Source organism: Acomys minous (genome assembly GCF_964271855.1).
Source record: "Acomys minous genome assembly, chromosome: 18".
Classification (NCBI taxonomy): domain Eukaryota; kingdom Metazoa; phylum Chordata; class Mammalia; order Rodentia; family Muridae; genus Acomys; species Acomys minous.
This window is the reverse complement of record NC_140501.1, coordinates 60884055-61002338: the sequence shown is the minus strand read 5'-3', so window position 1 is coordinate 61002338 and position 118284 is coordinate 60884055. Positions and strand designations below refer to the sequence as shown.

General features: G+C 43.4%; 1 protein-coding gene and 1 pseudogene across 2 annotated transcripts; both read right to left on the bottom strand.

Moving 5' to 3' along the window:
• Nucleotides 1-1907: 1907 nt before the first annotated feature.
• Nucleotides 1908-2688, bottom strand: LOC311589561 (protein SET-like; annotated as a pseudogene). Its single transcript has one exon. The product of its transcript is annotated as a protein SET-like (transcript).
• Nucleotides 2689-15034: 12346 nt separating this feature from the next.
• Nucleotides 15035-91537, bottom strand: MICU2 (mitochondrial calcium uptake 2). The gene is made up of 12 exons (XM_084767227.1): nt 91287-91537; nt 59184-59322; nt 48065-48096; nt 47903-47978; nt 41217-41264; nt 39636-39718; nt 27942-28007; nt 24535-24632; nt 23003-23174; nt 17632-17740; nt 17083-17240; nt 15035-16190 (listed from the first exon to the last, which is right to left on the bottom strand). Exons 1-12 carry the CDS (start codon nt 91497-91499, stop codon nt 16086-16088), a joined length of 1299 nt encoding a protein of 432 aa, XP_084623353.1. The 5' UTR covers nt 91500-91537; the 3' UTR covers nt 15035-16085.
• Nucleotides 91538-118284: the final 26747 nt, after the last annotated feature.

The window sequence follows — 118284 nt, the reverse complement described above, 5'->3', positions numbered from 1 at the left end:
ATCACACACATATAGACACCTATGAGATTTATTAGACTACATATATGTATCTGTGGGGTATGTGTGTGTGTGTATACACATATATGGGACTATATATATTATATATGTGGGATATATATGGGACTATATATTACATATATTATATATAGTGGTGGGTTTTTTCCCCTCCAAAAAAATACATTTTGGTTTTTTGAGACAAAGTTTCTCTGTGTAGCCTTGGCTGTTCTGGACTCACTTTGTAGACCAGGCTGACCTCAAACTCACAACTCACAGTGATCCGCCTGCCTCTGCCTCCCGAGTGCTGAGATTAAAGGCATGCACCACTACCGCCCGGCCTTAAAAATATTTTTAACTCCTGAAACCATCTTAATTTTTACATATTAATTGAGAGATTAGTGCAGAGAACTTCTGTGGAGTCTTCACCAGCTTCCCTAAATGTCAGCTTTATAACTGCCAAGTACTTATCCAAACTCAAAATTCAGCCTGGGTCCAGCAGTCTCGCCTCTTGTACACACTTCACTGGGACGTCACAGTTCCCACCAAGGCCCATTTTCTGTCCTAGGATTTTTCACATGTGTGTGGGCCTTGGGCCTTTTTAGTCAGCTTTAGTCTGGCTGTGGTTTCTCAGCCTTTCTTTGTTTTGCATGAAAAACATTTTGGAATAGTACTGGCCAAGAGGCCCAGAAAGACAGCGCAGTATTCTCCCTTGTATGTGGATTCAGAACAATCACGGAAGCAGAGAGGAGAATGGTGTTTACCAGAGGGTGTGTGTGAGTGTGTGTGAGTGTGTGTGTGTGTGTGTGTATGTGTGAACATTGGCACAATACTTCCTTTTTGTGTGTGTGTGTACACATTGGTTTTATCATAACAAAGCAACTCATATGCTTCAACATTTAAAATGAGCATCTTTCCTTCTAGTGAAAACCAATAGGTAAGTTAATTACTTAATTAAAATAAAATTACAACAGAGAAAGTCAACTCTAATAAAACCCTACAGATTCTGTTGATTCTCCCATTGAGTGGCAGGGCTCAAGTCATCCTTAGGAGAGAATTTTATTTTAAAAGTGTCACCATAAACCACAAGGATGTCCGTTCAACATCACAATTAAACACGCCAAAGGAGAAGCCATGTTGTTAACATGCCCACTTAACGCCCCCAGACTCCTCAAACCCACCCTTTGCTGACCTTCTATACCTCTCTTTTTCTTTTTTCTTATTTTGGTTTTTCGAGACAGGGTCTCTCTGTGTAGCCTTGGCTGTCCTGGACTCACTTTGTAGACCAGGCTGGCCTCAAACTCATATCAATCCACCTGCCTCTGCCTCCTGAGTGCTGGGATTAAAGGCGTGCACCACCACGCCTGGCTCTTTTTTTTTTTTTTTTAATTAAAGAAGAGAAAGTAGACAGACACATGTTGGTAAATGCTGTCTGTATTCACATAGAGACACAGTGTAATCTCTGAGCCCAATATATAGAGAAAGGACAAACGCTAGAATTCTATTCACTACCACACAGGGGCCTAGCAGCTTCCGGCCTCCAGAAGAGTCAAGGGAGCTGGAGGGCCTCTCTCTTTTCCCACAGAGAACAGTGTTAGCGTTGAGACAGAAAGGATAAAAATGAATTTAGGACAGCAAAATGGAGATTCTTTTCCTGTTGTATTTTGCTCAAGGTATTTTTCCCCCAGTACGTTGAGAACCATGGTGTTAAGAGGGACCTCAAGCCCGGCATGGTGGCGCACGCCTTTAGTCCCAGCACTTGGGAGGCAGGGGCAGGTGGATCACTGTGAGTTCGAGCCAGCCTGGTCTACAAAGTGAATCTAGGATAGCCAAGGCTACACAGAGAAACCCTGTCTCGAAACTCCCCCCCAAAAAAGAGGGACCTCAAAACAAGGCGATTGAGCACAAGAGGTGGGGCAGGGGGATGACTGCATCTTGCTCCCAGGGACTGGAGAAAAATTTTAAAAATAAATAAAATAAAAAAGAAGATTAGAATCCATCAGTCTTCTGTGCTAGGCATCCTCCTCTCCTTCCTCCCCTTCATCATCATCATCACCTTCTCCTTCATCTTCATCCTCATCCCCTTCTTCATCAACATCTTCCAACCCTTCCTCCTCCTCCTCCTCTTCTGCCTCTCCTTCTTCATCCTCATCCATATCAGGAACCAAACAGTGCAGCAAGGGATTTGGCCAGCATCACCTTTGATGACGTCTCCTGACTCACCTGCGCCTGCATCGCAATGGTGGGTGAGACGCTCTGGCTCTCTGTGCTTCTGCTTCCTGCTGGCCTTATTCTGCAGTTGACTTGAGTGTTTTTGTCAAATCCTTTCCAGATTTCCATCTGACTTCAGCCCACTTTGAAGATGGGTCCCCACTCTCATTCAGCTAAAGTTCTTTAGAGAGAACTTTATTTTCAAAGTAAGGATTTTCATCAAAATAAAAATCGTCTCTATGACCTGACTTAATGCCTTCAAATTCTGTCACTTCAACTTTGATCAAATAACGCAGAGCCTCTTCGTCCTCGTCCCCAAGCAGTGTGGACACTTGGGGGTGGTTGACATGTTGTTACCCAAAAATTTGAGATTTTGGTGATCAGTTGTGACCTCTTCTGAAAAAACACTTGGTGGAGTTTGTTATATTTTTCTTCTACTTTTAATTTTTCCTCACTGGCCTGTTCATTAAGCCTGTACTTCATTTCTTTTCTTTTCTTTCTTTTTTTTTTTGGGGGGGTTTTTTTTTTTTTTAGACAAGGTCTGCCTCTGCCTCCCAAGTGCTGGGATTACAGGCGTGCGCCACCACGCCCAGCTTCTTTTCTTTTCTTTTAAAAGATTTTATTTATTATGTATACAGTATGCATCAGATCACATAATAGATGGTTGTGAGCCAGCATGTGGCTGCTGGGTATTGAACTCAGGACCTCTGGAAGAGCAGTCAGTGTTTTTAACCTCTGAGCCATCTCTCCAGCCCCTGTAATTCATTTCATTATGTACTTCATCAATATGTTCAACTGCTTCTTGCTCTTCTTTCTCCCCTTCTGGCTGAGAGAGGCTGGTGTGTTCTCTCCAGCTTCGGGGCAGGAGCCAGTTTGGAGTTCCTGACCTGAGGCAGGATTGCAGATTTCTGTTTTGGGGCCACGGCACAAGGGAGGCGGCATGAAGCCAGAGGGCAGAGACCCCATGTTTACTGCGGGAAGAAGCTCGCAGGAGACTCAATGTTTCAATGAGACAGACAAAATGCATTTTAGTTCTTGATGACACAGCATGGTGATCATGAAGGTGGTTTTCATGTTTCAAATTGTTTAGGGTAAGTTGCAAATGTTTTCACTACAAAAACAGCATTTGATGCTGGGCGCAGTGGTGCACGCCTTTAATCCCAGCACTCAGGAGGCAGAGGCATGTGGATCTCAGTGAGTTCAAAGCCAGCCTGGTCTACAAAGTGAGTCCAGGACAGCCAGGACTACACAGAGAAACTCTGTCTCAGAAAAAAAAAATAGTATTTGAAGTGACAGGTATTTTGTGTGTATATATGCACATATATAAACTCACTGAGTACCATAATATATGCATAAAAATTTGGCTCATTTGCTATATTTAATTTAATATCTCTCTGCATATGTATGCAGTTAAAGGATAATTTTGTACAGTCAGTTTTCTCCTTCAACCTTTAGCTGGGCTCCAGGGATGAACTGAAATCATCTGCCTTTCAAGGCAAGCACCTCTTCCTCATGCGATGTCTTGCAGCTCCCCTGTCCATTTACTGGAAAGACTTAGAAAGTCCCTCAAATGACAAATCTATTTTTTTTTTCCTAAAAGCCATTTGTGGCCAGGTGGTGATGGCACACACCTTTAATCCCAGCACTTGGGAGGCAGAGGCAGGTGGATTGCTGTGAGTTCAAGGCCAGCCTGGTCTATAAAGCCAGTCCAGGACTGCCAAGGCTACAAAGAGAAACCCTGACTCAATAAACCAAAAAATAAAATAAAATAAAAAAGCCATTTGTGAAAGGAACAGACTACTGTAGAATTTAAGGGCAGGTCCTGAATGAAAAGAAAGAAAGAACCCCGTGGACCTGGAGGCAGCGGCAGAGGCAGGTGAGCCTCAGAGTTCAGAGCCAGCTGGGTGTGCACGTGAAGTTTCAGGCCAGCCAGGGCTATGTAGTGAGACCCTGGTCCCCCATGGCTGCCTCCCCCAATCCAAAATAAACAAAAAGAAAAGCGCTGTTCGGGAATTTTGTAAGAAGTCCTTCAATTTGGGTTCATCTAATGATGATTTCTCATGACGTCACTGAGGCTGTGGATTTTTTTTTTCTTTTTGGGGTTTATTGAGTCAGGGTTTCTCTGTGTGGCCTTGCCTGTCCTGGACTTACTCTGTAGACCAGGGTGGCCTCACAGAGACCTGCCTGCCTCTGCCTCCTGAGTGCCGAGATTAAAGGCGTGCCTCACTGTGCTCGGCCCATAACAATTCTTATAAAAAGAAAATATTTAATTAGAGCTGGCTTACAGTTCAGAGGGTTAGTTCATTATCGTCATGGTAGGAAGCATGGCGGCCGCAGGCAGACATGGTGGCACGCAGGCAGACATGGTGCTGGAGAAGGAGCTGAGAGCTCTACATCCAGATCTGCAGGCAGCAGGAAGAGATAGTGACACACTGGATATGGCTTAAGCATCTGAAACCTCAAAGCCCACCCCCAGTGACACATCCCACAAAGCCACACCTACTCCAACAAGGCCACACCTCCTAATAGTGCCACCCCCTATGGACTTATGGGGGCCATTTTAATACAAACTCCCACAGGGAGGAAAGGGTTTATTTTGAATATAGTTTCACAGTGTAGTCAGTCAGGGCAGGAACCTGCGGTCAGGAACGGAAGTGGAGGCTGTGGAGGAGCGGTTGCTTACTGGCTTGCCCCCCCCCTCCCCGTGGCTTGCTCAGCCTGCTTTCTTATAGGACCCCAGGGATGGCCCCACCCACAATAGGCTGGGTCCTCTCCCATCAATCATCAATCAAGAAAATGCACCATGCTGCACCCCAAGGAGGACAAGGGGAACCCCATCTGGTGTATAAGTGCCAGAACTGTGAATACTGGCAAGAAGCTGACAACAGCTGTGATGTCATCAACAAAACCATGCACGAGGTGGGTGAGTTGACCATCCATCCCAGGAGTGCAGGCGGTGTTCTTCCACACAGTGCCCAGGCTGAGGGTGCCAGGAGCTTGTACTATTTAGGCACTGCCCCACACTGTGGCCGCAGCCTCATGAGAGACCTCTTCCTCCACTGAGAGGGGTTACAGCAGCGTAGGTGACTCAAAGGCAGGTGTGACCACCACAATGCTGAGAGCACCAGTGATGACTCAAGCAGCGGTGTCCCCTGTGTCCCCAGAACGCCTCGAGCAACTTGGAGGCAGCAGCCAGAAAGCTTTGTGTAGGCTTTGAACTTTTTCCAAACCTACTTTATTTGGGGTTCTTTAATGCTTACACCTCCCTTCCAACCCACCTACCCTAGATAGGAGAGAAAAGAGGTTAACGGGAGCAGGAGAAGTAGACCTTTGTAGACTCAGTTCCTGGGAGCAATTCCACTGGCATAGTCAGCAGGATTCCAACAGTCCCACTAAACAGCAAACCAGAAATTCAACAAAAGTGACCGCAACCACAGCCGCTGGAACCCGGAGCAGCAGCCAGAACCCGGAGCAGCAGCTGGAACCTGAAACCTCAAAGTGTTTGGCGGAGCGATTCTCTTTAAGAGCATCTCGAAGTGGAGTGATGAACAGCTAAAACCAAAACTCCCACCTTTTGCCGGGCGGTGGTGGTACACGCCTTTAATCCCAACACTCAGGAGGCAGAGGCAGGTGGATCGCTTTGAGTTCAAGGCCAGTCTGGTCTACAATGTGAGTCTAGGACAGCCAAGGCTACACAGAGAAACCCTGTCTCGAAAAACAAACAAACAAACAAACCAAAAAGCCTGCCTCTTGGTTTGGACTCATAGACATTCATATCTTCTCTCAGAGTCCCTCCTAGCATGTTTATCAGTTGGCAAAGACCATTCTCCTGCAAAAAGTGGTTCCTTTTCCAGTGGACAAACACTCATTGTTCTTTCACAAGTCTGTTTTCAGTGGGAAAACACAGCACATCCTTACACAAGTCTGTTTCATATCCCACACTTGGGATCAAAACAAAAACATGTTGACATCCACTACAGCTTTGTCTCCTCAGCAATTGCTATTCTTCTAGAACTGTATGGAGGCCTCTGTGAATTTTTCTAAGGTTTCTGAGTCTCTGAGTTGCATGTTTACTTTCTTCTGTCCAGGAGGGTGTTTCAGTTCAGGAAGAAATGGCTACACATTACCAGTTTAGTGAGATTTATTGTGTCTGAGTTTCTGGAAACTCAGCTACACAGAAAGCTTGTTCATTCATCAGTCCAGAAACACATTATTGATGGCCTGTAAGCTACAAAGAAAGTCCGGACTCAACTTCCATCACAGGAAACATGGACTGATATCACGGGTCAAGTAGAAGGCTAAGAGTCCCATGGTTTGAAAAGATCAGGCCTTTGGGGAACATAGAGATACACTGTTTCTGTGGCTGTGATATTTCTTTCTTTTCTTTTCTTTTTTCCTTTTTCTTTTTTTTCCTTCAAGACAGGGTTTCTCTGTGTAGCCTTGGCTGTCCTGGACTTGCATTGTAGACCAGGCTGGCCTCAAACTTACAGGGATCCACCTGCCTCTGCCTCCCAAGTGCTGGGATTACAGGCATGCGCCACCATGGCATGGATGGCTGTGACAGTTCTGTAAGGTCATTCAGATAGACAAGTTTCTGAATGCAAAGCAGAATAGACCTGTTACCATGGATACTGAGAGGTCCAGGTGCACAGTGCTTTGGGAGGTGGCAGAAGAGGCTGTTGAAATGGGAGGCCCCATATCCTGTCTACACTGACTTCCTTTGGGGAACACTTAGGTGGGACACACACTCTGCCATGTGTGATGATTCAGCTAAAGACCGTTACCTACCCTAGGCTATAAGGTTCTGAAGAGGGGATTATTTCTGGTTTGTTTACCTCAGTGAGCCTCGCACAATGTCAGGCACATAGAATATACCATTTTGGTCATTGAATAACTTAAGTAAATTCATAAGTGATATGGAATTAGGGAGGCCCATGCTCTCCTTACAAAGAAACAATCTCCTCATAATTTCAATCACTGAAGCCTCGCATATGATAGCTAGATTTAATAGTCAGCCTGCTATAATGCAAGATCACTTGGGAAGAGAGTCTCAGTGAAGGATCGCTAGATCAGATTAGCCTTTGGGCATGACTGTGGAGACTGTTGTAATGTATGTGGGACGACCCAGTCCACTGTGGGCATCACCATTCCCTAGGCATGGAGTCCTGAACTGACTAAGAAGGGAGAAGTGACAGCAAGCACAGCCAAGCAAACATCAGAACGCAGCATACAGTGATTTGAACAAGAATGGTCCCCAGACATTCATGTTTAAATGCTGCTGTCTCTAGTTAAAGGAACCATTTGGAAATGATTAGGTGGTGTGGCCCTGTCATAGAAGGTGTGTCACTGGGGTCTGGCTTTGAGCTTTCTCCCTTCATTGTTGTTATGTCTCAAGATGTGAGCTCTCGAAGATACTGCTCCAATGCCTGCCTGCCTACTGCTGTGCTCCCTACCATGACCCTGTGAAACTGTAAACCCCAAATAAGCATTTCTTTGTTTGTTTTGTTTTTGTTTTTTCTTGAGACAGGGTATCTCTGTGTTAGGCTTGGCTGTCCTGGATTCACTTTGTAGACCAGGCTGGCCTTGAATTTACAGCGATCCTCCTGCTTCTGCCTCCTGAGTGCTGGAATTAAAGGCTTGCACCACCACACCTGGCCCTTAGCATTTCTTTTGGTAAGTTGCTTTGGTCATGGTGTCACTGCAATAGAAAATTAACTAATAACAAATAACTGGGCATGGTGGCACACGACTTTAATCCCAGCACTCAGGAGGCAGAAGCAGGTGGGTCTTTGTGAGTTTGAGGCCAGCCTGGTCTACAAAGCGAGTCCAGGACAGCCAGGGCCACACAGAGAAACTCTGTCTCAAAAAAAAAAAAAACAAAAAAAGTTTGTGGAATTTAGCTCAGTAGTAGAGAGCTTGACTAGCAAGCGCAAGGCCCTGGGTTTGCTCTACAGCTCTGAACAACAACAAAAACAACAACAAAAAAAAAAAAAAAAAAAGAAAGAAAGAAAGAAAAGAAAAAAAAGTATAGAGCCAGGCGTGATGGCGCACGCCTTTAATTCCAGCACTCAGGAAGCAGAGGCAGGTGGATCGCTGTGAGTTCGAGGCCAGCCTGGTCTACAAAGTGAGTCCAGGACAGCCAAGGCTACACAGAGAAACCCTGTCTCGAAAACAAAAACAAAAACAAAAACAAAAACAAAAACAAAAAAAAGAAAGAAAGAAAGAAAGAAAAAAAAAGAAGAAAAAAAGTAACTAAGACATTCTCCCTCTGGATATGAATCTATTCAGTATTAATAGCAGAAAATTTGATTAAAAAAAAGAAATGTTTAAAATAGGTATGGCGGGGGGGGGGGGGGGCAGGGGGGGGGCGGTCAATTCCTAACATCCACGTGGCAGCTCACAACTGTCTTTAACTCAAAATTCCAGGGGATCTGACACCCTTCTCACACAGACACTTGCAGGCAAAACATCAAATGCACATAAACAAACAAACAAAACCAAATAGGTATTACAGAATTTTAATCAAAGAGAGCACTGGAGTAACACAGAGAAAAAAAATCCCAGGTGGAAGCAGCTATCACATTCAGGGCCTGGGCATAAAGGCAAGAGGTTGGAGTATTGCAATCTAGAAGTGTGAAGGAACAATCCTGCATGCTCAGGGAAGGATGCCTGGAGGCAGAGGCTGGTGCCTCTGGGGTAGGGCTGGGGAGAAGACAAACAATGAAGTTGGTTTTAGGCTTGCCAAAAAAAAAAAAAAAAAAAAAAAAAAAAAAAGCAGCTAGAGACTGGTACCAAAGGCTGCATGGATGAAAGCTCAGCTTGGAGACACCAGCTTGCCTTCCAACTCCAGGCTTGCAGCTTCCCATGTACTGCTCACAGGGCAGAGGCCAGGATGCTGCCAGCATCCCATGGATGCTGCCCAGTGTGTAGAAAAAGAATGCCAAACCCGTGAGACAATACCTTGGCCAACAGCAGGATCTGCAACTTAATTTAGCCACTGTCTTAGTTAGGGTTTCTATTGCTGTGATGAAACACCATGACTAAAAGCAAGTTGGGGAGGAAAGGGTTTATTCTGCTTACACTTTCACATTGCTGTTCATCACTGAAGGAAGTCCAGACCAGAACTCAAATTAGGTAGGGGGCTGAATGTGGTGGCACACGCCTTTAATCCCAGCACTTAGGAGGCAGAGGCAGGTGGATTGCTGTGAGTTTGAGGCCAGCCTGGTCTACAAAGCGAGTCTAGGACAGCCGAGGCTAACACAGAGAAACCCTGTCTTGAAAAAACAAAAGACAAAAATCAAACAAACAAATTGGGCAGGAACCTGGAGGCAGGAGCCGACGCAGACAGAATCTGTGGTGGGGTGCTGCTTACTGGTTTGCTTCCCCTGGCTTGCTCAGCCTCCTTTTCCCATGCAACCCAGGGCCATGTGCCCAGGGATGGCGCCACCCGCAATGAGCTATTCGTCGTCAATCGAGAAAGTGCCTCACAGCTGGATCTTAAGGAGGCTAAAGGAAAGATCTTAAGGAACCTTCTTAAGAGGGTTCTCTGCTTTCAGGTGTCACGTTGGCATAAGATTAACCAGCACATGTACTCACACGTTAAATGGCTGCCTAGAATTTGGTCATTTAATCCACTTGTTCATTTTCATGGTGCTGGCTTTTCATGTGATTTCCAAATTTTATTATCCGAAACGATGCTGCAATGAACAATCTCTTCCTTCTCTTTGGATCATAAGGTTTGGTAACTGGGCCTAGCTCATAAGTTATGATTCATATACTTGAAGAGAAAATACTCATAGTTTTTATTTTCCTGGGCACTAAGTGAATTAGTGTTTCTTTCACCGTCAAATACTTCTCACAAATACTGTGCAAACCTGAGCGCTGTAAGCAAAAAACGTGTTCTCTCATTTCACTCTCTGGGAAGGCTTGATGCTACCAAACAAAGGTGAGCACCTAGCAGGCACATGGACACCGTGTTCAGTAAAGCGTTGGTGGTGCTGGTGCTGAGGTTAACTGCACCAGGTTTCTCTTCAAATACAGCCCAATGAGCACCAAGGCACAGAGGCCCACAGCCGCCTGCAGGTGGCCTTTGAGCTATTCTGTGCCTCTCTTTTGTGCTAGTGTTTTTGGAATGCAAGGGTGCCATCTTGTGGAACTTGTATTGAGCTCTTTTTGTTTGAAAGTGACTGGTGATACTGCAGTGATCTGTGTGATCACCTTTTTCTCCTTTTGTCTCATTTATCCTATGGCACTGCAGTGGCCGGCCGTAGTGTCAGTTTGCATTCCACGTGTTTGAGAATTTGCAATTTTTTATGACATTTTTTTTTTCAGGGTTCCTTTGTGTAGTCCTGGCAGTCCTGAACTTGCACTGTAGACCAGAGTGCAGGAGGGTCTCTTTGAAGTCAAGGCTATCTTGGTCTACATAGAAAGCTCCAGGACTATATTGTCTCAAAAATAAATGTTCAGGGGCTTATGAGATGGCTAAAGGCACCTGCTTCCAAGGCTGATGACCTGAGTTCAGTCCTTGGGACCCACACAGTGAAAAGAAAAAGCTTGACTCCCAAAAGTTACTTTGTAAGTTCTACATGGCCAGCACCCAAACACAGAATAAATAAATAAAACATTTTAATTGAAATTACTTTTTAAACCAGGCAAGGTAGCACACACTTGTGATCCCAGCACTTGGGAGGCAGAGGCAGGTGGATCGTTGTGAGTTCAAGGCCAGGCTGGTCTACAAAGGGAGTCTAGGACAGCTAGAGCTATTACACAGAGAAACCCTGTCTCGAAAAACCAAAAACCAACTAACCAACCAACCAACCATAAAAACAAAACCAAAAATAAAACCATATTCACAGTTCCAGGTAATGATGCAGAATTGGAGAATGGAGCCTGCTACAGAGTTGGCTGAGAATTTTTTTTAAACATTCATTTTTTTCTATGTATATATGTGTGGTGCCCATATGCCATAATGCACATATATGTGGCGGTCAGGACAACGTGTGGGATATATTCTTTCCTCCCACCAGGTGGGTCCCAGGGATCAAAGTCATTGCCAGGCTTGGTGGTGAGCACCTTTGTCTGTTGGGCCACGCCAGTGGCTCTAATCTCTGATTTACATACATTGCGGTTGCTATGGGTCTCACGTCCCATGTCTTCAGCTTATTATATGGGACACATATCCCTGCTGCTCCAGGCCACAGTTGTAACCCAGCGCCATCTTCCTTGGCACATTTTATTTCTGCATTTCCTTAGTGGTGGACACGGGTGCAGGCAGTCCTGACAGGGAGGCCCTTGGAGTCATCCTCATGGACATCATCAGCACGCTTCTCTGGGGGCGTCTGTCCAGGAGGCAGGCTTGCTCTAGGTTCCCTTAAGACTGCCAGTCTCTGGCCAGAAGGCGCGGGATCCTGTTTCCCAACTTAGTCCTTGCTAACCTTTGCTAGATCACATTTCTGTCTTTTGCCGATCTGATAAGTATGGATTGGCATCTTGTCTTAATTTGTACTCTGCCTACTAATGAGCTCGGAGCTTCCACCAATCTGTGCTCCCTCACCTCTCACGGTGGCCAGTGCGGTTAGCTGCTTCGAACTCTTTCCCCCTTTCCCTACTCCCCTTTTTTTCTCCCTCCCCTTCTCTCCCTGGTCCACACCCCTTTCTGTCCCCTCCATTCTCGCTGCTCCTCCCTGCTCCTCCTCCCTTCCCCCTCCCCTCTCTCTGCTTTCTGACATAGTGTATCACTTTTGCCAGACTTGCCTCAAACCCTTGAACTCAAGCGATCTTCTCCCCAGCATCCCAAGTAGCTGGGATTCTGGGAGCACCCAACTGCGCCAGCCTCTTTGCTTGTTTCTCCACGGAATTGTTAGATACTCTAACAGGTCATCGACTCAACAGTGTTCCAGAATCGTGAATTTATTTGGGGGGCACACTTCCAATATAGCTGGGCCTGAGCTATTGGCTACATGTTATTATTGTTGTTTTTATACAATTCATGTGTGACAGCTTATCTTAAAAAATAAATGTGTGGCCGGGCGTGGTGGCGCACGCCTTTAATCCCAGCACTCGGGAGGCAGAAGCAGGCGGATCGCTGTGAGTTCAAGGCCAGCCTGGTCTACAAAGCAAGTCCAGGACAGCCAAGGCTACATAGAGAAACCCTGTCTCGAAAAACAAAACAAAACAAAAAACAACAAAAAATACCAAAACCAAAAACCAAAACCAAAAACAAAAACAAAAAATAAATGTGTGGCACATGCTTTTAATCCCAACAGTTGGGAGGCAGAGGCAGAGGCAGGTGGAGCTCTGTCAATCTGAAGCCGGCTTAGTCTAAACAGTGAGTTCCAGGACAGCCAGGCCCTGTCTCAAAAAACCCACAAACCAACAAATAAATATGTAGGAAGGTTAATAAGGCCTGCTATAGTTGGGATATTTTCTTTAATCCTCTTATTATGTATGCATGTATGTATATGTGTGTGTGTGTTATGCATGTATGTATATGTGCGTGCATGGGCTGCTGCGTAACTTGTGGGAGTCAGTTCTCCCCCCCACTTTGTTCTGAGGCATGATCTCTCACTATGTTATGTGTGTGGCATCCTTCTGCCTCTGTTTTCCATCTCACGTAGGAATGCTGGAATTACAGAGATAAGGCCCCGTATGTAGCCCTCTATGTAAGTCTGAGGCAGTAAGCTCATGCCATCGAGTCTAATCAGCAGATGCTTTTACGTGCTAAGCTACCTCACTGGCTCCCGTACCTGGATCTTAAATGTCCCGCCAACACCCACGTGTTTAAGGGTTGGTCATCATCCTGGCACAGTTAGGATGCAGTGAAGCCTCTAGTCGCTTCCGACATGATGGACTGTCATCTGCAGGACACGTAAGCTGAAATAAGCCCTTTCCTCCCCAAGTTGATTTTAGTCATGTTGTTTGTCACAGCAACAGCAAACAAACCAGAACAGAAATTGGCACCATGATCATGGGGTAGTGCTCCGACAGACCCGACCATGCTATTTTGGGGAGGACTGAGAACTAGAAAACAGTTCAGTGTTCGGAGCTTGATGAGCTGTCGCGGGAACTTGGAAGACAGGGATACTGAGAGTGCTGCAGACAACAGGGGCCTGGCGCGGGAAGTTCCAGAGGGAAGCAAGGGCTTTCTGGAGCCATCCCTGGGATCCTCTGAATTAAGGATCTGTGGTTTCTAACTAGCTGGGGCTGAAGAGTCACCTGTGACTGTAGCAGACCAGCATCACTGAGGTCTAACCTGGGAAGTGTCTCCTCAGGGCCAGCACACTGAAGCTGTGGTCCAGAGAGGTCCCAAAGCTGCATCTCACGCTGGGAGCACGTCAGAGTCTTCCATGTGGTGTTGGTTTTGATGCTATGAGGGCTGCAGGATAGAGGTGCTTACTAAGAGGCTTAGCGCTGTGAGGGGCCAGCATGGCCATCACCTCTTCTCATGTGCTTGGTTCCACTTACACAACTTTATCATCATTATCATCATCATCATCATCATCGCCATCTACTACCACTACTACTACTTTGTTTCTCTGTGTAACAGCTCTGGTTGTCCTCGAACTCACGAAGATCCGCCTGCCTCTGCCTCCAAGTGCTGGGATTAAGGGAGTGCGCCACCACTGCTCAGCCCATTTACACAAGTTTAAATAATCATCTGTCCATGTCTTTCGCTGTGTGTGTGTGTGACAAACTCTTGCTGCTCACTAACTGGTGGTTTCCCTGGCTCGGCCTCCCAGATGCTGGATTACAAGGATAAGCCAGCATGCTAGCTTTAAACAGCTGATGCTACTAAGTTGTAGAAATTGTATTTTCTAGGTATCAGTCCTCACTGTGATTATTTAACTTTGAGGAAGATTACTACACAATTTCTGTCTTGTGCTTTTGCCATTGTATCTAAGAAACCAGAAATAATCCCAGTGTTGTAAACCTTTCTATTTTGCTCCTAAGACTTTTATTTCTTTTTTTTTCTTTTAAAGATTTATTATTATGTATACAGAGCTCTACCTACATGTACATCTGCAGACCAGAAGAGGGCACCAGATCACATTATAGATGGTTGTGAGCCACCCTGTGGTTGCTGGGAATTGAACTCACGACCTCTGGAAGAGCAGTCAGTGTTCTTAACTGCTGAGCCATCTCTCCAGCCCCCAAGACTTTTATTTCTTAAATTTAGGGCACTGATTCAACTTCATTGTTTCATGCAGATATCTAGTTTTCCTAGCACAATTTGTTGAAAAACTAGTCCTTTACTTAATGTCCTGGGCAGCCCTGCTGAAAACCGTCCGATCACGTCTGCAAGGGGTCTCCACTGTGGTCCACTTGTCTGGCAGCTATGTACAACCTTTTGGTATCGAGATACCTCACGGTCATGTCCTGTAATTCCAGTCCTCTGGAGGCAGAGGGAGGAGGATCTCTGTGAGTTCAAGGACACCCTGGACCAGACAACAAGGTCTAGACCAGGCAGGGTAACATAGCAAGGCCTTCCCTCAAAATAACCCTCTCACCAAACTACAACATGCCCACAAAAGTCAGTCTCATAATATCTCATGGCTTTTATGTTGTTGTGACACTGTTTCTGAGGAGACATGACAAATGTTCTCATTAGATGAAGGACAGACAGGGTGCTAGAGAGATGGCTCAAGAAGTTAAAGCACGCGCTGCTGTTGAGAAACTCCCACACCTACATGGTGGCTCAGCATCCACAGGTACACACTAAGTGTGCATACATATGTGTAGGCAAGACACTTATACACATACAATAAAACATAAATCTGAAAAAAAAAAAGAATGGATGACAGATCAAGTAATAATATCATCCAAGTCTAGCTTGGTGAACTAATGAGTTTATTGGGATTACTTTAACAACATGGTTGAGAGGTTACTTACAGGAGCAGGGACTTCATAAAGATATACATGTCCACTGTATACACATAATAAACATGTACATATATGTTCCCATAACATTAATTCATATTTATTTTATTGCTAACTACTTTATAGTGTATACTGAATGTTTCCCACAACCCATTACATCTTACTTTATGAGACCTTGATCTTATGACCATAGTGTGTGTGTGTGTGTGTGTGTGTGTGTGTGTGTGTGTGTGTGTGTGTCTGTCTGTCTGTCTGTCTGTCTGTCTGCCTGTGTGTGATGGAACTCAGTATTCAGCCTTATGCAGGCTGAGGCCCCAAATACAGAGGACACTGTATTTATATTTCAAAAACATGAAACAATTTAAAAAGAAAGCATGTTTTTTTGGTATCAATGTAAATACTTTATCCTGCTTCCAGATAAGACATGCTGTTTTTCAAGCTGGGGAACATACTGCCAGGAGACAGCCAGAGGACAGGGCACAGCAGACACACTGGAGCAAGTGCTTAACTGCATTCACTCCCTAGGAGCACCACAGCCCCCTAAAAAGCATGTCACATTCTCATATCTGAGCACTTAACGATGACCTCGGCCTCCAGCTCCCTAAAGCATCACTTTATACCCAGGCTTCTGACAATGCAGTGTGTGCTTTCATAATGTAATGCTGTCTGTAATAAAGACTTGCCAAGAAATGGCTACATCAGAGCTGGTGAGAGAGCTTATCAGGTAAAGGCACTTGCTGCTAAAGCTTATGACCTGAGGTCAATCTCTGGGACGCCCATGGGAGGAGGACAGAACTGGCCCCCACAGTGTGGACTCTGACTTTCCACTGTGGCACACACTTAATCTGCACCCCACTCCCAAATTCCCCAAATCAGACAATGAATTCATGGCATCTTTACATTTCAAAGCAACTCAATAGAGACTTATAGAAAGTCAGCTAATTCTTGGGAAAATATCCCAAATTCTGGCACTCCGAGCAATGTAGTTGTTACATATCTTCTCCTTAGAAGGGGCCCTTTCCAGCTTGTTTCCAGGCTTCCTTTACTCCCTTGATGCTTTCCTTCTTCACGCATTTCCAGTATTCTTGCACACTCTGCTGCTGTGACACCTGTTAGCCGGAGAGAAAGATGAGCAGTCACTGGTATTCAGGCCAGGCACAGTCTCATGCCTCTTACTGGTCCTGTTGCCGCCTTTCCACACTTCTCTAAAGAAAGGTGGAGCTGGGTTATATTGCCAAATGCACGTAATGAAACCGTGTTTATTAATTTCCCCCAAATTACATGTGCTGTGGGAATCCTTGTGAATTAATTTTTTTGAAGCTGTAAATGAACGTCCTTGTTGTTGTGAGCACACGCACCACATTCTCCTTAGCTTCTTCCCTGTCTCTTGTCCTAACTCCCTGCTGTCTGTGGAGATTCTCTGCACCCAAGTTATTCTGATGCCAATTTCCTTCAGGAGAGGACTTCTAGTAGATGTTAAGGCAAATGCAACTCTGGGCTTTATTTTTCCTCTCATCAGCCACGGCAGGTACTCAGAGTTCTGCCTGTATTATGGTTAGTTCCCAATGTTATACCTATTAGTTTTCTTAATTACAGAGATGAGTATCTGAGACACAGGAAAACTAAGTGGCTTTACAAGATTCATCAGTTAATACATGACAGAGCAGGATTTGAATCTAGAGGTGGATACTGAGTCCAAGGTCAGACCCAAGGTCAGATCCTAGGCTGATTTTTGTTTTGTTTTGAGAGGAGGTTTCTCTGTGTAACAGTCCTGGCTATCTGGAACTCGCTTTGTAGACAAGGCAGGCTGTAGGGGCTCACACCTTCAATCCCAGCACTCAGAAGGCAGAGGCAGGCGGATCTCTGTGAGGTTGAGGACAGCCTGGTGTACAAAGTGAGTTCCAGAACAGCCAGGCAAAAACAGAGAAACTTTGTCTCAAAAAACCAAAAACAAATAAAAAATAACAAAACAAATGAATAAACAAACTAAAAATCTGTTACCCATAGCCCTCGATGCATCCTGTTTCTCATTACTCCAAGAAATTCCCCATGGCTGAGGCATTCGTCACCATCCAGGTCAAAGATCTTGAAGACAGTGTCTAAAATGTTGTTTGAGAGCTCCTGTCCAGTTGCTACTTTCACAGCTCTCTTAAACTCCGCTAAAAAGTAAAACAAAAAACTGCCAATCAACCAGGTAATTTAGTCTAAAAGGATTTAGTTCACATTTCCATTATTTGAGAAGTAAACACAAAAATACCCAAACAAGTATATTTAAATCATGCATTTGAATACATGGTAGAGACCCGTCATGAAAGTAACACAAGGCATTTCAACTTAACCATGGCTCCCAGGAGCATATTCAATTCTGCTCCCTTCCCCCTTCTTGAGAATAAGAAAATGAAAGCCAAACTAACTCTTGACTAAGTGTGCTGATGCTATGAACTAGAATCAGCAAGACGCATTATTTTACTGCTAATCATCTCCTTGATGGGCATCATCTACTGACTAGTGAAACTACAGACAATGAAAAGCAAACGGTTTGGATCTTACCAAGTCTCACGGGGCGATGAGCTAAACTAAACATTTGCATGGCGATAGCAAAGTCTTCCAAATGCGTTGTAAAATGGCAAAATGACTTGAACTCATCCAAACTAATGCTCTAGTAAAAAGAAAGGGTTTTTAAAGTTACACTTAGTGTAATACATCACAATCCTATTGACGTTAAGCCTTCTACCCTAAAGCTTATGAGCTGTAGATCCCGCTAAGCCAGCTGATAAAATGTTGAGGACACAGAGTGTGGAGCTGAGGGAGGTCCACAAGAGTGAGGGCTACCATGTGGCCGGGGACCTTCCTGGTTTCCTTCCTTAGTCTCACTTTGAGGCTCTAGCTGTCGAGGTAAAGGGAAGTCACGGGTGGGCTGCAGCCCTGTCAGGCTGGTGTCTACTTGAGTATGCACTAGCACCCACTGCCACTCTTGTTCCCTTTCTCTGTGGATATGCGCACAGACTCATCAACAGTAGCCATACAAGGACAGAGAGTATGTAAGTGGGGAGCCATTTCACTGAAACACAAGCTAAACCCAGCCCTGCTGGCACTTTGACTTTAGACTTCAGGACTCTAGAAGAGAGAGAAGGCAGGCTTCTGTGCTTTACCTACAGCCAAGGAGACCAGCATACCCTGTTCAGTGGGTCACTCCTAACCAGGGTGCAGGGCACTGAGCAAGATGGCCTCTGCAGAAATTCCAGCTCTGCCATCAACAATGTGTATTATCCTTGCCTAAACCTCAGCCAGGCAACTCTTAGGTCTCTTTGCCCAATGTCTATGGAGTAGAGCAACCGAGATGTGAACCCCGGTCTATCTGCTTTCAGTATCTAGGGACCTAAAAACAAGCAAACCTAAGATAAAAAGCTACTTTTCCAGTAAAATCAGAGAGGAAATTCTCCTCTTTCACCTGATGCTGCCCAGACTTTTTTCAAACTCATTGTCCCTCTTGCCTCAATCTCCAAAGTAGCTGGGTTACAGGTACATGCCAGCTGAGCCAAAGTGTCAAAGTTCTTAACTTGAAAGTAAATTCTTCCAGATCTTGTCTCTGCATTTACTCAAGCCTCACTGCTCTCAGCCTTTGTGGAATAATCAAATATTTATTTGTAAAATTGCAACAAATTTAAAAAATTACTTTTCTTATTTTTTTATGTGTGTGGGTGTTGTCTGTGTACCATTTGCATGTCTGGTGCTCATGGAGGCCAGCAGGTATCTGATCCTCTGGATGGAGCTAGACATGTGAGCCACCATGTAGGTGCTGGAATCAAACTGGGTCCTCTGGAAGAGCAGCCAGTGCTCTTAACCACTGAGCCATCTCTGCAGGCCCCACAACAAACTGTAAAGAATACATGCCCAAGGCAGAGATTGCAGTGGGTGGAGACTGGTCTTCCTCCTCTGATCCCTCTCCTGGTCTCACTGCACTGACAGCGCCTGTATGCTTCCAGAAATACACACATAGCTCACACAACACAAACTGCCTGTCTGAACTCGGGAACAACCTCTTCACACATTTCTACACTCTGCTTTCTGTCACTGTGAATTTGCCAGCAGTTGTGAAACAAGGAGTGTTTCTGTGTCATATCACGATGTTACAACAAGCATGGAGTACAAGCCTTCTGATGTCTGCTTCTCTCTTCTCAGCATACTGAGTGACCTAGGACCTTGTGCACGTTAGGCTTTTCTGACAGGTAGAAATGGCATCTCATTACCATCTGAACTTGTACATCCTCAAAGTTGAGGTTTTACACTGTCATATGTAAGTTCTTTTCTTGTGACTTTACATCCTGTCCTGGGGAGGGTTATCACTGCTGCGATGTGACACCATGACCAAAGCAATTTGGGGAGGAAAGGGCCTGTTTAGCTTATGCTTCCATATCGCTGTTCATCATCACAGCAAGTCAGGACAGAAACTCAAACAGGGCAGGAACCTGAAGGCAGGAGCTGACGCAGAGGCCATGGAGGGTGCTGCTTACTGGCTTGCTTAGCCTGTGTTCTTATAGAACCCAGGACCAGCAGCCCAGGGACGGCACCATTCACAATGGGCTGGGCCCTCCTCCATAAATCACTACGAAAATGCCTTTCAGCCTTGTCTACAGCACAATCTTATGGATTTATGGAGGCATTTTCTTTCTTTCTTTCCTCCTCACCCCCTTTCTCTTTTTTCCAAGACAAGGTTTCTCTGTGTAGCCTTAGCTATCCTAGACTAGCTTTGTAGACCAGGCTGGCCTCAAACCCACTGAGATCACCTGCCTCTGACTCCCTGAGAGCTGGAATAACAGGTGTGTGTCACCATGCCCAGCAAGGGTTTGTTTTTAACTATGTTCAGCATCCTGCTGAACATAAAAACACAGGTGAACAGGTTGGAATAGAAGAAGTCAAATTTGGCTTTATCTCCAGCTGACACATCATCATAGAAAATGCCAAGGAACCAACAACAAAAGCACAGCCCATACAAACAAATGAGTTTAAAATAAGCCCCCCGATAGAAGATTAGTACGTAGAAATTAAATACATTCCTATGGTAGAAATAGTTGGAAAGTCAACTCATACTTAGGACAACATGAACTAACAGAAAGTAATTACAAGTAAGTTGAACAAAAAACTTGCACTGAAATTTCACGTGTTGCTGGTAGGAGCCGGAAAGATGACTCGGCATTAAGAACACAGTTCCCAGCATTCACATGACAGCTCACAGCCATAACTCCAGACCCAGGGCATCTAACTGCCTCTGGCCTCCACGGGCACCGTGGGCCATGTAGTGCACACACATACAGGAAGACAAAACACGCATAAAGTAAAATAAGTCTTTAAAAAGCAAAGAAAGTGTTGCTGAGTGCTGCATTTTCTGATTGAGGTTCCCTCCTCTTGGATGACTTTAGCGTGTAGGAAGCTGACATAAAACCATCTAGCACACTGTCCTTTCCCCACACTCTGGTAGGCTGCTAGGTGGCCTCTCTTCCGCAGAGGCACAACTGCCCCTTTTGGTTTCTGGACATCTTCCCGAGAATGTATGTAATGTTGGCAGCCTGAAATACAGTGTTTCCCCAGACAGTGGGCAACCTAGCTTACTGTCAGTATAATGAAGACAAGGCCTCCCTCTGCAGCAAGGGTCAAGCCCCGCGGTCCTGCTTCTGCTGCCAGGCTGCCTGGTTTGGCTGCGGGTGATCTCTTGCACAGCAGCTTTCCTCTGGGACTCACAGAATCACTGTTGTGTGCAAGGGAAGCTAGCCAACCAGGATGGTCATGCTGTTACTGTGCAACAAGCACTAGGTTTTTTGTTTTTGTTTTTGTGTCTCTGACCCAATAATCCTGTATCCTGTGTAAGCATCCATTAAACTGTGCAGGGTAATTAGGAAACAGAGAACAACTTCAGACACTTTATAGTAGCTGACAGACTGGACTTTAAAGTTCACTAGAGACTGCTCAGCTCCTTCTAAGTGTTTGACAGTTACAGATTTTAAGAGTCCCTGACAGACAACATTTATATGTATAACATTTGACTTTCCTATTCAGTCTGAGGAGCATCTCTAGAATCAGAAAAGTTTTCTTTGTATCTAATCAAGGTTGTAAGCTTTTCCTTTTCTTTAGTTTTTTCTAGACAGAGTTTCTTTGTGTAGCTTTTGTCTATCCTGGAACTTGATCTGTAGAGTAGGCTGGCCTTGAACTCAAGAGATCTGCCGCCTTTGCTTTCAGAGTGCTGGGATTAAAGGCATGTGCCACCCCCCATAACCTCTCACCATCCCACTTTTGTTCTTGTTTTTTTAAATTTTCATTTTTTGAGACAGGGTTTCTTTATGTAGCCCTGGCTGTTCTGGAACTCGCTCTGTAGACCAAGCTGGCTTCAAACTCAAGATCCATCTGCCTTTGCTTCTGGGGTACTGTGATTAAAGGCATGTGCCACCATTCTAAACATTTTAAAATTTTAAAACTTAAATTCACTTATAATTATGTACTCCCACTGCAATTATCAGTGGAATTGCTTGTCTTGGCATGGTGGCACACAGGAGGCAGAGCCAGAAGAATCACAAATTCAAGGCCTGACTGGTCAACATTGTGAGATCTTGTCTCCGGAGGGGAAAAAGGATTACTTATATTTTATCTTTTCTCTTTTGTTAGAAATAGCTTTTAAAGGCTAAAGAGATGACCTAGCAGTTACTAATATTGGCTGCTCTTGCAGAGGAGCTGGATTCGATTCTCAACACCTACATAGAATAGGTTGCAATCTCCTGAAACTCCAGTTCCAGGGGACTTCACTCTCTTCTGGCCTCTGTGTGCACTTGTACACATGTGATACACACACACACACACACACACACACACACACACACACACAGACACACGGACACACAGACACACATAAATAAAACAAAAACAAAGAAAGGCATCCATAATTTAAAAAACAGAAATAGTTTTTAAGACCTTATATAAAAGTACTTGTACATTCCAAAAACATTTTGCTTACATAACAGGGGGAAAAGACAGTGTGGAGACACAAGCCTGTGGTCCCAGCTGCTTTGGAAGCTGATGTGAAAGATCACTTGAGGTCACAAGTATAAGATCAGTCCAGAAAATACGGTAAGGCACTGATTCAAAACAAACAAGTGACCAAACATCACTTGAACTCTCGCACCAGATGCACTTTAAATGAGAAGGGCACCCCAGGCTCACAGCTCGTGACTGACTGTCTGGTCCCAGCTGGTAGAACTGTTGGAGAAGAGGTAGGAGATGTGGCCTTGCTGGAGGAAGTATGTCATACTTTGAGGTTTCAAAAGATGTGTGCCATTCCCAGTCTTTCTCTCTCTCTCCCTCTGCCACCGTGCCTTTGCTCTGTCACCATGGATCCTAACTCCCTGAAACCATAAGCCCAAGTTAACTACTTCCCTTTGTAAACTGTCTTCGTCATGGTGTTTTATCACAGCCACAGAAAGTAACTCTGACAGGTACAAAAGCTATGACTGCTGGTTTGGTCCTTATCATTTTGTACGTCACACACAAGCCACATTTCTCACTAAAATGTGTATACTGGATCGGTAATTCTAATATGCTAATGACACAGCAGACATGTCACTGAATTCACACTGTTCCTAATGGTCTTCAGAGGGCTCTGTTGTGCTCTCCAGGCAACAGAGGCAAGCACGCCTGTTTAGTTTTACAGTGTTAACAAACAACCTTGCTCACTGCAGTGGCTAAGATCTGCAGAGCAGCATCAGTGGGTGGGGAGTCTCGGGAGTGGAGCTGCAGGCTCAGGGGATACCCTTGAGCTGGGCCATGCTCAGTGTCGGAGCACAGGCTGAGGTAACGGACAAGCTACTTTACTTGATTATATGAAATTTCTAGTTTGTTTTGTTTTGATTACATGTGTAAGAAAAAGCATACCAACCTCTCCTACTGACAACTTTTCTCTCACATTCTTCCAGTAAATGTCCTTGTTTTCGGTGTTAGTGAAGAAAAGCAGCCATTCTGCAAAGTCTTCTTTTCTCATGAAATTCAGACCTTTAGAAAACTGAAGGAATTCCATTTCCTGAACTTCTGTTTGTAAATTTTCCATAAATCTAAGTATTAAAATAAGAGATTGGTATAAGTAGCTAGTGGCATTCCACTAATACTGAAAGCAGGCCTGCAAGGCAGTTCCTCTGCCCCAGCCTAGGAGCTGGCCTCTGAAAGGTGAGCAGAAGGAAGCCAGGGCGGAGAGGGCTGTGGAGACGAGGCAGCGAGCTGTGACGTCCAGTTCCTGCTCACTCTGCCCACTGTGTTTGCGCAGATCACACCTGGCCACCGAAGCTGCGATCAGTGCGAAAGTGTTAAAGTTATGCAAAACATTGCTTTAATAGATCCACAGAAAGTAATGTCCTGTGGAAAGCATCTTTTCCATTATAGAAACATTGCCAACAACTGGGAAAATGAAAATTTAGAAGAGGACACTCCTTTTAGAATCGTAATAAATAATGGTTTGTACTATTTTTTTTCAGACACCAAAATAGGTACAATGTCCTTGAATTAGAAGCTAAAGTTTACATGAAGTTATCTGCAGTCTTTTGGGCAACACTAAGAATCTACAGACTCAATATTCCTTTTTAAAAATAAAAGCAGCATGGTAATTTGACCAAAGTCACAGCAACAGCTTCGGGGAAAGCACAAGTCGAACAGACAAAAGGTTGACTTTTACTCTTGAACAAGACTCTAGGAAGGTGGCACTAGGCTTATTACCTGAGTCATGTGGAGCATTAAGTTTTCATGTGCTGCAATCTCCGAGGGGGGGGTGGAGGGAGAGACAGACAGAGAGAGAGACAAAGAGAGAGAGAAGGGGGGGAGGGAGGAAGGGAGGGAGGGAGAGGGAGAGAGAGAGAGAGAGAGAGAGAGAGAGAGAGAGAGAGAGAGAGAGAGAATGTGTGTATTTATTGTATGTCATAGCACAATTTAAAATGGGTGCAATACATACATGAGATTTAAAAAAGAGGTACATTCAGTCCGGTAGAAAAACCCACCATTGTTAATAGCTTGCTGCAGGGTCTGCATTTTCCCATACACTTGAGAGGCCTGGAGGCGGAGAATGGATGCAGCCTCTGTCTCTGTGAAGAGCCTGTTACCTACAGCACTTGAGTGAACCAACCAGATGCACAGATTTTTCGATGCTATGTTCCTTTCTGGGTCAAAGCAGAATTTTGTCTTGTGTTAGACCAGTGGTTCTCAACCTTCCTAAGGCTGCGACCCTTGAACATTTCCTCATGTTGTGGTGACCACAGCCATAAAATTATTTCATTGCTACTTCATAACTGTAATTTTGTTACTGTTATAAACCGTAATGTAAATGTTTTTGAGAGGGCTGCAGTGCACAGGCTGAGTTCTGGGAAACGAGTGTATTCAGTCTCTTCTTACATAGGAAACTTCCTAAGCAAGTGCTGTTGTGCTTACCTTCGAAATTCTTTATAGTGAAGTTTTTTTTCTCCTTTTTTCCCAAAGAAACGCACTTGAAGAGTTGTGTTAATTCCAGGCTCTTTCATGGTTGGTTCCTATAAAAAAGGACAAAAAAGAAACCTGTGGGCTGGGGCTTAGGGAAATATCCACAAGTGTGGCAAGAGGCATCCGTTGTTTCCTAACAGGAGCCCCGCCCTCTCCCTCCCTTCTAAAAGCCCTGGAGAAACGGAACAGAAGGAGCACATCCTAGCAGGACAAACCTATAGCTAACATTATACTAAATGGGGGAAAACATCAGAAACCCACAAAGAGCCAAGGGTGCCCAGCCCCTCTCCCCCACTTAATACAGCAGTGGTTACAGGTGTGTGTCCCACACCTGGCTTGGACACAGCTCCCCAGAGGCTCCCTCTGCAGCCCTCACACTGGTCTGGAGTCTAGTACCAAACGCTCCTCAGATCTCTAACCCTATTCTGGCTTCACTGCAGGTCAGACAGGGTAATTGTTGAACTCCGTCAATAGCACAGGCTTACTTTTCTCCAGAACCTGCCTGTTTAAATAAAACAGCGGTTGCCTAACTCAAGCAAATAAAAGACGATGGACTCTGTTGCCTCTTAGCAAAGGTCTGCCTCTGTGTAGTGCCCGTATAGATGCCATTATCTGTGAAGGTGTGTCTTTATTTTTGCTTCCACTCAGTTTAGTGGACACTTTCATTTTTAGCCTTAAATTTCCACAGTGCTAAGGCTCTACAGGTCTAATGAAGCTAAGGGTATCTGCTTCGGGACTACAGAACGAGAAGGCAAATCAACCAAACAGTCAAATGTCCCCAATTTTAAGCTCAGGAAAAAAAAAGTGTGTGTGGTTTTTGTTTTTGTTTGTTTGTTTGTTTGTTTTCTCGAGACAGGGTTTCTCTGTGTTTCCTTGGCTGTCCTGGACTCATTTTGGAGACCAGGCTAGCCTTGAACTCACAGAGATCCGCCTGCCTCTGCCTCCCAGGTATGGGATTAAAGGTGTGGCCACCACACTTGGCTTGGAAAAAAAGTTTTATTCCAAACAATAGTATCTACTAATAGGCTATTTGATAGTAGCTATTATGATTGTCCCAGAAATCTGAATGAACAATTCAACTTCATAAAAATATGATTTGCTAGCTTTGAAGTGTGTAAGCTGTAGTTGGACATAATGTTGCATTTCCACGTTTCCTTCAGGGTAGCTTCTATTTGTGATACTTACCAAATGTCAGACTAAATGTCAAAGCAGAAATAATATGTTTATGGCAGCCAAAATATTTTTATTAATTCTTTGAGAATCTTTCTTTCTTTCTCCCAAGACAGTGTCTCTCTATTATGTAGTCCTGGCTATCCTGGAACTCACAGAGCTCCACTTGCCTCTGCCTCTTGAGTGCTGGGATTAAAGGTATGTACTGCCACGCCCCACTCATTATTGTTATTTTTATTCTGTGTGTGTGTGTAGGTGTCATCCTCAGGAACATGGTCCACTTTGGAAACAAGGTCTCTCACTGGCCCAGAGCTTAGCAAGGAGGTTAGATTACCTTGCTAGAGAACATCTGCCGTCCCTTGTTGGGCTTACAAGCATACACTACCAATTCTGGCTTTGACATGGGTTCTGGGGACTGGGTTCATGTCCTTGGGCTTCCAATGCAAAAGCTTTACCAATGGAGCAATCCCCCAGTCTGAAGTAACTTAATTAAAAGAAAGATGTATTTGAGTGTTCTATCTGCATTTACACCTGCAGGCCAGAAGAGGGCATCATATATTATAGATGGTTGTGAACCACCATGTGGTTGCTGGGAATTGAACTCAGGACCTCTGGAAGAGAAGTCAGTGCTCTTAACCTCTGAGCCATCTCTCCAGCCCAAAAGAAAATCTTCTTAAAAAGATGACTTTGGGGCTGGGCGTGGTGGTGCACACCTTTAATCCTAACACTTGTGAGGCAGAGGCAGGTGAATCGCTGTGAGTTTGAGGCCAGCTTGGTCTACAAAGTGAATCTAGAACAGTCATGACTACACAGAGAAACCATGTCTTAAGAAACAAACAAACAAACAAACAAACAAAGGCGACATTGGGGCTGGAGAAATGAATCAGCAGTTAAGAGCACTGTCTGTTCTTTGAGAGGTCCTGAGTTCAATTCCGAGAAACACATATTAAAAAATATTAAAAAAAAAAAAAAGATGATCTTGGCATAGGCATTACATCCTGTCGCAGTGTGGTATCTACACACAGTGCTGCACATGCTGCCTGTGGAGGGGGTGTGGTTTTGATTTTTGAGAGGGTCTCATTTTGTAACCCTGGCTGGCCTAGAACTTGCTTTGTTAACTAGGTTGGTCTTGAACTCACAGAGCTCTATCTGCCTCTGCCTCCTGAGTGCTGGGAAAAGGACATGCTCCTGCCAGAGGTTGTGATTTTTAAAAACTTACACACTTTGAGATAGGTATGCTCTAAAGATGGAGTGATTCAGACGTTTAAGAAAATCTCACAAGATGGAGTTACAATTAATAGAAGATTGTCAGTTGAAATGTATTGGTATACTGGTGAAAATGAAATTTGTTTTTGTCCCATACAACATACTGGCTGATATTTGTCAAAGTCTGGTAACTTTATCAATAGTCACACTTTTTGATCCAGCAACTGAATTTCTGGGGAGTCATCCCAAGGTACAGTCATGTGTACATAAAAGTGTAATCCTAGTATTATTCCTTACAGATACATGATAAATACTCCCCAAAAGGGGAATGCCAAAATAAACATTATAGCCATACTGAGAATGAGACATTAAGCTAGGGAGATAGCTTAGTGTCTTAAGCACTTGCTACACAATTGTGGGGACCTGACTTCAGATCCCCAGAACCCACACAGCACCAGCTGCAGTAGCATCTGTCTGTAATCCCAGTCCCTAAACAAGGCATGCAAGGACAGACACCTGAAGCTGTAGTCTGACCTCCACACCTGGGCTGTGGTGCACACATACGTCTCCATATGTTCCTTGGTTAATAATATAGTATTTGGATATACTATGTGAAAATAAAAAATGTAGAGCAATATAGAGTATACTATTGCTTACACAAACATGAAAAATAAACTGGGTGTGTAGCTGTAACTCTTGTACTAGGGAGGCTGATGGAGGATTGCTAGAAGTTGAAGGTTTGTCTGAGCTAGAGTGAGACCTTGTCTCAAAGAAAAACAGAAAGAAAAAAAAATGATCCCTACATATACCTAGAAACAGTACTCGCTGCTCAGGGCAGAGGACTGGCAGGACAGCCCTGTGCATCTGTACACATCTGTGCAGTTTAGTAGGGTGTGTGACACTGAGGTCTTCATAAATCCAACGACCTGGGGAGATGACAGCTATTGCCAACAGCATGTGTTTGGAAATGTTTACTTACATACCTGGTATTCTGTCTCATTAGTCTTCACTGTCTTGAAGCCATCTTGCTTACTTATGATCTTCTGCAGCTGGAAAGATTACAGACATGAGCTTACAAGTCCGTCTAATAGAGTTTTCAAACTACCTGAGAACAGATGCTAAGCTGTCATTATAGAACATCTGCTAGTTGTCTGTGGGCTGACTGCTGCTATGTAAAACCACAGGAGGAAGCAGATGTTTCCATGGCCACCATGGCCACAGTCTTCTGCTCAGCAGCAGCTCATCCAGCAGACGAGCTCGAATGGCTGCAGTCTGCAAGGCTTTCTACCTTGTCCTCTCGTGGTTTTTATTCAGGTTTTTCTTTTTTAAAAATTTTTTTATTAATTTATTTTTGTTACATCTCAGTGGTTTATTCAGGTTTTTCTTACACCACTGCTAGTTCACAGACACAATTCCAAATACGCACTGAAATTGAGGTTAGCCTTCTATATGTGCTCTTCCTTTTGTTTTCCGAGACAGGGTTTCTCTGTGTAGCCTTGGCTGTCCTGGACTCGCTTTGTAGACCAGGCTGGTCTTGAACTCACAGAGCTCCACTTGCCTCTGCCTCCCGAGTGCTGGGATTAAAGGCGTGTGCCACCACGCACAGCATGCTCTTCCTTTTATTTATTTGTAACAAGTTGTAATACTTACATTTTTGTTAATTATAAAACATAACAGTTTCTTAAAGCTGAATGATAAATAACCTACCTACCTTTCAGAGTCATTTGTACCAGTCTTCATATGGAAAGCAAATTAAAAGAAAAGGATTTAAAAATATGAGATGTATACGAAATCTCACACTATGGTTTAAATCAAGTAGGAAACAAATCAGCAGGATTGTTTTCTACATGATTTGTCAGTAATTTACCAACTGTGACATTAAATCACAAATTACAAATCTAAGCTTGGCGCTTCCTTTTATGTTTGTTTAGACAATGGCTCATGTTGGGTTTTCTAAAGCCTCCTCCCTCAGTGCTCAGTGCCCCTCCCGACTGGAGGGAACTACTGAAAGCTTACATCAGTTTCACCCTTTATGTCTGCCATTGAAAACCTGAGGGTAAGGAGGCCAGCCAGGTCTACAAGTGAGTCCAGGACAGCCAGGGCTACACAGAGAAACCCTGTCTTGAAACCTCACCTCTCCTTTCCCCCGCCCCAAAAGAAAACCCCACGGTACAAGAATACTCACATTTTAATTCCTCCCTTTGCTCAACACCAGTTCTTTCATGCAAAAATGACCACAACCCAACAAAGAGAAGAGCCTTCCACAGCAGACCACCATGCAAGCAGAGAAGAGCCTTCCACAGCAGACTACCATACAAACAGAGAAGAGCCTTCCACAGCAGACTACCATACAAGCAGAGAAGAGCCTTCCACAGCAGACCACCATACAAGCAGAGAAGAGCCTTCCACAGCAGACCACCATACAAGCAGAGAAGAGCCTTCCACAGCAGACCACCATACAAGCAGAGAAGAGCCTTCCACAGCAGACCACCATACAAGCAGAGAAGAGCCTTCCACAGCAGACTACCATGCAAGCAGAGAAGAGCCTTCCACAGCAGACCACCATACAAGCAGAGAAGAGCCTTCCACAGCAGACCACCATACAAGCAGAGAAGAGCCTTCCACAGCAGACCACATACAAGCAGAGAAGAGCTTTCCACAGCAGACCACCATACAAGCAGAGAAGAGCCTTCCACAGCAGACCACCATACAAGCAGAGAAGAGCCTTCCACAGCAGACCACCATACAAGCAGAGAAGAGCCTTCCACAGCAGACCACCATACAAGCAGAGAAGAGCCTTCCACAGCAGACCACCATACAAGCAGAGAAGAGCCTTCCACAGCAGACCACCATACAAGCAGAGAAGAGCCTTCCACAGCAGACCACCATACAAGCAGAGAAGAGCCTTCCACAGCAGACCACCATACAAGCAGAGAAGAGCCTTCCACAGCAGACCACCATACAAGCAGAGAAGAGCCTTCCACAGCAGACCACCATGCAAGCAGAGAAGAGCCTTCCACAGCAGACCACCATGCAAGCAGAGAAGAGCCTTCCACAGCAGACCACCATACAAGCAGAGAAGAGCCTTCCACAGCAGACCACCATACAAGCAGAGAAGAGCCTTCCACAGCAGACCACCATGTAAGAAGCACTTGCTCTTGTGCCTAACCCGTCTATGCTTCACCTGCTGTTTTCTGCTTGGTTACTATTTACAGTGCTTCAGAAAAAAATACATACATTAAAATGCAGATCCTAGCCCTGCACACCACAGAGCGCTGTTTCCTCTGTAGTCAAACTGTTCTTCCTGGTGTTCAAGTGGGACTGGGCGCTTCCTACTGTTTTACATGCGCCCTTTCCTTTCAGCATGGCTGTCTAAAGATTCACCCCTGTGGCTTGTTTCTATTCACTGCTGAACTGTGTCCAACTTGACTACAACACCTTGTTTTTTTTCTTTTCCTTTTTCGAGACAGGGTTTCTCTGTAGCCGTGGCTGTCCTGGACTTGCTTTGTAGACCAGGCTGGCCTCAAACTCACAGCGATCTGCCTGCCTCTGCCTCCTGAGTGCTGGGACTACAGGCGTGTGTCACCACCCCTGGCCTGATTACAACATTATTAAGCTTATTCATCTGCCTGGTGATCCACGCCTGTTATTTTGGTTGCTATGAATCAAACTGCCATGTTCATTTTTGTAGAGCTCAATTGTAAAGACAATGGTTTAATTTTTCCTTAGCTAGATATGCCTGCAGCAGAGTAGCTATACGGTTTAACTTTATTTAAAAACAAAAACAAAGACTGTCAAACTTTTCTAAAGTGAACCGAACCCCTGGCTATCCTGGAACTAACTCTGTAGACCAGATTGAATTCACCGAGGATCCACTTGCCTCTGGCTCTCTGAGTGCTGGGATTATAGGAATGTGCCTAATTTTTAACTTTTTAAAACTAAGCCTTCTTTTTGCGGTACTGGGGATTAAAACTCAGAGCTTTGTGCATGCTAGGTAACCCACACATGTGTTTCAAAATCACCTTTTCAATGTCTGTCAGAACATGTGCTTGTCATTTCGCCTTGAGGCTTGTCTTGACACACCTGGTCTCATTAACACTCGGCACTGCTCTACTTATTCACACTCCTCAGGTTTTTAGCAGCAACTCAGCAGCACTTTCTTTGCTTTTTAAAGACTTATTTTACTTTATGCGTGTTTTGTCTTCCTGTATGCGTGTGCACTACATGGCCCACGGTGCCCGTGGAGGCCAGAGGCAGTTAGATGCCCTGGGTCTGGAGTTATGGCTGTGAGCTGTCATGTGAATGCTGGGAACTGTGTTCTTAATGCCGAGTCATCTTTCCGGCTCCTACCAGCAACACGTGAAATTTCAGTGCAAGTTTTTTGTTCAACTTACTTGTAATTACTTTCTGTTAGTTCATGTTGTCCTAAGTATGAGTTGACTTTCCAACTATTTCTACCATAGGAATGTATTTAACTTCTGCGTACTAATCTAGCGGGGGCTTATTTTAAACTCATTTGTTTGTATGGCTGTGCTTTTGTTGTTGGTTCCTTGGCATTTTCTATGATGATGTGTCAGCTGGAGATAAAGCCAAATTTGACTTCTTCTATTCTAACCTGTTCACCTGTGTTTTTATGTTCAGCAGGATGCTGAACATAGTTAAAAACAAACCCTTGCTGGGCATGGTGACACACACTTGTTATTCCAGCTCTCAGGGAGTCAGAGGCAGGTGATCTCAGTGGGTTTGAGGCCAGCCTGGTCTACAAAGCTAGTCTAGGATAGCTAAGGCTACACAGAGAAACCCTGTCTCAAAAAAAGCAAAACCCAAAAACTCAAACACAAAACCCCCCAAAACCCTTTTCCTTGTTCCTGATTGTGCAGGAAGGCTCTCAAGCTCGCCCCCTCAAGCGAGATGCTGGCTCTGCTCTTTAGTTCTTGGTGCTGGGACTGAACTCAGGGTCTGACTCAGTTCAACATGTGAGCTACTGAGCTACTCGCCAGGTGCTCCGAGCGTTTGTAAATGCTCCTCATCAGAATGAAGACATTGTTTGCCGCCTTCACTGACTTTAAGCAGTGATTCATTGGTTAAGTGTTATGTGTATCCGTTGGGCATAATGGTGCATGCATGGATCTGCAGCATTTGGAGGTGGAGGTAGGTTGATCAGGAGTTCATAGCCAGCCAGTACACAAGAGCTGTCTCAAAAAGCAAAGGTTAACAAAGAAACAGCCAGCATATGTATACAAGGCCTCTGCTCTGTTATATGCTACATGTGGACTGCAAGGACTGGTCTCTTACCTACAGAGCTCACTGGTATTTATAGCGTGACCTCCTTCTGCACTTCACACAGGGACTGCTTTACCTTTTCTGGGCAAGTGCAGACTAGGATTTACTTCCCAGCAGGTCTTTCCCAAGTTTTAGATACTAGGAACATCCTGGGCTTTCTTTGTTTTGGGCTTCTGGGGGTGTGGTGGGGTAGGGTTTGGAGAAGTTTGGCATCACCTCCTTTTTAGTCCTGGAGAAGCTTCTGTACTTGAATGTGCCTTCATGAGGAGATTCTGAGATAGTGATTTCCAGGCTTCAGATAGAAGGTTGTTTGTATTTAGATACCATGTCTTGCTAGTTTTGTTTAAGACATAAGTCCATTTCATCTGAGCACATAGGGGCTGGCTGTCACACACTCCACCTCTGCACTTGGTCAACGGTAGCATGGGTGGCACTGTCTCTTTTGATTCAAAGCACTTTAATGTTTCCTCCCTTCATTCCCAGATTATTTATTAGCATTGGTGAAAGTTCATCATATGAGGGGCCAGACATGGCTCCGGGTTAAGAGCACTTGCTGCTCTTGTAGACTCTACAGTGCTCTCAGCCTTTCTAATGCTGCGGCCCTTTAATACAGTTCCTCATGTTGTGGTGACCCCAATCATAAAACTACTTCGTTGAAACTTCATAGTTTAATTTTGCTACTGTTATAAGCTGTAATGTAAGCATCTGATACGCAAGCCTTAGGCTGCGAACCACTATGAGGATCTAGATTTGGTTTTGAGTGTTTCTAAGGGATCTGAAGCCCTCGTCTGGCCTTCATGGGCACTTCATGCAGGTGATGTATAGAAAATATGTGGATAAAGTACCAATACACATAAAATACTAGGCTGGCCTCAAACTCACAGAGATCCTCCTGCCTCTGCCTCTCCAAATGCTGGAATTAGAGGTGTGTGCCACCATGCCCAACTTAAAAAATTATAAGTTATAAAAATAGATGTTTTGCCTGAATGTGTGAGTATGCACTCCATGCATTCCTGGAGATCCTAAAACTAGAGTTACAGACAGTTGTGAGTTGCCATGTAGATGCTGGAAATTGACCTGGGTCTTCTGCAAGAGTAGCCAGTGAGAAACACACACACACACACACACACACACACACACACACACACACACACACACACACCTCTTAAAAATTATAGTTCTTGTATTCATCTTTGATTAACATTTCCAATGGAGAATATGAACCTAAGCATCTCAGTTCAACACTTTCTTTTCCCCGAGACTCTCTAACATGGTAGCACAGGACCCGCTCATTGTAACAAGCTGTACATGTCTGCTTTCTGATGACAGCACTGTCAGAAGTGCTGGGGAGATGGAGGTGAGGGGCAGAAAGCACCCTCACTGTCACTGAACTTCTGTGCTAATGGGCTGAAGAGAATTAACAAGTAGAGTGATTGCAGGTGCTAAGCTAAACCACTGAAGCGGGGACGGGAAACACTGCTGGGGGCGTGGGAGGCTTCCTCCAGGTGGTTCTCCTTGGTGACAATAGTGCCAGGGTCTGCATGATTGAAAGAAGTGGGTAAGGCTATCCAAGCATTAGGGCACAAGAATGCCATGTCATACAGACAGACAGGTAAAGTTAAAGTAAATCTGTAAGAGCCAGGAGGTGACCATCTGCGAGGTACAAATTCTGAATGAGCAAGGACGTACTGTCAAGTCGATGATCTGAATCTCTATTAATCAACACCTTTAATTTCAGTCTGGAAACGAATTATGCAGAGCCAGTTTTACTTCTCTTTGCTTCCAGGCACTTTACATTCAGGAGTGGGAGACTCTTTAGAAAACCAAGGAAGATGAATTCTCCCCAAGGCTTTTCTAGTTACTGAGCAGCAACTCCAGCAGGCGTAGTTAGCTCGGTACACTCCTAACACTCCTGTAGTCAGGGCGCAGTCCTTCCCAGCAGTGTGAGGACCACCTAAGGAGCAGCTCCTCCTTGGTGAACACACTCACCATTAATCTGCTGTCTAGAGGAGCTGCTTACAAACCCTGGGACTTAGCCCACAAGCAGACACACCATCTATCAAGGTGAAGAGTACATGGATTAACTATTACTGGCTTTGATCACCATCCACACTGTTTATCACATTTGACAGAGAGAAACTCATGTAGATGGTGACTTTTTTTTGTCAGTTCTCAGGGTGAAAAAATAAGAGTTTCCATCCAGATGTTAATAAAACACAAATGTTCGCACAGGTATTGAAGTCACAAACTAGGGCAATTTGCACGTTAGGACACTTTCACAAAACATTACAGAAATGTAACTTATCACTGTACCACCACACCTGGTTCTTTCAAGAATATATAAACATACATTTATGTATATAAACAAGAATATATATGAATACATATATGTTTTATATGTATACACCTGGCTCTTTCAAGAATATATATGATACTATATACTTAGGTTTATTAACACAAGGACGAAGGAACAGAAACAATTAAAACAACTAATAGAAATGTAGTTTTCTTCCTTTAAATACTTTCTTCAAAAACTGACATATATATCAGCCTCCTTGGCTATCAAGTTCCATTTCTGTAGCCAGCACCACAAATCCTTTACAGATGTACAGGGCTACCTTTATATCCTTAACCTTCAAACAACTGATGCTATATCCTAATGTTATTCTCCCTCCCCGGCCCTCCCCGGCCTCTCTCTCTGTGCGTACGTGTGCATGTGGAAGTCAGAAATCAAACTCAGGTATTCTGCCATCAGTGTTTACTGTTGTGAAGCCATCTTGAGTACTGACAATCTTCTGTAGCTGAAAAGATTCTGTAGCTTTGTGATTTTTTTGCCTCATGTCACCCCTAAACATTACTGAAATGCAACAAACTCTGAGTTTTAGGAGCATTCTGGTGATGCCAGGGGCTCTTGTTCAGTCTTAGAAAGTTGCCTCTAACTCCACTACTGTAAAGATACACCTCATGACTACCAGGAATAAGACCACAAAGTTTATCCAGGCCTTAGAGAATTACACACGTGCTAATTCTAGCAGCTTGATTAACCCGAATCAACTCTGTACCTCATGGCCTTTTCATACAGACTGCTTTCTACCTGAATGACAGTCATAATCCACCTGCTTCTAGGGTAGATGGGGCAGCCAGACAGCAGTGCTATCTTGTAAGCTGTGGCAGTGATATTTCAGGTTCTATGTGTGCAATTCCATTTCCTTCCGTAGGTTTAAGTTCCTTCCTTAATTATCACATATCTCAAAAGTGTGCTTGTGAGACGCTGTGAGTATCTCAGGCAAGCCTGATGACCTGAGTTTGAACTAGGGGATCCACACAGTGCGAGGAGAGAACGGACTCCTGAAGGTTTTCCTCTGACACATGCTCCATGGAATGCGTGTGCTCCATATATACACATGCATGTGCACATGTGTATATACTAAAAAAATTCTCAAAATAATTTACTAAATTTATTGAAATTATTTTGCATTTCCTATTTATTCTTCAGTCTCTATTTCTTTAAAAAAATTTTTAAAACTATCTTATTTTATGTATATGAATGTTTTGTCTGCATGTACATATGTGCACCGTGTGTGTGCCTGGTATCTGTGAGGGTCAGAAGAGGGCAAAGGATTCATTGGAGCTGGAGTTACAGATGATTGTGAGCTGCCATTAGGTAAGGAACTGAACCTGAGTCCTCTACAAGAGCAAAAAGCACTTTCAACTGAGGAGCCATCTACCTGGCACATTCGCGTCTCCTCTGACATTTCTGTAGTAATCTCTGCAGACCTACAGAACTTGAGATGTCTCCAGGAAGTCCCTATCTGCTCAACTCCTTTATCAAGTCTGTGTCAGACAGTCCCTGCTACTCTTCTAAGACTTGCTTGCTTTCTCTTGGGTTTTCTGGATTCTCTGGCAATGTGGCTACCGCCATCACTGGAAGTGAGGCTGAGGAGAACCACCTCAACAAAGCTGCTGACAAATCTGTTCCTAGTTACTCAGGGTAGATCTGTGATGGCTAGAAAAAAACCAGCATAAGCCCACACGAAGATTCTATGCACTTTATTGTAAGGCTCTTCTCGGGACAGGGCTTGCCGTATAGCTTGGGCTGTATGAACTCTGTGATCCTTCTGCCTTACCCTCCTGAGTGCTGTGTGCTGCATTTCAAAGAAAATGACACTGGGAACTGCAGAGGATACATACATGACACATATACACAGGCAAGAAAAGTAAAAAAGGACTGAAGTAAGTCTATCCAACTAAACGAAAGCCTTCATTTTTGATCAAACATTTAACTTAATCATGTTTGTTATATAGGTATTTTTGTTTATTTATGTGTGTGTGTGTTATGCATGTATGTTTGCAGGTTTGTGTGTGTGCCTATGTTTGTGCAGAGGCCACAGTACCATGCTGTGTATCCTTTTCTATCACTCTGTCTTACTCCCTGAGACAGGGTCCTTACTAGAGCTGAGCTCACTGGGTTTGGCTCCTGCAACTCCCAGCACTGGGCTCCACACATGGCCATGAGTGGGTGCTGGGTCCCTGAACCAGGTCCTCATACTTCTGCAGCACACTGAGGCCTCTCTTGAGCCTAGTGTCCTTTTTTTAAAAAAAAAAATATTCATTTATTTATTATGTATAGAGTATTCTTCCTGCATGTACACTTATAGGCCAGAAGAGGGCATCAGATCACATTACAGATGGTTGTAAACCACCACATGGTTGCTGGGAATTGAACTCAGGATCTTTGGAAGAGCAGGCAGTGCTCTTAACCACTGAGCCATCTCTCCAGCCTGAGCCTAGTGTCTTAATTCCTAAAATCTGATAATGTGATCTCCACTAACAAACTCTAAAATGAACAGACTTACAACTCCTGCTCACTTTGGGGAAAACAGTCTGTGCACTTGCGGTCCAAGGCTCCACTACCACTCTAGAGCCCACTCAGACTTCACATTATCTACCTGGACCCGCATATGCTTCAATGGACTCATATATTCTAGAGGGATTCCTAAAGGAGTTGAGCACTGGCAAGCCTACTTCCTGAGGGGCTCCACTGTTTTACAGCTCATTCTCTATTTAGGGCCTTTATTGATCTTCCTCTGTTTCAAGGTTTTGTGGTAGTTTCTTGTATAAAACCAACCATTTTCAAAGCTGATATGCAAGAGTGTCAAAAGGTTTACTAGGTGTAATGTTTTTTTTTTTTTTTAAGCTCTGGCTATCCTGGAGCTCCCTCTGTAGACCAGGCTGGCCTCAAACTCACAGAGATCCACCTGCCTCTGCCTCCCAAGTGCCTGGATTAGAGGCGTGCGCTACCACCGACTGGCCCCTAGGTGTGATTTTATATAGAACAAAATACACCTTACACAGCCACATAACCACCACTGATCATGACTTAAGTAGGCTCAGTATTTCAGTGTTTTCTCTCTCTCTCTCTCCTCTTACAGGCAATCAATCCCTGACTCCTACCTGGCTCAGATGACCAAGGGTTTGCTTTCTTTTAGTACAGACAAAAGTTTGTTTAGAACAAGTGCATGGACACAGAATCACACGGGACATTTTCTTTCATTTGGATTCAGCCTTACTGTTGTGATTGCTTAATACTTTGTACCTTTTTGCCCCTGAGTAGAATGCTATTGAATAAATAAGATTTATTTATCTAGTCACCTTTGACAAACATTTTGGTTGCTCATGGACTGGGGAATAAAGCTGCAGCACATCATATACAGGTCCTGGGTGAGCATTATGTTTTCCATCTTTAAGTTATTTATTTTATTGAGGCAGAGTCTCACTATGTAGCCTTGGCCTGGAATTTTGGTGTTTAGATCAGGCTGGCCATCAACTTACAGAAATTCACTTGCCAGCTGGCTTAGAACTCATCTGTAGCCTGGCTGGTCTAAAACTTATGCTGATCCTCCTAAATTTTCCAAATATTGGAATTAAAGGCTTCAGCCACTACACCCACCTAAATATTGTCTTTTCTTTGACTACAAATCTAGGAACAAAATTCCCAAGTCATATGCTACACATGTATTAAAACTTTAAAAGCAGACGGAAATTATTTTTCAAGCCAGAATTACCTTATTTCTATGAGTAATATGTGTGTATGTGTGTGTGTGTGTATAAGAGAGTGTAATTTATTTCACATCTCTTTTAAAAAAATAGCCACAGCTGGGCCTTTAATCTCAGTACCGAGAAGGCAATGGCAGGTGGCTTTCTCTGAGTTTGAGGCTAGCCCGGTCTACATAGTGAGTTCAGGACAGACATACATAATGACACCCTGTCTTGGTAAACAAAAACCAACCCCCCCCTAAAACCAAAACCCCCAAACCCAACTAACCAAATATGCAAAATGCCACAAATCAGTCATTTATGTGCACACATAATTTATCACCCATGTATCCCCAACAGTTTATCAAGGATGGCCGCAATCAACTAAGTTATGCGCTAGTGTCCACACACCTCTTTGCACTTAACTACGAAGTATCCCCAACGGCGTGCACTGAGGTGCTTCTTTCTTATCATTACCAACTTTTAGGAAACGCTGTTTGGAGGCTTAGAACTATGTCCTCAGAAAAATATTAATACTGCAGCTGTATTTACGTCTGTTCAAATATCACCTCTATGCACTTCCTAAGAAATTTGTTCTAATTCATAATTTTGACTTTATTATCTTGATGAAGACTTATACTTCTATTATTCTTTTTTGATACAAGACTAATTTAAAACATATCTTTAGCACATATTTTTAAAAGCATATGGTCTCTGAACCCAATTTTACTTTATAAATATATATTGAAGTCATGAAAACAAAATCCTAAAAATGCAAATGCTCAAAGCTCATTTCTCTTTTTAGAATCTAGTCGCATGTCAATTTCCCCAAGATTGTATTTCAGAAAGCATTTTTTAAAAATCTGTTTATTTTTGTTTTCTATCTAGAGTATTTTGCCTGCAGTATGATTGTGTACCATGTGTGTGTCTATGCCTGCAGGGGTCAGAAGAGGCGTCAGGTCTCCTGGAGCAAGAGTTACAGAAGCTGTCAGTGAGTGCTGGGAATGACACCCAGGCCTCTGTGAGAGCTGCAAACACTCTGAACTGGCCAGCCACTAGACAATAGTTTTGAGCCAGGTGGGGTGGTACATGCCTGTAATCCTAGCACTCAGGGAGGCAGAGGCAGGTGGATCTCTGTGAGTTCAAGGCCAGTCTGGTCTACAGAGCAAGTCCAGGATAGCCAAGGCTACACAGAGAAACCCTGTCTTGAAAAACAAAAGAAAAGAACAGTTTTGAACTTGCAAATGGTTTTATATTTTACATGTAAATAGAGACGATGGGTTTGAATTTTAAGGAAATGTACAATTACTGCACAAGCCCCAGGTGTTTTATGATAACCCCAACAAGCAAGTGCTCACCTTCACGAACTCCTTTCTCTCAAGCATCTCATTACCATCTGCATCCAGCATTTTAAAAGCAACATGGAACCCAGAGTGAGGTTCTGCAAGGGAGTGAACAATGAACAACTGTTTAGTTGTTGGCAGAATGCTAAATATTTGCAGCTAGAAGAACATCGTCAAATTTTAAATAAATGACAAAAAGTATACCAACAAGAGCTAGAGAGAGCAGAGGAAGGCCTGTTTCATTTTTTCTTTCTGAGACACGGTATGCACCACCACCGCACAGGTAAGATGGTTCTTGATTGCTTTTTTGAGACAGGGTTTCTCTTGTAGTCCTGGTTTGTACCTGATGTTAAAGCTCCGGCCTCTTGGCATCTCCCCTGGAGCTGTGGCTGCGCTGCTCGCCCTTCACTACAAGCCCCTGTGAGACCGTGTGTCCTCCCCTCCACCTCTGGCTCTCCTGTGTCCTCACAGCACTCTTGCTAGTTTCATAGCGATTATTACTATCATCATTATACTACTTTCCTTTCCTTTCTTAGTTTTAAAAACTGTTTATTTTGCTATCTTTCAACATGTTATAATAAAGTACAGTGGCAGGCCCAAATACTGCTTAGCCAGCTTCCTCACATGGTAACATTTAGATATGCACAGCACGCTTAGAAAGATATTACGGACCCCAAACATCATTTTATCCTTTTCGCCACTGCTGTGCTGTGTTTCAGAAGGTATGCTGCACTTAGTAGACAAGCCTGCTAGGTCTCATGCACCCGTGATGTTCCCTAGTCTTTCCTTAGTTGCCGCTTTTGAAGGTCAAGAATCTTGTTTAGTGTCAAAGTTGTTTGTTAAAATTATTCCAATGAGGCCAAACATGGTGGCCCCACCTTTAATCCCAGAGACTGAGGAGGCAGAGCTCGGTGACTTCAAGAGCGTTCCAGGCTAGCCCAGGTCACACCATGTGACTCTCTTTCAACAAAAAACCCCACCCCCAAATCAAACCACACTCTCTCTCTCTGAGGGTAACCCCCATCTTTCTCTGTCTCTGTCCCTCAGCACTAACCATTTTTTCTCCCCACCCCCTTTCAGACCACACAATGATTTTGTGTCTCTGTTCTGTCTCAGAAACAAAGTTACAGGGTGCTCTGGTGTGTGGGGGTAGAGAAGGTCTAAGAACATGCTCTAACACTATCATTTTGTACACACAGAGATGAAAGTTCCTGTGTGTGCACATGTGACTCCATCTGCGCATGTACATGTCCAGATGGACAGCTTCGGTTAGTGCTCCCTGCCTCCTGCTCTCTCTGTGTCTGGAGCTTTTTCTGCCGTTTCATTAGACTGGCTAGCCAGTGAGCCCCACTCTTAGTAATGGGACTAGAGGTGTATACCTTTGTGCCTGTTTTTTCCTGAGCCCTGGGAATCTGAACTCAGGGTCTCATGTCTGCATAGTAAACACGTCACTGTAGCCCACTGAGCCATCGCATCAGTCCTATTACCAATGTTTTTAGTGATAAAGACACAAAAACCAAATTTCAAAAGTCCTGCTTGTTAAGGATGAGCACACGCATGCTGCTGTAAAGAGAGGCAGTAGTATGGTGTACTTACTCGTGAGGATTGTGAGCAAGAAAAGATACTCAGTGTAGGAAATCACCCCTGGAGGAGAGAAAAATAGCAACAAATTAGGAGATCAATTTTAGATGAGAACCATGGAAATGACTAATATTGAAACTTCACCTCTGTAAAAATAGACGTTTTTACTGTACCTGTCTTTGGTACAGTAGAAACCAGGGTATAACAGGAGTTGAAATACAGCCTGTGTTTAAAAGGAAAGACAGCATGCTTCAAGAATCTTATGTACTAGTTTGACTGGGCCAAGAACTAGACATTCTTTCTGGGTTTGTCTATGAGGGTCTCCAGTTAAAACCAGCGTATGCACTGTAGACGAAGCAGAGTAGGCTGACCTCAGTGTGTGTGTATCATCTATCTGTCCTGTAAGATGCTGAGGCAACAGCAAACAGGCCTGCCTCTTCTTTTTCCTTAATGCTAGGACATCTCACTCCATCCTCTGCTCCAAGGCTGGGGCTCCTCTCCTGGCTATCCTGCTCTCCAGGCCTCTGGGCTTACACTGAGTCCCACTGCTGGCTTTCCAGTGTCTCTAGCTTACAGAGGTCATACAAAGCTGCAAGTCTCTCCCTGCATTCGGTTTTTTTTAGACGACACTAAAGGATGCTGCTTAGCAAGTAACAGAAGTTCTCTAGCGTCCCATCTGTAGGCTATGTAATTTAGAGATAGTTTTCCCTACTTGTAACACTTCATTTGATTGAGAGAAATTTCAAGTTTTAGTAGCATAGCTTTGGACATATAGAAAGTCAGATTATATTACTTAAAACACAACAACTCAGTCTTCATTGCAGTGACTTTCTTTCTCTTTGAGAAACCATTCTTTTCATTCTCAGACATGCAGTTTGGGTAAGATGCCTTGCTTTTCCTTCCGTAAGACTAAAGGGGGTCGGGGGGGGGAATGGGGTTTTAGGTTTCTATTGCTGTGATAAAACACTGTGACAAAAAGCAGTGTGGGGAGGAAAGAGCTTATTTTTGTTTATAGTTCTATAAACGGCCCCAACACAGAAGGAAGTCAGGGTAGGAACTAGAGGCAGGAACTGAAGTAGAGGCCTTGGGGATCCTGCCTGCTCCTGCCTTGCGGCTTGACCAGCATGCTTTCTTATGCCACCCAAAGATGGCACCACCCACAGTGAACTGGGCCCTCCCACCTCAATCATCAATCAAGAAAATGTCTTACAGACTTGCCTATGAAGGTATGTTCTCAATTAAGACCCCCTCTTCCTGATGAGCTTAGCTGTGTCAAGTTGACAACATGCTAGGGAGCACAGATGCGCAAGTGACTTAGGTCCAGCCTGGAGAACAGGCTGTGGGAGTGTGGCTTTAGGGACTGGCTCAGGGACAAGTCATGACTGAAGTTGGGCTACTATGAATGTTACTGCATGATTTCTACTGACAGGGTTGGGCCACTGGCTTCTTTTGTGGGGAGGATATGTGTGAACTTGATGACCTGAGAGTTCTACTTAGAAATATGAGGCCATGAACAAAGTGCCTAGAGTTGACACAAGGGAGCATTTAGAGTCTGGGCGGCTTGAGGAAATGGGTGCTGGGTATGTCTGAGTTCCAAATCAGGCTGGCTGTGGGACTGGCTCTGTATTTGGTCACATATGGAGCAGTGATGCATTTTATGTTGCTGCCATGAGAGGATCAACAGGAAACACACAAGTCTGACTTTAACAAGAATGGCTGTGGGCGGAGCTAAAATGTGTCTCTGGATCAGAAGCTTGGTATGAAAGCAAAATGCACAATGTACGAGCAAGCACACTCTCATGAACAATTCAATGACAGACAAAACCAGACTATGAATTATATATAATTAATATATATTAAATATTAAATAGCAATATAATTAATATTTAGTTATATAATAGACAGTGAAACTCAGACCTAGTAGTTATCAACTCAAGAGTCGTGTTTTGTCCGTCAGGCCCCAGCTCTCCCTAGATTACTCTGAACCAACCCTTCCCATTGCCTCACTTCAGAGCCTCACAGGTAAGCACTCCAAGCGCTGGTGCTGACTTCCCAGCAGCCAGCAGCCGCCATGCACTTGGCTTTACAGCAGTTGTGCTTTCTCAGAGTGAGGACACGGCTTCAGATACTTCTTCCTGAAGGCTCTTCAGTGTTTACATGAAGGGAGAATAAATTCTATGTGTTTGTCATGTCTTGTTCCTGGCAGAAGTGCTCTAATGTTGTTTGAGGATCAAAGCATTTCATCCCTTGGCAGCATGAAAAAAAAAGTGGAAAGTAGTGTTTTTCTATGTTTCAAAGGAATAGAGCAAAGAAAGAAAGAAAAAAACCACCTCAACTTGTAGATTGTACTGGGCTTGGTGCCAAAGGAGACCTCTTCTCTTTAAGCACAGGTAAACGTCCTTTAAGCATAGATAACCTTTGAAAAGGAAAATTCCAGAGTCTTTCTCTGAAAGACTGACTTAAGCAAAAAGTTTAAATAAACACCACTGAGAAAGTGTAAAAACAGCAGCTTGTGTTCAAGCTGCATTACAAACAACAAAGAGCCTGCAGCGCCAGCATCTGCTCAGACAGTGCTTCCAGAGAGACCTGCTCTAATGTGCCTCAACCGAGTTCAGGTTCAGGTGAGAAAGCGTGGTCCACAGTGGGGAGCAGGCCCATACTGTTACTCCACATGGCTTGGAGGGCTGTGACAGCAATCCGTACCAGAAACCTACTGTTTAAGACTGATACCTCAGCCTGGTCTACAAAGTGAGTCCAGGACAGTCAAGGCTACACAGAGAAACCCTGTCTTGAAAAACAGAACAAAACAAAACAAAGACTGATACCTTAGGGGTCTGAGAGCAAGGGACAACTACTTTTTCTTTTTCTTTCTTTCTTTCTTTTTTTTTTTTTTTGGCTTTTCAAGACAGGGTTTCTCTGTGTAGCCTTGGATTTCCTGGACTCACTTTGTAGACAAGGCTGGCCTCAAACTCAGAGATCTGCCTGCCTCTGCCTCCCTGAGTGCTGGGATCTGGCTACAAGGGACACTTACAAATAGAAGACTCTGAAATCAATTTACTACAGACCCAGGGTGAGAGGCAGATCTCTACAACCGAGAATAACTGGAGTCTGGCAGCCATAAACTTGAGACCAGCGGGTAGTCAACCTCAAGAGCATCTATCCACCAGGAGGACCCTGCGCTAAAGCCTCAGAATTCTGAAGCTGTAGGAACTACCTGTCCACAGCTGCAGCCCTCCTGCAGTGTTTAACACTTAGTGGGGTTTTGAAAGTAAATCGTCAGGTCTGTCTGTAAAGATCTCGCTGCTGTGTTTTCTTTCCTTACTCCCAACACTCCCAACAGTAGATGCCCTCAAGTATGAGCCTTTCAGGATAACAACTCCTCAGTCTCAGGAGGATGGGGAAATCTGTCTGGCCTACACGCTGCAAAGCTAACTGTGGCCAGCAGAGGGCCCTATACTCAAAGAAGGGAAGCTACCCAGGTGAAGCCTGCTCTGCCTGACTTATTTTTTTTTTCTGTTTTCAATGGTTTTCTTTTCTTTTACATCTCTCTGCCTGACTTATAACCGGTATCCCCACCACCTCCTCACACCAGTGTGAATCCAGTGTGAATCATGACAAGACACAAGTCTACAAGGTCAACTGACAGGCTCCTGCTATACCCATTTCACACGCCAATCTCAGAATACTCAGAAAGCGTCAATACTCTGACACTTCACATTTCCCTTTTTTTCCTTTATGCTATCATTTATTTGTTTTTATTTTTTTGGTTTTTTGAGACAGGATTTTGAAAAAGCAGTCCCGGACTTGCTTTGTAGACCAGGCTGGCCTGGGCCTCACAAAGATCTGGCCACCTCTGCCTCTGCCTTTATTATAGTATTTATGAGTGTTTTGTCTGCGTATGTGAGTCCTTGTGTACCACTTGTGTGCCTAGGGCCCTCAGAGGTCAGAAAAGGGCACCGGTTCCTCGGGAACAGCAGTTATGGATGGATGCTGGAAACTGAAGCCTGGTTGCCTGCAAGAGTAACTTAATTCTGAAGATTCTTTAGTGAATTTAAGTATCACAGATCAAATGGGCTCAATAAAAGTTATAGAGTACTCCTCTACCTGGTACTTCTCTAAAATAGATCACATCACATCATTTGCCATAAAGCAAGTCTAGCAAAATAGAAGAGAAACAGTTCCTTGTATCTCTTCAAATCATAGTGCAATAAAAGTAGAAATCAACGGCAAAAGAACCTACTGAAACTGCACATGTATTTCTATCCTGTATAATGTGCTCTTAGGTAATGAATCACAGGCTCACTGAAGACACCAGAGCAGAAAATGACAACTTCCTCAGATCAAATCAAAGTGGAAACACATGCTATCAGCAGCTTTGGGATACAGAGAAGACATCTGTAGAGTTTACAAGTATGACTGCCACGCTAACAAACCACAGAGGGGCTGGGGACAGCTCAGCTCGTGTAGTACCTTCTTTTGAACAGTAGCAACCACACAGGCACACAGGGCGGAGGAGCATGCTGTAAATGCAGCCCTGGGGACAAGGTGAAGAGGACCTCTGGGGTTGCTGGCTAGTTTGACTAGTGGGTAAGGTCCAGGCCCACGAGTGGGTGGGCAGTGTCCTGGAGGGTGGCACCGCGGTCCTCAGGTCTGCATGCTCAGCGGCACATATAAGCACATGCGCACACCCAACACTCATCTCATATTGGAGTCACTTGAAGGTGCATCTATTTTTTTCTTTTCCTCTTTTTTAGGTTTTTTGAGACAGGATTTCTCTATGTAGCCCTGGCTGTCCTAGACTCTTGCTGTAGACCAGGCTGGCCTTGAACTCACAGAGACCCGCTTGCCTTTGCCTCCCCGAGTGCTGGATTACAGGTGTGCGCCACCACGCCCTGTTTAAAGGTGCATCTGAAAGTGTTAAAAAGACAAGAAGACAAACCCCAAAGCAGATGGTGGCAAGAAAGAGGAAGGCAGAAATTAATAACTGGACACCAAAAAAACAAAACACAGACTTTTTTGGTTTGTTTGTCTGTTTTGTTTTTTTGAGACAGGGTGTCTCTGTATAGCCTTGGCTGTCCCAGTCTCACTCTGTAGACCAGGCTGGCTTTGAACAGCACTGCCTCCCAAGTGCTGGGATTAAAGGCGTGTGCCACCATGCCTGGCTCAATACAAAGACTTAATGAAACAAAGACAGTAAGTTTTTAGAAAATGAACAAGATAGAAAAAACTGTTAGTCAAATTAAAGAGAGAGAGGATGCAATCCATCAAATTAGAGATGAAAACAGTGACATTACAGCAGATACCAGTGAAATCTGAAGGGTCACTTCAAGGACTACCTTGAAAATGTGTATTCCAAAAAACCCTAGAAAACCAGCCAGGTGCCAATGGAACACACCTGTAATCCCAGCACCTGGGAGGCAGAGGCAAGCAGATCTCTGTGAGTTCAAGGCCAGCCTGGTCTACAAAGAGCGTCCAGGACAGCCAGGGCTACACAGAGAAACCTTGTCTAGAAAAACAAACAAACAAACAAACAAGCAAAACCGAAACAAAAAGACTGGAAAATTGGAAAAAAGTGGATTCACAGACACAGGTGCTATACCAACATTAAGTCAAAAGGATATAACTAATTTAGACAGATCTGTAACAAGTAATGAGACTGAAGCGGTAAGGGTCTCACACCATCAAGACCAACTCCTTCCCTTACTCTACCAAACCTCCCGAGGAAGAGACAGCGCTAATGCTCTTCAAATTGCTGCATAAAGTAGAAAGGTAAGAAAACGACAAAACTCATTGTGAGAAGCTGGTTTAACCCTGATACCAGAACCACATAAGGACATGGCAGCAACAGAAAACTGCAGACTGATTTTCCTGATAAACAGACACAAACATTCTCACTAACATGCAAATTAAATTTAAGAATGCATTAAAGAGCACAAACATTATGACCATGTTAGCTGTACAGTTCCAGGGATGCAAGGATGGTTTTCATATGTGTAAATCAAGAAATGTAATACGGACTTAAGGAGTGAAACACACCATCACCTCAGGCAGCACAGGAACAACTTCTGACACACTTAGGCAGCAGGGTACAGCCTTCCTATGGCTCGGATTCCAGGGGCGTGCCTGCATGACTGGCCCAACTCTCCGCTTTCCCATGTCCTCTCAGCCTCTGTGAACCACTCTCATGGCTTCCCCCCTGCTTCTCTGGCCATTCTGTCTGGCCTCTTTTTTATTTTATTTGTTTTTGTTTTTCCAGACAGGGTTTTTCTGTGTAGCCCTAGCTGTCCTGGAACTTGCTCTATAGCCCAGGCTGGCCTTGAACTCACAGAGATCCATGTGCCTCCGCCTCCTGAGTGCTGGGATTAAGGCAGGTGCCAGCATCCCTGACAGCCTGCCTGGCCTCTTTATGAGCCTTATCTTGTCTATTTCTCTGCACGGTGCTCCTCCGTGTCCTCCCAGGCCTTGCAATCTGCTTACTTTCCACTCTTCCTCATTCCTTCTCTAGGACTTAATCACCACTGTTCTAACAACTTGTCTTTAATTGCTTAAAAAAGTGACAAAGTTATCTCTTACTCAATGAATCATTTATTAATGCCACGAAACACCTACTAAATCACATGGCATAAAGATCCCAGTTTAATTATCTAACACTACTTAGTTATATATATAAACATAGAAATCTAGCAATGACTGAAGATTACCTTTGTCACCCAGGTCTCTAAAAAAAGTTGACCCACAGCGTGCTTTTGGGATTCCTGCCAGTACATCCTCGATATCCTATGAATACACAAATTGAAATCTTTCAATTTAGTTCATTTTCCATGTCACCCCAAACAAACAAATCAAAGCCCAGCACTACTTACCTTTCTTGCCAGCTTCTTGATTAGTGTTTTACCTACAACAAAAAGGAGCCATGATTTAGTACTTACATCTCTTCCTAAAATGCAGGCTGCACTAAGGAAGAAAATCCTTTCTAAAACAAATGATTTAGGTAAGAAATAAAGTTGGCACTTTTAGTCAAGATCTCTATGTAAAACCAGGAGCCCAAGACTTCTGAATCTGAACACAGATACTGTAGCTTCCGCCAGATCAATTCTCAGTCTCACACGCGCTCCTGGGTGCATCGTGCGCTGACTTGTACCATGTGATTACTTTTTTTTTTTTTTACTGTTTGTTAAAATTAGTCCTTTTGGTTTCACCTATTCAAAGAAGTCACATGTATGTTTTGAAAAGCTATCCTATTCTTAACCTAGAACACTCTCTTAAGCTTACTATTTTCCAAGCCAGTTTGAGAGGCAGGCAAGACTGTCCATTCTGAGGTGAAGTTGCTTTTCATAATGTCTTACTAGAAAATAGATCTAAAGTTCTTTCAAGTTTTCAGACCTCTTCTTAAAAACTTTTGAGTCATGATGACAACGATGATGATGTTGTGTGTGTGTTGGTGAATACATGCTACAACATGGATAGGCAATCAACTTTCAAGAGCCCCTTTCCTTTCCTCCTTGTTTAGGAAGCAGGTCTCATGTTTTGCTATGGTGTACTCCAGGCTAGCTGGCCTGTAGGTTTGTGGGTGATTCGCCTATCTCTGCCTTTTTTTCTTTTCTTTTTTTTTTGGGGGGGGGGGTTGAGACAGGGTCTCTCTGTGTAGCCTTGACTGTCCTGGACTCTCTTTGTAGACCAGGCTGGCCTCGAACTCACAGAGATCTGCCTGCCTCTGCCTCCCAAATGCTGGTATTAAAGGCGTGCGCCACCCCCCCCCCCAAGCCTATCTCTGCCTCTTACCTCACTGTAGATGTGCTCAGATTACAGATGTGGGTCACTGCATTTGGCTTCTTATGCAGGTTCCAGGGACTGAACTCAGGTCCTGAGATGTTGTTGTTGTTTTTTTTTTTATTTCAGGTTTTTGAGGCAGGGTTTCTCTGGGTAGCCCTGCTGTCCTGGACTCGATTTGTAGGCCAGGCTGGCCTGGAACTCACATAGGTCCACCTGCCTCTGCCTCCCGAGTGCTGGGCTCACAGGTGTGCACCGCTGCATGCTTTTTACCACTCACATGCTTTTCTTCATGTTCACTCGAATTCTAAAGCAATAATATTGCTTCTTTTGTTGGAATTTATTCTGATAAGAGCTTCAAGCTACTTTACAGACAGAACAATACTAACTGTTCATTTTTGTCTTAAATCAGTCATGTGTAGCACAAACTTTACTTCTTGCTTTTCAAACTGTCTCATGAATAAAGTCCCTGTGCCATCCCATGCACAGTGCGTGGAATCCTAGTGACCACTGAGCAGCTGAGTGCTTCTACACACTCTTCTCTGGAGTCTGTGGCTCTTAATCCAGGCTGTAAGCTCCCCAGGGCAAATTCTATGATTTGTTTATGAAATGTCAAGATTGAAAATTGATAAGTTAGTTGTGATTATTAATATTTAACTGATTTAAGGACTTGATTATAACTTTATAGCTACAATTCTCAACACGGATAGTACTTTAAAAATCTTTGCTTGAGCACCATCCTAATAGGTACATGTGACTTACCTATTTTTTAAATTTGTTCACTTTACATCTTGAGTGTAGACCCCTCCCTTGTCACGTCCTGATCCCCCCCCCCCCTCGCCGCCCCAGTCTCATCTGGGCTGCCTGTGTCTTCTTGCTCTGTGGCCTGGCAAGGCTGCCCGGCCAGGGGGAAGTGATCAGCAACATGGACGTTTCTGAAGCAGCCATTCTCCTCCTCTCCTCTGTACTGTGCAGACAGGGCTGACAACCAGAGACTGCTGAGCTCAAGCACAGCTTGTTCACTAGTTTTGTTCTAATTTGTTATGTTACTGGCTTTGTCATTATGTTACTATTACTATTGTTTTTTACTATTACTATTTTATTGTTTAAAAAAAGTAGGTAACTTTTGGGTTGACAGAATTTTTGGTAGACATGTTTGGGATGTACCTCAATGATTGATTATTTTTGTATTGCATGTTGGCTTTGAACTGAATAATTTATTCTTAGTTGTATGTTTTTTGACATTAAACTTCAAATCCAGAAAAGACAGTAAATGTCAATGAGGGAAAAAAACCTAGAAAAAATAAATAGTATCTACCTCAAAATTACTGTGCAGTTGTAGAAACATCTATGGTCATATACGTGAGGTTACATGCTACTATCCTGGTTTGTTTGTTTGTTTATTTGACTGAGTATTATGTGCCTGTGAGTGAAAGTTCTTGATTGTCAGTGCCATCATAGGTAATGCCAGCTAGGTAACTACTATATAATTTACAACTCTAAGTGTTTGTAAAGTGTATAAAATGTAGTAATCTAATGCTGATTACTTGCTCTAGAAAGTGGTGTAAAATTACAATACAGAGCGTGTGTCAGTACACTAAAGATGCTCACAGAAAGGGGACAATTATATTCTCTGTCCATCTGTATTACTCTAGGGTAAAATTTTGCTTTTGAAATCTAAAAATAGTGCTTCTTGATAAATGTAATGAAATAAAAGAATTTATTATTAAAAAGTTGATGAGAAAAAAATCCTGGTTAGGCAGGAAATAGAAGCCATTAGCTCCTTTGCTTTATTTGATAATGCTCTTAAGAAGTCTTAGGGTTTATATTTCATGATTACAAGCTCAGAAAACTATTTTAGAATCAGTTAAGCAAAGACTTATTAAAAACTATACTCACTATGAAATTATTCATATTAGTAAAATAACTTTAGGAAATTTAAATGCTCCAACAGAAGGGAACCAATTAGATGATGGTATACTAATTAAACAGTCAAAATATTTTCAAACAACACTGACAAAGGGAAACTACTCATGTATTAAACAGAAAATGTTAGATTAAAGCACATGGTTACAAAATTACAAAGATAATTCACGGTCTTACATTTGTAAGTAAAAAGGTATGTCTTAAAGGGTAAACATTATGGCACGTGAATTATATCTTTGCAAAAAGATTTCCAGGCAAAAAAATAGTGTTCGCTAATAATGCTAGTGACTACTAGGTGGTGGCCATCTGATTCCCTGGTTGACTGTATTTTCTACTCTACAGATTGAAATGCTTTAGTTTTTAAAACAGATAGGCTTTTTTTTTTCATATTCTCCAACATCATCATGCCCACAGGACCATGTTCTGTGGCTCTGGAAACAGTCAGGAGAGGCTTTGGTGCTAACCCAGTGACACAATGGGACTGGCTTCAGGTCCACGTGACTCCCATGCACTACCCTTTGACCAAGCATGACACATCCCGTGGTAAGTCACCTCACATATGTTCAAATACTTTTCAAACTTAACTGATCTGAGTGAGTACCTGAGGGATGCTTGATAAGAATGAGGGCACAGTGAGGCCGTCGCACAGAGGGAACGGGGCGACGGGCTGTTTCTGTGCCTCCAGCCCAGACCTCTTGAAGGAGTGACACCTGAAGCTAAAAAAGAGCCCACGGAGTGGTGCAGCCCGTTTTTGGCAGGTGAAGTGGCCCTGTTTTCATTTTCCCTGAGATCCTATCACCCATAAAGACTGAAGTGCAGCTACATTCACAGAGCTATGGACACCTGCTCACTGTGCTACAGAAAATAGCTAAGCCAGAATACACTTTGGTTTTCTAAATCCACATTGATTAACCTGTTTTTCAGTTTTAACCTCTGATATAGGCTAAGCTTATCTTAAAAACGCTTCTAGTGTGTATGTGCTTCCTCATTGTAAAGTCTTTAAAAATTACAGAAAACATTGGATAATTCCTCTAAAATCTCCCCCCTCACACACACACCCATACCCCAAACATATAACAAGGGCCAATATTTTTGCATTTTCATCTATCAGGAGCAAATATATGCAGCAGTAGCTACCACTGCAGTTTCCCAAGGGTTTCCATGCCCCAGGCATATCATGGCTGACTTTTTACTACTAGGATTCTTAACTTCCTGAGGTTGGGACAGAGATGCATGGAGCTTCTAGCCTCACCTACATAGTGAAGTCCACAGTAAAAGCCAGGCCCTGACTTCCTCCTCACCATCCTATGCAGGCTGCCTGTGGCTACCCTCTGACTCTGGGGAGCCCCACAATCAGACTTGTCCATTGTCCCGTTGTTTCTCACTGGCTTGTGTCATGACTTCTCAGCAGCAGGCTCATCATCCACCATCAACCATTACAGCCTGTCTGTCTGTACAAAGCAGCTCCCTCTCCCTTCACTTTAATGCAGGCTCTTGGTGACCCCTGGCCCTGGTTAGAATTCATTCTGCCTAATCCACACTAGAACACGTGTAGTTGAGCCTACTACCCCACCATGCCTCAATCATCCCCCTCAACCGAATGTTGAACTTCTCTTGGCCACATTTCTACTCCCATCTCTCATCTCACTTGTCCCCTTCCCTTTAGACAAGTGACCTCAGTGCTTATTTCTCCTTTACCCACCCCTCCCCCAACCGACTGTACTTAGACATCTGCTTTCACACCATTCCAACAAAACGGTTCCTAGACGAGCCGCCGACCCCACTCGCGCTGCTGGCCATGAGCGCTTGGTCCTCATCTTGCCTGCGTCTCAGCTGCTCCTCTCATGGTCATTCCTTCTTCCTTGAAGCCTCCTCTCCTGACCCACGGCAGCACCTGCTTCTCCTGCTTCTCAGCCTGCTCCTTCTCCTCTGGCTTCTCTCCAGCTCTGCATGCTCAAGTACCCTGAGGCTCAATTGTGACTTGTAAAAAAGCACCTGTTTGAATGCACTTCTGAGATCTCTCACCTACCTCAGCCTTGAGTAATCCTGCACACTGGTATCTGAGAATTTTTCATAGTGAACATCAGAGAAGAAGCACAGAGCACCAAGAATGGAGATACTAGCTGAAGGAGAGACACAGGGGAGGAGGGAAGAGGCTCCATCCAGGCCAGTGGGATTCCTCCGCTTCCAGCCGCCATTGCTCAGTTGAAACAATCTTATCGTAAGAGAGAAGAAAGGATGTGGCAAAACGGAGAGGCTGAGGAGGTGAGCAGTTTCGGGAAGTGGAGGAAGGAGGCTAGAGAAAGCCAACTGACCTAGGACACAAATGACTTGGAAGATCTTGGGGAGGCAGAAGATAAACCTAGTGGCTGCAGTCTGCACAAATGTGTGACTTTCCAGCAGTTCAGGAGACAGAAAAAAGGGATATTGGCAAGGAGTTGTCAGAGTGACAGTCACAAACCTGTGGCTGCAGGGAAAGAGGAGATGGGGCTTGCGATGATAGCACAGTAGATGTGATACGTTCTCATGAGGTCAGAGAATAACCACACTGGGTAGCAGGTAAAGTAGAGGGTAGTTAATTAGCTGTTGCCAGAGATGGTGATTCTAAAATCTGAGACTGTGAAACTGGGACAATTCTAGGTAGCAGTGCGGGGTGTGAACAGGGAAGACAAAGGGCACTCGAAGGAGTGCAGCAGGAGAGAATTCAGGGAAGGGAGATGCTACTCTGGCTGGGTAGCCTATGCTGCAGGAAGAGCACACAGCAGAGCCCCAAGCCTATGGGAAGCAGGTAAAAGGATCTGCCGGTGTCCATTTGGAAGTGCCCGGTAGAGAGTGCTTACATAAGCCTCACCAAGTGCTATTCATAAGGTGTAGTATCTACCAAAAGGCCAAAAAGATAAATGCCAGGTAAATGAGTTTAAAATCTAATAAATCTTAGATTGCTTTGTATCATTTCATTTACCCAGAGACCACGGGTCAGTGGTTTGGTTTAGCTTTTCTTTGTTTTGCAGTTCATTATGATCCGTAGGAATGTAACCAAGATTATCTTATCCACGATGAAAAATGAAGATGAAGGACATCATATGCATAAAGGATGTATTATTTGGCCTGCAAAATTACTGAATTCTTGATTTGGCTCCATGCCTTCTGATCATTTAACTGCATTCCAATGATAATAAGAGTGGAAATGTCCCAGTCTTGAGTCATAGTGTACTGTGGTTCTTTGAACATATTTTAGGGGCTATTTTGATGTCTCTTCTGTTAAATCTGTTATCTGGTTGCAACTCACAGGCAGTTTCTGTTGCCTGCTTTTGTCCAGTGATGCTACATGCTCTTGTTTTATTGTGGTCTGAGGCTTTCGCTGTTGGGCCCTGGATATCTTAGATAATAAACTGTGGTAACCTTGGTCCTAGCTCCTTCCCCATGGAGTGTTCTTTCAGTCAACATGCTGTGGGGAGTCTGGGTATTCGCTCCTTCCCCATGGCTCACACTGTGTGCGAATGTGCTAAGCATCTGGCTGACAGTTTCTAGTAAAGATGTGTCTCAGCCTGCCTAACAGTGCTAAGCACTGGAGGGAACCCCCCAGTGAGGCCTGTGTAAGTCACAGTCACAGGGATGGTGCAGGTTTTGGAGTTCTTGAGTTCCTTCCTGACCTCACTAAGGTACAGAGTCCAGAAAATTTTGCCCTGCTGACTCGATGGAAGTCCTGGACCCACACTGCTCTAGATGTCATCTGTCGAATTTAGGCTCCCAGGAAGGAGCACTTCCTACTGCAGGTGATTCTATGGAGTTCATTGGGCCTCACCCTAGCAATCTTCCAAACTCAAGCCCCAGAGTGTTGAGATTCCAGGCATGTGCTTGCTAGTGCCTCCCTTACCTGTACCTGTTTCTGAGGGTGTTTGAAAGTCTCCATTTTCTGTTAAATATGAGGTTACTATCATCGGAGAGAGAGCAGAAGCTACATATTCAATCAGCTTCTATCACCCAGGCAGAAAAAGATCTTGAGGTCAGAGTTCTGCAGACAGACTAAGGTCAATGATGCTGCTCTTTCTGAGTAATAGCCTGGTCCAGCAAGTGGACCCCAGGTCTTTTGTGTGTGTTTTCGACATAGGGTTTCTCTGTGTAACAGCCTTGACTGTCCTGGCTTTGTGCACCAAGCTGGCCTTGAACTCATAGAGATCCACCTGCCTCTGCCTTCTGAGTGTTGGGATTAAAGGTGTGCGCTACCATACCTGGCTGGACCCCAGGTCCTCGTTTCCCTTTCTGGTTACTCTCTCTGCCTTTCAAGCAAGAGCAAGAGCAGCCAGTGCCCAGTGTTCCCAGCGTAAGAGCATGCAAGGCCGAGACTCCACTCCACAAACAGGGGCTGGGTGGGAAAGGGTACCCCACCCTGCAGTTGCCCACAGTGAAGCCTGAAGTACCACTCCTCCCAAGAGGGTCCTGTGAGGGCTGTGTCCCTGCTGTAGAATCTAGGATGAGTTTCCATCTCACCGAGCTGCAACAGGTGGGGGGAGGGCCAGTCTTAGTTAAAGTACTCTAGACTTGAACATTATCAATTTTGATAGGTATTTCTAAATTTCCTATAAAACCTCAGATTCATTTCCAGAGACTTTAAATGATGTTCTTAATTTTTTCAATCAGTTTTAGTAGCAGTGAATCTGTGAGTTCTTTACTTTGCCATAACAGCTACTAAGTTTACTCACTCTTACAGAATAGAATTCTCTAGTGTGACCACAGCCTGGTTTACCCATTCTCTCACAAGCAGACATATGGGTGGTTCCCAGCTTTCCTGTTAAGCCAGCACTGCTGCTATAAACACTCCTTTGCATATATCCTATGGCACACCAGCAAGTGACCTGTTGGTTATAGAGTATATGTACCTAGGAACGCAAACATTGGTTAAAATCATGTCTTGTTTAATTTTGTAAGGCAGCTGGAGTTTTTCACTTCTAACCAAGAGTGTGTCAATGTCTCGGGAGCCCTCCACCTCAGACCTACAGCTTCCTCAAGCTTTGTTAGGAGACTTGCCAATATAACAGGTGGTAACTTTTCATCTCACCACAGTTACAGACAAGGGAAGTATTTACATTCATTGTCTTGCTTTCTCTTCTGTGAATATGCATTCTTCCTTTTTTTTTTTTTTTTTTTTGGTTTTTTGAGACAAGGTTTCTCTGTGTGGCCTTGGCTGTCCTAGACTCGCTTTGTAGACCAGGCTGGCCTCGAACTCACAGTGATCCACCTGCCTCTGCCTCCCGAGTGCTGGAATTAAAGGCGTGCGCCACCACGCCTGGCTCCATTCTTCCATTTTTAATAGGAGGGAGGGGGAGAGAAAATACCAAGAGAGGAGAGCCCTCTTACTCGCTTAGTCTTCCTGTGGCAGTTCTGGGGATGGAAGCCTCACACATCCTAGGTAAGGCCTTTGCGGGCTCTTCGGTTGGATCTAAGGAGTGGTTAGAGAGCCTGTTTTACTAAACTGACGTGTGTGTGGAGAACCTCACAAGGAAATGAAGCCTGAGGAAACAGCCAGAGCAAGATGCTTTGATATTTAGAAACAACCAATTTGTGAAGACAGACAGGACAAATGGATCTCTGGACTAAGGTAGACTCTAGGGACATCATTCAGAGATATCTGAAGCTAATGGAAGCTAAAGGTTACTTCAAAGAACTTGCTGACTGGGCTGTGATGTATTACTGCAGCCCCCAGTCTAGTGATCAAGGCTGTTATCTGGCTTTGCTTTGTGAAGGATGCCTCTCTCAAAAGAGTCTTTATGGCTCGCTGCATGTAAGAAGACAGGCCAAATAGCCCTGTCTGAATTGAGCTTCTCTAGTGATGTCACTCTGAAGTGATTGTCATGCCACTTGGTATACTTGGAGATGGCCCAGCCTTCACTCTACCACGTGTGTATCCTTTTTTAAAATCATAGTTTCATGTGTAAATATTAACTCTTGTCCATTTTATGTGTTACAAATAAATTCTGCCAGTTTTGTCTTGTCGTTTCAATTTCTTTAAGGCGACCTTTGATAATAAAGTTCTATTATAATATGGCTGAATCTCATTCTTTTGGTTAGGACTTCTTACCTGGTTTAAGAAATGTTTCTCAGCCAGGCATGGTGTCACATGCCTTTAATCCCAATACAAGGGAGGCAGAGGCAAGCAGATCTTTGTGAGTTTGAGGCCAGCCTGGTCTACAAAGCGAGTCCAGGACAGCCAGGGCTCTGTGTAACAGAGAAATCTTGTCTGGAAAAACCAACAAAACAAAACAAAACCCCAACATTTCCCACCCCCCAAAAAGGAGACGTTTCTCTTTCTCTGCGAGACTCACATACTGCCAAAGAAGAAAGAACCTCCATGTGCATCTCTGGAGACTGAGATGCCCTCTATTATTAGCTACTGAGGAACCATCAAGCAGGGTGCAGCTGAGCAGAGCAGCACTCTCAGTGAAGTCATCGACTCTCATAAGACGTTCATCTTCCGCGAGAGCAAACCCTGTGTGGCTCTAACAGTCTGCAATGAGTTTCTGTTTCACAGAACTGGGATCGGCAGGGAGGGGTAGGCTTTTTTTTTTCCTTTTCTTTTTGGAATCATTCATTTCCTGCTATGTGTGAATGCTCTGCCTGCATGTGTACATATGTGCTTGGTGCCTGTAGAGGTCAGAAGAGAGCACTGGATCCCTGGAACAGGAAGTTGATAGTTATAAGCCACCATGTGGGTGTTAGGAACTAAAATCTGGGTCTTCTAAAAGTGCTACAAGTGCTCTTAGCTGCTGAGCTATTTCATCAAGCCTGAGCTAGGTTTCCAGCACCTACACTGGGCAGCCCAGGGAAAGGTATACACACAGTCTTTACTGTATGTGTGTGCCCGTCCATGCCATGGCATGCATGTAGGGGTAAAGGGACAACTTTGTGCGTTGGTTCTCTCCTTCTACCTCATGAGCCTTCAAAGGACCCGCGTCACCTGCTCTTCAGGAGTTTTTAATCTCAAGTTGGTCCATACTCAGATTTCAACAGCTAAGCAATTATTCTTTACACAGTTCTGACATAAGGCTCTGGTAGATGCTAGGTGGCCTGCGATGTGAGTAAGTCCTGACTAACCTCTGTATCTACTTGTCTCCAGTTTTTAGGTCAAAGTGTCCCATGACTTCAATTCTGTTGTGACCTTTGATAGACTTCAGCTGCTGATTTTATACTTTTCACCTTTTCTTCTTTTTCTGCTGTGAGGATAAGGAGTGATAATGTCTAAGTTTTGTTCATGTCAGAGGTTTAAACTACTTTATTTATATTGGTTTTTTTTTGAGACTACGTTTCAACTATGTAACTGGAACTCACTATGTAGAGATCCATCTGCTTCTGCCTCCTGAGTGCTGGGATGAAACGCGTGTGCCACCAAATCTGGCCCAAACTACTTCTTAAATCTTTGCTTAGAATCTTACTGTACCAATGTAGGTCAACATTTAAAAAGTCTGACACATACTGCTAAATTTCCCTCCATGGGGCTATATTAAGATAGTTTTATTACTTTATTTTCTAATTCTCAAACCTTCATTGTTCCTTCAAGATGAAGTCCACACAGACCTGCCAAGTACCCATTCCTTGGGTGGGTGAGCCAGTCAGAGGTCTTCTGTACACCCTAGGCCTATTTGTCCCTCAATGTGACCTCCAACACTGCCCTGAGTTCTTTGTTTCCAGTGAGCAGTAACTTCCTGTCCTGGGATTTCCATTGTGTCTGCTCTGCTTTTGCCTTGTTCAGCCTTTCCGAGTGCACCCCGTCCTGCTCTGAGCGCCTGCCTTGCTCTCAGCCTTCTGCTGTATAAAAGTTACTCACGGTGACTCCAGCACTGTGTAAAGTGTAAGGAGAGGCTTTACAGCACTGCAGTGTGGACATAGTCTGCTACAGAGTGAGAAGGGCTGGTTCAGGTGACAAACCTGGGGGCTTCTGCCATCATAGGATGATTGTTGTTTATAAAGTAATTGCACTCTGGTATTAATTTTTGGTTACATTGTTCTCTTCAGGATTTTTCTACTTACAGCATAATGACATATAATAACTGATAAATGGCTCTCCTTAATAATTAATCTATTTTGTTTTTCTTCTTAATTTAAAACCTCAATTCCACCAAAAACTAATACCCAGTCAAAATTTAAATACCCTTTTTAGGCATCTTACAATTCATTATTTTTTTCAAATTCAAAAGAGAATTCAAATGCAAAAAAGCTGTCACCAACTTTGCAAACATGTTTTTCAACCCTCATCTTTAAGCTGAAATCCAAAAACAAAAAGCCACTCACGCTCCATTCGCTCAAACATTACTGAGAAGAGGAAGTCTCGAGGTGTCATGTAATATTCTCCCTCATGTTCCAATGATGAAAACTGCATGAACCGCTGTTTACGAAGAGAAAGTTTCTCTACTGGTTCCAAGTCATTTTTCTAAAATAAAAAGAAATAACAATTTAAGATTTTTTTTCAGTATGATTTCCAAATGCAGCTGTGTCTACGATTATCTTTAAAGAGTATGTGAGGTTTGACAACCACCAAAGTTTACACTATTCATGTACCAAATACAACTAAGTCCCTATGTTTTTAGGCCCTTAAGTTAAAACATCAATTATGACTAATTGGAGGGAAGTTACTCTCAAGTGGGAGAACAACATTCACAAATATGTCAAGTACAGAGGTGGTGAGTGACACAGAGAGCACAGATGGGAGTGAATGGTGGCAGGTCTCTTAGGGAAGACAGGGTGGTCTTTTGAAGGGATGACACTCACAGAGGCTATGTAAGGGGTTAAGTGAGTTGTGTCTTCCTGAGGAAGGTAGGAACAAGCCTCATGCCTTAAGGAGCAGAAGGCTACTGCCACCAGTGCCAGTGAGTGGCAGATGGTCACACCAGACAGATGTGGGCAATGTCATGCACAGCTGTGCTCTCACGACAGGCTTTGCTCATACAACTATGAACAGCAAAGTGCAGAAAGGATGTGCAAGGATCAAACCCTGATGGTCTGGAGTCTCTCAGGCTTTGGGACCAAGCTGTTCCCACAGCTGAAAGGCGGTGCTGACATCTCTACAAGCGTTCTGTTCCACTAAAGGCATCCACTCTCTAATTCCTACGCTATCCTCCTACACATGAATGGGTCTTGTGGCTGCACAGACTGTGACATGGCAGTAGACGATGACACTGGAGCTGGTGTGGAGCCTCGACATGCAACTGTACACTTCCATCCTGGACTACTTTCCTATGGTGTCATTTTCATTTGGACTACGCATCCTCCCAGCACATGCCTACTTCTCATACCCAGCACCAACCCCAGGACACTTGGGCAATACGCAGTGACTGCTGACTCAAATCGAAGGGGAAGAAATGTGAACACTGGCTGCTTAAACTTCTCCACACTCAGAGGCTTCTTTTGGCTGATTCTCTTCCCTGAAGTAGGCTTGCTGAGCACATTGTTAGCTCTGCCTCTTCTGTATTCTATCCAGTGCCCTTAGAACACTGACAATATAAAGAATGCACTCAATGCTACAGTCTGCGTGCTTTCTGTTCTTTCCATATAAACTGTTACTATTAAAAGGACTCAAGAGCTGAGGAGGGAACTCAGTACCTTGCACAATCTGGGAAAGCACTCTACCCTGACCTCTACCCCCAGCCCGGGCAAGCTTTAATTACATGCTTCATACTCATTGGAGCAACCACAAAATGGAATTATGGTAATATTTTCTGAATGTTATATATAAAGCACACACAGTAAAATGTCAGTATTTATACATGGAAACAGACACATCACTTTGCTTAAAAAAAAAAAAAAAGAAAAAGCAATGGTAAGTCAGATAAACACTAATTTTTGAGTAAGACCAATGTGTGTTGACAGTGAATTTATAGAATTTATAGAATGGCCAGGAGAGGAAGAGTGGGTTGGAGCAAGACCAGGATCCCAATGGCATTTGTAAGCCCTAGGCATTAGAACAAAAAAGGGCTGAATATGGGCATGTGTTGTCACTATATAGAAGTTTAAATGCATTACAACTAACATTAACTTATAATTACACCTCAGCCAGTTACACAGCCCAATATTTCAATCCTCTTGACTACTGGTCTCTAACCAGGGGGTTATGTCTTAACTGTGTGTTAACTGAGTGTCCACTCTGGTTTCCAGGCTGTCTCCTTCCTTGTAGCAAGCTTACTCTTTCCTGGTCTTTACTTACTTGTAGGACATAAATGCATAGACTTAGCACTTTCTTACAGCACAGTGTGTAAAAGAGACCATGTGGGGCTGGAGAGATGGCTCTGTGGTTAAGACCACTATCTGCCCTTTCAGGGGTCTTGAGTTCAATTCCCAGCAACTACATGGTGGCTCACATCCATCTATATGATCTGATGCCCTCTTCTAGCATGCAGGTGTATATGCATATAGAGCACTTGTAGATATAAAAATAGATATTAAAAAAGACACCATGTATAGTGAGATTTTTAAAAAATATAGAAATGTCGTATTTCTGTTTTAATCCTAGGTGTGAGATATGGGGCAGCTTCAGACTGTCCACCAGCTGACTATGATTTGTCTCATGCTCTTGGCAGGTGTGTGATTTAGCCAGCTAATGGTAGTTGATGTTTGGAATTCTGGGGACTCTTCAGAGTATATGATACATACTAGCCCTGAGACGGGCTGTGGTGGCTGCTGCCTTTGTTGCTTTTGCTACCGTTGCTGTTTGTGGGTTGGAGATATCCTGATGATGAAGATCAAGTCTGCCCCCCCCAAAACTGGATGCCCCTAATTAGTAGAAAGTACTCTAACGGTGTCATTGCCCCCTTTCCTCTCTAGCCACCTTTCTTTTGTACCTAGTGTTGGGGAGTTGGGAGGGTTAGGGGTAGGTATGGAGGTAGGAAAAAGAACCCAATAAAGTTGACAAAAGTCTGGTTACAACCATAAAGAAAATTCTTATAGAAGGTTTGGTTATGAAAGTTTCTCTACCATGTGGTTATGATTTTTAAAAAAATTAAAAACATTGTCAATGTATGTATATGTCACGTATGTGGGTGTCACAGAGGCCAGAAGAGGGTATCAGATCCCCTCAAGACATGGGGAACTCAAGAGCTTGATGGAACAGAGGTTGGTCCCTGGCACTCAGACAATGGCTGACTTAGCTATGAGTTCTGTCACCACTCATGAGGTACAAGGTGACCTCTGTTGGTTTTGGCTCCTTGGCTCTGCAAACCATATAGGACAAAATGATAAATTGCAGCGTGAGACTTAGAATTCTTTAACATATGTGAATATTTTTCTGGGTTACAGTGGTGATAGGACTACTAAAAATTGTTGCACCAGATTGTTTTAAGACTTCAGTATTTTTAAAAAATGAATAGTAAAATCAGATTGTCCATTCCAAAATGTTTTTTCTCCAGTTACAAAGAACAAAAAAGTTAATTAATGTAAATAAACTTTTCACAATATGAGAGAAAAAAAGATATGGGCAACTGTGAGCTGCTTGATATGGGTACTAGGACTCAATTCCAGTCCTTTCCAAGAGCAGCAAGCACTCCTAACCACTGAACCCCACGGCTCTCACTTTCCAAATGCCTCTATGAACCTAACTCACACAGAATCACATTTCTGAAGAGCCAACTCTTTAGGAAGTGCCACTTTATAGAGTTGGATGGTTGACATTTTGGCTAAATATCCTTTTCAGTGAACAAAAAAAGATAGAGGAACTAAAGATCCTTTTGACTAGTTAATTTCTGAGCTTGAAGTTTGTGCTGAATTGTAGGTCACTTCCACACAAATAACGTCCAAATGTTACCTACAGCCATGACACTTAACCAGCAGATGGTTTGAAATCTTTCAGTACCTTCTATCAACACCCCTCCAATTGATTTGGTATGGTAGCTTTCTGAATTCCTGTTACTCCCCATTATAAAATCCACTCTACTCTCCCAAAGCCTTTGGATTTCCACTACCAGCACCAACACTCCTTATCCTCACCAGTGGTGCTGTCCTGCCTCTCATGAGGCTGAGTACTTGGCTATCACTAGTATTCAGTGGATGCTCCCAACTCACATCTCACTACCAATTTTCCCTTTCTTTATTGTAGTTTTACTAATTTCAGAAAAACGCCAGAAAGAGTCAGAATGCAAATGAACCAAGGGGAAAATTGTATAGTGGGAAATATCGGCAGCAACAAGGTCAATTAAGTAAATGGTATGTATAAGGCAGGCTGTGAGCATCTTTATAAGCATGTCCTCTCTAACACTCAAAATGACAGTTGCATCCATAGTTTTTATCATCCCGGTCTTAAAAAAGGAGGAATGTAACTTGTTAAGGTCAGCAAGATTGCCTACATTAGCGCAGTAGGAAACTGGTGACACAGGCCATTGGCCAGCAACCTCACAGTCTCCAACAAGTTCGCATACTAGCTCCTGTGAGAGAAAATGCAGCGTAATGGTAAGAGTTCATGCAAGAGGGTACAAGCTAGATTCTAGAGACTCACAAAGAAAAAGACTAGAATTAGCCATTCTTGAAGCTCCAGGCTAATTGCTGCCTATTTCCTAACTAGTATGAGTTATTTTCCTGGTTTTATCAAATTTAAGTTGAGTAGAATGTCCTGATAGGTCTGTTTGCTGTTACATTAAAGCAGAGAGGAAAGGATTTTGAAATGATCACTTTCCAAGTTAATGTACCTGTGTTGGATTCTCTTTTATCAAACAGTAGTCAATTTTTTGTTTGTTTTTTGAGCAGAGTTTCTCTGTGTAGCCTTGGCTGTCCTCGACTCGCTTTGTAGACCAGGCTGGCCTCCAACTCACAGTGATCAGCCTGCTTCTGCCTCCCAAGTCCTGGGATTAAAAGTGTGCGCCACCACATGTGGCATAGTAGTTAAATTTTAAGAGTAAAATTTGAGGGCCCACAAGTGCAGTCAGTGTGCATTGGACACCTACGGCTATTTTATGTCCTTGCCAATGCCAGTTTAAGTGCTTTAGTCTTTTATCTGTTAGGCTTTATTTTGCTTTACTTCATTTCGTAACTATTCTGATCAGATCTCAACCCCACTAGATGCTTCCAATGGTCAAGAAAGCAATGCTCAACCATGACATTACTAGGAGGAGAAAGATGCTTTATCCTATGATTTTCTAAAGATCCACTATTATTAACACCCATAATCTTTCTGCCTAGTTTTCAAGTAGATTGTCAGGCCTGAAGTGATGTTTCAGCTTGATTCTAACACGTAGCATATTAGCTGGTACTCTGTATATAGCAGAAGTTTAGATGTTATTTACAACCCAGAATTTCTTTATACATTTTATTAAACTCAGTCTTTAACAATTTCATAAATGCATAGTAAATTATAACTCTCACCCCTCACTATTTTCCTCCCTCTTTTCTCTACAAATCTCTTTCTCACATCCCTTTTTCTTAGTCTTGCTACTTACTGAGTTTAACCAGGGCCATCTGTGTGACCAGGGGTTTCAGATTATCCACCTGTTGAGCCTGATGGGCTCACTTGTGGGCACATAATTGAAGACAATAACTGTTCCTCCCCAGAATTTACTGGTAGCCAAAAGTTTAGTTGGGTTGGGGTTGGCTTCATGAATGCTCTCCATCCATGCCTGACTGAAGACAGGCTCAGTCTTGTACAGGCCAGGCACAAATAACCTCTGCTGTTATGGGATCCTATTTGCAATGGCTGTGCCATGTCCACAAGACAGTATTTTGTAGACCTTCTTCTATTTGTTCTGACACTTCTTTCCTGTCCTCTGAGCCACGAGGTGGTACAGATGCCCTATTCAAGGCTGAATGGTGAATCATGCTAGCCTAACACCTTGTGCAGCCATGAATCTTTGCAGTCATCACAGTTTTTTTTGCAAGAAAGAAGCGTCTTTGATTAGAGTACTTGTTGATGCACATACATAAAATATTTAGAAGGCAGTTTGATAACATGCCAGTCTACGTTAGCAAATCTAATGAATTCTCTAGGAACTCGTAGGCACTGGTTTTGACTGTGTTCACAGTGCCAGGCATGTGTACCCTCTTGTGAAGCAGGCCTCAAATTCAGTCAGAGAGCAAACGATTACCACCATTGTGGTCTGTGCCACTGTTATGCCTGTGGGCATATCATGCCTGGCAAACTGGTATTGCAGCTTGTAGGGCTCACAGACCGTTGGCGCCTTTTCTCCCCCAGAAGCATGCACGTGAAAGCGTGCCAGCCGGGAGAAAGCTTCTGCCTCAGTTCTAGCTTAATTTCTTATCTTGCAACAAAGGTATGCAGTCTTCAGCAATAGTATAACCCAGACTTTTAAGACTTAAAAGGGACTAGAGAGCATCTAGTTCCAGCTTTGTGCAAATGCCAGCATCACAGCGTTTGAGTTCCAGACCATGCTTGGTTATGCAGTGTACGGCACAGGACAAGATGCCAAGTCATGCTCTAGTGCCTTGAGCCAATCTGCAACAAGCTTTGGTGGGAATCTAAACTCTTCAGTTTCTGGCTCTGTTTTTTTCTTCATTCCTTCTTTTCCTCACATCTCTGTTTTTGGCTGACCCCATGTGCTCATGTTCTCTTTACCCATTTCTTTGTTCTTCTTCCTCATAAGCATGAGGTGGCTTTTTTGGTTGTCATTGTTGCTTTCAATACCATATATTAACCATAATGTTTTGGGCACTGATTTCCTTTCTCTAGTCTCTGTCTTCTCTTTCAATGGTGTGCATTTGCGGCAAGCTGGACTTCATAAACGAGCTAGGCAAAGAATATGGCTTGCAGACTCAGTAAGTACTGTCCGAGCATCAGTCTGGATGGAGAGGAAGAGGAGGTATAGCAAAGGTGAAGATGGCAAAATTGTATCTGAGAAAAATAGATGCCTAGAGCCTGAATATATATATTCAGAAATATTCACGAATCCATGCTCAAGGACTTCAAAGCCTGCTGAATGGTGCTGTTCTGAGGCACATGACAAAAATGTACAGAAGAAAACAGTAGCATGTGTAAAGATCAGATGTTTTCTTTAGTGTATATGTGTATAAGCAGTATAGTGTGTGCATGTGTGTGGACGTCAGGAACCCTCAGGTACTGTTCCTTAGGAGTGCTCTATCTTGGGTTTTGAGATAGGGCTGTCCAGTAAGCTCTAGGGATCATTAAATCTCTTCCTCTCCAGTACTGAGAAATAAGTACATGCTATGATGTCCAGCTTTGTAAGCAAGGGATCTGAGACCTGACCTCAGTCCATCCTTATGCAGCTTGCACTTTATCAGCTGAGCTATCTCCAGTAGCCACCATCTATAAACATACTGGGGCTTATAAAGAACTGCAGAAATAGGATGTCTCATACCATGACCCAATACTTACACAGAATCTACATAGCTAATGAACTTGGTTATTTAGATTACTACATTCCATTATAAATGCTTGTTTTACACTGACTTTCACATGAATACTAACATGATAGACTCATACTTACTCATGAGAACTAGAAATGTGCCATGACACCCGAACCAAGTCAGTGTTCTAGTAAGTCCATCACTAATAAAGCATAAGGTAAAGAAAAATTACAAAAGCTTTAAAGAAATAACAATCCTGGGGTCTTATTTTTTCTGTATAAAAAGAAGCAATATTACTATTTGCTTATTTTATCTTTGAGATAATATAATTACATTTCTCCCTTCCCTTTGCTCCCCCTCAAATCCTCCCCCCCCCCCCCCGGGTTCTCTGAAGGAAAGAGCAGACAGGACAAATGTTTTAAGTGTACTGTCAGTGATCCTTAGGGCCAGGATATCACGAGAAGTTCATCCTCAAGACATAAGGGCTAGCTGCAAAACCAAGAGCAAACAAAACCCAACAACAGACTCATGTACTTGTAGTTCTGACTTGTTCCCTTCGATTCTTGATCAGCTGAGCTATGGGGTGTCTTGAGGTCTGCTTCAGCTGATGCAAGTCTGTCTCAAGCAAGCAAGGTGGCATATGCCTATGACCCCCAGCTCTAGAGAGGCTAACACAAGACCATGAACCTGTCTTAGGAACCATGGACAAGAAACCATGCAAGAAAGTGAATGCTGAAGTTGTCTATATACAAACATCAGGAATGGACAGGATTAGTGCACTCAGCTACAGACATCCAGACACACAGACACACTCACTCAAATCACATTGGGTAGCAGGCCCAGAGCTTCCTAGCCACACAAAGCTCTCCACAATGGCTTTGATTTTCTGAAGTGGTAAGCAAAATTAGTGATAAACAGTCCACATTCCATCTGCCTGTTTACTCTTTGGCTACTACCTGGGTCAGGCTGTGTGCACACAGGGATGGAAAGAAGTGGATTCTCACTATTACGTCTGTAGTGATTATAACTGCCCCAAATTTCTAGTTTTGTGCTATTCTGAATTCAAGTAGTTCTTTTAGATATAATTCCTAGACAAATATTCAATCTCTACAAAGTTCCCTTAAGTGGGGACCTGGGAAGATAAAAGGCAGAATGATACTGAGACACTACTACCTTTTAAGCTTCTGTAAATTTTTATTTTGCTGCAATTATTTTTAATCTTTATTATATAACCATTGCAAATAAAAAATCATACATTGAAATTAATCAATCTCAAAGACTTAACAATATATGTTCAAATGCCACAAATATCTATTGGGTCACAGCCTTCACTATCAGGATGATGCAGTTCATTTATTACTAATGCACCTTTGAATGGATCATCCCAAATGTTTTCTTATTTGTTTTAACAAACTGCAGTTTACACTGAAAAACTATATGAATGCTAGAGTCCAGTACACTAAACAGCTGCAGGGAGGCCAGTGAGGCAGGAAAAATAAAAAGCACATGGCTGCCAAGGCTTGGGCCAGCCAAGGATACCGCAGCCAACCACTGCCCCTATGCACATACGAATGAGACCATGTACACACAGAACATGCTGATCAAAACGCAGGAAGATGAGAAGTATAGCTTAAAAGCATTTAATGTAAATCTTTTATGAGAAAAATATCTTCTAACAAATTCAGCTTGAATTATCTCTGGAAGATTCACTGACTTGGCAGACCTCATACTCTACTGTGTTGTATAAAGTCAGCATTATTGTCTGACTCACTAGACATCCAAAGTACTTTGCAGAATGTAGGCTATAGACAAATACCAGGGCTTTGTTTATATAAACTGCAAATGATTAGAGCTATGAGTGAAAACAGAACATCTTTTGGAAAAGTGCAAGTAGACAGAGTTCTACATTGTCATGAATACTGCTACACGTCAAATAAAACTAAATCACAAGGCACACATGCTTTCATCTTCCCAGTAATGTCAACACACACTTTTTAGGAGCTCACTATTAGTTCATTCTTTGTCATAATGAGGCACCAGGAAAAGAATCTATGGTGAGCAAAAATTCAGTGTGCTGACACACATGGATTTCAGGAAATTAAGAAAAATGTGACTGAAATTATATCCTAGGATTAAACCAACTGCTTACAGAAATAGTAGGTATCACAAGGCAAACTCTTTAACTTTAAGCACTGTACCTTGCACATAAATCTCACTGTCAAGATTGCTGCCTAAAGTCCATGTAAGCACCAGGTTCCCTTCAGGGCGAAAGGAGCTGATCAGCATTGGAGGAAGTTGGAAGCCCAGGTGTTATTGGCTCTCCTTTCTATGCACCTGGGTTTTGTGTTTTACTAGCATTTTAAAGAATCCAGGAAATAAAATCTGGGGCCATTGAATCTATATGCTAGTTTTCTTCAACCTAACCCAACCCAACCCATCCCAAACAAAACAAAACAGCACAATACTTAAAGCAAAAGGTCATTTAAAAAATTAACAAATTCACGAGCTCAGTAAGTAAAAGTTCTTAACTGCTTTCAACTTACCAAAAAACCAAAACCCAAAAGTAAACAGCCATGTTAAAATTTAGGATTTTAAACTTGCCTTAAAGGACTTTCCAGGCAGTGAAACTGTATCTAAAACCCCAGGGTAATCCAGGCGGAAGCAGTGTCCTCTTCCAGGGAGGACAATGCAGGGTGTGTGCTCCAGTGAAATCCTGAGCCACCTCAGATGGTGGGGCTGCCAGGCTCAGGCCTCTAACCGCATGACTCTGAGGGTCACCCCTACTACAGCTTTTGGTCTTGTGGGGCAGTAAGGTTCAGATAAAGGGGTGTCAGCTTCTGGTTTGTACAAAGGCCTCCTATGGTCCCAAACTGGTGTTGTCAGGGCTGGGCAAAGCCAAGGAAAGAGAAGACCTTCCTACCTCAAGCCCCCATCACTCTGCCCAGCGAAGGCCCAATGTCAGCCTTTCCTCCCAGGTCCTGTCCAGGGAAGGACGAGCATCATCAAGTTAAGACTTTGTTGGCAGAAGAACATACTGTATTTGTAGCCAGATTAACTTCGACCCTAGGAACTATGAAGCTAAATTGGCAGGCATCCCCAAAAAGAGAACGGGTGAAACTGAAAGGCACACTCCACTGGGCACAACCCCACCTTGAGCAGAGAGAGACCTTCCAAGCACATTTAGGCCCAGGCTGTGCTCCCAGCTCAGTCAGCCACCTCCCACATCTGTTACTGCTCCGCTACTGTACAACAAATGCTACTAGCACTGTGTGCTCTTCAACTGGTCTTTTAATGCAGAGATAAAAAGTACTTAGATCAAGATGGAGAGGATCAGGAAATACAGTCACATTACTTGGAAAATGACATGGTTGGCTAGAATGTGTGTTTAAAATCTAAGAGGGCCTATGCCAAGCTCTGTAAGAAAAACCAAGGTAAGGGCAACAGGAAACAAGGAGAACCATGTTCTGAAAGAAAGCGGGAAAGATTATGAAGGCAGTGAGGCAACGGGCTGTTACAAGAGCACAGGAAAGATGCAGCAATACTTGCAAACGGATCTGGCCAAGGTAAATAACAACTGAGAAAAAAAAGACTGCTGTTAGACAGGAAAACATCTTTTCTCACTGCCCCGTATATGTCCATCCTACGTTTCAGTAATTTTACTTCTCAGGGGAGACGGATCAATTCTAGTATTTTAAAATAGGCTCTCTCATATATGATAGCCTTATTGCTGGACTCAACCTTTTAAAACTTGTTTGAACACACACACACACACACACACATACACACACCTACCTACAGTACAGGGTTAGACAGAATTAGCTCTACGGTGATTCATAAAACGGGCAGCAGTATGGCTCTTCACTCAAAACTGTTTGCTGCCAACTTACAACCTGAACTAAATCTGCAGAACCTGCATTGCAGAGGGAAACTGTCTCTCAAGAGCTGGCCTCTGGCCTCCATGACAATATGTCCTTCTCAAGCCCCATAAATCAAACCAAGCCAGAAACAAACAAACCAGAGCCGTACTGTCCCTGTACTGTGATGAGGAGAAGTGAAGGCAGCAGCAGCAGGTGTAGGCTTGTGCCCCACACCTGCACACCACTCATCTTGTATCAGCACTGAACTTAATTAACCTGGGAGACTGGAGTTTTTTTCTGTTCTTCAACCTGTTTGTTAGAAACAACTATTCCAGAAGGAATGGAACAAACACTACTAATCTTACCCTTTATCTGAAGGAGATTTTCTAAGGTGCCTCTACAAATGGACTCTGTTGGCCAGTGTATACAGTTACATATAAATAACGAGGGCTCTACTGCAAAGCAGCTGCCTGAGGAGCCAGCTCCATGGGAAGGAGGAGGGAGGGGAGAGTGCGGGGCTGAGATCAAAGGGCTGCTCAGAGCCCGCTGGAGGCTCCGTTACCCTAAACCTAGGGAGACTGTTCAGAGACTGCTAGGTGGAAGCCAGTGAGTGGGGTGAAATTCCTTCCATTACCCCCATGGTTGCTCCGAAAACCTGCATCTAAGACTAAATATGTGGGAAAAGAGGAACAGAAAAAAAAATGCTGGGATGTGGCTGGCTAACTGAACATGTGAGAACCATCCACCTGGTTCTAGTTATATAGAAAATGCTCCATGGATTTCAAGGATTACTTGTAATGCAGTAAAAAATGTGACAAAGGAATTAAGAGCAGTGAGTGATGGGAACTGGATAAAAGGGATCTTTGAAAGCTGATGACTTCTGTTAAAACATTTCACTCATTTATTGCCTTTAAAGCAACAGGTGCTTCACCCTTCTGTCTCTACTTTTTATCCATGAAGTGACAAATTACAAAAAGTAAGTTCTCTGTTCTTTGTTGAACATTCTTTGGTCTCTGCATTTCTCAAGAATAAAGTGGGAACAGAAAGGGCCTTTCTTACAGTATTACAGCTTTCAGAATGTCCAATACACATATTTTGCATTAGACAAAATATAGTAAGAAAGACTGATTCATTTGGGGCCTTTATTTTGGAATTGGTAATAATCTGGATGAAATAAAACGGCTTTGCCTCTGAACATTCTGTGCTGTGACTGAATGTCTTCTCTTAAAGGGAACTTTACGATTGGAAATTTTCACTCATTACAAATTTTCTACTTTGTTCCGGATGAAGGAGATTTTATTGTATATGAAACAAAATACTCCAGACTAAATTAGAAATCTTCACTGCATGAGCTATGTCTCATGGTAAATTCTACAGAATGACAGAGCTTTAGCCAAGGAGACAAAAGCTATTCTCAGAAAACCTGGGCCCTGGGAAGCTTCCCTGGCGTTTCAGTGCTGGTTAGCTAGTGGTGGTCTTCTGAAGCGAGGAGAGTGAGGTGGTTGGTCTCAGACAAACACAGGAAGAGGAAATGGCATGTGTGTGTATGTTATACTTTATATCTAGAGGTCTAATAACACACCCCACCAAATGGACTTCTGTCTAGGGAAGAAAGGTGCTGATAAAAAAAGAAACACGTTTTCTTTTATTGGTTTTTTTCTCCCTCCAAAACAGACACTTTGCACAACAGTCACTTTCCCTTCTCCACTACTGCCTTCTAAGAGCCACCTTGTACATTTTATGATCTAAAAAAAGTTTAACTTAGAACTCAAGTGATCACACACACACACACACACACCTTAAGTTAAAATATCAACATCCCCTATTACCAGTGTTCCTCATTCCAATTTAGTTGAATAATATTTTTCCTAAGAAATAGTTGAGTTACTTTAGCTTATTCTCTCAATAGAAGGTAAATACTACTGTGTGAACCTTTTCTACAATTACTTCATGTTAACCTATTTAACAAACAGTATGTATCTCCTGTGGCAAAGCATCAAGCAGGGATAAAAAAGGGCCTTTGCTTCTAAATGGAGGGGATTATCGACAGTGGTGTTGGGATAGACGTAGGAAAGAAGTGGGCAGCATTTAGCCAGTGTGCATGCTCCATAAGAATAACATTTATGCTCCCATCATTATTTTTTTGCAGGTCATAAATAATAGTATTTTGGTTTTCTATTTTTTAACAACAAGATATGCACCAGATTAGTATCTTTACAGATTCTGTAATTAAATATATGCATAAAACTAGTAACAGGTGTGGGATCAGGACACTCATGTGGGGTGGGAGCCCTGCTCCCTAGCCAGCTGAAGAGATGCTGAGCAGGTAAAAAGGAACAGATACTCTGATGTGAGGAAGCATGGGCATTTTATGCACAAAGCTCTGGGAAAGCAGAGCTTCAGGGAGGCTGGGAATGCTGTGGGGGCTGAGTCAGGAACAGAAGCTGCAGGCAGGGACCACAGCACTCAGGATAGTGTGTCCTGCAGGATGTGACACAGTATGGAACAAGGAAGGGCTGGATTACAGGCTTCCCTTCCTCCTCCCGCCCCTTCCTGGGGACAGCTGCATCTGTGGCCGTGGCATTTCATAGTTTGGGGTGTGGAAGGAGAGTGATTCATCATGAGATTATTTTGCCATGCTTCCCAATGCTCCCAAATTCTCAGTACTCCCTCACACCCCAAATCCTGACCCTTGGCAAGTGTCTGTTGGTTTTACTTTCAGCTTAAGAGGAAAAGAGTTAGGTGGCTTTTCAAAGTTCACTGCTGACTAGTGACAGTGATCTCTCAGTCCCCACACTTTCCATAAAACCCTGAACTTATTATTATTATTTTTAAAACCCTGAAATTATAAAAAATAAAACCCAAAACCAAAAAACAATCTGGCATGCATGCTGACTGTTATAAATGAGGACTTACCCAAAATAAAGCAGGAGCAGAAGCTCAAAAACACGTCCAGGAGACGGCAAGACTATGAACGCTTAAGTGCATTCAATCACAAGTATCACTAAAGCACACACGTGAACAAAAATAATGAAAACGAAGGGCAGAGTTACAATTTCTTATCAAAAACAAAAAGACATATTTTCATTAATAGTAGTGTTCTTTAATGAGTTGGGCTCTGTAGAAAACAAATCTATTAAACTGTCAGTCATAGTTGTGATTATTGCTGTCAGGAATGTTTTATAGATCTCAATTGCTGGGGTGTCCTTTGCTTTAACACTCACTCTGCTGCCTTTGATCAACTTCAGTGATCCTTTCCAGAAGACAAACTGACCATTTATTTGCTTCTGACTGTAATGAAACACTCCACAAAGCTGAGCACACAATACAGTCAGTTGTTCCTCCTCCTCCTCCTCCTCCTCCTCACTGGGTCACTTTTTTGCTAATAATTAATTTATCTCCTCCGAGAGTCCTTCCCGGAGGAGCCATCTGGGTTAGGTGTCCTCCTTGTGAGAACACTGTTCTCAGCGCTCCACTGCCCTATGCTGGAACTGTCTGCCCTCCTCTGGCTGCCTGTTTCTCTTCTACCGCACTGCCCAGTACACAGCTAACACTGTTAGTACTTTGAAGATATGTACCACAGACCAATGGATCTTTGTGGACTGGAACCACTTAAATTTAAGGTATGCTATTAAAAATAACTTTAAAAAAGCTGAGCCTTAGAACTAATATATAAAAATCTATTTTTAATGTATATACCTCAACATTAATAACGTATCAAATGTTTCAGATACCTTGGTGTATGCTCTGCCTCATGCAGTTTCACAGAAGAACAGAAATAAAAGCCCTGTGTATTACAAACACAGATTATGCATACTCTTATTGTAGTTTTTTAATGTCTTTATAGAGAGAAGAAAGGAAGCCATTGACAGGTGGTGGCTGTGTTTGACTATACCAGAGGGCACTGCCTTGGTTCTGTTCAGCACAGAAGCCATGCAGGGAATCTCTCAGAAACAGGACGCGCTGAACCTGGATTACACCAGCTGTCTCACACTCCTGTAATTCTCAATGAATGATCTGATGGATTTCAGGCCTTCTACCATGGTTGGTTTAGGTCTTAATGGATTTTGCTCCCTGCTTCATCTCTGAGTCCATCGACAGCCTGAAATACAGTATTTCTGAAACAGCTCTGCTATTAGAATATATCTGCAGAAAATGAGCAGATGACACAACAATCAGGCTACAGCACCAGCAAGGGCACCGAGACTAGGAACACAGTCACTAGCAACTCAAAGGTTACACGACACAGCCTATGATTGTGCAATACAAACAGCAAAACACAGGGCTTTATAGCACTATGGCAAATTAATTTCTTGTTCAAGCAAAGACTTCTCAGGATCTGCTGTGCATAAATGCAGTAAAATCATCTAAGACTTGGGATTTGTCAATACTCTCTTTCTACTTTTCCATCACTCTTTTTAACAGAGTTCATGATGATATATGCTTGCTTTTATTAATTTTGAAGATACTCTGATGATTTTTTTAAAAAGCCCTGTAATAGAATTTGGTGTAAAACTCCCAAAAGAATAAAACCTTTTTTTGGTCGTTAAGCAAAAAACAAAACAAAACAAAAACAAAAACAAACAAACAAATGCTAAGAAAGTGGACCAGCTTCCTTTAACAAGTGCTGTCAGTACTAGTACTCAGGCTTTCCTTTACAGTCTCGGCAGCTTTGATGACAGTGGAGTCAAATGGGGAAATGTGAGTTCTTTACCTTATCTAACAACAAGAAAGCAGTAGTGCAGAGCTGCAGGGAGGCTGGGTGGGCACAGGCACGCACACCTGCAAGTCTGGTACTTGGGATGCTGAGGCCACTAGTCAGTCATGAGTTCCAGACCAACCTGGGCTACAGTGAGGCCCTGTTTCAAACAGTTAAACCAAACTAACCCCAAACACCACTCCCCAACCCCCCCACGCCCACATTTCAGGCTGAAATGCCTGAAAATTTAAAATTATTTTTTTAAAAAGCTTTTTGTTTTTGTTTTTGTGAGACAGGGTTTCTCTGCGTAACAGCTCTGGCTGTCCTGGAATTCACTTTGTAGCTCAAGACTGGCCTCTCACTGGCAGAGATCTGCCTGCCTCTACCTTTGCCTCCACCTCCAGCACCTGGGGCTAAAAACCATATTATTTTTTTTCTACAGTTTATTTTTTTAATAACATGTATGTCTGTATATGGGGGGTATATGGAACCCAAATACAGATGCAGGACCCTAAAAATCTTATATAAGAAACAAAACTAATGGGGTGGAAGATGGCTCAGTGGTTAAGAGCTCTTATGGCTATTCCAGAGGTCCCATGTTTAGTTCCCAGCACCATGCTGGGCAGCTCAAAACTACCTGTATTTTTTCCAGCTCCACGGGATCTGGTCTCACAGGCACCGGAATGTTTGTGGTGCTCATAAACTCATGCAGGCAGGCAGGCAGGCAGGCAGGCAGACAGACAGACAGACAGACAGACACTTTTTTAAAAAAGGAAGTAAGCCCAAAGCTGAGCCAAGTGGTACACACCTTTAATCCTAGCACTTGGAAGGTGAGGTGGGCAGATCTCTGAGTTGGAAGCCAGACCAATCTACAAAGTGATAGCCAGGGAGATACGCGTCTGCTGTCTCAAAAACCATTATCACCAGCAGCAACAAGAAGAAGTAAAACCAAACACATACGTTGTTAAAAGCTTTAAAGGGTAGAATGCATCATCTTTTAAATTTTTCTCATTTATTTATTTTTTATACTTGTGTTTAAGTGACAGAGTGTGTTTACACACTGCTCCATAGCATGTGTGTGAAGGTCAAAGGTCAAATTGTGGGACTCGTGTTTTTCTTGCCACAGTACTGGTCTCAGGGTTTGAACTCTGGTGCTTCTCGCTGGCCCAATCTTTTTCTTTAAAATGTACTCATGATAACAAGAGAATAACGCCAGGCTCGGAGAGAGAGTGGAACAGACTTTGCAGCTCTGAGTAGACAGAGCCTGAAGCTGAGAAATAGCTCAGGCACCAGATTTTTCCCAAACACAAGCTGCTAGGTCCTCGCTAGTGAAGCAGCAAAGAGTAACTCTCAAGTTTTGAAAACTTGGGTGGATTATGGAACTTTGTTTAAAATTAGTTTCCAAATATTTATAGGCTATTGTTTGAATACTGCCTTAATTTAAATTTTTGTAGCTGGGCGGTGGTGGCACACATCTTTAATCCCAGCACTTGGGAGGCTGAGGTAGGCGGATCTTATGAGTTTGAAGCAAGCCTGGTCTACAGGACAGCTTCACAGAGAAACCCTGTCTCAAAAAACCAAACCAAACCAAACCAAACCAAACCAAACCAAACCAAACCAAACCATTTTTTGTGGGTAAGATTTTCTGTAAGAAATTATATATGTTCATCATATATACTTTGTTAGTAGACCCATTAGGCTGTGAGAACTGAATCACCCAACTCACAGCCTATAGAGGGAACAGAATAATCTTCAAGATTCCTTGTCTAATGAACAACAGACAAAGGTGTCTGTTTCCACTGATAGTAAAGTGGGGTTCATGGAACACATTGTGAAGAAAATAAAAAGGCAAAAGAGAAGCACTTACTGGTAAGGGACAAGAAGAAGGGGAGGAGAGAGAGAGAGAGAGAGAGAGAGAGAGAGAGAGAGAGAGAGAGAGAGAGAGAGAGAGAGAGAGAGAGATCTATTCAAACCAGAGCACAATCTTGATGCAGTCTCACATGAACATCTACATAACCCTGAATTGCTTTCATGCTGTTGTTTCCTTGGCATTATAACAAAGCCACTGTGGATGCCTTCCTCACTGCTCTACACACAAGCAGATGTCAGAATAAGCACAATAAATACAGATTTACATATTTCAATAAGAAGAGGAAATAGAAGTATTTTTTTAAAAGTAAAAACCCAAAATCTCCAGGTCTTAATATATTTCAAGGAATTTCTGAAATTATAATATCATTTTAGTGTTTCAAGAAGTAACTGTCATGGCTGTAACATAATGTACCTAGTTACTGCTAATGGTCAAATGATACACGAAGCCCTAATTTAAAGAAAAAGCTGGTGTGATAAATATGCAAGTTTTGATCATTGTCTTTCTAGAACATACAATACTGATTGTTCTTGTCATCTGCCCCACGTTGTTGATTTTATGTGTGAGACTGTCTCCTGGAACAGGCAGCTATGCGCTGAGCTGCGGGTGCTAAGGCTAAGCGCAGGACCTCGGGAAAAGCAGCCGTCTCTCCAGCCTCCTGACTGTTCTCTCTTGATCCTAGTGGTTTGTGGTGCAATTCCAGTATTTCTTTCTTATTTTTGCTGGTTGCACTAAACTATCTTTTACACTTCACACATACGAGTGAGAACTACAGAAGGGTTAAGCAAGCCTCTCCACACAGCTAACCATCTGATGATCAGACGAGCCTTCAGGCACTCAGCTGCTTCCTGAATCCCCCTGGCAGCTCGGCAGTCACAGCTCTACCTATGGGGCATCCACTAAGCCACAAAGCAGTGCTGCTACACTACCAAGTAGCGGTACCCTGAGCAGACTTCAAGCCTGAAGCAGTTCCTAGCATCCTATAAACTCCTGGCTGTGGGTTTAAACATGACAGAGATGCCTTCCTAGGGACCTGCTTTTGATTTAAACTGGTTTCTTAATTGGGTGATTATAACTAAATGAAACTGAAAAAGATTTTGTTTTAAAAAACACAAGGATATGATTTAATCTCTTGACATTCCTACTACACACACAAGACACAGGAAGCAACCCATGTACATCTTGTACATAACTCCAGGGCACAGCCGAGCAAGCCCTTTAAGTTTTGCCTGGCATACCTAGAACATTTTTGACATATGACTGTTCTTTCCACTTAAGTCTCATGTTATCTAGCTTAAAAGGTAATTTTCCTGTTACGGATACATAGCAGCTGAGGAACTGAGGATGAAGATACCTGGGCTCTTCAGGTATGACATTCCTAGCATAGGACAGACGGACATGTGGATAAAGGTAAGATTGGACAAGACCTTATTTATAGTAATCACAACTTTTACTCCACCACAGCAGCCAGCTGAGAAAACGCTTTAGGAGCAGGGGACTGAAGCTTAAAGGAAAGGCCACTAATTCTGAACTAAGTATATGCTTTTTTGTTCTTTCTTTGGGTTTGACAGGGTTTCAAGCCAGTTCCTGGTTGACCTGGAACTCACTTAGAGATCCACCTGCTTCTGCCTCCTGAGTTCTGGGATTGAAGGCACGCGTCACCATGCCCAGCTAAGTGTAGCCATTTTAGGTATAGTGCAAGCAGGGCTCGCTACCTATCTTCTTAGTCACTCATTAACTCACTTATCTATTTAACAAGTATTTATTGAACTGAATATCAATTACTGATCAGGGTCTCTCCTAAGTGTAAATGCTGACGGAAGGGAAGCAGTAATCTGGAAATGCTGCTGTGGTATGGCTACGAAGTATCCAGTCAAAAGGCTCCTGTGTCGTCAGCTGAGGAGCTTTGACAAGTGATTGGGTGACTACACTGATAGCAGACTAGGCTATGAGGAAGTGGAGCCTAGGCAGAGGAAGTAGATTACTGGAGGTGTGGCTTTAGCTTCTTGTTCCCTATCAAGTCCAGTCTGCCTCAACTAGTCCTGGGAGTAGGGTCTGACTTGGTATGTGGTCAGTCTACCAGGGGTCACATGATTAAAGAAAACTGACTCTCTCTTCCAGCAGCTATAAATTGCCAATAGCTGCTGGTTAGAGGTGGGATTTCCTGTCCACAGCCCCCTCTGGTTCCACCTTCCTGGCTGTGCTGGGATTTGTCCGGGTTGAGCTTGCATTGGTCTTGTGCATACTGCCACAACTGCTGTAAATTCATTTGTGCAACCACCCTACTGTTTCAGGAAAACACCCTTTTCTTGATAGTCATCATCTCTGGCTCTAACAATCTCTTGACGGCTCAATGAGAAGATCTCTTAGTCTCAGGGGAAGCGAGCGGTGTGACACACATGTCCAGCTTCACTGTTAGAACTTCACTGATGGTGGGAGAGATGGCTCAGTGGTTAAGAACTTCACTGTTTTGCAGGGCATAGTGTCTTGGAAAACCAAAAAAACAACAAAAAGAGAACTTCACTGTTTCTTTTCTTTCTTTCTATTTATTTATTTATTTATTTATTTAGTTTTTGGTTTTTCGAGACAGGGTCTCTCTGTGTAGCCTTGGCTGTCCTGGACTCACTTTGTAGACCAGGCTGGCCTCGAACTCACATTAATCCACCTGCCTCTGCCTCCCGAGTGCTGGGATTAAAGGTGTGCGCCACCAAAGCTAGCTGCTGCTTCTTAAAACAAAGCAAAACAAAAACAAAACAAAACAAAAAAGTGAAAATTGGAAAATTTTATTAACTTTATTAACTGAATGACAAAAGTACAACATAAAATTTTATGAAATGTGGCTTAAGTAATCAAAACATAAAAATGAAAAACCTAACATTTTTTTGCTCAACTTTGGGAGTGGAAAAAGGCTCTCTACCCTTGCTACACTCATTCACTATTTTACTGAAGTAGTAATCATAGCAATATGGCAAGAAAAGTAAGTTAAAGGTATGATCAAAACAGGAAAAAAAAGAAAATATCTCTATTATAAACAATATAAAAATTTATAGACATATTCTAGCACAACTAAATGAATTTTGTACCATTGCAATATGCAACTTTATTATACAAAATTATTTGTTTCTGCCTACTAAAATAACAATAAAAAAGAAATCAAGAGAGTTTAATTTCATTCCTGGCAATACTAACCAGAATAAAATTCTTTGTACAATGACCAGTCAAGGGTATCTGAAAATCAGAAATGCTCTGATATGTACGTGTTACAATAAATCATTAGGCGTCTCTTGGGTTCTCCCCCAGGACCCAGGGCCTAATAGCCACAGATTCTTGGTCCTTTTCAGTGCCAGGTATGGGTTTCATATCATGGATTGGGTCTTAGACCCAATCAGAAAGTGGTGGATATTCCCATAAGCCTTGTACCACTATTGCACAGTGGGCATATCTTGTCAGGTCAGTTGGGAGTGTGAATTTAAAGGGAAAATCATGTTATCACACTGCCCTAGACCAGCAGGTCACTGTTCAGTGACAGGTTCCTGGGGATGGACCAGCTGATGAGAAATAAAGACAGGACAGTTGGGATGAGGAGGTCTTATACAAGCTATGGTTTATGCCAAGCATGTGTATTGAGAAGTACAGCATATTTAAATAGTTTCCAGGGGAAGAGTGGGACAAAACTCAATAGAAAGCTATCCTACAATGGGATGAAGTCAGCAGGAAGCTAGTCAAGCAATACTGCACAAAGGGAACACAGGATATCTCAAGTGCACCACAGACCAAGTGCTCAGCAACTTTGGGACTAATTACTCTAGCACTTAAAAAGGCATCAAGTTCCTAGAATTCAAAACTGCAGCTCCCCTAGGGCCCTGGTCCCAGGCCATTACTAGCCTTGCCAAACATGCTCCAGTTTTTGACAAGAGTTCCTTCTCCACAATTCAAGGCCTTAAATCCCAACATCAAACTTACTCTTGTCACACGTTTCCACCACTACAGTGTTCTGCCTCACTATGGGCTCATGGCAATTGAGTCAGATGACCAGAGTGAAAGTTGAAGGGCTAAGTCCAAGACTTAGCAGATCTTGAATTTTGGCTTTATTTTTTAGACATGGTCTTGCTATAATCCAGACTGACTTGGAATCTAAGATACTCTCAAGTCCTCTGCTTCCCTGGTATTAAAGACATGGGCTACCACAACAACTTGGGTTTATCTTTAGTCTTAAAAAAAAAAGATGTATGTATGTATGTATGTATGTATGTATGTATGTATGTATGTATGTATGTATGTATGTATACAGTGCTCTGTCTGCATGTGCAGGCCAGAAGAGGGCATCAAATTACATTACAGATGGTTGTGAGCCACCATGTGGTTGCTGGGAATTGAACTCAGGACCTCTGGAAGAGCATTCAGTGCTCTTTACCTCTGAGCCATCTCTCCAGCCCCTATCTTTAGTCTTTATGTTTGTTTGTTTTGTTTTATATCTCTTTATTTAGTCCTAGCTGTCCTGAACTTGCTATGCAGACCAGGCTGGCCTCTAAATCACAGGGCTCTTTTTGCCTTTGCCTCTCAAGTGCTGTTTTTGTTTTTTGTTTTTCATAATTCAATGAACTCAGACTCCGAACTCTATACCTGGGAGGTAATTTGCTTCCCTCTCCAATTATGAAGATATATTCCTCAATCTGTTAGCTAATAATGTAAAATTCAGATATTTATAATAAATGTCTAGAATAGAATCATCTAGATAAATTATGTGTAAATTAGACATGTCAACTAAATATCAGTGTGAGACAATGCCTAAAATATTCTGCCACATTTTCTTCCTGGATAAAAGTCTCAAATCCAAATTACAGACAACTTATTTAAAAAGTAAAATAAAGACTCAAGGTTTTAAGCCATTCTTGATAACTATTTAGAAAAACCACAACAGCATTTACTAGCCTTCCCACTACGTTCATTTCCCTAGCCCTACTAGACCACAGTGACAACTACAGCATCTTCTCTTGATTATCCTCAGCTTGTTCAACTTTGCTTTTCCCCAGGCACTGGGGCAATCTTTTCATCCAAGGGAAATCCTGTTTACACACACACACACACACACACACACACACACACACACACACACACACGAAAGGAAGTTGCACTGTGTAGTGCAGGTTGGCCTCCTTGAACTCAGAGATCTGCTTACCTCTGCTTCCCAATATCATGTTCTTTATTTTCTTTTAAGCATCTATTCTATACTCATGATTTCCTTGTCCCTAAGGGTGAAAAACCTGTCAACAATGAACACATCTTTTTTTTGAGATTATAATATGTTTATTGAAAATAAGTAAAAAATAAAAAATAGCAAGCCATTTAAAATACAAAATCGTAATTCATGCTAAAATAAATTTTATGATGAATAAATGTTAATCAATGAAAACAGATCATGTTGAGGGGACACAGTCCTATTCATTTGTCCATAAAGGCTTATGACTAGTTCATGAAAAGATCTTGCATACTTGTTGATTAAAAATTACTCAATTAAAACATAAGTAAATCAATATTTAGGCAATATATCGAACACTTATTGAAATACATACTGTTGATATGATATGCAAAAATGTTTCTGAGCTTAGTGACACAAACATTTAACCCACACTGGAGAGGCAGAGGCAGAGGCAGAGGCAGAGGCAGAGGCAGAGGCAGGAAGATCTCTTTATGAGTTTAAGGTCAGCCTGGTCTATGTAGTTCCACAATAGCCAGAACTATAGAGAGAGACTCTGTCCCAAAACAAACAACAAAAATATTTTATCTCTTTTTCAAACACATTTAAAAATAAGCAAAATATATTTCAAAGATTCTCAAGTGCTACTCTACATATGCATGTGTGTGGGGTCCTTGTAGTGAAATGAAGACATAGGCAATTAGGATGTGGAAAAATGAGTGAACAATGAACACATCTTAACTGGAGTGAGGAAATCATGAGTGTGTTCTCACATTCTTATGCAATGATAGGCCCCGTCTGCCACCTGGCCAAAACAAAAGGTTTTGTAAAGCACCACACAAAGCAACACATGCTCAAATGTATGTTGGGAGGTGTCCTTGAACAGGTGAAAATGTAAATATAGAGGATGTATGATACTCTAATTAAATTTATTTTACAAGTGATTTTTAAAAGATATTTGGCATTTGAATCAATAATATCAGTATGCTAGATCACACTGTAAAAACAGTTTGAGTTTCACAGTTAATAGTATAGTTACAGGGGCTGGGGAGATGGCTCAGAGTTAAGAGCATTGTCTACTCTTCCAGATGTCCTGAGTTCAATTCCTAGCAATCACACGGTGGTTTACAACCATCTATACCCTCTAATGCCCTCTTCTAGCATTCAGGTGTACATCTATCATATATATAAAAATAAATTAATAAAATAAAATTTAATTAAAAATAATATAGTTAGAGACACTAGACTCTTAGAAGAAAACAAAATGTTAACTACAACATGGACAGCACCTTCATGGAGAACCAATGGTCCATGATGCATGGCTAGCCCTACACAGGAGGAGGCCTTCCTGATGGATGGTCAGTGAGAGTAACTCATACCAACTGACACTGTGGGTGTCAACATTTTAAAACTAAGAAGCCAGGCAGGGATGGCGCACATCTGTAATTCCAGCACTCAGGAGGCAGAGGCAGGCAGATCTCTGAGTTCCAGGCCATGCCGGTCTGCAGAGCAAGTTCTAGGACAGCCAGGATTACACAGGATTACCTGTCTCAAAAACAAAATAAAACAAAACTAAACAAAAAATTAAGAGTAATCCAAGCTTCCTACTAATACTGCAGCCCATCTGGATGTCACTGAAATTCTCATCATAGTGAAAATGAGGTGACACTGAAAGGTATGTCTAAAAATATGGGTGACTATAGGGAACACAGATGTAAAAACACACTAATACAATATTTCTAAGGTATGTTGACATGTGGAGCAATTTTATTATGCCTACCAGATTTACAAAGGTCTACCTTAAAAGTGTTTGTTTGCAGGATGGAAGAAGTTAATAGCACAGATGAGCTCATAGCAACTGCTAAGTGTGCACAAGAGACATGCAAGCTTAAGCCAGACCAAATCCTAGCACAGAGGGGAAAGGTATGGAAGGAGCTATTGGCATCTGGTTGCTGCTGGAAAAGGGAGTCTCTTCTTATTGTTTGTTTGATTGTTTTTTAGATAAAGGCTCTTTACATAGCCCTGCCTACGCTGGAACTATGTAGACCAGCTTATCCAAGAACTGAGTCTGCCTGTCTCTGCCTCTGCCTCCCGTGTGTCACCATGCCTGGCCACAGTCAGTTTTCTGTAATGGTGTGACACCTGGTCTATCAACTATACTCTAGTGTAGGCCCCACAGCTCAGCCATTGCTCTTTTAGCTGGTATGGCAGCTGCGGCCACCTGCACAAGATCCTCATAAGACTGGGTCTGTTGAGTTCTCTCACAGGAATGGAAGACCATCAGACTCTGCCCTGGGACTCCCGCCATTCCCTCCCACCTAAACCCAAGCTCAGCTATGTGTGATTCTGTCCTAGCTGTACTTGGCCTTGGGAAATACTACAGTATGTACAGGAGGTAGGAAGTTAACTGAAGTAGGAGACTCCATCTGTGCAGCTTTTGGGAGGCTGGCACCCACGCCAAGGTAGGACTTTTCAGCGATGCAGCTGTTTTGCCACCACCCATGCTCCTGCAAATGAGCAAAACAAACTTCCTAGTTCAGTAGGCCAGCCTGGATGGAACACTCCCTTTGGGTGGTCAGCACTCTATCTGAGGTGAGCAGGCACTAGCGCACATCTTTCCAGAAGTTCACATATTAAATCCTTGGTTATAAGTAGTCAACCCAGGGTTTCCTTGTCCCCTGAAACCTGGTGGAATGTCTTCACTTTACACCAGTTATCTGTGTATTATTTCTCAGCTCCTCAGACACTCTTCTTGGGTCTGCTCCATGACACTGGGGCTGCAGTTTGTGAATTCTCCTTTGCCAGCTGGAGCTACGTTAGCCTGTCCACAGAGGACAGTAGACTGATACTGCAAGACACCAGAAATAGAAAGGCATTTGTTCCTATGTCCCAGCCTGTCTTATTTATTCAGAGATGGAGCTCCAAGGCCCATATCAAAGGTCAGGGTCACTTCCGACAGGCAGGCACAATGACTTTGGCTGCACCATCAGGGAAACAGCCCTCGCACCTGGGCATTTCCTAAGAGGTCTACTGAGCAGCCGCCATGGCAGTTCCAGAGGGACCTTACTTGCACACAACCCAGCACATAGTGATTACGAAATGCTGTAAAGCGGAATGACTGTGTGGACCAGATTCAGTCCTGTCACCCGTCCAGAACTGGCAGGCTCCTATGGGTAGGCTTCTTACTAGTAGGCGGCTTTATATTGCTGTGGTGTCTATTCACAGCTGCTTCTAAAGGGCTGATTTCACTTTATGTGTCCCAACACTTCCTTCCTTCCATGTCTACTCTTCCTTGCCTAGGGGCAGGTACCTATTTTTTTGTCTCTGTTATTTTTCTGGTTTTTTTTTCTCCTAAGAAAAATTTGAGAGCATTCTAAAGATAGACATTATTCTATAACCTTCAGCTGAGATGAGCAGTATCACACAAATACACGCACATGCATTTAACAACAGCAACAAAAACCATTTATTTACTGACTCATATTGTGTGTGCGCACATCCACATGTCTGTGGAGGTCATAGAATAACTTGCAGGAATTGGTTGTCTCCTTCCACTGTGTAGGTCTCAGGGGTTGAACTTAGGTTGTCAGGCGTGGTAAGTACTCTTTTACCCATAGAGCCACTTTGCCAGGCCCCAGCACTTAACCACTATATAACACCAAAATATACTATTCAGTTGGCTTCTGCCATATGCTAGGGCTTTTACCAGTAGAAGCCTCTCAATTTAACTGGAGTGAAATCATTGATTTTACATGAAGTCTAAAATTGATATTTACTATATTAAATGTATAGCAAAAGACAAAATCTCTTATGAAGACACACATAAATGCTAAAAATATTAAAATCTCAATTCATATGGATAGGCAAAGGAGATGAATTTTACACTTTTGAAAAATTTAGTTATTATTAGAATAAAGTCCTTATCAATTTATTTACTCATTCTGTTAAGTATTTATCGCATATATATGCTAGCCATAATATATCCATGGAACCCAGAAGAAAAGGGTGCAGTCTCTTTACTTTTTCTACTGGGAACACGGTATGAATGTCTCGGGAGTTCCAAGAGTGGATCTGGTTTGTGTGGGACAATGGGAGCTGCTCTATGCTGCTGGCTAGCCTCTCTATAATGGTAGCTGCTGGCTAGCCTCTCTATAAATGGTAGCTGTTGGCTAGCCTCTCTATAATGGTAGCTGTTGGCTAGTCTCTCTATAATGGTAGCTGCTGGCTAGTCTCTCTATAATGGTAGCTGTTGGCTAGTCTCTCTATAATGGTAGCTGCTGGCTAGCCTCTCTATAATGGTAGCTGTTGGCTAGTCTCTCTATAATGGTAGCTGCTGGCTAGTCTCTCTATAATGGTAGCTGTTGGCTAGTCTCTCTATAATGGTAGCTGCTGGCTAGCCTCTCTATAATGGTAGCTGCTGGCTAGCCTCTCTATAAATGGTAGCCAAAATCAACCCACGTTATCAAGCAGTGCAGGCCAGTTCATTCCATCACTGTTCTACGCACCCACACGCAGAGAGGAAACAAATGGCCGTTCCGCTAGAATCAATATAAGCTTATAAAATAATCCCATAGGTGAGAAACAAACTTAATTAGTCGAGCAGAAGTTTGTAAGGATTATAAATACAAGTACAACTAAACCTACTAAGGGGAATAAAATACCAATACATTTATATAATGAAGTATGTGGACTAACACCTCATATTTACTTAGGGTAGAGAAATACCCATTATAATATAGAGCTATTAAATAGACTGAATATCCACTGTTGGGCCAAATGATTTACTATTTATATAGCAGAAGACAAAGTTTTCATTAAAAAGCAAACAAAATAAATCTGAAGTGATGCCAGGAAACTTCTAGTATCCAATATTCTATATAACTTGACAAAATTTAGAAGCAGCTCACTTACTGATGAACCCTAAGGCAAGCTCTACCACAGACTTGTGGCAGGAGGCAGCACTGTGTTACCATGTTGTACGCATTATGTTCTGAGACAATGCAGTCACCTTTACATAAGACCAGTGCAGTTCAGATTTTGCGAGGCCTATCTTGCAAACCAGTTCCCCATTAAGGTGCCACCATTTCCCACTTACACTCCACCCCCCCACCCCCCAGAGCCAATTAAATAGTATATAGCTTGGTAAGATTGTGGGTATAACAGGAATTGCAAAATGATACTTTGAGATGCTGGAACAATTATATAGGAAAGTAACATTCTCTTTATGATAGAGTAGATGCTGTAAAATACTAGTGTTGGGCTTCTTAAACTTTTCCAGTCCTGATCCATTTTTCACTGAAGTTTTTTTAAAAAATAAGACCCTAAGTATAGAGGTATATAAAACAGGTATACAAACCATTTACTGATAATAAATTATCAAGCTATCTTACAACAACAACTTTTTTATATACATATATTTTTACCATTTATTAAAGAGAAAAGTAAAATTTTAGGTAGGGATTGGAAGATGACTCAGCTGTTAAAAGTAACTTGTGGCAAGCAAGAGAACCACAGTTCAGGTCCCCAGAGGCCATGCAAATGCCAGGTCAGTTGGGTGTGACAGCCTACCTGTAATTCCAGCTAGGAAGGCAGCCACTGGCTTCTCAGAGTAAGCTGGCTAGCAAGACCAGCCAGAATCTGCAAGCTCTAGGTTTGAGTGAGAGACCCTGCCTCAAAGAATAAGGTGGAGGATTGACTTAGGAAGATTTCTGCCATCACCTCAGACCTCCACATGCATCCACACAGATGTATACACACAAGCACACACATACACATGAAAAAAGAAAAAGAAAAGGAATTTAAAACAATGGGCTGCCAGATGGCTCGGTGGGTAAAGGAGTTTACAGCTTAGACTGAAGACCCAACTTCTGCTCACTAAGACCTACATGGTGAAGGAGAGACCAGACTCCATTCCAACAGTTAAGTTACCCTCTGACAGCCACACACTCTGAGCAGTTGAGCCCACACATATAAACACAAATCAATGCAATAAATATTTAAAAAGTACTTAAAAAGACAAATGTGCTCCTTAAGTCCTGGCTCGAGATCTGATCCTAAAGGATGAGGCACATGTCAATGTTTTTTAGAGTTGACTGGTACTTTGCTTCCCTGGTTAGCAAAGCAAACAGACAATATACATAAAGACGCCTAAGTACTTAGGGACAATTCAGAAATTGCTGGAAATTATGTCCTAATCCCAGCAAAATTTCATGTAATGACTTTTTAAAATCAGTAACTTAAAAATTTCACATCAAATATTTAAACACAATACAGCCAAAGATGTAGTAGTACTTTGATATACACTGAGAAATGAGGGTAAAAACATTGTCTCTTTCTGCTAAACGGATGTTTCTGTAAGAGCAAGAAACTTTGTATGTACAGTAAAAACAATTCATAACACACACTAGTCTGGAATCTGAGCCAAAATGCTCAGACAGTGGCTGTGTGTTTAGAGCAAGGGTCCAGTGAAGCGGCATGCTGTAGCAGCAGCGAGCACTGCTGCAAACACAGGGATTCACTGCCTGTTTTATGTTTGATTCTTTTGTCCTTAGAAAACTTTTAGTCTTGCCCTTCCCTTTTTCTTGTTTTAAACAATCCCATATCTGGTTATGGCCCCACATGAAAGCCTGTATGAGGGTGCCACCCACAGTTAAGCAGATGGTCTAGTGTGTGATACTTGCACTGCTAATTAGACAAATTTAAATCACAGGCCGAAACACAGTAGCCTCTTTTACCTAAGACACTTTCTGTGGGGGTTGGTGTCCACGAGACTAGAACTCCTGGAAAGGCTTCCTGCGGTCCTTAAATACAAAGTCCTGCCACATGGCTTAGGTGACTTAATGGCATTCCAGGTCACTGCACACACCCTTCTCACAGTTCACTCTTTTGCTGAGTCAAACTTGTGTGTAGATCTCTGAGCAGCTATTCCAACACCTGTACTCCTTCTCTGCCAAATGAATTCCCAAGCAGCCCCAGGATGACCATTTAAAAAAAAAAATCACACCCAGGAATGTGCTGGATGCTCTTCAACGACCCTCCAACACCTACAACATTGCATTAAAATTGCCCTCTGCTGTCAGATGTTAAAAGTAAGGTGTCTTTCTAACCCACTCCTTACACTGCCTTGGTACACAGGATTTCAATAATTATAAAGTAAACAAAGATGGGTCTCAACCTGTCTGTTGCTTCATGACCTGGACATCTATAGTTAATTCCTGTTGACCCTGCATAAGCCACAAGCTGTTGCTCACAACAGAAAACAGAAAAGAGGCTGGGTGTGGTGGTGCACGCCGTTAAACCCAGCACTTTGGAGGCAGAGGCAGGTGGATTGCTGTGAGTTCGAGGCCAGCCTGGTCTACAAAGTGAATCCAGGACAGCCAAGGCTACACAGAGAAACCCTGTCTAGAAAACAAACAACCCCCCCCCAAACAAAAACAAAAAAAGAAACAGAAAAGAGTATTACCCTTCATTTCTTCATTCTTACTAGAAAAATCATTTAGTGTGAGAAATGAAAATGAAGGCTATTCTCATTATTACACTAGATCCATATGTGATAGAGTAAAACAAATATAAAACTGTATGCACACATGTGTCCCAGATGGCGGAGGACTAATAGGTCCCTTTTAAGGAAAACACATCCAAATCACTGCCTTAGAGAGGGATTTTCAAGCCACAGCTACACTGACTGCACCAGTTTTCAGCCACTGTTGAGAAGGAACGCCCACTGTGGGAGTGAAGGCATAAAACCCTGGTTTTCAATTAGTACAAGGAGCAGATCAAGCTGACCTGTGCCAACAGATCTTGTAAATCAGTTGATAAAACTCTGTGATTCTTTAGTTAGGTGGAAGGTTACAAAGTCAGAGAATGAGGGGGCTAAGAGTTAGGGAAAAAATGCAAAATACTACATCAGTGTGAACTGTCGGGTGAAGTTAGTATTTTAAAGTGAAAACAGGCTAGGAGGGAGCCAGAAAACAAACAAAAACCAGAGAAAACCTTAAAATTTGGAGGAAGTGAAGTGAAATAAACTTACAAATTGTTGAGGGCTTGTGGGTGGGAACTAAAATTTGGTTCCTAAACAGTGAGAGAAACCCTGGCTGGAAGTCTTCTGCCTTAATAACAAGGTCATGGAATGTGACTACAGTGGCTCTAAATTACAGCGCTTTAAAATGTGGAAGGCTAAAAAAAAATAAAAATTAAAAAAAAAAAATAAATAAAATGTGGAGGGCTGGGGGATGTAGTTTAGTAGTAGAGCACTTGCCTTGTGCAAGGGAAACTTTAAAAAAAAACAACTAAAAAAAAAAGAATGTATTATTCAAGGCACTAGTGGTTTCGGAAGCTAAAGTAAAAATCATGTGTGAGAATAACCTAAGGTTCTGAACAGGGTGGAACTGAATATGCAAGCAGAACACAACCAATAATGAAAAGTAAAATTGTCTAGCATAAGATTAACAAAAGACGTGGGGGCTGGAGAGATGGCTCAGTGGCTAAAAGCGCTTGCTTCTCTTACAGAGGGGTCCAGATTCAGTTCCCAGCGCTCATGGGGCTCACAACCACCTGTATAACTCGGGTTCCAGGGGCCCAACACCTTCTTTTGGCAACCGGGCACCAGGGTTGCATGCAGTGCACACACATGCACACAGGCCAAAACTCATACATATAAAATAAAAAGAAATCTTAGAAAAAAGTTAACCAGAAGTTCTTTAACATCGCTAATCAGATGTGAGGATGGAGTCTTTGCCTGCACACACTATGTTACATTTTAATAACATTTACCAACTTTTAATCTGTAAGCTATGCTTTTCTTTGGTTGCATTTTAATGTTTAAGTTTTTCATTTGAACTAGATAACAGAAACTAACAAGTAAGGAAAATAAAATCCTACTTTTAAGTCCAAGAAAACCAAAACCACCAACAAAAACGCTGAAATGTCTCTCCTCTCTCTCCCCATAAATCTTAGGTAGGACTTTCAAACGTCCCAATGTTTTATCTTGAAGTCGGGTACTTACTTAACATCTGCACCCCAACAGCCCAGGCTTTAGGAAAACTTGTTTTGCTGAGTAGGCAGTGTCCGCTAAAACACTAAGTAGTTTAGACTCACGTAACTGATAAAATCTGCAACTACCAACTGTTTAATTTTTATAGTTGATATTTTCCTGACTGGAAAACGTCGCGAAGTAGGACGATTCCGGTTGTTTCTCATACAAAGGGGCGATCAGGGGGACCTTTAGCGATAAAATGTTGACAGAGGTACCTCCTGATGAGGCTGGGGACGGATGCCCAGCACGGGATCTCAAGGCCCTTTCTCCGCTAGGTGGGCAGAGGCGTGTCCCGAGCCACGCCCACACGCACCCCCAGCGGGGGACCTCCCTCTCCCCCGCCGCCCTTGGTCTTCCAGGCACGCGCCTCCGGTCTGGGGGTCTCCAGTGGCCCCCGCCCCTCCGCCTGCCTCCCCGGGGCGCCTTGGGGCGGAGCCGTACCTGCGCCAACACCGTAAGGCTGCCCTCGCGCGCAGCCGCCTTCACGCGGCCGTGATGCCACGCCGCTCCGGCTCCTGCCAGGGCCACGCCGGCCACAGCCGCTGCCAGAGGGCCGCGACCCGGTCCCGCTCGTCGGCGGGCCGCGAGCCCCCCGCGCCACAGCCTTCCGCCCCAGGCCGCCAGCCGAGCGCTTCGCCCCGCGGCCGCCGCCATCTTTGCGGAAGCTCCCGAGCGCCGCGCTCCACCCCCACCTTCTGCTGCCCGAGAACTCACGAGCGTGTCCAGGTTCTCGCGAGAGCTCAGAGGTCTCTACCCATGCTCTCCGCGTGCGTTGCTAGGTGTGGCTGCCTCCTCGACCGTTCGAGACCTTTTAGAGGTGACCCTCAGTTTGGATGACAGGTTCCAAGGCAAAGACCCAGAGTTAGATAGAAAACTGCCCAAACAAGTCAGAGCCACCACCATAGTCCCAAGAAGGGAGCTGGAGGGATGGCTCAGAGGTTAAGAGCGCTTACTGCCCTTCCAGAGGACCACAGTTTAACTCCGGACACTTAAAGCCACAAGTATCTCCGGCTCCAGGGGACCCAGCGCCCTTCTCTGGCCTCTAACACGCCCCGCCCCCAAATAAAATAAAAATAAATAAATAAAAAAGAAAGAGTAATAGGTTCTGGGTGAAAGGCTGTGACCACGTATATATATATCAGACAAGTTAGATTAAGAAAAGGGACTAAGGGTGTTTGATGATAAATGCGGTGTCGTGATATTTCACTTGTCAGACTTAAAGATAGCACCTTTGGCCTCGGGAAGGCAGGTGTCAGTGTGAAGTGGGCACTTTTAGAACTGGAGAGGGAAACGCTTCTAACAATAAGCGGTAAAGGGTGATAATTATAATCACTGTGGGCATGATCGCAACAGTAGAATTCTACCCTGAAAGAAGCTGGGGTACGGGGCTGAGAAGTTCTGCATCTTAAACAACACAATATTTGCCCTAAATGCCACATGCCTGGCTATACTGAGTTGCTGAGCCAGAAAGTTGGTTCAGTAGGTAAAGTAGTTGCAAGTCAGGGAGGAGACTCCCATAAGTTGTTTTCTGACCTTCGTGTCCATGCAGTGAGTTCCAGAACACCCATGGCTACATAGTGAAATCCTGTGTCGAAGGGGGGGGGGGAGGAACTTAGGAGTATGTGTACTTACTCACCATTGCAGATTCTACTTTGCGGAAAGTAAACATTAAATCTTATTTCTTTTTAAAAATTTTCTTATTTATTTTTTAAGACTTATTTTTATTTATGAATAATGCATGTGTGTATTATGCCATACATGGGTGGGTGCCCTCAGAGTAGAGGGTGTTGGAATCCCCTGTAGTTGGAGATAGAGGCAGTTGTGATCAACCTGATGTGGGTGCTGGGAATGGAACTCTGGTCCTCTGGATGAGCAGCAAGAACCTTTAACTGATGAGCTATGTCTTTAGCCTCTAAAATTTGGTTTTTAATTTGTAGTAAAATGTACGTGATGTGTAAAGGTCAGTGGTCCTGTACATGTTGTTACACAACAACTGTCATTTATCTCTGGATTTTTTTTTTTTTAATCTTGCAAAACTAGAAAACACTTTTCAAGAGCATTTTCCTGTTTGTCCACTCCTTGTCTTTCATTTCTATTAAATAATATCTGATCCAGACTTGTGACAATCATTTTCTTCAGAACTCCCAGACAAAGCCACAGTGTTTTAAACAGTTGCTATTTACTGAACATTCCATTTAAGTTTTGTTCTTTCAAAACATTGGTTGATGGCTATAATCCCACCTGAGATTAAGAGCAGATGCTCACCTACCTCCATGCTCTGTTGGTGGTGGAGGGGATTTCTCCCTGGTAGTAGATGTGCCCTCATTATGTAGCTGGGGGTCTTCAGTTCTCCCTCACCATGGCAGAGTGAATTGATTATGCTCTTGTTCAAAGTCTGACACGACTCCAGTCACTAGAATTTTCATCTGGGTGTGTAGCAATTTGATGTCCAAGTCAAAGGTGAATAATAACTGCCATTTTGAAGTGTTACAAAGTGAAAATAAAGACAGTAACGGAAGGTACCATACCAAAGCTTATATGACAAGCTAATGCAAACCCTTGGGTTCCTACTGTCCATCCCTAGTCTTTGCTCCCTTTATTCTAACCAGTATGTTTTGATCTGAATTTAAAGCTTCCCTTTTCTGTTTTTGTTTTTGTTTTTGAGACAGGGTTTCTCTGTGTAGCCTTGGCTGTCCTATACTTGCTTTGTAGACCAGGCTGGCCTGGAACTCACAGATATCCACCTGCCTCTGCCTCCCTAGTGCTGGGATTAAAGAGGTGCACCACCACGCCCAGTTTAGAGCTCCCTGACTTCTTGGGTGCCGAAACCTTTCCAGCGTGCCTTCCTAGCAGGGAAGTAAGTAGACTTACTATGCATAGACTTGTGAGCCTGGCCTCAGTGTTTGAGTTCTGTGATTTAGGGCACCGAGGCACAGTTTTCTTACCTGTAAGCAACCCTCTCACAGTTTCAGGTGGGAAATGAAATGGGGTCATTCATAGGAAGTGATTAGCCAAATGCCTGGCACACAGGGTGCACTCACGATGGGATGGAGTTTCTCCTCTTCAAGATTTGGCTTACTCCTGCTCTGTCATCACAGAGGATCCTGATTAACTCAGGGTTTCCCCGACTTCCTGCCTTTCCCTGCCTCAGGTCGTCAAGTTTTTTCACACCTCCGCTAGATTCACTACTTCTCCATGCACATCCATTGTTCCGGATTGCCAATGGATAGCTTGCTTCTGACTCTTGGTGATTCAGTGGATTCGAGGACATGTTGAGACACAATGGGCATCTTATCTTGTAGCTTAGTCTCACTTTCCAGAAACCGCATCTTTATCTGCTTCAAGCTGTGTGATTTGCACAGCTCCACCACCTGCTTAGTGGAGTCAACATCTACTACTCAGTCATGACCCGAAGCCCAAGACAGGAGCATAATCTTGCTACATCATTCAACTTTGTCCCCCTGTATTTTGCCGTCCTCACAGGGGAGAATATCTTTGTTTCTCCAATACCTAGCCAACACAGTGTCCAGCACACGTTAGCCTGTCAACTAACAGACGTGTGCAAGGGAATGAATACATGGCACTGATAAAAAGTTGGGGCCCCATTTCCAAATTTGAGGTGACAAGCAGTCTATTGCTCCTTTGCTACGATTATTTTTTCAAAAGCCTTGTTTTAGATTTGGAGATTTTAAAGTAGGAATTTTTGACCTTACTTTGAAAATTGCTTTGTAATTAGTTTGCTTTCATGTTATATGTCCAGCTGCCCTGCCTCCGGCCCCGAGAGCTTTCAGGTAAGAATTAATGTATCCAAACTTTTCTTTTGCAGAGGAAACAAAGTCTTTTAATAGATCTGATCTCTAGCCAGCTAGCCAGCTAACCATCCTAAGTATGAAATTGTCCCTGGCAGCTGCCGACTATATTGGTCTTTTGGGGCCCTGGCTTTGTTCATTTCTTCATCCCCAGCTATAGAAAAAGCCCTGAGCTGGGATGTATTTTCAACCATGCAGTTTATAAACCAACCCCCAAATAAGGACCGGCTGCTTCTTCAGCTGGTAACACCCAGTCTGTTTTAAAGTTGTAATCGCAGAGAAACAGAATGATTCCACGGATGGTTTCCAAATATTGTTCTTAATTCACTTACTCAGGGCTCTCTCTCTCTCTGGAGGAGGGACAAAAGTGATATGGCAAAAAAAAAGAACCTATCATGAGGACCCTTTCCCCTACCAGTGGCAAGACTAGGCTACATTCTGCAACAGTGCCAGGTGGTCCTTCACCATTGGACTGCAGAGAAAAGGAAGGACACAGTGGGCTGGAGAAGTGGGTGGCAAGCATGCCTGGGTGAGAAGCATGTGGAGGCGGGGCGGCGAGTCGAATGCAGAGATGACTACATACAGTGTGTGTTTATGGGGCTTGGAGCAGAAGGGCTGGGTTGGATTTGACCTACGTGTCTGGGAGGAGGGAGAATGTAGCAATTTCCACAATGTGCACATTCCTGTGCTGCTTAAAAATTTGACACACCTGTAAACCGGGCGTGGTGGCGCGCGCCTTTAATCCCAGCACTCGGGAGGCAGAGGCAGGCGGATCGCTGTGAGTTCGAGGCCAGCCTGGTCTACAAAGTGAGTCCAGGATGGCCAAGGCTACACAGAGAAACCCTGTATCGAAAAACAAAACAAAACAAACAAACAAACAATTTGACACACCTGCGACTGGGGAGATAGCTCAGTGACTAAGAGTTGGCTTCACAGCACTCGCATAATGGCTCACGCCTTTCTATCATGCCGATCCCAAGGGATCTAATGCCCCCTTCTGGCTTATGCAGGCATTGCACACATGTGGTACACAGACATACATACATGCAAAACACCCATAAACATAACCCCCTCCAAATTAAAAATATGACACATTCTGAAAGGTAATCCTATTGTCTCGGTGTCCTGAATCCTGGGATTGCAGGCTTGTGTCACCATGCTCAATGCCATCAGAAGCTTATAGTACCATTGTTGTGTGTGCGGCCCGTTACAGTCTACAATGTCCTCACGCACGTGGCTGAACAGGGAGCAGTTGTCAGCCCCCTTGACCTTCCACATGTTGGACTGTGGCTTCATGTCCTGTCTCCTGTAGTCTCACCTGCCCTGAAGCTGACCTCTGCATCTCACACTTTCTGCCCAATGCCCATCTATTGCCTGCCCAGACCACGTGACTCTTCTCACGATGGCTTTCTGTACATTATCTTCCTAACTCCTGAGGTCCAGTAATGTGATTTCTATGAATTTGCTGGTCTTGAACAGAAAAACCAACCGGCTCCTCTAGCCGAGGAGGACACTGTACTTCGGTAACATCTTAAAAGAAGCTATGAAGTCAAGGGCTGCTTTGATCTTCACATGTGCGGGATAAATAAAGATTGTGATCTGGTTCTGTGCGGCTGTTTACTGTTACATTACAGAAGAATGTGCATTAAGATTGATTATCTTTGGTGGAGGAGAAAAATACAGGGGATTCTTAACAGATAAGTTAAAGAGGCTGGGCCCAGTCCAATGTTAATGGAGAAACCAGCCCTTGAACGGGCATTATAAAGAGCCATTGCTTAGAATAGTTGGCGGCTGAACTATGTTTATGGTAGATAATTGGGTGGTGGAGGGGTATGATTCACTCTCCGAGGCCCTAGATGAGTCAAAAGGATCGCTAATTATGTCTTTCTGTGCGGTTCGGGGCATGGGTAAAAATATCTGGGGATCATGATTGATACCAGCGTGTGTAGAAATAGGTCAAGATGAAATCTCACTGACAGCAAGGCCGCCCTGCCGCGAGGAGCCTTTTCTGTGTCTTTCAGGTCCTCCCCGTTCCCATTCCGGTCCCCCCATCCCAGCTTACACTCTTTATTACCTTGCGCTGTGATGAGTGCAAGCATCTCTTAACGCATGCCTTTGCTTCCAGTCGTTTTCTCCTCCCCAGCATTCCATAGCTGGATGTCAGCTCAATCTTCCTAAAACATTTCTTTCAGCACGCATCCATTAGCTGTGTGCTTTAACCTCCTAGGCCTCCATCTCCTTGTCAGAAAGCGAGAAGATGGCTTTCAGTTTATTTTTCCAGTTCTAAAATTTGTGTTCGGTGCTACCCCGGAGTGGTATTTGTTTTTCATTTGACAGGTTGTGTTGAGTGTGAAATATGTGCCAGGCATGGTACCATGCCCCGGTGTGTGTGTGTGTGTGTGTAAAGAGAATTAAGGTTGAGCTCCTTATGTGGTGCCCAGGACTCTCTCAGTGAGCTGTGCCTTCTGTGCTAAGACTTTTTAAACATAGGATCCCTCATCTATGTGTGTTTATTAAGTCTGCACATTTATGACTGAAAGTTTAAAAATACATACTGACAATTTAAGTTTGGGTGCTGAGGAGAAGACTGATTTGGAGAAGTGCCCCGTGAACAAGAGTGAGGAGTTGAGTTTGGTACCCAGTTTTGTATTTTCACTGTGGGGTGCAACTGTACCAAACATAATAGGCTTTAGGCGGAAGAGCTCTGAAGCTTACTGGCCAGCCAGCCTAGGAAATCAGTGACCTCTGGGTTTAGTGAGACACCCTGTCTTGAAGGGTAGGGTACATAGAGACTGAGGAAGACACTTTAGCTCCACACCCATGGGCACACATATATACAGTCCCATGTGCACATGCATGTGAACAAACACCACACACACACACACCTTAAAAAATGAAAAGTTTTAAATTTTGTTATTAAAGACAAAATAATCTTTACAAAATTAAATTTTATTCAGAGGTGCAACAAAAGTTTGCTTTCTCTAAAAATATTAATACTATTTGGTGAAATGAAACTGGCTTGGGGATTTCTTAGTGTGTGTGTGTGTGTGTGTGTGTGTGTGTGTGTGTGTGTGTGTGTGTGTTATATTGCATGTTTATGTGTGTTAGTACAGGTGCATTTATGCCTCAGTGCTTGTGCATTAGAGGTTGGGGGAAAGCTTCAGGTCCTCGATTTTTTACCTTGGTAATGACAGGTGTGGTGATTTGAATGAAAATGGCCCCCATAGGCCTGTATGCTTGAGTACTTGGTCCCCAGTTTGTGGAACTATTAGGAGGTCTGACCTTGTTGGAGGAGGTGGCCACTTCAGGCAGGCTTTGAGGTTTCAAAAGACTTGTGCCATTCCCAGTTCTCTCTCTCTCTCTCTCTCTCTCTCTCTCTCTCTCTCTCTCTCTCTCTCTCTCTCTCTCTCTCTTTCTCTCTCTCTCTCTCTCTCTCCTCTAGGTCAAGATGTGCAGTTGTTCATGTTGCCATGAGTTTGCTCCACCATCATGGACTCTAACCTTTGGAAAACACAAGCTCAATTAAGTGCTTTTTTCCCCCCCTACGCTGTCTTGGTGCTTTGTCACAGCAGTAGAAAAGTAACTGAGACACTAGGCCAGCTGATCGGGAACCTTCTAAGGATTCTCTTGTCTCTGCTCCCATCTCACTCTTGGAGAGCTGGGGTTACAGACACATGGGGCAGTGTTTGGCTTTACATGGTTTTGGGGGAATCTCAACTCAGGTCTTCATATTTGTGTAGCAAGTGCTTTAAAACTGAGCCATCTTCCAAACCCAGCCTGGAAATTGTTGGTTTGAGCTCTTTGTGATAAAGACAGTGTCCAATACCATGCTCAGTTAATTTAGACATTACTTTTGAGTCACGGTCATAGCTCAAGAAAGTATCACATAGAAATATATTAATTCAAAAGCAAGGAGTGACTATTGTTAGCTAAAGTAGCAAAGTCATGATGCTGTGTCTTTTCAGCCTTCTATAGTGGAATTAAATCTGAATATGGACAATATCAGAACTAGTAAAGTATTGAGTGTCCATGTATAATACCTCTGGTCCACTTTTGCCAGTTGCCAACTCATGGCCAATGCTGTTTTGCCTTCTTCTTTTCCTTGGACTAGACTATGTTTACACAGTTGTCAGACTCACTGTATTTGTTATTGTCTGGTTGTTGCAACAAGATACTCTTGCGTGCAAAATACAAAATAAGAAAGCAACATAAGTGATGACTTAATTTGCCTCCTGGTTCGAGGGCGTATACAGTCCACTGTCATGGAGAGAGAAATCGCGGTGGCAGGAGCGTGAGGTCACATTGCATTAGCAACCAGGAAGCAGGAGGAGATGAGTGCTAGTGTTGGCTGGCTTTCTCCTTTTTACGTAGTCCTGGACTCAATCCCACAGCCAAGGTGGGTCTTCCTGCCCCAGTAACCCAATCTAGGCAATCCTCAGGTGTGCCCAGATGCTCATCTCCTCGGCGATTAAAGACCCTGTTCAGTTGATAATATTAACCAGCACACTCACTTAATCTTACTTTTATTTTTTTCAAAGAAAGGGTCTCATGTAAATTGGCCTGAACTAGTTTTGTAGCTGAATGACCTTGAATTTATGATCCTTGGGCCCCCACCTCCCAATTCCTTGGATTGTGGGCATGCGCCGCCTCGCCAGGTTGATGAGGCACTGAGGATAAAACCCATGGTCTCTGTATGCCAGATAAGCAGCTTTATGACTGAGCTGCACCCCCAGCTCCATATAATCTTTGACACATTTCATCAGATTAAAAGACAAAGTCTCAGAGAGGAAAATTCATATGCCATTTCTTTCTTTTGTGTTTCTTAACAGCACTTTGTAATCCACTGGACACATGCAGCTTCTCTTGGGAAAAAGTTGTATAAATTGTATTAAATGCTAGGAAGGTGGAGAGACACCAAAGGTTAAAAAGTCCAGTGCAGCCCAGAGCAGTAGTGGACGCCTGTAATCCCAGCACTCAGAGAGGCAGAGGCTGGTGGATCTCTGTGAGTTTGAGGCCAGCCTGGTCTACAGAGCGAGTCTAGGGAACCCTGCCTGGAAAAACCAAAAAAGAAGAAGAAAAAAAGCCCAGTGCAGGGGACTGGGGGCTGGAGAGATGGCTCAATGGGTAAGAACGCTTGCTGCTCTTGCGGAGGAGCCAGGTTTGGTTCTCAGAGCTCACATGGTGGCTCTCAATCCTCCAGGACTCAGGTTCAGGGACCCAGTGCCTTCCTCTCGTCTCCTCTCCCATCCCCTCTCCCTCCTCTTCTTCCCTCTCTCCTTTTTCTCTTCTTCCTCCTTCCCGTCCTTTCCACTCTGATCTGGTCTCCATGTCTTCTCTCCTCCTTATATTCCATTACGTCCCTTCCTCTACTCTTTCTTCACCTTTCTCTTCTCTCCTTCTTTCCTTTTCTGGTTCTAGTAGTCTGCCTTGTGCTCAGCAGAGCGCCTGGCTCTCACATCATGGGACCTCAGTGCTAACAGCAGTACCCTGGCTGCTGCTGAATGGCCCTCAGGGGCGGAACACTGCCCTTGACTGCCAGCTCCTCCAGGGCAGGGAATTTTGCCTATTCTGTGCACTCCTAAGTTCCTTGTTTTGTGCACCCAACAGCTACTTTGCAAATGAGTAAGCAAACAGATGAACAAGGGCACGACCATCGCCTTCTTAATTTTATTATGACAAGAAAGAGCAAGAGCTTAAAGCTCTGTGATTCAGTCTCATATCTCAGAGGAGATGGTGACATTGTGAGTTCATCACAGACACTGGCTCAGCTAAAAACTTCTCAGATAAAGGTCATGAGAATTCCTTTCTTTTAAATTGGCTTTATCTGACTAGTAGCTGGGTCGAACCTAGCTGAGAACATCTATGTGTAGAGGTTTATCTTTGTGATATGGAGAGTTCATTTCGGATTCTTGTCACAGCTCCATTCCATTAACAGAGAATAGCTCAAAGTGCAGTGTCAAGGACTGAGGCCATTGTTAATGGTGGATGGCAAAAAAGTGTCTTCCCCTTTCTTTTGAGGGGTGGTTGAGCCGAGGCTTTGCTATGCATCTTGACCTGCAACTCCCTATATCCTCCAGGCTGGCTGAACTGATCTCCTGCTGTGCCTCTGTGGCTTAGTTCCTTGTCAATATAAACTAGAGTTATTTGTGAAGAGGCGCGCTCAATTTGAGAGAATGCCTCCACAAGATTTGCCTGTAGGCAAATGTGCGTGGCATTTCCTTGATAAGTGATCAAAGTGGGAGGGCTCAGCTCAGTGTGAGTGCTGCCATCCCAGGGGAGGTGGTCCTGGATGGCATAAGAAAGCAGGCCAAAGCAAGCCATGGTGAGCAAGCAAGTAGGTGGCACTCTTCCGCGGCCTATGCTTCAGTGCCTGCCTTCAGGTAGCTTCCTAAATCCCTGCCCCGACTTGCTTCAGCGGTCAGCTATGATATGGAAGTGTAAGGGAAACAAGCCCTTTCTTCTTCGTGGTGTTTTATCATAGCATACAAGCTAGGACACTTAGTAAATCATATTATATCTCTCAGTTCTAGCGGTAATGAAGACCCCACACCTGAGTGTGAGGTCCGCCCTTGTCTCTTGTTACACGGTAAGCGTGTCTGTATTTCAACTAAGAGGACCTGTGTACATATTGCACTGTTTTATCAGAAGCATTCACTTTTTTGTTGTTTTTGTCTTCTATGAGTTTCTATGTGTATCCCTTGCTGTCCTGGACTCGCTTTGTAGACCATTCTGTCCTCGAACTCAGAGAGATCCTCCTGCCTCTGCCCCCCTCCCCAAGTGCTGAGATAAAAGGCATGCACCGCCACACCCACCTTTTAGAAACATTAAAACATTTTAAAGTTAGATTCATTTTATTTTATATGTTATGTGTGTATTACCACATGTAAGCTTAGTGTCTTTTGGCGTTCAGAAGTATTGGATTCTGTGGTAGTGGAGTTACAGATGGTTGTGAGCCACCATGTGGGTGCTGGGAAGCAAACCTAAGTTCTCTGCAAGAGCAGTGAGTGCTCTTAACCACGGAGACATCTGTACAGCCCCTCCTTAAGACTTTGTTTAAATTTAGATTTATTCATTTTATTTTATGTGTGTTTTTGCCAGAAACACTTTTTTTTAAAAGATAAGTTCCTACTCCATTGTCCAGGCTGGCTTTTAATTCCTGGTCTCAAGTGATTTTTCTAGTCTCAGCCTTGCAGGCGTCTGGAGCTATAGGCATGTACTACTATGCTTGGACATAAACAAACTACAAGAAGATTTAATTTTTGTTTTTGTTTTGTTTTGGTTTTTTTTCGAGACAGAGTTTTGCTGTGTAGCCATGGCTGTCCTGGAACTCACTCACTGTAGACCAGGCTGACCTTGAATTCACAGAGGTTCACCTGCCTCTGGCTCCCAAGTGCTGGGATTAAAGGTGTGTGCCACCACGCCTGAGAAGTATAGATATGCAGATGTAAAATAACTGGTTATTTAGGCAGAATACAATTATAATTAGTGCTTTCAGTACTGATTCTGAATCCGTGTGTGTGTGTGTGTGTGTGTGTGTGTGTGTGTGTGTGTGTCTATATATCTATTTCCTACTGTAAGGCTAAAATATGTGAGGGGTGGGGAAATGGCTCATTCAGTAAATCATATTCACTATGAGGACTGATTTTGGGACCTTAGTACTTGTGTAAAATGCCACATGTGGAGGTACAGGATTGCAATCCTAGTGCAGGGAGACCGCGACAGGAAGACTCCTGGGCCATCTAATGTGCACACACTGCAAGAAAGTATTTTATTTTACTTTAAAAATTTTTTATTTTAATTTTATTAATTTATTCAGATTACAACTCAATTGCCACCCCATCACTTGTATCCTCCCATTCCTCCCTCTCTCCTACTTTCTACCCTATTCCTCTCCTCTATGTCTAAGACCGAGGGGGACCTCCTACCCCACTATATGGTCATAGGCTTTCAAGGCTCATCTTGATAGCCTGCTTTTTCTTTCTTTGAGTGCCACAAGGCCTCCCTACCAAGGGGAGGTGGTCAAATATGGATCACCAGAGTTCATGTTAAAGTCAGTCCCTGCTCTCCACATAACTGTGGAGAATGTCCTGTCCATTGGGTAGATCAGAGTAGGGGTTCGATGCTTACTATTGTATTGTCCTTGGTTAGTGCAATAGTTTGAGCAGATCCCCCTAGGCCCTGACCCACCCATTATGATGTTCTTCTTGTAGGTTTCTAGGGCCCTCTGGGTCCTTCTATTTCCCCATCTCCTATGTTTCTCTTACCCAGAGTCTCAGTAGGATGTCCTCACATCTATCCCAATCTCCTGGTAAGTGAAGACTTTTGTGGGATGTGCCTTTTGGGCTAGTGCCCAATTATAAGTGAGTATATACCATGTGAGTCTTTCTGCGTCTGTGTTAACTCACTCATTATGATCATTTCTAGTCCCATCGATTTGTCCACAGATTTTGGGATTTCCCAAAATTATTCAATGGAAAAATGTTAGCATCTTCAACAAATGGTGCTGGTCCAACTGGATGTCTACATGTAGAAAAATGCAATTGGACCCATATTTGTCACCATGCACAAAACTTAAGTCTAAGTGGATTAAAGACCTCAACATAAAACCAGAGACACTAAATCGGTTAGAAGAAACACTGGGGAAGAGACTGGAACACACTGGCACAGGAGACAACTTCCTGAACAGAACACCAATAGCCCAGGCCTTAAGGTCAACAGTTCATAAATGGGACCTCATGAGGCTGAGAGGCTTCTGTAAGGCAGGAGACACTGTCAACAGAACAAAGCGACAGCATACAGACTGGGAAAAGATCTTCACCAACTCTATATTTGACAAAGGTCTAATATCCGAAATATATAAAGAACTCAAGAAATTAAACAACACCAAACCAAATGACCCAATTGAGAAATGGGCCTCAGAACTAAACAGAGAATTCTTAACAAAGGAATATTGAATGGCTGAGAAACATTTAAAGAAATGCTCAACATCTTTAGTCATCAGAGAAATGCAAATCAAAATGACTCTGAGATTCCATCTTACACACATTAGAATGGCTAAGATAAAAAAATTCAAGTGACACCACATGCTGGGAGGATGTGGAGAAAGAGGAACACTCCTTCATTGCTGGTGGGAATGCAAACTGGTACAACCACTTTGGAAATCTATCTGGCGCTTTCACAGAAAAATGAGAATAGGGCTTCCTCAAGACCCAGCTATTCCACTCCTTAGAATATACCCAGAAAGTGCTCCACCACACAACAAGGACATATGCTCAACCATGGTCATAGTAGCCTTAGTCATAATAGCCAGAACCTGGAAACAGCCTAAACGTCCCTCAGTTGAAGAATGGATCAAGAAACCGTGGAAGGTTTACAAGAAAGTATTTTTTAAAAATTGTGTCTCTAATGTTCATGTACAGACCTTTGGGGAATAGTCTTCTTTAACAATACAATATGACTGTTGTATTCATAGCATTGGTATTACATCAAATATTATAAGTAACTTAGAGGTAAAGTACATGGGAGAATGTGTACAGATTCTATGAAGTTACTGTGTCATTTATCCAGGAGACTTGAGCAGCTTCAGAGTTTGGTACCCATGGTGAAATGAAGATCTGCGACCACCCCACTGTGGATGGCTGGAGAGTGTTTATAAATTTCACTGAAAGTCTTATGATGAGTTTAAAGTAGAAAAAGTCAGGGACATAGCACATGACACCTAAAAATCAAAAGAATTCTTTGCGTTGGTCTGAGGAGATGGCTCAGTAGGCAAGCTTACTAGCTGCACAAGCTCAAGAACCTCACTTAGAGTCTCTAGCATCCATGTCAAAAGCTGGCCATAGATTGATAGGTGGACTGTGGGAGCTCACTGGCCAGCCAGCCTAGCCAAACCAGTCACCTAACAGTCTCCTCTGCCATCTGCATCTGCATGCATCAACAGGGTGCCCATACCTACACACCCACATTTGTGAAACACACACACACACACACACACACACACACACACACACACACACACACATGCGAAGGGGGGAGAGAGAGAGACGGGAGGGGGGAGAGAATATTTATATTTCTCTAATGCAGAAATGAAAATTATCAAGGATGCAGAAAAAGGCACCACATTCTGTATTGTAATTTTCTTCAGAGACTATGGCAATGATGAATTAGTCCTGCCCGTAAGTGGAGATAAAGCTGCGGCATTAGCCTGACCTGAAGCTTGCTTGTGGCAGAGGGGAAGGTGGCTACGAGTTCTCTAGGCCACCAGTCCAGAGAGAGTGGACTATTTGCACACTTTTATGGATACCTGTGATGGGCCCTGGGACAGACTTTCAAAATTCACCGTGGCACTCGGTCCCGGTTAACCAACACCTCAGAGGGATGGATGCAACTTGAGAAAGACACACTGAGTTTGCAAGCCTGGATATTATGGATGACAGAAAACAGAAATATAAATGTCCACGTATGTCTATATGTGAGATATTTTTACTTATATGTGTTCACGGGAGTCTGTGTAAGGTTTCTTTTGTCTGTGGTAATATGATATGCCTGAGAGGATGTAGGAGGAAAATGCCCTGAGTCCACATAGATACACAGAGTAGATTGCATAGCGTACATCTGAAGCATTCTTATGGGGGGAGGGAGGCTTTGTTAAAAATTCACAATGTTTCTTGTTTGTTGAAACTTTATCAAAGTTTTAAGTCCTTTTTTTTTTTTAAGCAGGTGTGAGACTCTTCCAAAAAACTTGTACTTTCCAAATGCTTTCTTTGAGAGATCAAAATTCTAAATTTCAGATTGGGTTAAATACATTTTATAATTCATCCCGCAGCTGTTGGGAGCTATAATGGAGTAAAACGAGAATGCTTTGTAGGGCCTGTGTCTCCCAGAGCAGTTTTGAAAATGAAACCAAATCTTCATGCTCCACTTGACATGGGGATTTCAAGTCATTTTTACAGGGTCCACTGTGCTTGCCATGTGTCACACCAGAAGTGGACTGGGATGCAGTAAGTTCATCGTTAAAGCAAAATTCCTGCCCGTGGTTTGTTCAGTAAGTAAGTGGTAATGCAAATTGTATATACTGTGATCCCCGTTTGTGGGTCCCATATTTGAGCTTTAAGCAAGGCTCGCATTTTCTTGTACCAAGTGTCTCCTCTGTCAGCTGCAGCCAGGTGTGTGTCCATGGTAAGTAGAGTTTTTATGATACACGGAAGTGTGTTTGGTGTAAGCAGGGGATGGAGCGACAAGCTCTCAGAGGGGAATCCGACTCGAAGACACGTGTGGTATTTAAAGTCTACTAAGTCCTCAGAATGCTGAGAGACTGGAAAATTCTCAGGTGTCCCTACCAGGACAGATTTGCCTTTGATTTTTACAAAGCAGTGACTGTCTGAAATCGCTAAAGGCAAATAGAACAGAAAGCTGGGGGGATGGGGTGATACAGGGACGAGCTTAAGACTCGGGGTTCGGTTCCCGGAAATGAAAAAGGGCAAGCGTCGCACTCATAGATGACCCAAAGAAAGACATTGAACAGAAATGTGGGCGTAGGCGCTGCCTTTTTCTCTGCCTTTGGCCCTAGACTCGGGAGGAGGGCCACCTCATGAAGTGATGCCTTCTTCTCCCACTCCCCTCCCCCGTTCCCCCCTTACACATTCCTGGGGCAACTTTGCCTGCCCGTCCCCACAGAGTCCACAGACAAGTCTCTTCAGAAAGCGTGACTAGCTGTCGCTAAGCTGCCCGACCCTGAGGACTTAGGCTCAAACTACCGCCTAAAGACGGAGGACTTAGATTCATTTTCAGTCAAGACTGCTACATATCAGTTCCACCTTAATTCCGGAAGTTATGAGAGACTTTTCTCTAGGCTTGATCTTACTCCTCCACTTTAATCTGGGGACACAACGAAGATATGGTAGCCAAAAAGAACTTCCTGAGTAGTATTTTTATGGTTAGGTGGATAATTCTGATGTTAAGCATTATAAAAAATAATCAGATTATTTGAATTCTTTTTTTTTTTCAAGACAGGGTTTCTCCGTCTCGCCCTGGTTGTCCTGGAGTTCGCTCTGTAGACCAGGCTGGCCTTGAACTCATAGAGCTCTGTCTGTGTCTGTCTTGCGAGGGCTGAGATTAAAGGCGTGCGCCACCACCACCACGCAGAATTCTTATTGTCATCCATTTGTGAACTTCAAAAGAATTCTAGTTAGGGAGAAACAGGTGGGAACCCCTCACTTGATATATTTAAATGAATAGCAATATAAAAAAAGAAAAAAAAAGAAAAAAGAACAGCTGAAATCCAAAATCAATGCCTTGCCCAAAGTCCTATCAATGGCAACACATGGAAAAAGTAAAAAAAAATGCAGGGTTTTTAATCTCAATGTCTTTCCACAATGCTATAGAATTTCTCAAACTTAAACCACTGGAAAACTGGAGACTCACTTCGGTCCTTTAATGAGCTAGCTTGAGGTTCTGGCTCCTCTCCTTGAATAGCTGCAGAAAGGAAAACAGGAACAGGGAAGGAAAAGATGGACACACCTGCAAAACCAATACCCCCCAAAACAAAAACCAACCAATTAAACCAAACAACCAGGCGCATGGAGTCTTTGTCCATTAAAGCTTTTACTGAGATTGCTGTGTAAATTGCATTTTGCTTAGGGTGATGTGAGCCTGACACAAACCTGCCCTCTGCCTATGCGGACCCACTGAGGAAAAACCAGTTAACCTCACGAATTTCTGGTAGCTTTAACTTTGTAATCTCTCTGTTTTGTGTTGCTCCCAAACCCAAGTGGAACTTTTGACATAGGAAGTAGCTGGCCTGAGTTTAATCTTGTGAGTTAACTCTTTGTTAGTTTTGGGCCAGGACAACACAGCTAACTGTATTTACTGTCATAGGTTTACCCTTTCGACTTGTGACCAGTTTAGGGCCCCAAACTGCTTTTCCGGCTCATTTTCTCACCAAGCCACTGACAAGCAATTGGAGGACTGCTTCCTGAAGTGTTAGCATGTGAGAGTTCTGAGTCACCTCCTCTCATGAGTGCTCTAATTCCTTAGCTCTTGGCCTACCCTAACAGTTAATTAGATAATTGGTGAGCTTTCTGCAAATAATCTAAATATTCCATAAAATATAACACCAGCCAAAGACCAGTCTATTATATCTTGTGCCGAGGTCAGTGTGGACAACTCTGTTTAAATTAATGCTTTTTACACTATAAATGTGTGAACACATGACCTGGGAAGCTTGTTCAAAGGCAAATTCAGAGTTGGTTAGAGCTAAGTGGGGACTGTTTCTAAGATTTCCCAAGAGGCCCTGATTTAACTTGCTGAGAACCACGTTAAGTAGCAAGGGCCAAACTGAGATGGAAGTCATTGTGTCCTAGAAAAGGCACAGAATCTTCTAAGAAGCCTAGAGTTTGGGGGCTGGAAAGAAAGTTCAGCAGTTAAGCATATTTGCTGGTTTTGTAGAGGACTGGGGTTCGGTTCCTAGCATCCACATGGCACATCTTTGGTCTCCAAGGTCAACACACACACACACACACACACACACACACACACACACACAGAGAGAGAGAGAGAGAGAGGGGGGGGGGGGAGGGAGGTAAAATACTCAAACATACAAAATAAAAAAGAATAGTCCACTTTGCACCAAGACACACACATCCTGAATATCTAATTTTAACTTGAATTTCATTTCTTTACGAATGATGACTTTTCCTCCAGGGAGAGGGAAGCCTCTGCTGAGCAGTGTTACACTCTAGAAAGTCACTCTGTACACAGTGGCTGTTAAGAAATGCTGAGTGACTGACACATGGGTCACTTGAATTATCAGATGAAAATCCAGGTGGAGCTTGGGTCATCCATTCTTGAGATAAATTTCTTTCAGGGATGGGTTATCCAGATGGCTGGGTGGTAGGGTCCTCCGCAACTTCACCAGTTTCCTAAATGTTTGTGACTGCACAGGTATAACATAGATAAGCACATTTTTTCAATGCCCAGGAGAACTTGCCAATTACAGGGCCAATGTATGCTCATGAGCTGTCTTTGGTCACACCATAGTCTTGGGTTAGAAAGATAGATGCGATGAAAATGGTTAGTTTCCTTTAAAATCACCTGATGATGGCTTGCCTGATATAGTAGGTACCAGCCATGAACAACTGTTTAACTTTAGATTAATTAAGTCAGAAGTTTAAAGTGAGTTCTGCAGTTACAGTCACTATATTTCAAGTAAGTAGATGCCTGGGCAGCTAGAATATGATTGCCATTTCAGAAGTTCATCTGGGCAGTGCCACTCAGTGAACATAGAGGAAATGAAAGCCTGATTCCTGTGATGGCTGGGAGTCTTCCAGAATGAGAAGCCAGACAGCGATTGCACCAAGAACTGCATTTAAACAGAAGGAAAAGGGATGTGGGATGCTGGTGCAGCCAGGGTGCTGTGGGGCTTTGCATGGGGGGGGGCAGGGAGGGGGAAGAAAGAATCCCATGGATTTTCAGGAAGGGAGGGAACATGGCCAGCGTCTCACATAGAGCTTTTTGACAATTGCTCCTGCTCTCTGCAAGAGACAATGTGTAGATACTGAAGAGGAAAGAATGGTGACAGAGAAAGATGAAGCATTCTTTGCTTGCATCATGACCAGTTATTTTGCCTCACTACATCTTTTATGAGGCACGAGTGCATGCTCCATTACCTCTCAGATCCATCCCACAATCCATCCCTTCTGTTTACCCGACTGTACAGCTCTTTCTGCAATGCTTTAGCATAGTGCTTTCTACACATTTTATGCCAGGCTCACCGCTCACTCCTCTTGAATTTTGGGGCTCCCCTGTGGCTCCTGAGAGTCTCAGCTCAGATCATGAAAGCTCCGTTTTCTGGGGCTCAGGATTAGAAGTTCTGCTTTTATATCCTATGATATTTTCTGATAATTCCAGTTCCATGTATTCATTCAACAAGTATTTATTAAACACCTACTGGATGCCAAGGGTTGGCTAACTCCCCTGTTTTCCTCTCTTCAGTGGCAGCTTCTTTGTTCTGGTTGAGATTTCAAACCTTAATAAAGTGAAATTGCCCAGCCAGAACTTAATGTTTCAAAATATTTCCTAAGTAGTACAGACCACATGGTTTAGTGACACGAGCCAAATGGATTAACTTCTGTCTTGGGAGGGGGGAAGGCTCATAGCTTTCTTCTTGCTCTAAGGTCTCTGATTACTCAATATCCTTAGTCTTTGTATCAGTTTCGTAGGGGTGCGGTGCAGATGCCCACAAACTGCATGGCCTGAAACGACAGAAGTCCTTTCTCTCACAGGTGTTGGGGCTCGAATTAAAGTGTCAACAGAGCCATGCCTGTTCTGAAGGCTCTGGGGAGAATCCCTCCTTGCTTTTTCTGGCTTCTGGTGGGGGCTGCTGTGATTGTTCCATGGCTTGTAGCTGCATTGTTCTGGGCCCTGTTTCTATTGTCACACAGCTGCTGTTGCTGCTGCTGCTGTGTGTGTGTGTTTTGTGTTGTGTTGTATTGTAATCTTCCCCATCTTCTTATAAAGACACTATGGGGTCTGGTCCCACTTTAATCCTGTATGGCCTTATGTTCACTTAATTACACCTGCAAATTTAATGATACCTGATCCATTTTCACACAGGGCCACATTCATTGGAATCTGGGGGTCACTGTTTGAACATATCATTTGGGGGAACATAATTTGATTCCACAACAGCCCCTCTTCAATCTGGCCCAGCTCCCTCAAATCTAGATAATGCGCATATCTACGCAGGCCACGACCAGAGGTGATTCCTGGAATAAGGAGCAAAACTGCAGATGGAGGCTGGAGCGCAGTAAAGGAAGAGCTAGCAGCATCCCCACTCTTGGTCCTTCCACCCAGGAGGCAGATGGGATGAGCTGAGAGGAAGATCAAAGGGCAGCAGGGGCCGAGGGCAGAGCGAGGTACCAGTCAGACACCCCGGAGGTTATCAATCACCAGCAGCCCTTTTAACTCGCTCCTTGGACCTTTCATTTTTGTTCTTGGGCCACTCTTTTCTGCCACTTGCTTCTTCTCTGTCATCCTCATTCTCTGGGCCTCAAAGCGAAGAAGAAATATATTCATGTGATCAAAGGACTTCCCAAGGACGTTGGCATGTCCCCATTAGGTTATCAGTCCTTTATGAAATGTTATGTTCATGATCAGGACAACCTCCGTGCGGCACTCAGGCGAGGAGCAGGGTCTGCAGAGTCCCTCTGTTCAGTGTCCTCAGACCCTCGCCTTCTCTCATTCATTCTCATAGCACATGTTGAGTGTCCAACGTGTTACTGTCAGCAAAGACACAAAGCAAACGAGGAAGGCGGGAGGACGTCTCGGTAGCCTAAGGGGTTTTCTCACACTGTGGGTTAACCCCTTTCTGATTTCAGGGAAACATGTGGTCATTTCCATTACAAATATTTGTAAACTGGGCATGGAGGGTCTTGCTAGAATACGTGGAACTGATTCAGACTCACAGCCCTTGCTTTCGAGAAGTTTACAATTTAGGGGGAGAAAGGCTGCATGCCAATAACCACAACATATGCTGCAAACGTCCCGGAAGAAGTTTACAGTGCTTGCGGGAGGAGAGGGTGTGATGGGAGGTAGACCAGTTGGTTCTGGGAAGTCAGGAAAGGGGACTGCTCACCAGCAGCTTTCCCTTGAAGGACTGGCCATCCAGTTTCTTGAACCAAGGCATTGCCATTTGATCTAGTGGGACACATTTGGAAGAACACCCGCCCGGGCAGGGTTCAGGGAGTACAGTGGAAAATGAGTTGAAAACGCTCATGAATCCAAGAGGCATAGGGCTCACTTCAGATGCTAAGGGGAAATGTTTGAGCTTCATCCAGGATTTAATGGGGAGTCATCAGCGTTTCTAACTGTAGGACCAGTAGAAGGACAGGTCAAAAGCTCTCTGAGATGGCCTAAGACTCAGAAAATAAGGGGGGGGGGGAAGCAGAGATGGGGGCGGGGCTTGAAGCTCAAGGCAGAGGTCAGTTAAGAGAATCTGGCTGCTACTTGTGAACAGGGAACAACTAAGATCTTGGCAAGGGGAAGGCCAAGGGGAGATGCAGCAGGGAGGTGAGATGAGTTGTGGCATCCAGGCCAGCTGGGTCAGCTCTTCATTTAACCCCTCAGGAGGGGATGGAGAACAATCTTTACAACATACCAAGACTTCATAATCATATAAAAGACACTTCATAATAATAACAAGTGTAAAGTTCAGACTGCAGCCAGATCCCTGGGTACAGAGCTCAGCATTTGAATACACAGTGCACAGCAAATGCCTTCCGACATGGAGGGAGCAGTCAAGGTTTATTCAGTGATGGGAAAGCAAAGACACCCGGAGGCTTGTGCAAGCAGCCCGAGAGCAACAGGCAGAGGCTGCCTTAGTGTCAGGACCTCAAGCTCAGGGATACTGTTTCCACTTCCTTGGCTATCTCTGGGGTGGTCTCCTTTCTGGAATAGGTGGAGACTTTCTTAGACGCAGTTCTTAGCCACAGTTTAATTTGTTAAGGTTCCATACATTGGATGTGTAGAGTCAAGAAGTCCACTGGGGAAAGGGGCAAAGACAGCCGGCCAGTGCACCTCAGGCAGTCCCCTGGAGAGTTTTGGTGTTTCTCCTAGAGTCTCGTCTTTCTTCTTATTTGGCCAGCTTGGGTATCTGACACCCAGTTCAGTCCTCTTATTTACCTTCTTCGGTCTTCTCAACCTTCCTGGTTTAACTCTGACATTCATTTTAAACCCTAACATTTGTTTTCACTGTAGTAGGAAGGTTGTGTGAGCTCTTAAATCTTGCTTCCAGGTCCTTGAGTTTGAGATCACAGCAGGCACTGTGCTTTTAGAGATTGGACACGCGCACGCATGCACACACACACACACACACACACACACACACACACACACACACACATGCACACGCACACGCAGGCACACATGCATATGGCTACAAATTAGACGAATGTTCATATTAAGACTATTGAATGATAACTACAATTGTGTTTTAACCCGTTATGAAATTACTACTGTAGGAAAAGATGTATGTACATACATACAAACATGTGCATTTTGAACATGTTTAGGCTTATGCCGATACTTTGAAATTATTGCCACAACAAAGCTACTTAACACACACACCACTGCCCACAACTATCATTGTGTATGTGGGCATTAAGACTTATTCTTAGCTTATTTCAAGGGCAGAGTGTGGTGCTGTAAACTGTACTCACTATTCAATCCACTAGTTCTATATGACTCAGTGGTTCTCCACCCCTTTGGGGGGGTCAAATGATGGTTTCACAGGGGGTCACCTTAAGACCGTTTGCACATCAGATATTTATATTACGACTCATAACAGTAGCAACAAAAATAATTTTATGGTTGGGGGTCACCACAACATGAGGAACTGTATTAAGGGGTCAAAGCATCAGATTGAGAGCCATGGATATAACTTACTTATCATAACTGTAACTTTATATCCTTCGGCCAGCATCTTTCCATTTCTCCCATCTCCTAGGTGCTGGCAGCCACACCATTCTCTCTGAGTCTGTGAGCCTGGCTCTCAGATCCCTCATAAAGATGAGACCTTGTAGTACTTTGTGCAGAGGATCTTTCTGGACCTCTGGATCCCAGGGTCATCCTGTTGTCGACTCCCTGAGAACTCAAGGTTTAAAGGATTATAGAAAATGGCAGAAGCCCCAGTGACGCTCGTCTTTCCCCTGATTCTGATTTTCCAAACACATAACACTTGCAGCTTCTGGGTGGGGAAATAAAAAAAAAATGCATAGAATGTTTGAAGTTTGAATCCAGTCACGGAGAGAAGTTCTACGTATAGACTGGCCCTTTAAAATTCTGTTGCAAGCTGTTTCTTGAACTTTAGATGGCAAACTTATTAAACTATGCTTATGTTACCACAGTTGAAGGCCTGGTATAAATATAAGATGCATTAATTAAAAGTTTAGTTTTTGACCAAATCATAAAAACACAGAATGTGCACGTATCCATGGGTACCACGGAATGCTTCCACAGAATGTGCACACACCCATGGGTACCACAGAATGCTTCCACAGAATGCGCACACACCCATGAATACCACGAAATGCTTCTACAGAATGTGCACACATCCATGGGTACCACGGAATGCTTCCACAGAATGTGCACGCATCCATGGGTACCACGGAATGCTTCCACAGAATGTGCACACACCCATGGGTACCACGGAATGCTTCCACAGAATGCGCACACACCCATGGGTACCACGGAATGCTTCCACAGAATGTGCACACACCCATGGGTACCACGGAATGCTTCCATATGTGCGCTTATGCATCTTCATGATTTTGTGCTTTGAGACAGGGGCTCACATACTCCAGGCTCTTCTTCAACTTGCTGTATAGCTAAGGGTGGCCTTGAACTCTTGATCCTCCTGCCTCCATCTCCCAAATGCTGGGATTACAAATGTGCATGACCACACCCAGATTTATATCTTAAACTTGGAATTGATAATACTGAGAATTTTGTCTATATTTGTGGTACAGTACATCATTTGACTTACCTTTTAAAATTTGAATGTCAATCTCTTTCTCTGTTTGGAATATGTGTTTATGTTCATCTTTTTCCCCTCATAAAATTAGTCTAATGGAATGGCACACAAATGGAAATAGTCTTTGTAAATCATGAATAAAATTAAAGAAAAAAAATGCAACTTCTTGCCATGCTTTCCTGCCATGGTGCTTCTATCATTTGATAGTCTTAAAGCCAACACCAGTCTCAAGTAGTCTCAAGTCACAGTCATGTCAGCTTTCCAACGACAGGTGGCGCTAGCACACAGCATCTCATCCATATGGACCCATCCTCAGTGCTCCCAGGTGGCAGGGAGGTGGCAGAGACTCCAGTTGCTTGAACTCAGAGGATTCGTTCTGATGCATAGATATGTTGGGGAGCCATGCAACGTGAACATTGTTCTGGGGGCAAGAAGACCCTTCAATCCTTGCATTTACACTACTAAGTACACAGCATAGCTCGTTGTAGTTAACAGAAAAAGAAGGCTAGATTGTGCCTGAACAGTTCACTGCACTCCCCTGGCAGAAGGCGATGTGCAAGTGTGGGGAAGGAAGTGGGTAGGGGCTAGGATGGTAATTGAATGGCTTGGGCATTCGAAACATCAATAAAATGTGCCTGACGCTTACTCCTTAGTCCGTTCTAAGAAGTATAAAAAGTGAGGTGTTCACATAGATGTCTAAGAAAACGTCCTCTGGGGAGACGGCACCCGCAAAGATGACGAATAGATATATTACCATATGACACTGGTAGTCACTCACAGCTCCGAGTCCGAGAAGCTTGCACAGGTGGAAAGTTACTCTCGTTAAATTCTATTTAAGGAGCATTGCAAATTGTGTGTTTGTCCCCAGATTGCTGCCAATTATGATCAAACAAAGCCTTCTTTCTAAATATGCCAAGTTTAATTTTATATCACCACATAAAAATCTAATTGCTGTTAAGTGTTCTTTTTAAACTGAAAGTCTGTATTAGAAGAGCAGAAGGCTGAAGAAATGGCTCAGTGTGTAAAGCACCCGCTGGAATAAGCACGAGTTTAGGTCTCCAGGACCCGCGAAAAGCTGAGGCAAGCTGGAAGCCTGGTATTCCTACTGGGACATGGCACGTGCAGGCAAGAGAATGCCCCAGGGTTTGCTGGCAGGCCAGGCCATTGTACACTGGAAATCGTGTCTCAAACAAGAGAGCAAGCAAGTGCCAGAGCCCAACATTATGCTCTGACCTTCATCCCTACACCCACGTGTACACACATGCACATGTCCGTGTCCACTCGTGATCAATAAAGGCCGAGCTCAGTTGGTGGATTAATGTAATATTACCTGGTCCTATTTACCTTGTCTACAAAACGTGAAAGATGGACTCTACTCAGAACATCCGTCGTTTGTTCCACAGCATTTAAGGAATCACAAACATTTAAAGAATCATAGCTATCTTGCGGTTATAAAGGTAATCCTTTTAAATTCTGTCTCTACTTTTGACTCTTCCCTAATACCAAACATCTACTGGAGGCTTGGGTACAGATCAAGTGTTTCTGGACTTCATGATCTTTGGAGTAAAACTATGTGCCTTTGAATACCTATCTTTTCTAATGAAATTTTTGGTTATTTGTCTCCTCTTCCTTTTCATGATGGGGATCAAACCCAGGGCTTTAAGCATGCTAGGCCTTCGCCAGTTGAGCCACAACTCCACCCCGTTACCCACTTCTGCTTGTCCACTGAAGCTATGAATATATGTAAAACGCTATTTTTAAAAAAATAAGGCACTTAAAATTAGTAACTCCCCTTAGCAATTTAATAGGCTGTGCAATGGCTTAACCCCGATTGATATACAAAATGTGTTGAAAGAGAAAGCATTAAAAAAATAACTTCAATAAACACCTACAACTCACACAACATATGGTGTTTTAAAGAGTTAGGTCAAACTCTGCTTCTTTTGTAAAATCACTCTTGCCATCCTCAACCATTCAGTTTGAATGAGCATGATAATTATGTCTTTGTTTGTATGTATCTCTCCTAGAAGATCTGAGGGTACTTGATGCCAAATTGTTTTCTTGTGTATTTTCCTGATACATTTTTTTTTACTATATTTTCCTTTTTCTCTTTTACTAATTTTCTCTAGTCTGCTATTCACACATTCTTTATTATTGGATTTGATCCTAGGTGGGTTCTACTAACTAGAAATCCCTTCCTTGAAATCTTTCTTTGTCCCTGACCTTTTCTGCTGCCATGCAAGTCCCATGGCTTTTTACCCCAAAGTTTTATTGTGATGTTCACTCACCAATGAATTCCCTCCACCTGTCTTGTTTTTACATAGGCTTACATTCTTACGCTTACATTCAAAGGCGTAAGAAAGGAATGAAAACAAACGCACACGTGTCGTATACTTTCTGTAACTTGGACTAAAATGAGATAGGATTATGCTGGTTAGAATTTTAAAGCATTAACTTAGATTAGTGACCCTTAAAATTTTGTTCTCAGACCACGACCACCACCACCACCAGCAGCACCTAAGGGTGAATTATAAACGCAGAACCTGAGGCACATCCTGCACCTACTGATCCAGAAGCACTTGGGGGTAGAGCCAGTCAGTCCATACTTTACTCCATCCAGATGCTTCTGTGCAAAATAAAGCTTGATGACCTGCCTAGCAAAATGTGCTCACTAGTGCAATAGAGGCATGGCAGTTACAGCAGTAACCAACCACTTCTGATTAGATATGAGGCCTTCTCAATAGGAGGGATTTATGCCTGGTACTGTAAACCTTGTCAAAAAAGCCATAATTGTAAGGGTCATAGGCTTTGGTGGTGACACATATTGTTGTAGTTATATGAAATGATCATATTGTCCAACTGCCTTATACCCATAGATTTGTGTTGCTCTGAACCTTTGTCAGTGGGCAGAAGTTGATGCAGAGAACGTAAAGGGAGAGGGGGCAGAAGGAATAGAGCAGCTGGTGGATGAGGGAAGAGAGCGGATATGGCGGTTGGACACACCAACTCACACTGGTTGTGTACAAGATCAAGCCAGTCAAAGTTCCATAAAGAACATGGGAGGTGGAGGTGGCCAGAAAAGTGTAGTGGGTCACGGGGTAGGTGAGAGCCATGGCTTCCACATCACAATGGACAGAGAACATTTGAAAGTTTAGGTGAACATAAACCCTTCCTCTCTTGATTGTTTCTGGCAGGCATTGAGGTTACTACAAAGCAAAAAAAAAATCAACTAATACAGAGACATGGCCCAATTGCTGGCTTTGTAATCTGTCTCTCAACTTTCAACAATCTTTTTAAAATCTGTAAATAGCAGTTTCAAATATGTCTAGATGTGGAGTTGGGAAGTAAAGCATTCTTAACTTCTCAAAAAACCATTTTTAAGCACTTATTAAGTAAATAAATAAATTTATTGTGGTGTGTGTGTGTGTGTGTGTGCACACTCGTGAGCACATGCATGCATGTGTGGTGAGTATACACATTCTATCAAATACATGTGGAGGTCTGAGGACGACGAGGAGTCAGTTCTTGCCTTCTACTGTGTAGCTTCTGGGGACAAAACTCAGGTCACCTGGCTTAGCAGTGAGCACCTTTACCCGCTAAGCCACTTCGCCAGCCCTGACTAATTATATATTTGTAACACCTATTGGTTCTCAAATCCAGTGCAGCTTTTGAACCACCTAGGAACTTCTGACTAAAGAAAAGGACAGGCAAGCTAGGTCCTCTCATTGTAGAACAATTGGATTCTTCATAAGATAGAATGTAAAAGATTGCTTTGTCCAAACAAGGTGCTGCTTCCAATATCTGAGAATCCGTGTGCTTACTTCTTTAAAAGTATGTCACTACCTTTTCAACTGCTGCTTCCTTTCCATATCATTTTAGAGGTTGTATTTGTTTGCTTGTTTTTGAGACAGGATCTCACTATGTAGCCTGGCTGTCCTGAAACTCACTCTGTAGACCACACTGGCCTTGAACTCACAAAGATCCGCCTGCCTCTGTGTCTTGAGTGCTGAGATTAAAGGTGTGTACAACCTTACCTGGACTATTGTTAGGAGTTGTACCTTCCATTAGATTCTATCATATTATATTATATTATATTATATTA

What these genes read in the sequence shown, in the direction of transcription:
- MICU2 (XM_084767227.1), bottom strand. Translation starts at nt 91,499, where the DNA reads ATGGCGGCGGCCGCGGGGCGAAGCGCTCGGCTGGCGGCCTGGGGCGGA. An exon ending in GCCTTACGGTGTTGGCGCAG is followed by an intron (nt 59,323 to 91,286) that starts GTACGGCTCCGC and finishes TTTTTATTTTAG; the next exon opens with AAAAATGACTTGGAACCAGT. An exon ending in CACTATAAAGAATTTCGAAG is followed by an intron (nt 23,175 to 24,534) that starts GTAAGCACAACA and finishes TTTAATACTTAG; the next exon opens with ATTTATGGAAAATTTACAAA.